General features: G+C 39.0%; 5 protein-coding genes across 13 annotated transcripts; 2 read left to right on the forward strand and 3 right to left on the reverse strand.

Moving 5' to 3' along the window:
* Window positions 1–18,977: 18,977 nt before the first annotated feature.
* On the reverse strand, window positions 18,978–35,809 carry mmadhcb (metabolism of cobalamin associated Db). Of its 2 annotated transcripts, none has more exons than XM_040148698.1 (8): window positions 35,711–35,809; window positions 35,241–35,370; window positions 34,254–34,398; window positions 33,736–33,953; window positions 31,448–31,556; window positions 31,050–31,180; window positions 22,850–22,936; window positions 18,978–19,221 (listed from the first exon to the last, which is right to left on the reverse strand). In XM_040148698.1, exons 2-8 carry the CDS (start codon window positions 35,247–35,249, stop codon window positions 19,027–19,029), a joined length of 894 nt encoding a protein of 297 aa, XP_040004632.1. In that variant the 5' UTR covers window positions 35,250–35,370; window positions 35,711–35,809; the 3' UTR covers window positions 18,978–19,026. The 2 variants fall into 2 exon arrangements, with proteins under 2 accessions (XP_040004632.1, XP_040004631.1); XM_040148697.1 differs by lacking the exon at window positions 35,711–35,809 and adding an exon at window positions 35,583–35,704.
* Window positions 35,810–45,423: 9,614 nt separating this feature from the next.
* LOC120801484 (rho-related GTP-binding protein RhoE-like) lies at window positions 45,424–58,755 on the forward strand. Its single transcript, XM_040148551.1, has 5 exons — window positions 45,424–45,528; window positions 45,617–45,704; window positions 56,574–56,683; window positions 56,917–57,042; window positions 58,642–58,755. Exons 1-5 carry the CDS (start codon window positions 45,424–45,426, stop codon window positions 58,753–58,755), a joined length of 543 nt encoding a protein of 180 aa, XP_040004485.1.
* Window positions 58,756–62,572: 3,817 nt separating this feature from the next.
* On the reverse strand, window positions 62,573–79,237 carry nmi (N-myc (and STAT) interactor). Of its 3 annotated transcripts, none has more exons than XM_040148294.1 (9): window positions 79,006–79,237; window positions 78,857–78,922; window positions 78,076–78,234; window positions 77,848–77,964; window positions 77,497–77,659; window positions 76,363–76,469; window positions 74,004–74,190; window positions 64,440–64,543; window positions 62,573–63,831 (listed from the first exon to the last, which is right to left on the reverse strand). In XM_040148294.1, exons 1-9 carry the CDS (start codon window positions 79,033–79,035, stop codon window positions 63,628–63,630), a joined length of 1,137 nt encoding a protein of 378 aa, XP_040004228.1. In that variant the 5' UTR covers window positions 79,036–79,237; the 3' UTR covers window positions 62,573–63,627. The 3 variants fall into 3 exon arrangements, with proteins under 3 accessions (XP_040004228.1, XP_040004227.1, XP_040004229.1); XM_040148293.1 differs by having other exon boundaries at window positions 78,076–78,258; XM_040148295.1 differs by lacking the exon at window positions 79,006–79,237 and having other exon boundaries at window positions 78,076–78,227; window positions 78,857–78,902.
* Window positions 79,238–81,405: 2,168 nt separating this feature from the next.
* On the forward strand, window positions 81,406–106,432 carry ubxn4 (UBX domain protein 4). 2 transcript variants are annotated; one of them, XM_040147927.1, is made up of 13 exons: window positions 81,406–81,631; window positions 82,696–82,798; window positions 84,113–84,141; window positions 84,526–84,644; window positions 86,266–86,452; window positions 87,925–88,048; window positions 90,287–90,341; window positions 96,244–96,408; window positions 98,334–98,461; window positions 100,952–101,054; window positions 102,234–102,365; window positions 102,613–102,827; window positions 104,736–106,432. In XM_040147927.1, exons 1-13 carry the CDS (start codon window positions 81,550–81,552, stop codon window positions 104,872–104,874), a joined length of 1,581 nt encoding a protein of 526 aa, XP_040003861.1. In that variant the 5' UTR covers window positions 81,406–81,549; the 3' UTR covers window positions 104,875–106,432. The 2 variants fall into 2 exon arrangements, with proteins under 2 accessions (XP_040003861.1, XP_040003862.1); XM_040147928.1 differs by having other exon boundaries at window positions 102,616–102,827.
* A 3,633-nt stretch (window positions 106,433–110,065) lies between these two features.
* Window positions 110,066–140,124, reverse strand: itgb2 (integrin, beta 2). 5 transcript variants are annotated; one of them, XM_040147845.1, is made up of 17 exons: window positions 140,057–140,081; window positions 138,241–138,365; window positions 134,689–134,741; window positions 133,337–133,434; window positions 131,342–131,543; window positions 130,942–131,112; window positions 129,697–129,938; window positions 125,018–125,176; window positions 124,673–124,768; window positions 124,482–124,571; window positions 124,208–124,345; window positions 122,737–122,927; window positions 119,892–120,124; window positions 116,650–116,869; window positions 116,258–116,472; window positions 115,506–115,672; window positions 110,066–111,431 (listed from the first exon to the last, which is right to left on the reverse strand). In XM_040147845.1, the coding sequence occupies exons 3-17, from the start codon at window positions 134,735–134,737 to the stop codon at window positions 111,366–111,368; spliced, it is 2,337 nt and encodes a 778-aa protein (XP_040003779.1). In that variant the 5' UTR covers window positions 134,738–134,741; window positions 138,241–138,365; window positions 140,057–140,081; the 3' UTR covers window positions 110,066–111,365. The 5 variants fall into 5 exon arrangements, with proteins under 5 accessions (XP_040003779.1, XP_040003777.1, XP_040003778.1 ...); XM_040147843.1 differs by lacking the exon at window positions 138,241–138,365 and having other exon boundaries at window positions 140,057–140,124; XM_040147844.1 differs by lacking the exons at window positions 138,241–138,365; window positions 140,057–140,081 and adding an exon at window positions 139,858–140,022.
* Window positions 140,125–144,179: the final 4,055 nt, after the last annotated feature.

Below are 144,179 nucleotides of genomic sequence, written 5' to 3' on the forward strand. Positions count from 1 at the left end.
CCGTAGGGGACAGAGTTGGATGTGAAACCTTGTGGTTCATGACTCACAGTTACAGAGGTCAGATCAAAGACTTGTGACAAAAATCCACTCATGAGAACAAAACAATTCAAAACATCAAGTTAATGATTAACTAACAAATAATCCCACTTCAGTTTCTTCTCTTGATGAGTTCTATTGTATCGTGTGGTGGGAAACACTGTTTAGGAGAGACTTAATCAAAACGAGTAGAAATTCCAGTGTTATTTCACTGGGAGTTGTTTGTGCAGTAGCCTTTGTCAGGCAAACACACAACAGACAGCATCTGCTATCATGTTTTAACATGGAACACAAACGTGAAAAAATGCTAAAACAATAGAGTCAATGCACAGACTCAGATTTTAGGTATTAAATATATAATGGAAATTAAATATTTTTATACACCAGACAACCAGAATATCCTTTGAATCTTTTGTAATTTTGATCAGGCTGGCAACTTATTCTATAACACATTAGAAGGCATGTCTATGTACATCTATATCTACCTTCCTTTACTGTAACAAGCTACACAATATACACAGATGTCATATTTCAATGTCCATATTTTAATGTACACAAGCCATGATTAACTGCAAAATCACTTTGTGTTGACGTGATCTATTATTTTTCAAACCAATGGACAAACCTGGAGGCAGCACTGTGCACTGTCCTGTGTGCTCCACCTGTTAGTAGGCATGGTTCAGAACATTAGAGAGCCTACGTGTCTGGTATATAGAGATCACTGTCTGTACCAGCAGCCTTAACTTTTTCAAAATACAAGATCACTGCTGTCCCCGATCAAAGGAGCCGCCTCCTGCTTTGTTTTAGGGCTGGACAGTAAACCAAATCTCTCACCGTCCTTACTTGACATGACACTTTTCAGTAGATGTCTAAAAACTGATTGTAGGTACAACGACAAGTGACATTTATCTAGATGTTTGATCAACCAATCAAACAGCAACTGGCAGTTCTGTAATCAAACCTGATGAATGAATGACCATTAGAAAGCAAAGAGGGTTTTTACTAGAAACAATCGAATAATAATATCCATTAAAAATGACCTAAATAGTCATAAATATCATACAGAAATCCTGAGTGGATAAATGCTACCTGTGAAGGTGTAATAGTGGCTTCTAACTTTGACCACACCAACATGAATGTAAAGGCTAATCTTTCTGTGTCTTACAAAGACTCTTTGCCCTGTCACTTTTTGATGAGAATTGTTAATAACAGTCACTTCATACAAAGGCTCTGACTTAGGGGCACCCGGACCATCTGATCTTAGGCTGTAATTCCATAGATCTGTTTCTGCAAAGCCACAAAGCACCTATTCATTTGAAAGTCAATTGGCATTAAAAGCTCAATGTGATAACTTAGAGTAACAGTGTCTGGATAGAAGGTCAGAGTTTAAAGCAAAGTCACTGCTCAATGCTGAGCAAAGTTTACCAGGAAGTCAGCAGTAGTCCAGACCAAGTAATCTCAATAAATGAACAGGTCTGGGTATTAAATGACTGTTACTGTTGATGCCCTGACCTTCCCTCCAGGTACACCATCACCCTCATCTCATAACTCTTGTTTGCTGCCTTAACCTTTACAATGTCAGGGGCACCTATGGGCTGAGGGTTTTTACTGTGGTTCAGTCTATCACTATGAAACTGTAGCTGTGATGTGATAGAACATCTTTGAGAGTCATGTCAGCATCTCTGTGTTAACCACGTGAGTTAACTTCTTAGTAGTTTGACACTGCCTACATTAAAGCCAGACAATGGAATTGTTGAAAGAAGATATACATCACTCTTCCTGAAAAGCAAGAAGAAGCCTTACTTGGTCTGGTATTACCAGTAACTTATGATGGCTAATGTTATGTTATTGAGTGTTTTCTAAGGAGAAGCTTCCATTACATGTTTGAATGTTAAAGTGAGCCATCGTCTTTTCAGAGGACATGACTGAAGGCAGGTATGATGAATATGTTTTGAGTTTGCACTGCCTTTCCCACAATGCTATGAGACATGTGTGCAGGAAATAGTTGTAACTGTCACATAGTTGTGAGTTCAGCCAACAGAGCTGCCTTTTTCTGTGAAACGAATGTAGATCATTAACACCAAACTATCATATGGAGCAAAGGTAATGGATTCAGTGTTGTACGCCTTTAACTCAAAACTACAGCAGAGCCCTTTTTGTCCGTCATTGTCTTCTACTGCGTCTTCTCTGTGATTGGATCACCTCTGACATGCATCTCTTCTATCACTCAACAGCTTGCAAGTGACAAAAGGCTGCGTGTGCATGTATAGTGTGATTTTGCTAGAGGCTTTAGAGCTTCTCAGTCTGTCTCTCTCACTTCTTTTTGCAAAGCACGATTTCAGAGAAAACAGCTCATTTTCATCTAAAAACCTCCTATTTGTTCTCGCAACACTTTTAGATCACTCTTTGAGAATAGGTCATGAAGTGTTTCTTCTTGTAACAGGCAGTATTGTTCAGGTTTTTGTTTTAACTCAAAGCTCTGAGTACTCTGCGTGAAACCGAAACTGTTGCATGCCAGTTTTTCACCAATTTGTGTTACATTTGTTATTAATATGTGCCACTTGTATGTAAATACACATTAATATATATGTAGAGATATGAAACCTTAACTTTTTGTGTTAAATGATTTTTCAAAGTGAACGTTAACTAAAATCATTCACTGCATGGAAAAGTCACCAGCAGTTCATGTCATATTTTTTTGCCATAGTTAATGATTTTCCACTGATGCTACAGCCTGAGCATGGAGCCAATAAAATTGCCAGTTTATTGTGACTGCAGACCTCTGAGTGATTCATCTGAACACTGTTTACCTTCTCAGTCACCAGAGGCAGCTGTATTTTCAGATAACAGTTTCCTGGAGGAGGATGTTGCTGACCTCTGTCATATTCTTAAGGGGGAAATGAAAATAAATGGCAGACATCTCCATATTTGATGGCTGCCCCCCCCCCCCCCTTCCAGTGTGGACATTCAGAATAACTATGTATACATACATAACCCAACCCTCAGTCTGTGGCTGGATGAGTTACCCATTTGCCAAGTTTCATCACAGAGTGTGTGGCAGTTGTAGGATGGCACAGATGTTGATCATCATCCTCCTCCCTGCCACTGCTACCAGTCTTTCCAGGTCCAGCCTGAACACAGATCTGGCCTTCCTGACCAGCTTGTTGACACTGCTGGCATCACAGAACATTGGCTGCCACAGACTGGTAAAACATCCTCAGTAGATGCTTACGCAAGTTGAGGGAACACAGTCCTTTCTTGAAGAGCACATCAGGGTCTGAGTTGCACTGTCTATTGTAGAATTGGACCCCCAAGAGCCAACAACTTCTACTTTTTCATTCAGGATAGTGACAGGAGCCAGAGGCTTTCTGCTTCTTTGAAATTTTAGAAGATTAAACATTTTACACCTATATAAAATACAATATAATTAAACACAGTACAATACAACACAGTATAATTCAGTAGAACTCAGTTTAATGTTTCAGTTTGGAATGACTGAGTGGTTCTTTGAGGGTCCTTTCCTTTTCAGACCTCTCTGCTGGAGGTGTATGGGAACATTATCCAGCTACATGTGACTCTTCGGGTCATGAAATGGACTTTGCTGAACAGAGGCATTTGGTTTCACAGTGTGTTGGTGTGACCAGCTGCCTCACTGCTTAGCTAATGTCTTGGTCTGGAAACAACCTCAATAACAGAAAAAAGCTTTGCATTCTCCTCTTTCCAGGACAGCCAGCTGCTTTCTCAGCCCTCTACCCTCAAGTGTAATTTCTAATCCTTTTTCAGAGAAGGGATTAAGCTTCCCTTCATGACCTTAGGACCTTTCATGTAACAATGACCTGCTCCCTGATCCATGAGATGCTTGTACCTTCATGCCCTCTGTAACCAATTTCAATGGGAGCTTTGAGGGGAATATTACAGCTGTTCTGGGGACAAACAACTATTTTCAAGGATTTGTGCTTATTCAAATCAAATATTATATTTAATTTGATTGAACAGGCTCTGATATAAGAAAAATTGATTTTTACAAGTTTGTCTTCGTATTTTGTCATGTCATTTAGTTTTCTTAAAACTTACCCTGAAAATCACATTTAACAAACAACTTCCTTTTCATTTCACTTCAGACTAGACTGCTGTTAATCTTCTGTTGTTTTTCCTGAATCAATCAGCAGCGAGGAATGTATTTGTCATTTTTAGTTGACACGGAATGGATGTGTACAGGGTGGCCTGTTAGGAATGTAGAGGATGACATCTCAGTTTTTTATCCCACTTATCAAGCACTGGTTTGTCGTCTGTTTTGACCACAGTGATTCAAAAGTCTGAAATTAGGCTACTTTAAAGTAGCATAATGTGATTGAACAGAAAGTCTGCTTTTAAACAATATGTTGAGATTAACCCCCAGTTGTTCTGGGTAGACATGGTGCCACTGGGACAAACTAACCCTAATGACAATATTCAGTACCATTGTTATGTGGATGATATGCAGTCACCCCCCTCAGCTCCGAGCTCCCTGTCTGAAAACCTGTGACATCTTTTAAATCACTTCTAAAAACTCATCGTTTGATAAAAGTTTTAAATTTATTATCTAATTATAATCTAATTAATTGTATAATTTTATTTGCCTCATTACAGTTTTTTTATATTTTGCTTCACTAACTGTTCATTAAGCTTGTTGCTTTGACCTTACAGATTTTTTAAATTGGCTCAGATCTTCTCTCCTCTGAACAGTCAGAGAACAATCTTCACAATTTTAAGCTTGCCCAACCTAATGGAGACTGCAAGGTTACTTATTTAACATTTATGAACGTTTACTGTGAGTTGACTCCAAACTAACTGACACCATGTTGATGAAGTTGTTGGTGTGGCTGCATTTTTTATTTTTTTATTTTTAAACAGATGACCAAAAAGTCAAGTGTAAACTTTGCAGTCAGCAGTCATAACAGCAAAACACAGCTCAACAACCAACATGGCATATCATCTAAAATCAGTTGGCTAATTTGTGATGCTCCATCAACAATTCGTGTTTAATGCCTGAGGCTTTGAGTGTATATTCCTCAATAGTATAATTCTATTTTAAGACATCATATGAATATGGGCAGGTTAACACTGGTCAGCTCTGAGTCTGTTATCATTTCAGTATAAAATAATAAGGTTAAAATGATTTAATATGCTTCCAATACTTGCTTTTTATGTTTATTTATAATTCATTTAGGCTAATAAGGCCACCAGGTAGAGTGCACTCAGTGCATTGTGGTCAATTTAGTAAACCTATACGTGTAGATTTATTTTTTTTAAAATAGGTACGATTTCAGTCAACCAAGATCTTCTTTGGTTGACTAAAGCCCTAGAAAATTAATGTGAAACTATGAAAGTAAGAGGGACATCCAGCCACCCCCAGTAAAAATCGCACCCTGATGTTTATGATAAAGCCACAGTCCACTACCTGCTCAGCAGCAAAAAGCAGACACAGTCAGAGACCAGCTGGTGAACATAGTGGAGCACTTAGCAGCTAAATAGCCAGATATTTCCCTCAGGAGTTGGTGGAGACAAAAAGCTGAGCTAAATGAGAAGGAAAACTGGACTTCAATTCATCAGGTGGAGACAAACACCACTCAAAAAAAAACCAACAAAAAAAACAAAAAAAAACAATGAATGCAGGTTTAATAGCAGAAGTGATCATTACAGACCATGAAGTGTTTGAACTGCAGTAAAAGCAGAACCCACTCTGTTATAGGCATAGTAGCATATCCTATTCCCTACTCCTGATGCAGATATTTTAATTATGCTACACACATTGAGAGCTGCAGAGAAAACACAGGAGGAAACTATCTGGATACCTCTGAAACAGCGATACAATTAAGCCATTGCAGTTGGAGGAGTGGAAAGACAAACTGTACAGCATTAAAGGCTGATTGCATGCAGAAAGGGAAGTTGAGGGTGTTATCCTGTTTCTGGAATCAGCTGTGCCCCCTCCCCTGCTATCCCACTAGAATGTCAGGGGAAAGGGATTAGAGGAGGGTCAGAGGTGCAGGCCAGGTGAGATTACATGGGCCTCTGATTATGAGCAAGGGAATGTCATACACAGTGTACTGTGATGTTCCTGCAAAAGGCTTGTAGTTTGAGATTCTTGGATGCACTGCTCTTTTGAGGGCTATCCACTGATTTTTTTAACCATAAATGATGGTTAGGTAAGGGTTATCAAGGTTCAAAGATGACAGTGCAGACACATACAAGAAGGCAGGTAGGGGCAATAAAGGTGCTTTAATAAATGAATAAATCTGACTTACAAGGGGTAGGTGAGCTGGCAAGAAGAAACAGGAACACACACAGGAAACAATACAGACAAACTGATGAAGAGTGAGGGGAACACAAAGACTAAATACAGAAGGGAAGCAAGGGTAATAAGGAACAGATGAAACTAATTGGGGTGGGGAAGGCAATCACAAATGAGGGATACATACTACGGCAGGAAGCCAAACAATCAACAGACACACAAGGTAATAAATTTCAAAATAAAACAGGAAGCACAAATGAAGGGGCAGATCGTGATAGGGATTATTATCCTGTTGTAAAAGCCATCCTCTTTTCATTTTCAGCTTTTGTACAGACAGTTTGATGTTTGCACCCAGAATTTGCTGACTTTATTAAATACATTCTTCCCTCTACCATTGAAATGTTCCCCATGACACTGGCGGCAACACAAGCCCAGAGCATGATCCATCCGACCCTGTGCTTAACAATTGGAGAGGTGTTATTTTCATTTCACCTTTTTTCTCCAAACACACCTTTGCTCATTGCAGCCACAAAGATCTATTTTAAATTCATCAGTCCGAGGGATTTGTTTCCAAAATGCATCAGGCTTGTTTAGAATTTCCTTTGCAAACTTCTGACACTAAATTTGGTGGTTAGGATGCAGGAAAGGTGTTCTTTTGATGACTCTTCCATGAAGGTCATATTTGTGCAGGTGTTACTGCACAGTAGAAAAGTGCACCACCACTCTTGGGGTGCACAAACTTTTGTATGGTGCTCCTTTCCTTTTTTTCACTCTAACATTGTATAAAACAAAAATAATACACTCATCTAGCTTAAAATGTAGAAAAAAATGTTTCATCTTTAAATGTATGCCTTTTGGAGATCACTTCATCTTCTACTCACTTAACTATTCCAGTAAGAAATTTTGACCAGGAGTGCCAAAACCTTTTCATGTCACTGTATAGAAACACAACTTAGGTTGTTGTTTTTCTACTGTGAAAAACCACAACCTAAGTTGTTGAGTTACTGTACTCAAGACATTGGAAAGAAGAAAAGTGAAAAAAAAATCTGCTCATTGATGAAGTGAGCATTATGTCCTGAAGTAACCCCACATTTTTGTGAGTGATCTCATTGTGTGCCATACAAAATATCATTGGAAAAACAAAACTTATATTGAATCTATTTGAACTGCAATTTTCTCATCCTGCCATAGCCATCTGACAATGTAAAAGTGTATGGCCAATTACTGAAACTTTTGTTCATTTGGATGTCTGTAGACTGCTCACTTTCTCGGTGGCCACTAGTCAGCTGGCTGAGTTACTATAGCAAGTCGATTCATGTCTCACTTTCATTCCTCTCCTATAATTATTTTCTCTGATAGTTAACATTCTTCATACTGTTTTTTTGAGCTCATCATCTGTGGCAGACGTAATCTTGGCTGATAGATTTTCTCCCTGGTTTATTTCTGCAGTAAAGACATTGGGAGACACTAAGAACTCGTTTTCACTCGTCATGAATTAATTTCCTCTGTGGCAGCAGAATATATTACACAAGAGTTTAACACCTGCAGGTTAAACTAGAAAAACCCAAACAATTTAAGGCTGATTAACTCTGAGAGGCTTACTCTCTCTCCACTTTCTCCATTCAAAAAGAATATCTATTATATACATATTTAATTCATGGACATGCAATGGTCTAGTCCTGAAACATAGGACAACCCTCACTTTTTAAAACATGAGTTTCAGAATTGGCGTATTGGCGCTTTTTGTATTAGCGCCAATACGGTATTCTTTGTCTACAGAGCAATAGAGAACTCTCAGCATAATTTTTTCTGTTCATTGGGTTTAGGCGCTGTGCAAAAAAGCTGAAAATCTTATAATGGTAGGGAAAATCCTGGCATGTACTGAGGAAGATATGGAGGGTTGCTAAATGGTATGCACCAAATGTATGAGTCGAGTCCTACTATTCACACATGCCAGGATTGGGTTACACCAGCTATTAAACTTGTGTGTGTTAAGTCCTTCTTCGTTTTTTAGTAACTACCAGCTCGACTCAAATGTAGTAAATCAGGTTACACTAAGCTTAAGCAATATCTTATTAATTTAATACTGAATGTGCAACAGTTCAACTAAATCAAGCTTCTACAGCATTGGCCAGTCACAAACCAATCAACAATGTGCACACACAACGACGGCTGATGACTGTTATGACTTATATACTGTGACAATAATTCAACTCAAAAGTGATTATAACAACCTGACATTATATGGAAGGTCAACATTGCTTTTGCGTTGAATGCCCTCCTCCCCCAACCTGCATGGCCCCAGTCTGCAGCCTGTTTGTGCTTTTGTCAGCACAAGACAATGAAGTGAGGCTCATTACAAACCTCAGGGCTGATCTGGGAGGAATTTAATTGAATTCCAGGTGGTAAGGTCTAACAGGATTACTAGATGTGGACATGTGACAGAGAAGGGCTCGCAGCATAGTCAGCCAGGAGATTATGCAGTGAGAACACAGTAATGTGGCTTCCAGTACTTACCACCAACACACGCGTGTTCATACCCTGACACACGTCACCTGCACTGTCACTGCACTCCAACCAATCTTATCCTTATGTGATACTGTTGTTCAGCGATCTAATAGTGAGTGGGAGATATATATATTTCTGCGATTATATACAATCAACATTAGCGGTCATTAATGCATTACTGTATCATGATATCATTTGTGGTTGGCAGACAGCTGCCTAATGTATTGATAGGAACGTGAAAAGCTCTGCCACTCTCTTGCTCTGGCACCATCTTGAGAGACTAGACAGTTTATTTAGGAATGTACACTGTGAGGTGCTGGGAGTAGGATTTTCACATCTATAGTGCAGAGACAATCATGAATATTGGCGTCTTCTTCTAAATTTCAACAAAATTGCTGCACAGAGTCAAGTTTAGTTTATTTTTTTGAAATCCCAATTATCTACAGCATTGCAGCAGCTACTCTTCCTGGGCTCCGAAGAACAGACTTTATGTATTGATGATGCAAACATTACATATACAGTCCTGGTTAAAATTACTGGCACTCCTGAATTAAGAATATCTTCAATAAATTAATACTAATTAGCATTTTTTTTAAATTAATATATTTTAATCAAATTTCCTAATCAAAACAGGTTACTGAACAAAAGAAAATAAAAAACAAAACTTGCATAATAGTGAAATATAAAAACACAAAATGTACCCCAGGCACAATTATTGGCACCCTCCACTAATATTTGGTTGCAGAACCATTGCCAACAATGACAGCTTCTAAATGTTTCATGGAACAATTTAGAAGCTTCTTGCACCTCTTCCATGCCATGCATTCAAGTTCCTTTAAGTTTGAAGGAGTCCGTTTTGCAATAGCAGATTTCAGCTTTCTCCAAAGGTTTTCAATGGGATTTAGGTAGAGACTCATTGCTGACCAGTTTAAAAGAGTCCATCTTTTCCTTTTCAACTCCTACAATTCAATAATCAGAATATATGAAATAGCTGTCTCATGTCAGTGTCCCAACACCTTTCAAATTATAAAACAGTCTGTATCACACTGGTATTCAAAACAAAATCAAAATATATGAAAATAGTCAATTTCATTGCATTTATCCCAACACATTACAACTCACACTATGCTCCTTTTCACTCTAGTACTCTAGTACAATTATCAAAATACATGAAAATAGTCTGTTTCACTCCAGTATTCCTGGTCCACAACCTAGACAGACCCTCCACAGCCACAACATATCAACATGATCAAATTCAAATGTATATTTTATTCAAAACTTAGCTTCTACATCTATTCAATTTCTCCAGTGAAAAGAAGCTGTTTTACTAAAAATTTAAATCAAATTTTACTGTTTTCTTGTGCGATATGTCTCAGAAGTAAATTCCATTCACACATAGATCAGTATATGATAGTAGGCTTGATTGCCAATTTGTCCTTGCTTTCAGTAATGTAAAATTTCCTCCTATAGCATGTCTTTTGGAGTAGTCATGTTTATCTAAACTGAAAGATAGATTCTTATACAATATAAACGTCTTTGTAACAGAGATATTTCTGAAAAATACAAGTAATGAATAAAAAAATCTGTTTTTAGCATATAACCAAGTTAGACAATTATTCACTACAACAACATTCACTCTGTATTTACAGCGGAGAGCTAGATTCACTACTCTATTTTGTACCATTTGTAATTTCTTTGTCTAATCACTTGTAGCTTTAGACCATACTGCTGGACAATAGTCTAGATGGGACAATATTAAAGCCTGAATCACCTGTTTAGTTCTGTTTCATGTCAAAAATTTTGCACATCTTTTAATAACAGAAATAACAATTCCCATCTTAGCAACCATCTTCTTTATATCTGTTTTGACCATGATAACTTCTATCTAAATTAATTTCCAGGACTCCTGGACTTGGTTAATACATTCATCGTTTTATGCAAAGATATAAATTTGGTTTTACACGAAGAGAATGGTTTGAACCAAAGACAATGCTATTTGTATTGGAAACACTGAGGACCAATTTATTTTTCCTAATCAATTCAACCACTGACCTCAACTCTGTTGTACAGCAATGGCCCAAGACAGGTTCCTTGGGGCACTCCACATCTTACAGTTTTGACATCTGTATAGCTCCCGTTAAAATAAACGATTTGTGTCCTGTTAGTTAATTAACTCTCCATCTATGAAAATTCCGACTGGGCAAAACCATAACATTCAAGCTTTTCCCATAATAATTCATGATCAATAATATCAAATGCTGCTGTTGAATCAATTAGGACAGCACCCACTATTTTCTTCTCTTCAATTTCTCTCAGCCAATCATCAGTCATTTGAGTCAGAGCAGTAGCTTTTGAATTTCCTTCTCTGTATGCATGTTGTGGTTAAATTATTAATAGAAAAATAGCATATAATTTGTTCACACACTATTCTTTCCATAATTTTAACAGGTAATAAACTTATTGGATGAATATCAGATCAAGAAAATGGTAATTTCACATTTTCCGGCGGTGGTATTATTTTGTCAGTTTTCCATTCTTGTGGAAAAAACCTTCCAATAAAACTCTGGTTTATATTATGGCAAATTACAGGAACAAATAAATCAGCAACCCTTTTAAGGAGTTTCCTGTCAAGGACATCAACACCTAAAAGTTTTTAGCATGTTTTTTTTTTTTTTTTTTTTTACCTTACATAGGTAAGGTACTTACTCTTTTCAAATTTAAAATGATGATTTTTACCTTTCATGATTAGATTTTCTATCTACTTTTGGCATGCTGTTAATTTTTACCGGTATGTGATTCTGAATATAAAAAACAACTCCACCCCCAAAAGCATTCCTATCTCTTCTAAAAATGTTGTATGCTTGAATCATTAGTTACGCATCCTCAAATGTTGAATCAAGATGTTTTTCTGATATTGCTAACATATGTAAATTGCCTGAAGGTAATATTTTTGTGATTTCAGTTAAATTATTCCTAATGCTACAAATGTTTATGTGGGCTATCTTTTGTCCCTTCTTAGGTTGTTTAGAATACTTAATAACACTTAATGAATTTATAATATCTACTTTGCTCTTCATCTAATAACCAATCAACATTGAAGCCAACACTAAGACAACATTTATCATTATCATTTAAGACATACACATGCAAACACCAAACATCCATGTTGCAAGCCTGAGTAAACTGACCTCCTGTATCGTTTCCCAATCAGTTATTCATTTTATTAATTATTTAGGTCCTGATTAGTCCTCCATAACAAAAAGCATTAATTTTATTACCAACACCATGTGTTATACTTTATATTATTCATGTGAAATCACTTATTTTAAATATAATTTCAACATATGTATATACATTATCTCCTATTTATTGACCTGTCTAATTCAATAATTAACTTTCAAGAACAAACACAAACAGAAATTTGTCTCCTTTAGTCAAGACATTAGGTCTCACCTAGAGATTATAGCCTATTCTTATTGAAATACTTATAATATATCCAAATGCACAACAAAATTAAAATAAATAAAATCACTGCAACAAAACAAATAAAGTAGGCTAATTCATAATTCAATCTAAATAATAAATCCACACTTTATCCCAGAACTGGTTCCGTTCAGTTAATAGTCATTTTTCTTGATGTCTTCTTTTTCTTGATATCAGCAGTCCCTTAATTTTTCACTTGATCACACTGGTAGAGTGGAATTTTGATCACCTTGCTGAAATAAATCTCTGCAGTCTTATGATACTGCACGTATTTAGTGTCTCCATTAAAAGTGACGATGAGTGTGGCTGGATGGACTATCCCATGTTTAATCCCAGCTTCACGTAATTTTGCTCTGACATCTTTGAATTGGGCTCTCCTTCTAGCCATCTCTGATGTCAGATCTGGGAAGATCCCCACCGTCATTCTTCCAAAGTTCATCACTCCCTCCTTCTTCGCTATTTTTAAAATAGTTTCCTTGTCCAAATTCTCCTTGTCTTGTCCTGACTGACACTGAGTTGTTCTCCTTTTGGAGTAATAAGTTAAAATAAGTTTTTTATTGCATTCGTTCAAGTCTGCTTTCATTTTTTTAAATTGAGGCTGTAGCTTATTGATCGCAGTGTTTATTTCCTCTCTCATTATCGAGCAAATTAGAATTAACATTTCACGCAATTCAAAATTCACATCTCACGTTTTTCATCTTTTGCGCCTTCTTTGTCTGTTGTTCCTGTAAATTTCTCAGGTGAGTCAGTTGAGTCAACTGGACTGTCCTTATCATTCCATTCCTTCATCAGTTTTCTCTGTGCCATTAAAAACTTTTATCCTTTTTCAGTATTTCCTTGTCTTCAAGTCTTTACCATAATTGATCAGTTGATTTGATCAAAAGTTTGCTGGAGCTCAGTGTTCCTTGTGCTCATTCCTAGAAACCAGACTGCTTACCTCACGTCCGGTTGCGAGGACTGCCTACATCCAGTTGCAAGTTATTCATGCAATCAAGCAGTCCTCTGACTTTATCTGGTACCTGTTAAATTCATTTCACATGTAGACTAGTTTTAGTACTTGTCATTTATCTGTGACATTCTGGCAATATTTAGAATTTGATGGTGATTCTATAGAAAAAATAAATGTGAAAATTGAAAATTCTGTACCTGCAAACACACAACAAGAAATGTCACAACAAAATCAAGAAACACTTTTCAGTGTAAGTGTGAATTTTGAAAATGTGTTCCTCTGAACCCCCATCATGTTTTAATAAATGGTTTGATTCTGACTTTTTAATTTAGACAGTAAATGTTTCATGTATAGCTTTCTTTTTTCTTTTTAGTTTATTAAATACATTTCTCAACCTCTCAATTTGTTCACTTTTTTAAAAACTCTTGAGTCATATGACCCACGAAAACAGTTGGACAGGAGGGTAGGCTGTTAAATGTGTTTCTCTAAACTGGTGTGTAAGCTCCACTTATGAGCAGGGTTCACCTCAGAGAAGAAGGGGTCTGCGGACATCTGGAAAGTGGCTTCATAAATTATTAAATGTCACATCCATTTACTTCACATACACACAATAAATCAATCTCCTCAGAGAAAATTAGTATATCAGGTTATGTGACAACACAGTTCATGCACTGGTTACTGTAAATCCATGTATACATGCAACAGGTCAGTAATCAGATTTCTCCCCTTCCCCCAACTTATTTTGGAAGTACTCCAGGATAAAAGAGACTAAAGTACATGAAGTAATCATGTTAATCCAGCATGTTAAATTATGTCATACAACTGCATAAATCATGTCATTTTCCATTGACTTCACTCAAAAGACGCAATCACTTCAAACTGCTAATTGATACATCAGGAGAATATAGCAAGGTTAGCACTATCAGAGTCAGCTTTCATGCTCTGATTTTGCAGCCTTAAATGAAACAATCCCTCTAAAATGAAAGATTGAGGACTAATCAAAATGAAAAACTAACATGAGACAACAATGGAGAAATAAATTAATAATAGAGTTAGGAGAGCCAGTTCCAGGGTCTGTTGGCTCATACCCCCTGTCCACCAACACAAACCTAGTGTTATCTGTGGGCTGGAGAAAAACTTTTGTTACAATTAACGTAACGAGTTGTCAACCTGTCTCTCCTCTGCTCCGCTCCATGTGTGTTTAGAGGCGCAAAGACACACACAAAGTGAAACAGAAAGCAGAGGAGAGGAGAGAAACGTGACCATAAATGGCAGCAAAACACATTAGAGATTCTCACACTGAGCTGAAATGAAAGGAGTACACATAAATTAGGTTAATTACATCAATTAAATATTTTGTTTTTTAAATTTTTTATCTTTTTTTTTTCGGTTTCTTGGTGGGGCGAGGGTCCCGTTTGGGGGATGGGCCACCCCTCCAAGGCAATGGTAGGGGAAACGCTGAGTAAGTGGTTCTTGGTTCAATACCAGCAAAGTATTGGTGCTGGTCTCTAACCATTTTTCCTGGCCAAGAGCCGGTTGTTTGGCAATCAAACACAAAGACCTGGTTCATGATTAGGCACCAGCTTCGAGCCGGCCCTCGAACTCCCTCGGTGGAAAAGGGGTATCAGTGAGTAGTTCCTGTCAGTACTCGTGCTACAGCATTCTGGATCAGTTAGAGATTTGTTGGGGAGGCCTGATAATAAGGAATAACAATAATCTAGCCAAGCATCCAGCATCTTTTTGAAACAGGATGTGCCTGATTTTTGCAATGTTACATAGGTGAAAAAAAGCAGTCCTTGAAGTTTGTTTTATGTTGGAGTTAAAGGACATATCTTGATCAAAGATAAATCCGAGATTCTTAACAGTGGTGCTGGAGGCCACAGCAATGCCATCTAAAGTAACTATATCATTAGAAAATGTGTTTCTGAGTTGCTGGGGGCCAAGCACAATAACATTAGTTTTGCTGAGTTTAATAGCAGAAAGTTGCTGGCTTCATGTCCTTAAGGCATGCTTGAAGTTTAGCCAACTGATACGTTTAATCTGGCTTCACTGACAAGTAAAATTGGGTATCTGCAAAACAATGAAAGTTTATGGAGTGTTTCCTAATAATATTGCCTAAAGGAAGCATATATAAGGTGAATAGAATTGGTCCCAGCACAGAACCTTGTAGAACTCTGTGACAAACTTTGAGTATATGTAGGATTTATCATTAAACGTGAACTGAAATAGATCATATCATAACTGTTAAATATGTTCAACCATAATTACTTTATAGGTTCAGCATAATATCAGTGTTGTCGACACTATGTTCCCCAAACTTCGGTTTATTTGCCCTGTACTGTTTCCTGTAGATACCCAGTATTTTATCATTTATTTCTCCTTTCCTCTAAAATACCTAGTTGTCTCTCTCTTGTTCACCATAGTCTTTTCCTCCACTGTACCTACATTTAACTACCAGTAAGAACAAGCCAGTGTTTTCTGGGACCTGATTCATACAGAGAAATGGTACTGTAAATGTTATTTGATTCCGTGGGAAGACAAAGAAGGCTTTACTGATAAAGCACGAGTAGAAGGGAAGAAGGGAGACATTAGCTGAGCTGTTGATGTCACAGTGACAAAGGAGTCCAGACTAAATATCACTTGAACAGTTTTAGCAAGACTCAGCAGTTACATACGTGTAGCACAAGACCACATTTTAGATTTAAATTTTCCCATGTATAGGGCACCACCTGCTTTTGCAGGAAATTAATTAATCAAATTAATAATAAATAAGGATATTTATTGTAACTAAATGTCTATAAGCAACTGAATTCTTTATTTATATAGTGCAAAATCATAACAGAGATTATCTCAGGGCACTTTTCATATGGAGCAGGTCTAGACCGAACCCGGTTCTTGGTGGACGGCCGTCTGCCTTGACTTACAGTAGTAATTAACAGAGTAATGAGGTTAGAATTAAACAGATGAACAAAATTGATCATTGAATGATAAAATAAACTCAGGATGTAGTTTGGCAAGAGTGAAATAAAGTGTGTAAATTAGTATTATCAGGGACTGGAACACTATGAGAATGAATCCGGGCTGCCCATCTGATGACTTTGTTACAGCTGATGGAAAAGCTGTTTACGCTGAGAAGGGCTCTTCAAGCAGGCTGAAGTTCTGGAAGATGCAGTTTCTCTGCTGGTTCGTTATTCTATTGAAGTTGCTGTCGGATGAAGTATGTTAGTTTCACTTTCCATAACTAGACTCTTTAAATAGTCTTGAAAGTCATTTCACTGTCTGGGCAACAAAATTTTCAAAATACTAGTACAAAAATAGGAAATAAAAAAGTTCACTTAGTTTAGTAGTTTAGTACCTACCTAAGAAACGCCATCAAAGATCATGGAAACACAGTTGTTGAACTAATTTTCATAATATTGACTAGATTAGTAAATAGTGGAACAACAGATTCACTTTGATTTCAGACTTGTACTTGAAAAAAGAGAAACTCAGTAGGATGTTATCCTGGTATGTTTCTGGCAATTATTGCCAGTCTGTTGAGGCTCTCTTTAGAGACAGCTCTAGGTGTGTGTGTGCATGTGTGTAGTGCAGAGACAGAAAAAGGGAGAAAGAGAGGGAGGGAGAGTAAAAGACTGCTGATCAATTATGTGTTTGATTCTGATTGTTATTTGGGAAACATAATTTTGAATATTGAATGCAGTCTTTTGTGTTGTGTTGCCAAGACATTTATATCTTGTCTTGTCCTCATGAAATTATCTATGTTGACTCCAAAAGGTCTGAAAGAGAGTTCATGTCCTGTCAGTAATTTCTTCATCAGATCAAAACATCAGTTTCTCCAGGTCGAAGATGTTAGTGCCAAGTTTGGCGAATTTTACTTTTTGGCACCTTTATTGTAGGGTGAGAAGTTTATCTGGAAAGTCCTCAGGATGTCGTAAGAGTTTACTATAAAAGATGATAAGGACACTTAGTTGGTCCAGAGAGTCTGCAAAACTTTAATCAAAACCCACTGTTTGTCTCCTAATGGTAACTGTGGTGAAAATGAGGGGTGTTCTAACTACATACAGCTGCAATCCATTTGGCTGTGCCAGTTTGCTATTTAGTAAGTAGCAGCAAGGGCAGGCCATACATAGCAGCAGCTGATAATCAAAAAGCAGCAGGTGGTACAGGTGATGTGACAAACTTTAATTTGATCTTTTCACAGCTTGTGAGCATTGACAAAGACACTACACAAAACTTTTCCATGCTGTGTGAAATATGTGTCATTTAGTTTATGTCAATTATTATTAGGGTAGCGAACCAAAGAAAATCGTGGTCGACTGAAACCGCACCTACTCTTCAACCAATCAGTTGGTTGTGGGGGAAAAAAAATCTGCATCTTATCTCTAATTAATTAAATCATTCACACGTGCACTGAGTGCGCTCTGCTTGGTAGCCTTATTAGCCTAAATGAATTACAAATAAACATAAAAAGCAAGAATTTAGAGCATAAAATTCACATCATTTTAACTTGATTATTTTATACTGAAATATAACAACAGACTTTGTTCCTATTGAGGAATATACACTCAAAGCCTCAAGTGTTAAACACGAAAGTTGAAGGAGCATCCTAACACAAACAAGTTGGCCTAGCATTTTTTGATAATGTTGGGCTGTGATATCCATACTTCTGTTTGAAAAGTTTACACTTGGCTTTTTGGTCTTCCGTTTTAACACAATGTAGTGAAACTGACGACTTCTTTGAAATTGTGTCAATTAGTTTGGAGCCGAATCCAAGTAAAGTAGGGGATGGTGGCAGAGCCTATGGAGAACCACCACAGAGACGTGAATGTGTTGTTTTACAGAGCATGACTGAGTTGGGTTACAAAAGGCAGAACAGTCACCAGGTTTTGCTGTACAGGGCAGGGATGTATTATGTCCATGGATGTATTACCAAAAGCAAAGCCAAAAGATCTCAACGGCCCCCTTGTAGCTGACAGCTGCTGTTGGGATTTCAGTCAAAACCTTAGTTCAATGTTCTGAAGAGATGCTCTATATGAGATTCAAACCTTTGTCACCCAGTCCCCAGACAGAACTGTAACCAGTACTCTGTGGCCAGCCACATCTGACATACTAATACACTGGGTTTCCATGGTATTTGAGACTTCCTTTACTGATTCACAGCGAGATTAACCTTCCTGAAGCTCCTCTACAGGGATTCCGGGTTTGGTTTAAATGCCTGTCCAGATTCAAGAAGCACTTTAGCTGCACGTTATTGCTGGCCATCCACCTGTTGTCTCCACTTCAACCCTTCTGCTTTAGTTCTGATTCCTGTTGTTTCCAACAATGTCCATTTTAAGCTGGTGGAGTACAGATAGAATATACTGTATGTTTAGGTTCCCCCTACTCATATTAGTATTACATTTTCAGGGCATAGTCTCAGTGAAAATATAACCTAACCCTTCCATGAAAAAAATCTGATGACAGTTCAGCCAGAACAATCAGATAACTAGTTAGAAAGAGGGTGAGTGTTGCTGAGAGGGATTTGAATCTAAAAGGTAACAGTTAAAGATACATTTGTAGTTTAGTCAAGAAACACTAGGATTTCAGCCTGTGAGATTTGAATCTATAAATATAAATCTATATCAGTAATATTTATACATACATGCTACAAAGGTAAAAACACTGAGGAGTCAGTTAATTATGTTCTTAAAGAACTATGAAAAAATAAATACCATCATCAAACAGTCCAGACAGGTTTTTACACAGTTTTAATGGCAGCCAAATGTCCCTGAGCCTGTGTTCAGCTGCCCTGCAGCTTCTTCATTATAAAGCTGCTGGGTGGTGCGTCTGTAAATATTGTCCCCACAAAAACATTTGTCCCCCACACAGTGTGTCGGATCACTCTGCAGCAGCCCAGGTCCTCGATCTGGAAGCCCAGATGACGGTACTTGTCATCTGTCTCAAACAGTGTGTTGTTGGTGTAAGAGCCAAAGAACTGGAGAGGAACACACATATATACATTATAGCTATCTGATCACATCCATCTCCACAAAAACCGTGCTTTTTAAACACAAGTTAAATAATTCTCTTCAGGACATTTCAAACATCTGAATCAAGGTTATCAACACCTTTGAATATTGTCAATGTAACCAAATAAGGCTTGCATGTCTGTGCTGTGCTATGTCTGTGTTGTTTTATGATCAGCATTATCATATTCCTTGGGTGCTGCACACTGCACATTTTTTTCAATTGTCATTTTCCTAAAATGGTTTAAACTTCAAGTGTTTACTGCTTTCTTTAAGTGTATAATCCGATTACAGATGGGAAAAAATCTATTATAGCAGAAAATGAGTACACTGTCTTTTCTAAAGCATCAATTTAATAACTTGCATCAAAATTGATAAAAGAACTTCTCTTCCATTGCTGAGTGCAGCTCTGATTGCTAAACATGAGTAGATAATCAAAGGCACTCTCTTTGGTTTAGTCAAAGTGCCCAACAGTTCATCTACCCCCAGTTCACTGTTAAACTTCAATATGCACTTCAGCCTAAATGGCTATGGGGCAGGGCTAAGACAATGTGAACTTTAAAGAGGAACTTCATCCAGTCTAGTAAATATGGCTGCTCCTACTGTAGCAAAACTATGGTGAGCTGTAGTACCACCCCAGTGAATTGTATCACTGTAGCACAATTAGGGTGGACGGCAGCACTGTAGCACAACTCGGTGAGCCATGGAACCACTACAGTAAACTGTACAAAAACTACAATGTACTGTAGCACCACTATAGTGAACTGTAGCACCATGATGTAGTACCACTACGGTGAACTGTATCACCACTACGCTTAAATGTACTACTGTATCACCACTACATCGAACTGAATCACCACTATGGTGAAATGAAACTGTAGCACCACTATGTTTAACTGTAGCACAGTAGGACCACTACAATGAACTAAATCACCACTTCATTGAACTGCAGCACTGTATCACCACCAAGGTGAACTGTAGCGCTGTAGCACAGCTACGGTGAACTATATCAACACTTCAGTGAACTGTAGCACTGTAAGATCACCACAATGAACTGTGGTATCACTACTGAGAACTGTACCACTGTACCACCCCAACGGTTACCTGTAGCACTGTGTCACCACTACAGTGAACTGTTGCACAACTAACTGTAGCACTTTACCATGGAAAGACCATGACGGTGAACTAAATCACGACTTCAGTGAACTGTAGCACTATTCTGAAGTGTAGCACTGTAGCACCAATATCGTGAATTGTTGTATAACTACGGTGAACTGTAACACTTTTGCTAAATTACAGTTATGACGGTGAACTGCACCATTATGGTGAACTATAGCAGTGTAGAACCACTAGGGTGAAGTGTAGCACCGTTATGGTGAACTGTAGCATTGTAGAACCACAATGGTGAACTATAGCACCATTATGGTGAACTGTAGCACTGTAGAACCACAATGGTGAACTGTAGCACCACTACAGTGAACTGTAGCATTGTAAAACGACTATGGGGAACTGTGGAACTGTAGCCCCACCTACGGTAACACCGCTACGGTTAACTGTAACACTTTGTCACCACTACAGTTAACTGTAGCACTGTATCAGCAGTACATTGAAATGTATCACCACTAGGGTGAAAGGTATCACTGTAGCACCAAAAGACTACAACCAGAACTAAATCACCACTTCAGTAAATTGTAGCACTGTAGCACGACTATCGTGAATTGTTTCACAACTACAATGAACTGTAGCACTCTGGCACCACTACGGTGAGCTGTGCCTCCTCTATGGTGACCTGTGGCTCCACTATGGTGACCTGTGACTCCACTATGGTGACCTGTAGTACCACTATGCTGAACTGTAGTACTCTAGCACTGTTACAGTGAATTATAGCTAAACTACGGTGGACTGTAGTAATGTAGCACCACGACAGTGATCGGTAACACCACTGCAGTGAACTGTAGTAATGTAACAACAATATGATGAACAGTAGCAACACTGGTGAATCGTAGTACCACTACAGTGAACTCTAGCACTGTAGTGCAACAATGGTGAACTGTAGCACTTGTGGGGTGTTCCCATTATGCAGTGATCAATACCTATCAAAAAGAGAAAGGAGGACTGGTGAACCTGCGACACGGTCATGGTCATTGTCGCAGGTTCACAGGTTGCTCACTGATGGGCTACTGTCAGAACACACAGTGCATCACAACTTGCTCTGTATTGGGCTGCATAGCTGCAGACTGGTCAGAGCGCCCATGCTGACCCCTGTCCACCACCGAAAGCTCCTACAATGGGCAAGTGATTGTCGGAACTGGAGCAATGGAAAAAGGTGGCCGGGCCTGATGAATCACATTTTCTTTTGTATCATGTGGTAAGCCATGTGTGTGGTCATTGTTTAGCTGGGGAAGAGATGGCACCAGGATGCACTATTGGAAGAAGGCAGGCCAGCGGAGGCAGTGTGATGCTCTGGGCAATGTTCAGCTGCGAAACAACGGGTCCTGGAATTCATGTGGATGTTACTTTGACATTTACTTGCCACCCTGCAAAATTTGTTTAGGAATGGTTTGAGGAACATGATAACGAGTTCAAGGTGATGACTTGGCCAAATTCCCCAGATCTCAATCCGATCGAGCATCTGAATCCATGGAGGCCCCACCTAGCAACTTACAGGACTTCAACGATCTGATGCTAAAGTCTTGGTGCCTGATATGTGTCTTGTGTAGTCCATGCCTCAACAGTTGAAAGCTGTTTTGATGGCACAAGGGGGGACTTACATAATATTGGGCAGATGGTTTTAATGTTGTGGCTGATCGGTATAATTCCTCCAGTATCCTGATGTCTCAGCACAGTACAGATTGGAAACAGAGCTGAGCTGCTGTGGCATCTAATTGTGGCTGGGCTCAGTGTTTCTGCTGACTTGCCGCTCAGGTTCAGGACAGTTTTTACATGAAAACGACTGCTGATGTCTTTACTGCTGTAAATTTGTAACGGCTTACTGGGCTCCTCAAAACTCTTTTCCTTCTCATTACTGTTCCAAAACTTTGTTAATAAATTACAAATTATGATCCATGTTTTCCTCTTTTTTGTTTTTTTATTTTTGTCGCTGTTTATCTTGACTCTGGTTGTTACCATGGAAACGTGGCTCTTACTGTAGCTCTGTGTTAGCCTGGGGGTAGGATGGCCAACTTTTAAGGTTTAAAACAAGTCAGTCATTATTTTTGTGAAACTTGCATTAGACTAATCTGTCCAACACTTCAGAGCAGTCTAAAATCTATCTAAAAGTCTAATCTCAGTCTAAAAAAGGCAAAAATGGCCCCTGGAGCAAATATGCATCTCTTCACATCTTTTCTAGGACTCTGGAGGAATTCATGGCACCTCTACATTTAATATTAAAATGGATGTGGGGGACCTTTAGACCCCTCATCACCATACACTTTGTTGCAGAGTTGAGTTAGTGGAAACTACAACCAAGTCAGGGAGTGGATGTTTATGCAGGATGATGTGTGTAAAGTGATGAAAGCAGTGACAATAACAAATGTTATTGTGAATAGGGGTGTTTCAGTCTTTCAACATTGAGTGACACTGACAGTGGTATCTTACCGCCAGGCCTGAGGATGGGTCAATAAAGTCAGCCCAGAATCCTTCTCTCTGCAGAGCGTAGCAGATCTCCGTGGCTCCATCAACAAACTGCACAGTAGAGGAACAACGGTTATCAGTGTGTGATACATGTGCATAATAAGCTCAGTGATCATCATTCATCAACAGTGCTTCATTAATGCACTTCTGATGTGATTACAGGAACACAACTGGAAGCTCCATATCCATCACACCAGTGTTAATCTGTTTGTAATGAGCAGGAATACAAATCTACAACTCATTCAATACCAGACATTCAATGAGAAATTATTAATCAACAGACAATATACAGGATGGGACTGAAAAAAACAGACACTTGCTAACAATTTAATTCAATTTAATTTATATAGCACCAAATAACCCTAACCTCAACAGAGGTTATCTCAGAGCACTTTTCATATAGAGCAAGTCTAGACCAAGTGCCTGGTGACGGGAGCAAGGAAAAACTCCTTTTTAACAGGTAGATCGTCTGCTTCGACCCGCTGGGTTTGTGTGTGTGTGTGTGTGTGTGTGCGCGTGCGTGCGTGCTTGCGTGCATAGTACAATACAGGTACCACATAAAGTTGTATAATAATGAGACTAATAATAAAAATAATAATAATAAGGCTAATAATAATAATAATTTTAAAAAATGAAGCAGTGGGTGTTTAGCATGATCATGGGGGCAGTAGGTAGTTTGCAGTCACCAATCCAGACTCTGCAGCACCAGGGGCAGGAATACCTGCAGAAAGCGTCACGTGGAAAGAGGAGAGAGACGAGAAAGCACAAAACTATGGGAGAGAGAAGAGGCCAAGTTAGTAACGAGCATTGATGGGATATGAATGCATACAGATGAAGAGGGAGAGGAGGAGAGAGGAGCTTGGTGCATCATGGGAAGTCCCCTGGGAGTCTAGGCCTATAGCAGTGTAACTAGGGGATGCTTCAAGCCGAGACTGAGCCAGCCGTAACTATAAGCTTTATCAAAAAGGACGGTTTTAAGCCTACTCTTCAATATGGAGAGGGTCTCTGCCTCCTGGACCCAAAACAGAAGATGGTTCCACAGTAGAGGAGCCGGATAACTGAAGGCTCTGCCTCCCATTCTTCTTTTGGAGACTCTAGGAACCACAAGACGGCATACTGGTAGCGGAGTGTTCTAGTGGGGTAATACGGTACTATGAGCTCTTTAACATATGATGGTGCCTAACCACGGACTTTGAAGGTGAGGTGAAGAATTTTAAATTAATTATGGATTTTACAGGGAGCCAATGAAGAGAAGCTAACACAGGATAAATATGATCTCTTTTCCTAGTTCCTGTCAGTACTCACGCTGCAGCATTCTGGATCAGCTGGAGAGTATTTAGAGATTTGATGGGAAAGCCTGATTATAAGGAGTTGCAATAATCCAGCCTAGAAGTAAAGAAAGCATGAACTACTTTTTCTGCATCATTCTGAGACAGGATGTGCCTGATTTTTACAATGTTACGTAGGTGAAAAAGGCAGGTCTTGAAGTTTGTTTTATGTGGGGGTTAAAAGACATATCCTGATCAAAGAGAACTCCAAGATTCCTAACGGTGGTGCTGGAGGAGAGGGCAAATGCGTAAGTATATCCTTAGAAAATGTATTTCTGAAGTGTTGAGGGCCCAAGTACAATAACTTCAGTTCTGTCTGAGTTTAACAGCAGAAAGTTTCTGGTCATCCAAATCTTTATGTCCTTAAGTAATACTTGAAGTTTAGCTAACTGATTGGTTTTATCAGGCGTCATTGACAAATGCAACTGGGTATCATCTGCATAACAATGTAAGCTTATGGATTGTTTCCTAATAATATTATCTAAAAGAGGCATATATAAGGTGAATAGAACTGGTCCACTTACAAAAACTCTTTTTTGAGCCATACCCTAAACCCAAGAAGTCAGCAATTTTCAATTTACTGTGCAATTTTGGCCCAGTTTTTAACATTTACAGCTATTGTGCTTGAACAAACTCCTCCAATAGAATTGATCAGAAGGACTTCAAATTTCGTCAGTACAATCTAAAGACCATTGCGATGCTAAATTGAGAAGTTCTTGAGTTTTGGTTGACCAGCATGTCCCTGGCAGCATGGCAAATTTTCGATGTTTCGGCAAGAAATAGAAAGTTGTTGTAACTCAAATATACATTGTCGAATCTGCCCAAACTTTATGTTTGATAAGAGTCCCGGCCTGAAGACATCAATTTGCCAATATTCACTTATAGCACCACCTACTGGCCACAGGAAATAACACCTTTTCTACTTAGATGTACCCCTCCTAGTGGGTTGACCAGATCCATCTGAAATGAAGTCAGAAAAGCCTTAAGACCTTGATGATGCTTTATTGTGAAGATTATAATTTTTCTTTGAATGGCGTTTCACTGGTGGTGCAGCAAATTACAGTGTTTTGACATGAAATAAGAAACTATTGTAATAAGAGTCCCAGCCTGAAGACATCCACAGGCCAATACTGAATCATAGTAATAGCGCCACCTACTGGTAACAGGAAGTATACCTTGTGTGAGAATCATCATTTTACTTACATAAAAAGTTTCATGATCTTTTATACACTTGATATACAACAAAATAACGCATGTTTGGTGCATGTTGGCTAGCGCCATATTCTGGTATTAATACAAAGTGTGCAATTCGTCATATCCGCCACCACACACTCCATGCAGGAAATAACATGTTACTTGTTCGTGCAGTCTCCAATGGTTGCTAAAGTGCACAGCTGCATCAACCAGCATTCTGCCAGCAACCCCGACATTCACGACAGTGCGAAGTCCCCATCAACGTTGCTTGCAGCTTTAATACTCATTATTTTTGTTTTTTACATTATCATCATCAAAATACTCTCTGGACCTTCCTCCTGAAAGGTCAGGGCATAAGAAAGTAAGGAGGATAATAAATAAATAGATACCTTACCCACCTCACACCCAAGCTACCTCCTCTCTCTCTTCCTTGAGGCCTGGATGGGGATCATTTCAGCCAGCACCCCAGTGAACCAATGCATATTAGAATATGAAGCCAGGAGCAAACCTGATCTTTTTAAGGAAAACTTTCCAATAGCAAATCACTCATGTAAGATAATTAGATAATAATGTAACATTTAATCACGATGCTGTGTTTCTGTGTTTGGTGTGTTTTGTTTTTCCTCAGTGGCTGTCAATATCTCTTAGCCTCCGTCTCTCCTCCCACTTCCCCCTCCTTCCGTTTGCTCAGCAGGAATTCAGACCAAAAACAGCCCTACATGAAATCAGTGCAGATTGCTATGTTGGTGAGGGCGTGTTGTTTCGGGTACCAATGAGACAATGAAATATGATCCATGAAGTAGGAGTAACTGTAACGACAATTTGGGGTTCAGTATCTTGCCCAAGGACACTTCAACATGCGGACTGGAGGAGTCAGGGCCAGGGATCGACCACAGACCTTCTGCTTAGTGGACGACCTGCTCTACCTCCTGAGACACAGCCGCCCACAAAATATAAATATTAGGATTATTTTCAATACTTGGATGAAAATCCTTTGCAATGACTGCCTAAAGGCTGGTTTCATCTGTCCAAAGAATCTTGTCACAGAACTGGGCAGGCGTTTTTAGATGTTTTCTGGCAAAGTCTAATCGGGCCTTTTTATTCTTGAGGATTACCACTGGCTTGCATCTTGTGGTAAACCCTCTGTATTTACATTCATGAATGCGTCTCTTAATTGTAGACTGTGACAACGATACCCCCGCCTCCTTGAAAGTGTTTGTGACCTGGCTAGTTGTTCGAAGCTTTTCGAAGTTTTTCTTCACCAAGGAAAGAATTCTGCGATCATCCACTTTAGTTGCCCTCCGTGGTCTTCCAGGCCTTCTGGTGTTGCTGAGCTCGCCAGTACATTCCTTCTATTTAAGAATGTACCAAACTGTTGATTTGCCTACTCCTAAAGCTTCTGCTATCTGTCTGATAGGTTTGTTTTGTTTTTTTCAACCTATAAATGGCTTCCTAAATTTGCATCAACACCTCTCTGGACCGCATATTGCTTGTTCCCACGAACAGCTACCAAATGCATATTCAACACTTGGAATCAACTCCAGACCTTTTATCTGCTTAATTTGTCATGATATAACGAGTGAACAAGCCACACCTGACTATAGAACCGATGGTCAGTCAAATGTCCAATTACTTTTGAGCCTCTGAAAATGAGAGACTATGCAGAAAAAATATAAATATAATTCCTTAACTGTTAATGTAATATATTTTTTAAACCCCTTGAATTACAGCTGAAAATCTACACTTCAACCACATCTTGATACCTTCGTTTCAAATCTATTGTGGTGTTGTACAGAGGCAAAATTATGAAAATTGCACCATTGTCCAAATACTTATGTACATAACTATATTTATTTATTTATCAGATGACTCATGTAGCCTAATAAGTAGATAATAATGTGACATTTCATCTCAAGTTGTCTACCTAATACAACTGTATAGACTGCAGCTGAAAACTTTGTCAGTTGTGTTATACACACACACCAAGTCATATTATGAGAGAAATAGCTTAATGTTTTGATGCATGATATAATAATAAACTTTACTAAGCTGTGGTCTGTTAGTGTCAGGAGCTTCAGCTGTTCACAAATGTTACCCGAGCAGTGGAAAAAGAATAAAAAAATAGTCCATGGATGTTTCCCTAAAAAATGGTCAAATGTTGCAAAACTGAGATCAGTGTGAATAAAAATCATATTCATTGTTTTACAGTTGTTCCTTGTGTAATACTTGTCTATGGGAAAAATACTTTTTAAATGATCCTGTAATAGTGGCTGCGGCTACCATGCAAAAATCACCTCACAGCCCAGAGCTGCTCATTATGGCCTGCCTCTGAATCTTTCACCATTGCTCCATACACTGTTGTACAATTGTGGACAGAGTTGTGGGTGGATGTGGCTATCTGATAACAGAGAGCCACAGCAGATCTAGGATCAGCAGACCACCAGACTCTTTGAGGTTTAAGAAGGAAAGAATGTGTTTTTAATAAAATATGGATAAAAACAATAAATATATAAAAGAAGGGAAATTCGACAACAACTTTTTCAAGCACATTATTCTTTCTGTTTGATAGGAAAGGTGATTGGAGGTTATTATCATCTTTCATCATTGTTCTGATTCATTATTATGTGAACCATTGATTGGCTGGTAATAATTATCCATTGGTGTTACTCAGTTTCTATTACATTCAGAAACTGGTATCAACTCCTTAACATACAGGCTGGGCTATATGGCCAATAAGTTTTTATAATGATCGATATTGATAATTATCACAATATACATTTAATACTAATGATGAGGAAGGAAACACATTTGCTGGTTTGCTGGATCTCAAGGACACACACAATGAGCTATGGTGAGTAACACTGAACATAAACATTTTTTTACATGAGAGCTCTACAGGGGAGCATTTAATTTGTAGTTCAAGGGGTATATTCTGTTTAGGATTGAATCCTATATTAATCATATGGTTTATTATGGTTCTAAAAAAATCATTCATTTTCGAGTCAATAATTGACAGTCTCCACAGCCAAGAGGGTTCAAGATTTATCCTTAAATGTTAAAGGTAAAACATTCTTTTCAACATTTTCACCAATATTAGATTGTTATTTTTGTTGGTACAATTTTACAGAGAAAAAAAAAAGGAGCACCATACGAACACTTGGGTCCCCTAGAGATTTTTGCTCTCAGATAACTTTTACCAAGGTCTCAGACCTTAATCAACTTGTTCTCATTCATCATTAGGAAAGGCCAAGTGATGCAAATTTCAATCATAAATACCCTGACTCCTCAAATTGTCCCAACAACCAGCAGCCATGGGCTCCTCTAAGCAGCTGCCCAGCACTCTGAAAATTAAAATAACGATGCCCACAAAGCAGGAAAAGGCTATAAGAAGATTGCAAAGTGTTTTCAGGTAGCCATTTCCTCTGTTTGTAATGTAATTCAGAAATGGCAGTTAACCAGAATGGGGGAGGTCAAGTTGAGGTCTGGAAGAGCAGGAAAAGTTTCAGGGAGAACTGCTCATAGGATTGCTAGAGAGGTAAATTAAAAACCCCCGTTTGACTGCAAAAGACCTTCAGGAAGATTTAGTAATCTCTGGAGTGGTGGTGCACTGTTGTGCAGCGACACCTGCACCAATATGACCTTAATGGAAGAGTCATCAGAAGAAAACCTTTCCTGCATCCCCACCACAAAATTCAGTGTCAGAGGTTTGCAAAGGAAAATCTAAACAAGCCTGAAGCATTTTGGAAAAAAATTCCAGTGGACTGGTGAAGTTAAAATAGAGCTTTTTGGCCGCAATGAGCCGAGGTATGTTTGGAGAACAAAGGTGCAGAATTTCATGAAAAGAACAGCTCTCCAACTGTTAAGCAAGGGGGTGGATGGATCATGGTTTGGGCTTGTGTTGCAGCCAGTGGCACAGCGAACATTTCCCTGGTAGAGGGAAGAATGAATTCAATTAAATACCAGCAAGTTCTGGGAGCAAACATCACACCGTCTGTAAAAAAGGCGCAAGCTGAAGATTTTGCCATGGCCCTCATAGTCCTAAAACACATTGAAAATCTGTGGATAGACCTCAAAAGAACAGTGCATGCAAGACGGACCAAGAATCTCAGAGAACTAGAAGACTTTTGCAAGGAAGAATGGGCTAAAATCCCTAAAACAAGAAACTGAAACCCTCTTTGCTGCTACAAAAAGCGTTTACAAGCTGTGATACTTGCCAAAAGGGGGTGTTGCTAATAGGGCTGGTAAAGGACCTTATAATAGTCTGGTCAACTGGTCAATTGGTCTGTCAACATGCTCTTGACTGACCAAGTTCTCATTGGTTGGACAATTGCTGGCTTTATTTTCCATAAGGAAAAAAGTACTACATCAATAGCCTTGCAGGATTAATCCATTATTTACTCGGGTGGAGGGAGGGACAGACTACCTGTGAAAACGAATTTGCTCAACCTGATGGAGATTGACATGTCTAACTTTTTTAAGGTTTAAGAAAGAAACTAATTGACACCATGTTTGCATATCATAGCTCAATAACCAACATGGCAGATCATCTAAGACGCTAGGCTAACTTGTTTGCATTAGGATGCTCCGTCAACTTGCATGTTTAACACTTGAGGCTTTGATTGTATATTCTAAATGGTTCTTTTGCTGGATCACCAGTTGATATAATTCTATTTTCAGAAATCATATCATTATGGGCAGGTGCACGATGGTCAGCTCTGATTCTGTTGTTATCATTTCAATATAAAATAATAAGTTTAAAATGATTTAATATGCTAAATTCTTGCTTTTTATGTTTATTTATAATTCATTTAGGCTACCAGGTAGCATGCACTCAGTGCACTGTTGCTGATTTAGTTAATCTAGAGATAACGTGCAATTTTTTTCCCCCACAACGAGCTGACTGGTTGAAGAGTAGGTACAATTTTAGTTCACCAAGATTTTCTTTGGTGAACTACAGCCTTAGTTACAAAGTATTGACCATTCAGGGTGCCTAAACTTTTGTTTTGGGCCCTTTTCCTTTTTTATGATGGAAAAAAAGAGATGGAAATAAAAAAAAGTAATCTTGCTCAAAATATTAAAGAAATGTTTCATCTTTAACTTTATGCCTTAGAGATCAGTTAATCATTTACTCACTGAACTATTCACAGTAACAGAAATTTTGACCAGGGGTGCCAATACTTTTTCATCCCACTGTACGCAGAGTCAACCACCGTCATTAGTTTTTGAAACCCGGTTTTTCCACTATTGCAACTGGCATCATGTCTTTCGCTATAAAATATTAAATTATCCCCCCACCCCACCCAACACCAACCTTTTGTTGTCATATTGTATACCATACACAGTTCTATTCACAGTCTCAAATATAACAACACACAGTACTGCTTCCCTCACCCATGCGCGCACACGCAGAAACGCATCACAAAACACACAACATACATAACATTCTGATGTTTTTCATGTTTTAGGTCTACATTCATTTTGTCAGTCCTCTTCACCAGTAAAAATAAAAGAAAGAAATGTGAGAAACCTGCTGTGTATCTGTGCATTAAAAAAAAAAAAAAAAAAAAAAACGGTATGAATTGTCAGAAAAGAGAAACTACTGTTCTGCAGCAGCATCATTAGTTCTCACACCAGCAGCTGACCTTGCCAAGCATCTTCTCTCTCTCTTGTTCCACCTCAGCACACCATGACGTCATATCGTTCTGGGTCTTTTGGGTCACTGTAACCACCATCATACCAGAGGATGGAGCCTCAGGAAACATGGACTGGAAATCTGTTCATCACATTATCAGCAGAAACACACATCAGACAGAAACACTGCTTCTAATCAGCTAGAATAGGTACACCCAGTTACTGTTAGAATTAAAAACATTTGAAGGATTAAACAGAGATAGTGACAATTTGACAAAACTGATGATGCAGGACCACATGTAAAAATAGCTTTTGCCTTGTTCTCACTAACTAGTACAAATAAAGAGAATAAAGAGAAAGACGCCGGAAGTTATGAATGATGGTGAGGAGTGCAGTATCAGTGCCGTACCTTTCTGTAGTAGCTCCGGGCAGGACTGTATGGCACACTCCACACTGGAGTTTTCAAAGTACTGTTCATCTCTACTGACACTCTGAGATGAGGCTGGGTCATCTTTCTCCTTACAAGCACACACAAAACAGAAAGACAGCTGTTAAAGAAAAGCGAGTTCTCCCACTGTTAGTGTGCAAGGGATTTAGCCCTCCAGTCAGGAGAGACTGCTGTAGTATTCATGTCTGTCACGTATTAGAGATTTAGTTACCCTTCAGGTTGACAGTACACTTTAGACAAAATGGAATATGTTGCTCTCAAGTATCCTTTGAGTTGACTAGACAGCATGTATGAGCATAAGAGGAACTCAGTCTGAGATTTTAGTCTGCATGTACTGTATACATTTACTTTGGCTATAAGTTAATTCCAAACAGTTTGGATCGAAGCTGGCTGTTTGGCTGTAGGAGTCTATGTGCATCAATTAGTATGCAAGCTTTTATATTGTGTTCTTTCATTGTAAATGTAGAACAAGTGATTGCTCCATGTTTGACATTATAGCTGATATGCTAATGTGTGTAGTTTGAACTGATGAAGTTTACATGGCAACACGAGGCTTTGGTGACTAAAAGCACACTGCTCAACACAGTAGGAACCTTTCAAAGCAGAGGTATTGTAATGAACTACTGTAACTTTAATATGCCAAAAATCATATGAGCATCACAAACAATACCTTATTGCATCACACGTGTGTCATGTTGTGACATGTTGAGATGGTTTAGAAATACGGCAGATGCTTGTTAATCTGGTACAGTATTTAGAATCAGAACCATAGACTGACTACAAGTGGTCGGTTTTATAATATGACACTTATTGAGCAAAATATCAGTAATGACAGCAGTGAGATCAGTTACAGTTTATTCTGACTAATTTTTTCATCATGAGGCATTCACCACCAATGTCACCACTGTGACAGTATCACATTTTCAGCAAAGTGGTTTAGTGCTCCGGAAAGAGTCACCTTCATTACTGGTGATTATCTACAATTTAGTGACTTGACTTGAGACTTTAGATGACATCGTATTTGGCCATTAACTATGTTTCAACCTGAATGTTGATCTCTTAGTCAGAGAATCAGATTACTGTCATGTAAAAAACTTGAAATTATATAAGGTAACACCTTCCCTCAGGTGAGTGGTAGCCATAGATTGAATGTGCACTAATTCCTGTTAGATGCTGTGCTGCCACCCTGTGCACAATGTAATAGGACCATGTAATGTAATGTAATTAATTAACTAACGAATTAACTAATTAACTAATTAGTGTAACTGTGTGTTATGTTAGAATTGCATGATTATGATATTCTGAGCAGAAAAGAAGCACATTTGTTCATCCCGCTCCTTGCACCTGCGCTACTATGTGATACCACTGGCCTTATGTGTGCTTACTTCTAACGAGTTCTACTAGATTTGTTTTGGCAAATTAAACAAACATCGGCAGGAGTTTGTATTTGTATGCAAAGTTATGTCCAACAATGTAATGTCAGCCTTATTATGGAAGCAGGACTCAACACACTTCGAGCACCATTTACTGACACTGCCAGAGAGATCTTCATTTAACTATGTCCAACTATGTTTCATATTAAGGTGATAGTAAGAAGTGATGTTGTACTGTGATGCGTATTTAAGAACTGCTGATGTATGTAGTGTGTGCAAAAACTAGAAACTTGTTTCACCCCATTTTTTTTGGCCACTTTTTCTATATACCTGGTAGAGTGGTAGTTTTGGATTGGACTATACAGGTGGACCTGATAAAATGGCCATTGAGGGAGTTGGTAAACTATTGCTTTTGATTTAACAAACAATGATCTAATTGAATTGTTTTATTTTATATATATATATATATATATATATAATTAAATAAGTACTACTGCACAGAGAGGCGTCTCTATGTGAGTCTTTCACCATTATGTTCTGACATGGGACACCTCACACAGAGTCACTATGCTTATCACTACCCAATGTTCATTCCTTTCATTTGTAGTTAACTCTTCGTTAAATTAGTTTCACCAGGGTGTTACATGTAACAGCTAAGACAGTATGAAGTTCTGATGCTATGGGTACCTTTGGCACTGATTTTAGAACAGTGGTTAAACTGTGAACTGGATCAATGTTTGTGGTGCCCTGGTATAATTATTAACAGATCTGCTAAACAATCAGAAATGAGTAAAACATCCAAGTGGATTCCTCTTTAATCTGAAGCAGTTTTCCTGCCCTCAGAAAAAGTACTCAAGTTAACATCATTAAACTTACAAAGAATTCTCCGATGAACTGGGCCAGTATGAACTGATGTCTCTCATTACTGGATGGGGCTGACAGCACATCAGGGACCAACTTGTATGCCAGACTCTTCTTCTGCTCTGCTAGTCCTTCTAGGTGGCAGTCAAATCCCACATTACCAGGCAGCTGAAAGCGCTGGTCCTGGGGCCCAAAAGGCCCCATGCTCTCATCAGGCCACACTGTCTGCAGTCCTTAAACAGGGAGGAACATCAGGAAAAGTACATGATGCATGAGAATTCAGGTTCCAAACAAAATCCTTTGCGTGAAACCTCTCTACACCACATCCAATGGATCATAGAAAGACTGCACTGCTATTAAACCTTTTGATACATGTCTCCAACCTCTGTGTTCCTGCTCAAAACTGTCCAGCCTTATGTCTATACAGCATAACAAGACACACACTGACCTTTAGCAGGCTTCTCATTTTATATCTTATAATCCCCTCCAACTAATTAATGTTAACATGTAAAATAAAAATATACATGACATACCTATGTCAGACGGAGTGATGGCTACGTGGGGCTCCTCCGAGCCCGAGGATCCAGCAGCAGAGAAAGAACTGGCTCCAGCAACACGATGCACCAACAAATGAAGTCCTGGGAGGTAAGTGACCAGCCTGGCTCTGCGGCACAGCACCTGAACACAAAGACAACACACACAAACACATCAATGGTAGCCTCTCTCACCCACACAAGTCCCAATTACACAGTGTTTACCATGAGTGTACAGTGCATTCCCAATGGACAAAAAAACAACTTAGTGAAATAGATTTAAAACACTTTTGTGTTCAAAAGTCTAAATGGTGAAATGTACCAAGTTGTTATAATGTCCACAAACTAATTAAATTCAGTTAAAATTAATTTGTCAATCAATATATTTTATGGTAAAGGAACACACTCTCTCATCACCAAGGCATTTCCATCCACAGAACTGCTGCCCACTGGATGTTTCTTGTTTTTTGTACCACTCTGAGTAAACTCAAGATACTGCTTTGCTTGAAAACCACCACCACGTGATTGGCTGACTGATTAATTGCATGAATAAGCATGTGTACAGGTGTTCCTAATGATCAGTGAGTGTACATTCAATGGTAATTTTATTAGGTAAACTGGACAATCTATTGCAATTCAATACAACAGCTCTGCTAAAAAGTCTATTTATACATGAGGGAATCAGAATATTAGGAACACCCCTGAATGTAATGCAGTCTAGTACAACACCATCTCTGATAATGAGAGCTCAGTGATAGAACACAGGAGTGTATAACCAACAGACACTGAATATTACAGGGGTCTCACCGTCGACTTTATGGCAGAGCTGTTGGATTGGACAATACAACTGTACCCAATAAAGTGGACTGAGTGGACAGAGTTGGCATTGCACTACTTGTAGTAATCTTACGCACTCCTGTTTTCCTCACCCAAACACAGTTATGTTATACCATCTGTCTCTTACACAGCTGCACACACTTGACTCACACTGGCCATCCTGGTGTTTTTCTGTCTGCCTGCAGGCTCCAGTTATGTCTCTGTAGAAGTTGACGATGAAGCAGTCAGGAGCTGTCTCCAAGCGCATTTACGCTGACACAGCTAATGTCAGAGCCTCAACCTGGAGACAGACAGGCAGTCAGGCAGACAGTCGGAGCAAGAAAACGCATGGAAGTTATGTAAGATCCACGGGGACCTTGATAACTCCAGGCTCTAACGCTCATTACAACTCTGAATAAGTACCGTATCGTTGGCGTAACGTACCGTACTGTTAGGACGCAGTTATCGTAACGTTAGCGATAACTGCAGGCTAACAGAGGAGTAGGAACCTACCTGATGTCAGGAGGTTCACACTGACTAACTAAGACACACAACGTTCGTGATCCTTTTATTCGTCATACAGGTGGTTACACAGGTCCAGCTCATTCACAACTACCGTTAGCATAACAGCAGAAACTCACCTTGAGCCCGCGCATGCGCTGTTATGATGGAGGCTCGTCTCGTTCCTGGAGGGATGGCAGGTGGCAAACAGCTCAGCGCGCATTGCCGCCCCCGCTGGCCCGGAGGTTGGAGGCTCCCTTTGTTTGCTCCGATCTCTAATGTTAGCCGCTGTCACGGAGCAGGGGCAGACTGTCCAGACGCTAAGCAGTTAAGGTATAGCTTTAAGATCAGACTTATTCTGGAGCTGGTCTGCAGGTTCACATGCAGCAGCATGGAGCACATTACCCCAGTGTTGACCTCTCTCCAAACTAAGGGAGACTGTGTAGCTGCTGTCTTTGCACCAAAACTTTGGAGAACTTGCCACTGTCACTAAGTGCTTGCTCATGGGGGAATGTTTGTTCTCTGTAAATATAACTATAAAGAGTATGGTCTAGACCTGCGCTACATGAAAAGTGCTCTGAGATTACCTCTGTTATGATTTAGCGCTATATAAATAAAATTGAATTGAATATTAGATCATCCACCTCAACAGGCACTTGTCAAGACCTGCTTACATTCCCTTGCTTTTCAGTTTTGTTTGTATGTTTTTGTTTTAATTTCTCTGTGTGTGTGTGTGTGTGTGTGTTGGTGTGTGTGTGTGCGTGTGTGTGTGTGTGTGTTAAATCTTTACTTACTGACCTGCAGGATAAAATGAAAGCTGTGATAGACTCTAGCTATGTGGTATCATGGCAGATAATGCTATGCAACGGCAACAGTACTGCATTTAGTCTGATAATTATCATTATTTGTCTTATTATTAGCCCTATTAGTTTTATTATTAGTCTTTATGTCTTTATGTCTTTTAGTCTTTAGGGCCACTTCAGTATGATGAAAGCCTCAATGCAACGACCGAAGACCCATCCCCAATCCTAACTAATACTGAAGTGGGTCTAATTTCATCTAAACTTGACTGTAAATAAATACAAACATCCAGGAAACTTACTGTAAGGACAGCTGAATCCCTTTCTATTTCTACAATGCAATCCTCTACACAGCCAGTAGATGGCAACACATCACAATTTCCCCGCCTGGACTGAATGAGACAATGGCTACATTGTTTATAAACAAAATCCTATATATGCTGAGGGTTTAAAGTTCACATGTGTACACATGTATGTGGTGGGGATCATGTTTCTACAGGGGGGAGAAAAGCAAATGTTGTATATGTACAAATCAGGCTTGATGATTAGAACTATTTCAATACATATCCGAATACAGTATAATATTTTTCTAGAACCAGCCATGAAGCCTGTTTCACAGCTGGTTCTAGAAATATCATTACAAAGGTTGATACAAACATACAGGCTAAAATCATTTATTCGTCACCGTCTTACTTGCAGTGAATTTTAATGTAATTATATTTCTAATGAAACAGTATGTGGGGGCTTCCCAGGCTGGATTTGAGATTTCACTCCTGCGTATGTGATCAGAGGGGACCGTGGGTGAACCTTGGTGTTTGTGGTCACAATAGGGGAATGTGGGCCCACCAGAGGGGCACTTGTAACATTGATGTTCCCCTCTGGTGTGACATTAATTAAAATCTTACCATGACAATGTACCATTGTACCAAAGTAGCACAATAGATCCTGGTTAAATTATAGGTCGTTAACTATGGATTCAATAAAGTATGTAGGGTTAAGGTTTGGGTTAGGGTTATGTATGTAGTTTTGTGTTTCTAAACCAGTGGTTCTCAAACTGGCAGGGCATAGAGCCACTGGAGGGTGGGCATGGGTGACCAGGAGAAAAATATGGAGTGAAATTAAGTTGAATGAATATGATTTACGTAGGGAAAGTAAACAAATAACAGTTTGCTGATGCTATCGTGCTGACCTTTATTTCACTACAGTTCAAATTGGATCCTTTTTTTATTAGTTGCTTCCCCTATCATTGTTAATTATTGATAAAAAATTGTGGGTGACAGGCATGAACTTTGTTTGGCCTCTGAATGGGGGCATGCCAGAAAAAGTTTGAGAACCATTGTTATAAGAAAATACACTGGCATATTGTCTTTCTAAACAGGTTTGATGTTACTTCACACACAACCTTGTGATTAGTGTTCATACTCTGCTCAAAGGTAGGCAGTACGTGGGTGTGCTGCAGTTTTTTCTGTGTTCACAGCAAAATCTAATAAGACTGACATCTGATCACAAGGCTCAAGGCCTTCACTGGACTTTATTATTTGACAGGGACAGACTGAATGAGGACATGTCACCTGTTTTGTTTGTTTGTTTGCTTGGTTTTTTTTTTACCTCTGTAAACTTTCTGCTCCAGTTAGTAGTGGCCAGGACACAGTGAGCTACTATAGCATCAACCAGAGATATATATACTCAGATTTTCCTGTTAGCCTCAACACCAGAGTGCATGTCATATTTTAGGAAATATGATAATATACTGGTCCAGCCCATTTAGAAATGTATAGGCTCACCCTGACTGGCTGAGCACTGTTTATTAGGTAAACCGAGCTACAACTAATGCAGGCTAATCCAACAGTTCTGTAATAAATCCTCCTTCATGAAGGTTCTAATGTTCAGTTTGTGTGTTTTGTTTCAGAGTTGTTGATTTACCTGTGTGATCATTTTGGAAGATGTGGTCTGTACTGCTGTTATTTAGCCTGCCCTCTTTGATTTAAATTGGGTGGACAAAATATTAGAAACACCTGCATGTATAATGCAATACATTCAACAGCACCACAATCTGCAGCCTCCAAAATGATCATACAGTTGAATCAGCACCTCTCTAAAACAGCTTCAGCACAAACTGAGGATTATAACCTTCATGACGGGAGGATTTATTGCCGGACTGTTGTATTAGACTGCATTAGTTTTAGCTAGGTGTACGTGATAAACTGCCAACTGAGTGGATAAATGTAAGTATCAGTTTTATGCACAGGTTGCAAAGTGCCTGACTGGAATTTATTGGTTGCTTTCGGTGCGGTTCTCACCTGGGAACGGTAGCCTAAAGATATTCTTTAACTTAATAATTTCATCATACATCATTATTTTCACCATATAGCATGTTTACTCTGCCCCTTCCCCTTTTTAAAAATGTATTGCAGTAACATTTACTCAGAGTACATTTTAACTGACTTTACTTTTATCTGAGTAAATTTTTAAACAAGTAATTTTACCTGTACTTGAGTAAAACTTGTGATGCGATGTAAAAGTAACAGTATTTTTACAGTACATTTTTTTTTGTAATTTTCAGTGCTCTTTCTACCCCTGGTCATAAACAGTATACTGACTGTCGCTCAACACAAATCACTCAATGATGTTTCCATAATACAACTTCATATATGGTTCATCACTACCTGATGATGTATCTGATTGGCCAAGCATCACACTAATGTTGCAAAGGGGAAGGTAATTCCTGCAATGACACTTTCGAAATGCATTTTTAGCTGTTGTATTTCTATGTTTACATCATCAGGCTGTGACCGATCAGACATTGAGAAGTACACTGCATGAAGTTGACCTCTATGGAAGGCATCCAAGATGAAAACCATTACTCACTAAATTGCAAGATTAATCTTTGCCAAAGAACATGAAAAGAAGTCTTATGAATGTTGGCTGCACATTCTTTGGTCAGATGAAACCAAAATAAATTTTGGATCAGATTGGGTCAAGCATGTTTGGCATAGACCTGGCCAGGACTACCACAGTGACTGCATATTGCCAATCATGAAACATGGACGTGGCAGTATGCTGAAATGGGTCTGCATGAAAGCAAAAGATGTAGAGGAAATTACATTTATAGATGGCATTATGAATGCAAATTTTTTACCGAAATACTAAATGAAAAGACAACTGTCAGTTCCAAGAAGCTTGGCAGGAGAGGAATTTAGCAACATACAATGATCCAAAAAACCCTGGAAAAATCACACAAGAGTTTTCAAAAGACAAAGTGAAAACTATGATCTGGTAAAGTACGTCCCCTGACCTGAATACAATAGAACACCTTTGGAGTAATTTTAAGCAGAAGGTATCAATCATGCCTAGTAGGATCAAATTGGTCATCAAAAATAAAGGTGGACATAAAAAATATTAACAAAATAAAAGAATGCAATCTCACTAACGGAGGATGTACTGACTTTTGTTGCAATTTGTTATTTAATATGAACTTTCATTATGGCTGAATCAGTCAGTCAGTCATTGTTTTTTTAAATGGATTGGCCTAATTCTTCTTCGGCTTTGAATTAAAAAAAATAAATAAAATTGTATTAAAAGGACAAGGTTTGTAATTTTTTAGTGTATACTGTAATTATCATGTAGTCATGGCCATAGGTCTTATCCAGTGAGCTATGTCTGCATATAGATAAGCTTTTATTATCTTTCGGAAAATAAAGACATTCTGAAACCAGTTATCCTGGCACATGTCTTTAGACACATAGAGTAAATCAGGGCCACACACCCTGCCCCACTTTCATTACAATAGAGAGGACCATGGTAACTCCTCGTGTATTTTTGTGGTGGTAGAGCATCTGTTTACAGTTTAAACTCAGACGTGTTTGGCCAGGCTCTCTACCCACAGCAACAACACTGGAAACCATAGAATTCTATTGGACCAACTAAACAGGTTGACAATCCACTATATCTACAGTTAATGTCTGCTGGACATAACCAGGCATATACAGTACATTCATTTACTGATCAGTGCAGTGTTTCTGTGGTAAAAATATGGGAAACTCATCAAAAGGTGGAAAAGTAATGTATCATGGGAACTGGTTTGTGTTATCCAGTGCCCTTTTGCCACAGTGGCTCAGTGTGAGATGTTCTATATTGTTGGTTGACCCAGATTTCCTGTTCTTTATGTTTGCAAGTCTTGTTAGAGGCTCTTAGTTCCATTAGTACGATGTTCTTTGAGTCAGTCAGTCGATACAAACTCCTAAATGGCACACGATAGTAACCTAACCAAGGGGGGGTGGATGCGCTGGTTGTGCCCTCAGGGCCCCACTCACTGCTCTTTTCCTCAGCACTCTAATGTGGCTTTTGGAAGCCATATCTGCCTTGTCAGTGGCTCTTTGACCTGCTGTCAAGGAGTCAGACCACTTGTCCAGTTAGTGCTCTTTCTCTAGCTATCGGGTACATTTTAGGGAGAGACTGTCACTTTAAATTATGCCAAACCATTCAGCAATGGTTTTTCCACCCTAACTGGCAGGACAAATCATACAAACAACAAACTCGAACTGCAATAACGTGGGTTATTTCAACAAAAAGATTCAAGATCCTCAGCCCTTCTACTGGTGTCGATTACACCCAGAAACATGAAAGTGTTGTCAAACCAAAAATGGGGGGCTTAACAATCTGTAAAGCATATGACAAACTTCCTGGACTAAAATCAAATTAATAATAATAGTTACATATTTCAAAGCCCAGCTGATGTCTTCATCAAGAGCCCAACAGCAATAATGGATTGACAACCACTTTACGTTTTGAAACATCTTACAAGGAATCCTATAAGATCATGACATCATTCAGTAATCAGGCCATCACCTGTAGTCAGGGTCAGCCTTCTTTGCCTTACACATGGTTGCACCGTCTCGTGGTTCCATCAAAACAAATCAAACCAGACAAACAATAGAAATAATTCTAGTATAATTTACAACATATTGTATCAAATCTAAATGATCAAAGTTAGATTTAGAAAAACACCTCAAGTCCAGCTCTTCATTCAGTCCATGTGGAGATGTTTTATATATCCTAAGTGCTAAATGTTTCAAAAGTCATAGATTTAGATCACTGGCTCACTTATTTTGTCCAATGTAAATATATGTATATATGTATATATGTATACATGTATACTGTATATGTATATGTATATGTATATGTATATGTATATGTATATGTATATGTATACGTATATGTATACGTATATAGGCTATATGTGTATGTGTCTGTATGTGCATGTCGGCAAGTCATACTGCTGTTTTTATAAGATCAACCACTTAGTTTAACTCTGTCTATAACCATGTTTTATTTCTTATTTTAAAGGCCCTTCTAGGGACGAGCGTTGGAAATTAGAAGTAGCTACAAATGCTGTGATGCATTGCATTGTATAATTGTTGCGCAATTCTCTATATATACTGCATCTGTCCCTATCAAATAAACATTAAATGAAATAAAATTTCTTCACATCTTTCTCTATCAGAAACCTTTTGAGCTCACACTTCATTGAAATAGCTCATGAGTTAAAAGCTTTAAAAGGTGAACAGCCATTTTTCTATTGTACTTTAATCACTTTAATTTTGTACCATACAAAATTAAATGAAACAAGATGGAATTTTGCTGTAATGTTAAATGTTGTAGTATTATGTAAATAGGGTCCATGATCACAGGATCCTAGTGGAGCCTGAGTGATGTGGGGTGATGAAGATGTGCTGTGACAACATGGAGGGAATCAGAGTGGTGCCCTCACAAATGTCAGTTTTCATCCATTTTTCTCATTCCCAGCCTCTCCTGCCTCAGTTGTTTGGTTGGCCTGCATTGCATGGGTGAGAAGGATCTGAATACTTCTTCCAACACTGTTATAAACTTAGTTATCTTCATTGTGTGTGCCTAATTCAATGTTTACATTGATTATTTGTTGTCAGAATCATGTCATGTGCCTTATCCAACTATAACCAAAGATACTGGCTACACTTATCAAAAAAATTCATTTACCTTATGGATAATGTAACATCTCAGTGATGTCCTCTGGCTCCGGGTTCTCAGCTGACTCATGTAGATCCAGCAAGGCCTCTGCACCTGTGCATTCTTTGTTGATCGTCTCTGGACTTCATCCTCTCCTTTGCCCATGTCAGAGGCCGAAGTCAGTAGTCAATAGTTTGTTTGTGTGTGACATCCCGAACTATAAATGGAGGGGAGTAAGTGATTTTATTAATAGGAAGCACTATCACCAGCTCTCAGAATGCCTATGGTTTGTGTCATTTATGGTTTCCAAAATCAATTAAACTGAGAAACCCAGAGGAGCTTTTTTTTCCCAACGTAATACGCGTTGCCTCTGACAGAGGCTTACCTTTCTGATAAGTGTAGGAGCCCAGCCTACAGACTCAATGTTGTTTAAAGCACTAGAGCAGTCTAAAGAGAACAACAAAACCGTAATTAAATGCTTGTTAGGGTGCAATAAGGTTGCACCCTGCAAAACACTTATTAACTAGCATTAGTTATAGTTGCTACATATTTTTGTTCAGTTACAGAGGTACAAACTCCAACAAAGCAAATTTTTTATTTCCTTACTATGTAACAAAGTTACAAAGTAAGGAATAAAAAATTTGCTTTTTAGACTGCCCTAGTGCTTTAAACTTTGTAACTTTGTTACAAAGTAAGGAAACAGTAGCAACATAAACAAAACCACATTAGGTACATTACATTTGATGAAGTAGTCACTGCTCAGACGAGTATTTTTTGGCAAGTTCTTGCAATTTCCTGAATTTTTCAACTTTTGGTACTTTTGTGATTTCTCGGTTTGATTGATTTTGGCAACCTTAAATGACGCAAACCATAGGCATTTTGAGAGCTTGTGATAGTGTTTCCTATGTATAAAATAACTTCCTCCCCTCCATCTACAGTTTGTGACATCATACGCAAATAAAATATTGACTTGGGTTCTGTGCAGTCACAAACAAGAAGTGTTATCCCACCTTTCTGTAATCTGAAAAGTCGTTGCGTTTTGTGAAATGTTGTAGTGTTTTATGAACTGTTTTTTATTGTGAAATGTTGTTGTGTTTTGTGAAATGTTGTAGTGTTTTGTTAAATGTCGTGTTTTGTGAAATCTTTTAGTGTTTTGTGAAATGTTGTATTTTATGAAACGTTTTGTTTTCTGAAACATTGCGTTTTCTGAAATGTTACTGTGTTTTGACTTCAGGGCCACCGTAGAAATGCAACCATAAATGACGACAAAATGCAATAGAGAATCTCTTTGGTTTCTTGGAGAAGCGGGGGTCCAGTTGGCCGGCCAGGCCTCCCCTTAAAGGCGATGGTAGGGGAACACTGAGTGAAATCTGACCCATAGTTTCTATCCAACGCTTCACCTACATTCCAGACAGACAGCGTTACAGTCTCTCTGTGGCACTCACTAGTACTGGATAAATTACAGCTTAAAATTCTGCTTCACAACAGGCAGCTCACCCACCCCTCAATCAGGGAGATCAGCTGAGACATTCCCAAACCTTTTGTTTCCCCCTCTACGATTATAAAGGTTGGAGGTTGACTGAAGGACTGGAATTACCCCTCTTGCTGCCCAGCCCCCCTCAGAATCTGGCTGAGAAACTGCTTTGAGAAGTCAGATACACCCAAATGAAACTCATCCACTTCCACTGTTATCATGCATTTATCAAAAGCTTCAGGAGCAATGGGAGATGTTTTGCCCTGAGTAGCACTGACAATAGCTGAGAGAACTGCATTGGGGTAGGAAGGGTCTCTCCACAGAGGGCCAAAGAATGCAGGGCAATGTGGCAAAAAGTCTGGTTCTGGCTCTTCTGGCATTGCATGGGTGAGAATGGTGGCATGTGAAATGAATAAAAGTAACATAATCATTGTTTTATGTGCCCTCTGATGGCGTTCCTTCACTTGTTTTTCTTTGATTTAATACCTTCTTGTCTTTCTTTCACCCAGTTCTTGTGCCAGAAACTCTGAGCTGATGAGATGTCATCTGTTGTACTCCTACACATAAAGTATCAGGAGGGCTTTCCATGCTATTAAACTGTGCCACTGGCAAATGGAAATTTGAAAATCTATAGTTCCATGCAGATAAGGGCAAGAGATTTGGAAAAATGTATGAGTAATTTTGGAAAGTCATGAGAAAAGGATATATTTTGTTCTGTGTTATTGTCAAGTGTACATGCTACAGCCTTCAAAGATCCCATTACATCTGAAAAACTATGAGAGCATGTCAGACAGCACTATCCACCACCATAAAGAGAGAATATGTTGCTTCTCCTTCCAGTACAGCACTGTAGCTCTTCTGAATCTGTTCTGGAGGCTCGTGGAGAACCTTAAACTAGGTACAGCTGACAGCCATTAAGTCATATCTGTGCAGGGTTGTGGGCTGCTGCAGCCTGTCCAATGTGAAAGGAAATAGGCAGGGTGAACCTCCACACTGAGTCACAACACTGCCCCTATAATCATGTTTAAGGACATCATTTTTAATTATGGCCAATAGAGAAACACACAGACTGTTTTTTGATTTATCCTCATTCGGTCAATCTTATTTCAAATGAGGTTAGTAATGTTCTGCCACTAATTTACATGGTTAGGAAAGAAATAAGAGTCGTCTCCTCACTCATATCCATCTATCCACCTCCTTTTTATGGGGATGAGGATTCAAATTCTGCTTGGGGCCCCAAAAAGGCCCTTCCCTGACGAGTCTGAGAATTCCAGTCATAGGCTACTCCTGATGGGCTTCCCACGATGGAGCTCCGCCCTTCGCTGTTTGAAATAGGAGTAGATACTGAGGACCGTGAATATCCCGGAGAAGACGTCTCCAGTGGACATTTCATCCAGACAGATCCCCACTATCCAGGCAGTGGACTGATTTCTGTTTGTGGACTGTTTGAGATTGCTTTCCCTGAAGCTGAAACGGGACCACAGCAGAGCCGCTGAACTGGATCTGTTTCAGAAACTATCGGAAGTTGGACGGTTCCTTATATTTCAGCTTTTAAATCTAACCTGGAACTCGTGGAGCTTTGGCAGCAGTCAGAATGGACACGGACGCAGACGTCCAGTGTAAAATAGTGATTGTTGGAGACAGTCAGTGTGGGAAAAGCGCTTTGTTAAACGTATTCGCCAAAGACTGCTTCCCTGAGGTAAGATCTGTCCCATTCATGTCCCGTGTCGTTTTGATGACATGGTCATTCAAACGGCCGTAATCTGACAGCAGTGTTTCCTCTGCAGTGCTACGTGCCCACGGTGTTCGAAAACTACACGGCCAGCTTCGACCTGGACATGCAGAGAGTGGAGCTCCGGCTCTGGGACACCTCAGGTGAGGACACCCCCACACTGAGCAGCTGGGTACGGGATGGGAATCAATGGCCTGGATCTCCAGTGAGTCCCTTCCTTAAAATCAGCATACTATTTACCTTGTTATTTAAGTGGTAGCCAATTTGCCAGGAAAAACGCTGAAAGGATGAAATGATGGCACTAACTCAGAGTGACCATGTGTAAATATCACATTTACCTAACCCTGACCAAATGATTAGACAGACAATACTTGACACAAAACTTGGATTTAGCATCTTATAATTGAGACTTAGACGACAAATGGATTTATCTTATATATGTAATTCTGACTTTACCCCTAAGACGTTTGTTTTAGTAACTGACTAAATAAATAAATAAATAAAGCTTGATTTACTAATTCACATAAATCTCAGAATTTCCACATAAAAGCTCAAATTTTTGAATTTGCATCTATAGCTATGACTTACCATCTTTATTTTCATTTTTTATTTTTAGTTGGAGGGGGATAATACAGTCATTATAAATCATTTATCAAAAGCACCTTAAACAAGCCCTTTTTTAATTGGGTTCTAATATAATGAAATATTCAGGAAGACAGGAAAGTCCTGTTAAAACTACCTTTATCTTAATAATCCTTTACTTCTCATCTTAAGTGTTTATTAAGAGGCTCATTATATTTTCCATTAAAGCAAAAATTGTGTTGAAGTAGGTCTACCTTTAATTTAATAAATTACATTTGTATAAATAAACTGAGTTCATTTAATTGACAATAATGACTCAGGGACTAATTAATAATGGACATTAATAATTGTGTAAAGCAGGCCTAAATCCTTTCATCACTAGCCTTCATGCATCAGTTCCTTAAGAACATATTATACTGCACTTCTTATAAGCTTTTTGTATTTGAAATAAACATAAAATAAATGTACTAACAAATTTTCAGAATGCTCGGTGCATCATAATGGACAGCTATGGAGAGGAAGAGGTCTGAGTCAGACAATCCAGCAGACTAACACTCCATGTCTTTTGTATTTCTACACACAGTTATGATGATTAACACATTACGATGATATCGGTCAGTATGATTTGCCTAATCATCCAAACAATTGGATTCATTTGAAATGAAATATTAGTTTGGCACCACCTACAGCATCAGTTCTTATAATACCAACTCTCCTTTAATACCATATCTTCTATTCATTTTAGATAAGTGTTTGTTTTATATAGCATATTCTGCATACACTTTGTAAGCTGTATGTCACAATGGGTAATTATGTAATGACTTATCAGTTTTTGTCTCACAGACATATAAGCAAATACCCACCAGGGTAATGGCTCTGTTGAGGTTTAGGTTTTAGATACTTAACACTGGTTTATTTGATGCAGTCATGGAAAAGTCTTGGACAAATATATCATATATTCCTGGATTATTATCCTAGGTAATATAGTACCTGTTATTTTCAACAAAAGATTTGCTGATGTGGGAATTTTATACTACACTTATGTTGGTCAAGTTTCCTTGGTAGATGACACAATTTCAAAAACTGCGAATCAGTTCCAACATAATTCCATTGCACTGGAAAGTTAGATCTCTAGCAATGTCCAATTTTAGAGGTTGTTGCTGATACTCTAACACATTAATGTAAGTCATGTTTTTCATTTGCAAAATATGACTGAATCTAGTGCCTGAGCGTAGGTGAGCTACTATCCTTTCGTCATATTACATGTCAACATGTTACTTTGTAACTTGCTGTCCGAACACTTCTGGAAATATGCTGTTTCTGAAAAAAAACTCAACTTTGGAAATCACATCATCCTAAAATTCCATATCAGGCAAAATTCTTTAAACAAAAATGTCATTATAGGTCAACACCACAAAGTTGCAATACTCATCATCCATAATGTGAAACGGTGATATTCTGCCTGGACTTGGAAGTAGCAACCATGGCTCCTGTCCAGTATAACATCATCCCCATCATTGATAAGGCAGAATCCCTTGTCTCCAGCAAACAGGTGCAGATTAACATCGTCTTGCAGCATAGACACTTAAATTCATAGTGAAAAGAACATGTAAACAATAAACTGAAGAGATTGATTTTGTCTGGCTTTTTATTTAATTGCTGATTCTTATATAAAGATAGGTTTGTTTTTTTTTACATATTTTAACTGCCAAGCCTGCAGCCTTCATCAGATGTGTTGCCGAAGCTTCCTGTCCACTGATTTATATGGACATGGTCGTCCTACCTGTTAACATTTAAATCAGCGGACAGGAAGCTTCAGCAACATTTCTGATGAAGACTGCAGGCTTGGCAGTAGAAATATAATTTAAAAAAAATACACCTATTGTCTTCATTTAAGAAATTGGTGAACTAACGATGTAAACAAGTATGCATGCCAATATCCACAGTGTCCACATGTAAATGCTTTCTCTCTTTACATTAAAATAAAATTTTGAATTTTTAATATGTTCATAATCAGTAATACCACCTTTATCTTGCAAATCCCTGTTCCATGGCAGTCACAAGTGACAATCCCATCAGGCGAGGCTCCTTTGTATGGCCACTTGGGATTCAGCCAGAGACCACTTTCGATAAAGAAGCCCTCGTGCTCCAGTCCCATCAGCTTCTCATACTCCCTTCTGGCTTTTGCCTCATGTTTATATGTGTAACTGTCAACAGCACACAGAAAAAATAAGCAAAAAATGATATGGTAATTTAATATTTAGTGTTGAATTTAGGGTCTGTCTTGTAGGCAACATTATTACGTTTCAGTGGTGTAAATATTGATTATTATCCTAACCCCTATGCTTAATCCTACCCCTGCCTAACTCTTGACTTATAAGCCTATACCTGATGTTGGCCTTTGTGCTAGTCAAATCTCACCTCTGTCTTATCCTATTTCAAACCTTAAATACCTTGTTGCGACTGTGGTGAATTTTTGTGCCTCTGGGTAGCATATGGTCTTAATCAGGCACTTGGAAGTTTGCAGTGGGTTACTCTTAAGAATTTGTTAAAGCTTAGAGGCAGTTATGCATCCAGCTCTTTGTCGATACCAAATACTTGATGCACCCTGGCTTTAAGTTGCCTTCTATACAGCCTGGACCTGAGAAGGGGTTCACTCTCCTTGCTGGAAATCCTGGCCAATCCTCCTCCAAGCTGTTTGTTGAGCAAGTTGTTAACAGCTCCACCAAACAGTGATTTTTCCCTTTTAAATTCTCACATGGTTTAATTTCAATAAATATTCAAATGATCCAATATCTCACCAAAAATCAAAGATTAGAGAAACAAGTACTTTTACTTTAGTACTTTAACCACATTTTGCTGGTAATACTTATGTACTTTTACTTAAGTAGCATGTTTCACGGAGGACCTTTATTGTTAATGGAGTATTTTGACATTGCTGTATTGGTACTTTTACTTAAGTAAAGGATCTGAATACTTCTTCCAACACTGTTATAAACTTAGTTATCTTCATTGTGTGTGCCTAATTCAATGTTTACATTGATTATTTGTTGTCAGAATCATGTCATGTGCCTTATCCAACTATAACCAAAGATACTGGCTACACTTATCAAAAAAATTCATTTACCTTATGGATAATGTAACATCTCAGTGATGTCCTCTGGCTCCGGGTTCTCAGCTGACTCATGTAGATCCAGCAAGGCCTCTGCACCTGTGCATTCTTTGTTGATCGTCTCTGGACTTCATCCTCTCCTTTGCCCATGTCAGAGGCCGAAGTCAGTAGTCAATAGTTTGTTTGTGTGTGACATCCCGAACTATAAATGGAGGGGAGTAAGTGATTTTATTAATAGGAAGCACTATCACCAGCTCTCAGAATGCCTATGGTTTGTGTCATTTATGGTTTCCAAAATCAATTAAACTGAGAAACCCAGAGGAGCTTTTTTTTCCCAACGTAATACGCGTTGCCTCTGACAGAGGCTTACCTTTCTGATAAGTGTAGGAGCCCAGCCTACAGACTCAATGTTGTTTAAAGCACTAGAGCAGTCTAAAGAGAACAACAAAACCGTAATTAAATGCTTGTTAGGGTGCAATAAGGTTGCACCCTGCAAAACACTTATTAACTAGCATTAGTTATAGTTGCTACATATTTTTGTTCAGTTACAGAGGTACAAACTCCAACAAAGCAAATTTTTTATTTCCTTACTATGTAACAAAGTTACAAAGTAAGGAATAAAAAATTTGCTTTTTAGACTGCCCTAGTGCTTTAAACTTTGTAACTTTGTTACAAAGTAAGGAAACAGTAGCAACATAAACAAAACCACATTAGGTACATTACATTTGATGAAGTAGTCACTGCTCAGACGAGTATTTTTATAATAATATAATATAAAATATTGACTTGGGTTCTGTGCAGTCACAAACAAGAAGTGTTATCCCACCTTTCTGTAATCTGAAAAGTCGTTGCGTTTTGTGAAATGTTGTAGTGTTTTGTGAACTGTTTTTTATTGTGAAATGTTGTTGTGTTTTGTGAAATGTTGTAGTGTTTTGTTAAATGTCGTGTTTTGTGAAATCTTTTAGTGTTTTGTGAAATGTTGTATTTTATGAAACGTTTTGTTTTCTGAAACATTGCGTTTTCTGAAATGTTACTGTGTTTTGACTTCAGGGCCACCGTAGAAATGCGACCATAAATGACGACAAAATGCAATAGAGAATCTCTTTGGTTTCTTGGAGAAGCGGGGGTCCAGTTGGCCGGCCAGGCCTCCCCTTAAAGGCGATGGTAGGGGAACACTGAGTGAAATCTGACCCATAGTTTCTATCCAACGCTTCACCTACATTCCAGACAGACAGCGTTACAGTCTCTCTGTGGCACTCACTAGTACTGGATAAATTACAGCTTAAAATTCTGCTTCACAACAGGCAGCTCACCCACCCCTCAATCAGGGAGATCAGCTGAGACATTCCCAAACCTTTTGTTTCCCCCTCTACGATTATAAAGGTTGGAGGTTGACTGAAGGACTGGAATTACCCCTCTTGCTGCCCAGCCCCCCTCAGAATCTGGCTGAGAAACTGCTTTGAGAAGTCAGATACACCCAAATGAAACTCATCCACTTCCACTGTTATCATGCATTTATCAAAAGCTTCAGGAGCAATGGGAGATGTTTTGCCCTGAGTAGCACTGACAATAGCTGAGAGAACTGCATTGGGGTAGGAAGGGTCTCTCCACAGAGGGCCAAAGAATGCAGGGCAATGTGGCAAAAAGTCTGGTTCTGGCTCTTCCACCTGCAGCACAATGCAACATTAACCAGCGCTGCACAGAACAATCACATACTGTATGTACAAGTATGCAAGTATAGCAGGTAGAACCCCATGTAAGGTGATGTAAAGCAATTAACTTACAAAGATTATCAGATACTGAAGATGTGGTTCATTCATTTTACACCAACCACATTACTGTGCATATCAGCAGAAATCAAATCCAGTACCCTAATGTAAATGTGTATCCACCACTGTCAATCATGACATCAATCATGATGTCAATCATGATGTGTAAATGGTGCACTATGAACATCATTCCTGTAGGTACTTGGTTTTCCTGACTGACTTCCCTTCTGTTTTGAATTAAAAGTAACTTCAGTCTGAAACTGGTTAGTTCAGTTCTTTAGAAGGTTTATGAGGTTAACTGCACAGCAACCATCTATCTGCTAGGGAATTATGACATTATGATTGTTTCAGTGGATTTCAGTAATGCACGGTATATCACAGCTGACAATGGCATTTTCAGTCACCAGTGACAAAACTCCAGTGAAAAAGCTTCTTAGCTAGCAAAATTTAGTCAGTTTAGACAGAAAGTATTCAAATCAGTTCAGCTTGGGGATTCTGTGTTAAGGATTTATTCATTCAGAGCCCAGATGCCTAAAAGTTGTAACTATGTGCTGATTGACAGGCAGCAACGCAATGGAAATAATTATAGCTGTTATCGCAATTGTATATAATGTGTACAATCCAGACTCAAAGGAATATAAACCTCTGTGTGATGTCCAGTTAGTCACAATCTGCCTTATTATGTGACTTCCTGTCTGGGCTTTGTGTAGTCATTTCCTGTTTTAGTTTGAAAAATACTTACCTGATGTGTCCATTGGTATATTTACTTCCTGCCTTTGTGTTTTTTCTTGCCATTTTTCTGTGTCATCTGTCTCCCATTAGTCAATTAGTTCTTGTGTATTTATTCCCTTGTCTTCCCCCCTTTGAGTTGCTAGATTCTTATATTAGCTTCCTGTGTGTTTCTTGTCTTTGCTCCCTGTTTTTTTGCTTGCTTTACCTGTGTTTGGACATTTTGCCTGCTTTGTTAGATTTTGGATATCTGCCTGTTCCTCTCTGAATTTTTCTTGAAAATGAGATTAGCGGAGCCACAAAGAGACAGAAAGGGACGCCTATAGCAATGGTAAAAAAGGAATTCCAAAGTTGCATTCCAGTTCAATTCAATTCAATTTTATTTATATAGTGCCAAATCATAACAGAGGTTATCTCGGGGAATTTTCATGTAGAGCAGTTCTAGACTGTACTCTTTATAATTTATTTACAGACACCCAACATTCCCTCATGAGCAAGCACTTGGTGACAGCGGCAACGAAAAACTTCCTTTTAACAGGTAGAAACAATGAACAGAACCCAGCTTTTGGTGGGCGGCCGTCTGCACCAACCGGCTGGGTTGAGAGAGAAAGAGAGGGGGGGGTACAGATGGAGGGGGCAGCATAGCACAGTAGAGGTATAACATAAAGATGTGTAACAATAATGAGACTAATAATTATAATAATAGGGTGAATAATAATACTATAATGTAAAAATATTATATTTAGTTTTAATAATACTAATAAAACTAATTATAATAATAGTAATGATAATCATCATAACTGAAGCAGTGGGAATTGAGCAGGATCATGGGGGCAGTAGGTGGTAGTCACCAATCCAGACTCTAGCACCAGGGGCAGAAATACCTGCAGAAAGCGACAGCAAGACAGAGGAGAGAGACAAGAAAGCACAAAACTACGGGAGAGACAAGAAGTCGAGTTACTAATGAGCATTGATGCCATATGAATGTGTACAGATGGAGAGGAAGAGGAGGAGAGAAGAGCTCAGTGCATCATGGGAAGTCACCCGGCAATCTAAGCCTATAACAGCATAACTAGGGGATGGTTCAAGACAAGACTGAGACAGCCCTAACTGTAAGCTTTATCAAAAAGGACGGTTTTAAGCTTTGGGAACTGCAGGACCCCTTCTGAGGACCTTTGACCTATGGCCTCTGAGGCATACCTCTATTTTCACACATAGTTTATATTCTACATATATGACCATACACCTCAGTTGGAACACTCAGAAGATAGTGTTTTTAATTTTACTATGTGACATTTTAAATTTTAGCATGAATTCATTTTTATGTTCCATCTTTATCTGATGTGGCCTTCCTTAAGAAAATTCAGACCACATGATGCCAACAGGAATAATTATACGAGGTGGAGACTTAAATAATATTTCTAACACACATGACAATTAATTTAAAAATAGGAGAGTAAATCTACCAACACAGCTACCAGAGTTTCTTCCTAGAAATAAATCACAGAATATACGGAGGACAAGTTACCCAAAAGTATCGACTCCACATATTATTCAGCCAAATAAGTTATACTTTTATATCAGGCACAGGACCAAGCAACGTAATGTTAACAAAAATTCATCAGATCATGCTGCATTGATGTGGATAATGACACCTTCAATAAACACATATAAATACATAAAAGTCATGCCAACCTTGAGATGAAAGACTGCAAACAATAAAATTTGAGTATGATAATCGTCTACTTAGAAAAGTTAAATCCTAATAATAAATGGAATGAATCAAGTGAATGAGAAAGTGGTTTCAGACTCTTGGATCCCACTGTAATTCTAGTGAATTATATCTGGAACGATATAATTCAAAACTGGCTTTATACAAATTAGGAGTCTATAAAAACCTGCCTATCATTAATACGATATGCCAAGAAGCAAATATTACACTGAATGCAGGGAAGGAATTTGACTGACTAGAATGTACCTGTTTTTTGTAAGGTGTTACAAAGGTTTGAATTTCCTGAAGGAACAATTACCATGATAAAGATGAGTTAGAAAAGAGAACTTAATTTGAAGTATTTCGACTAACAAGAGGCGCTAGGAAAGGTTGCCCGTTATCTCCTTCTTTAGTTGTGCTGGCATTAAAGCCTTTGCCTATAAATGGATAAACTTTTCATTGCTGATGTTTCCTTGTTATATTTAAGTGAAAAACTTGAATTGATGAAAATCAATCAAGGAATAATGGGAAAAAACACTATTTGATTAATGAACTTGAAAATAATGAAAATAGCATTACTAATGACTTGCCAGTAAACTAAATTGGAAGGTTACATCCATTTCCCTGTCACCCATTACATTACTCATAGGCCATGTAAACTCAGCAGTTGGTACATTTTCACAGAACGGGGCCTTTGATTTGACCCAAGTCATGGTAACCGGCCATGTACTCTGCCAACCCAGTATCACTTAATCGTTTTCGGCACTATTCTCAAATCTTAGCACCTGACTGATGAGTTCTGTCTTCAAAATATCAGATTGTATTCTCACAGTCATAATTTAGCATCTATAAACTGATTCAGAAATCATATACAATGGCATGAAAAAGTTTGGGCACCCCTGGTCAAAGTTTCTGTTACTCTGAATATATAAGCGAGCAAAAGATTACTTAATTTCCAAAAGGCATAAAGATGAAAAATTTCTTTAATATTTTATTTTATTTTATTTTAAATTACTTTTTTTATTAAAAAATTAATAATTTCCATCTTTTACAGTTTCAAAATAACAAAAAAGTTTTTCCTTTTTTGTTATTTTGAAACTGTAAAAGAACAAAAGTTTGGGAACCCTGCATGGTCAGTACGTAGTAACAACCCCTTTGGCTAATATCACAGCTTGTAAATGCTTTTTTTTTTAACAGCTAATAGTCTTTAAATTCTTGTTTGAGAGATTGTCCCCCATTCTTCTTGCAAAAAAGCTTCTAGTTCTAGCCATCTTGCATGCATTGCTCTTTTGAGGTGTATCCACAGATTTTTGATGATGTTTAGGTCAGGGGACTGTGAGGCCTATAGCAAAACCCTCAGCTTGGGCTTCTTGAGGTAGTCCATTGTAGATTTTGAGGTGTGTTTAGGGTCATTATCATTATTCAGATAGTAGAAGCTATCTACAGCAGATAGTAGATGGCTTCCACAATCCGTCGTAGAAGCCATCCTCCCTTCTTCTTCTGCTTTTTTACAGACAGTGTGATGTTTGTTCCCAGAATTTGCTGGTATTTAATTCAATCCATTCTTCCTTCTACCATTGAAATGTTCCCTGTGGCACTGGCTTCAACACAGGCCCAAAGGATGATTGATCCACCCCCATGCTTAACAGTTGGAGAGCTGCTCTTTTCATGAAATTCTGCCCCCTTTTTTCTGTTTTAACTTCATTAGTCAACAGGACTTGTTTCCACAATTCATCAGGCTTGTTTAGATTTTCCTTTGCAAACCTCTGACACTGAATTTTGTGGTGAGGATGCAGGAAAGGTTTTCTTCTGATGACTCTTCCATGAGGATCATATTTGTGTAGGTGTCGCTACACAGTAGAACAGTGCACCACCACTCCAGAGTCGGCATAATCTTCCTGAAGGTCTTTTGCAGTCAAACGGTGGTTTTTTGATTTGCCCTCTCTAGCAATCCTTCAAGCAGTTTTTTCTGAAAGTGTTCTTGGTCTTCCAGACTTCGACTTGACCTCCATCTTTTCTGTTAACTGTCTTTTCTTAATTACATTACATACAAAAGAAACAGCTACCTGAAAATGCTTTTCTATCTTCTTATAGCCTTCTCCTGCTTTGTGGGCATCAAGTACTTTAATTTTCAGAGCTAGGCAGCTGCTTAGAGGAGCCCATGGCTGCTGATTGTTGGGACAAGGTTTGGGGAGTCAGAGTATTTATAAAGCTTTAATTTAATCACTTGGCTTTTCCTAACGATGATTGGGAACAAGCCATACCCCTAACAAGCTAAGTGAGGTCTGAGACCTTGGTAAAAGTTATCTGAGAGCTCAAATCTCTAAGGGTGCCCAAACTTTTGTATGGTAATCGTTTCCCTTTCCACCTTAAATTAGAACAAAACAAAAATGATACATTAATCTTACTTAAAATGTTGAAAAGAAGGTTTCATCTCTAACTTTATGCTTTTTGGAGATCAGTTCATGTTCTGCTGACTTATCTATTCACAGTAACAGAAATTTTGACCAGGGCAGCCCAAACATTTTCATGCCACTGTAAAAAAAAAACATTACACAGAACATCAGATCTTGTCTAATGATCATCATGTTTAGAAATATTTCAGTATAAATAGAAACCCAGTGGTTATTACAGTGTAAACAGGAACTGCTAACAGCTAATGCAACATCAGTTTTTCATGGCACAGATTAACCAGAATAACCACAGACTTAAATGCTATAAAAACAGGGAATGTCACAGCAAATGGACTCACTCTATGGCAACATACAGTAAGTTTAATGGGGCATGATGGGATCTGTAGTGGCAAAACTCACAGCATATTAATTTTAAGTGGAAATAAAAAAGAGATCACCCTGTGTAGTTCACTAGTGTACACAGGAGTGGAGGTTACAGTGTGACACAACATCCAATTATTTATCCCTGACATATTGTACCACATTGTCACATACATCACAGTAATGTTTGAGAGTCTGCTGAAGTGCTAATGAATGAAGAAAATCTCTTAGCATGAACTTCAGAGTCACTTCTCTGAATGATGCCTTAATTACTATGTGGAACAATGTTTTTATGTAGTAAAACAGCTGACCTGTAGATTTTGCTTTCATTGAAGGTTCTCCCTACTATGACAACTTACGGCCTCTCTCCTACCCTGACACTGATGCAGTCCTCATCTGCTTTGACATCAGCAGACCAGAGACATTAGACAGTGTTCTTAAGAAGGTGAGTCTTAGGAATGTCTTCCCTGTCTTAGCTGCGCCTCTGGTGTCCTGCTCTCCTGTCCTGAAGGGATCCTTCCTGGGTCTCTTTTTTACTTAACATTTAAGTATTGAATTAAGTTGCCATCCTAAATGTTATGTGCTTTTACAGCTTCTGTTATTTCAGTAGTCTTTGTTATAATTATGAGTAGGTAAAATAATGTTATATCATCTCCTACTCTTGTTCCCTTCGTCCAGTGGAGCGGAGAGATTGAGAAGTTCTGTCCCAATACCAAGATGCTGCTGGTTGGCTGTAAATCTGACCTCCGAACAGACCTCTTCACTTGGTCCCATAGCAGACACATTCCAGTATCATATGATCAGGTCAGTGAATACCGCTCTTACTCTTGTTGGGACGGAGACATTTTTCAGGCTCAGGAAGTGTTAGGATAATATCAGACCCGTTTTTGAATCTGAACTTACTTAATGGAACTTGGTTCATAACAAATTGTAGTGCTGATTATTATTTCCAAATGATAAACTGTTCATCAAGATCATCATCGTCCACATGTAACGAAGGTATAACATTTTTAATTGGTTTGTGTTATTATGAATGGTTGTTTTTGACTTCCAGTAAGGGAAAAGAAAATGGCACAGTCAATTGGTTGTTCATGATTTTCTCACAGAGACAAAGATTACGGTGTGGCTCACTAACACATCTTCATGGATATGTTTATCACTTGTCTGTGGAGACTCCCTCCACACAGCAGATATGTGTGATACAGGTCTACTCAGCACATATTGGACCTATGTTGGACCTATTCAAATAAAACAGCTGCCAGCATGCTTCTCACTGTTGGCACAGTCTGCAGTATACTTCATACACTTTTAAACATTACACTCAGTAGTCACTTTATTAGGTACACCTGGACAATCAAATGCAGTTCATTACAACAGCTCTGCTATAAAGTCTACCTTTACAAAGTTTCTAATGTTTGTCTTGTTAATGAAACGTGTAAATTCAGTTCTCTATATATCACTGGGCTCAGAGATAAAGGTGCTGTTGTACTGGACATTATACTGCGAGCTGTTTCTTATGTTAACACACATGAAGTGGTCAGAATGCTACAAACACCTCTGAATATAATGCAGTCCAATACAACACCATCACTGACAATGAACTCATTGATAGAATACAGGAGTGAATTATCAACAAACACTGAACATAACAGTCGTTGCACCAGTAGACTTAATGGCAGAGCTGTTGGATTGGACTGCATCAGATAGTGCAACTGTACCCAATAAAGTGGTCATCACATAATTAACGAATAAAAGTTAAGTTTAAGTTTCACCTCTCTTTCTGTGCACATTATTACAGTAACAGGTTGTCATTTGTCATTTTGATTTGTTAGTATTCTCAAGTGGTTGCCCAGAATTACTTGAAAGTGCAATGCAAAGACTTAACAGAATCAGCTGATCGTACATTAAAGTGACTGCGAATAAGTTGGATGCAGCAAATGTTTTTGTATTATGTAAATGTATTTTTCTCTTGAGAATTACTAACTTTTAAGTTGATTATCTGATTAATTGTTATTGATTAATTGTGACCATACAGGTGTGTCCGACTATGTGTCACTGAGAGCCAACAGTTTGCAGCCTGATCAGCTCACATGAGATCCCCCCCTCCACCTGACTTCAACTGGAATGAAAACCTCCAGACTGTAGGCTCTCCCTGGCATGAGGGGGAGAGCCAGCAGTCTGCAGCCTGATCAGCTCACATGAGATCCCCCCCTGCACCTGACTTCAGCTGGAACGAAAAACCTCCAGACTGTTGGCTCTCCCCGGCACGAGGGCAGCCGCCCTGGACAAATCAATTAATCAACTTATTGTGTCAGCTCTAATTATCATTGTAAACACTAAATATTGGGAATGCAGAGCATCAGTGTGACATACTCTTAATCCTGTTGATGTTTCCTTCCCCAGGGTTCCAACACAGCCAGGCAGCTGAGTGCCCCCTATCTGGAGTGTTCCTCGCGTCAGTCTGAGAACAGCGTCAGAGACATCTTCCACGTGGCTACGCTGGCCTGCGTCAACTAGAACAAGAATATAAAGAGGAGGAAATTTTCCAGAGCCACCAAGAGGTTGTCTCACAGTGGAAGCAACATGTCCACTGTAGTAACAACACACAATCAGCAGACCAAATCTAAGAGCTGTGCTATCATGTTAACACAGATACACACTGTCTCCCAATACACCATCACCTGCAACTACAGAAAGCTGCTGAGAAGCCAACACTAAGTGTCTTAGTAAAGTGTTGTTCCACTATAACATTTTCAGTGCTCCTTGTCATAGTGGAGGATGAACACCATTCTTCCAAAAGATATTCCTTCACTTAAAGAGCACTGTTGAACTACTTGCTCCAAAATCTCCCAAGCATTTGTATACTTGTCACAGAGTACAGTAGGAGGTACCTGCAGTACACCAGTATGGAAGCATTTGCATTATCTGTGCTTCTCCAACTATTTAGTTTGCATTTGCAAAATATTAATAAGTGTTGTCATTATCTAAATTAGGCCCACACTGTGATCTGACCTCAGTATACTCATTAGGTGCGCAGACAACCTCCAGATTTGTTTTTCCTGATCTAGACTCAGATGATCACACGTTAACACTAGTTAGAGATGGGGTGTTTTATTCACTCATTCAGGACCTTTGAACTGGGACAGCTAATAACAGCAAACTGTGCTTTCAATCTAATGTTCCATTTGTTAGAAAAATGATGTCTGTGGCTCTGTTTTTTTAAATCTGTTTTTTATCTTTTTGAGAATTGTGGTATTTTAACCTCAGCCTGCCAAAAAACAGTGACAAGGATCATTACTGGAGTGGACAGCATTAGCCATATGTAGCCTCTCATAGTGTCCAGCTGAAACCAGTGAAAAATGAGCAGGAAATGTGGGTAAAATATGAAGTCTGGACTTTTTCTGAGCTGATTAGCTTTATCTGAAGCTTGACATGGTACCTTCTCTCTGTAGTTTGAGTATTTTGAGTATGGTTGGTAGCCAAACATCCCAGTTGACATATCCTCTGAGCTATGAGAGGTTAGGTTTAGCAGTTAGGTGAGTTAGAAATGATTAAGGGATACTTGCTTGATATGTCTGGATATTAAAGGCTTGCATGCAGTGTATTGTTCCCACCATTTTGACATTTTGTTTACCCCCAAATCTTTGTTCCAAAATGTTTTGTTATAATGAGATGAACATAGTATATCAAAATTTGGCTTCGTGATTTTGCCCAGAGGAAAATATCCTGGCAAAGACTGGACTGACAATCAACACCACTCAGTAAATGACTTAGTTGACCCTTCACTAACACTTTAGTTAAATGTAATGATTCCATGATGTTTCCTGCAGAACTGCTAATAACAGAACCCCCCTACCCTCTTATCCCTGCTAGTTCAGGAATTTAGTCAGCATTCAGTTTCACATTTAGATTTGTGGTGTAATAATTTTTGTTATAACCAAGGTACAATGTTTTCAAAGACAAAAACTGTAGAAGCCCATTTCCACCAGGAAAAGAAAAAAAGCGGATGAAAAGTTAGATATGATAGTTAAAAAACGAGACTATGTTGAAAATGATATATATATGAATTCATAATTGTGAGATAGTGTCAAATATTCTCCTTTTTAAGTAAAAACGATGGTAAGACGTCACTAACTTTAACTTCCTGAGTTGTAATTTTGACTCAACATGTTTGTATTTTTTCATTCCCGATGTTTCAATTTGTTCAAAAACATTTTCAGAATAACAATCACACTTAGAGAAATAAAGAGAAATAAATTAATAATCATGTGGAGATTGGTCCACAGATAGTGCTTTACAACTCTGAGGCATGTTGGAGGATCAGGTTTAAAGGAGAAAACAAAATTAAACTGAAATATAGCCACAAGTGGTGATTCTGGGTTCAAGCCCTTTTGCGCTCAACAGAAGGAAGAAGATCAATAGGCCAAAGTTAAAGCTGCGAGTAGAAACAAGTGGGTTTCAGGCTTCACAAAGTAACTTCAGCTAGTTTAATTTTGTTTGAAGAAGGAGTGAGACCAGTCACATACTTGTTTCATCTTTACAAAGCCTGCAGCATTTCAGTAATTGTGCACTCATAGTTCCACCATTTGTGACACCTTCTTCAGATTTGAATGAAACTTGGTGTGTATGTTTAGGAGAAAGGAAAAGATATGTCCAGTGAGTTTAATCAGGATTGGTCATAGGTATCGTGAGCTATGAGCAAATATATGATAGGCCATCCCACTTGCACCAATCAGTATGGCCCTTCAGAGTATGCATTCATAAATTGATGAAATGCTGTCCACTGGGTTTTGAGGTACATGTTTTTTGTATTAGTGGTGCCCCTAATGGGTTGGGGGCAAAATTCTTTGGTAGATCTTTTCCCAAACTCGGCCTGAAGATATGTTTCCAGATTTATGATGATTGAACAAATTGTTAAAGCGTTATGGCCATTTTTCTGCTAAGTCCTGCCATTTGTGAAGTTTATTGGTCAATATCTTGAAAACTAGGATATCGATATCAACAAGCTTTATACAGCTTTTGATGAGGTTGATCCAAGGATGATCAACAGACAATTTGGTAGCAATCGGACCTACGGTTTAGGAGGATATGCCAAAAATGTATTTTAAAAAAAATTCTAAATGGTGGAAAATCCATCATGGCAGACATTTGTGATCCAATAATCTTTTTTGTAGAGCATATTGAATTGGACGTGTGGCTCACAGCAAATTCAGCAAAGTCCAAAAAATAGTAAATAATGATGATTAGGCCACGCCCACATTCACCAATCAGTGTCACTTCAGATTTTGGCTAATACTTGCCCCCAGATCACATTCACCAAATTTGGTGAAATTCTGTCCACAAGGTTTTGATGTACATGTTTTTGGTATTTGGAGCGCCCCCTATGGGTTAGGGACATTTTTTTTTGTTAAACCTATTCCCAACCAGAAACTGAACATATCTACCAACATTTATGATGATTGAACGAATTGTTTATGAGTTATGGCCAGTTTCATGCTAAGCCTCGCCCCTTGTGAAGTTCATCAATATCTTGAAAAAAAATAAATTAAGATTGGTCCCAAGATGATCTACAGAAAATTTGGTAGCAATTGGACCTACGGTTTAGAAAAATTCAAAATGGCGGGAAATCCATTATGCCAAACTTTAATGTTCCAAGATGCTTTTTTATAGAGCACATTGAGCTGGACTTTTTTGTACAGATTGGCTCACAGCCAAGGAGAAGGGTTGAAGAAATAGGTTATGCATATTTCGCAATTTTACGGAAAAAATTACAGGCAGAATGGGCATGGCCTATATCACAAGATTCAGATAAATTCAGGGAACACTTGGATATAAGGTTTTTGAATGGGTGATCTACAATGTGGGAGTTACTGGCCGAAACGCCTTTACCTTGATAATAGGGCCATCTGCTGGTGGACGTGTCATTTTTGGAGTCTGATGTGTGCAACATTCTATACCTCCACTGAAAATTTCACTTACATAACTGTTAAGGTGTATGCTGCAGTACCACTTTTACCAATGAAAGAATAAAAATTATCAAATAAAAAATAAAAATAAAATAAAGACCTGAGAAATTACAATAGGCTTCCCAGCATTGCTGGTACTGGGAGCCACATATCTTTGAATGTGTGGCCAACAGGCCTGTCGGGCTTGGACCCCTAATAAAACAACACAAAAACAAAGGGTTCTGCTGCTTCTGGGCTTGAACCCTAACTAAAACGACAGACAAACAGAATCCATTGTTCTTACTGCAAGTGTTCCGATGGCATGAAGGTTTTATTTTACAGTTCATATGATGCAATAACACAGTTCCCTCTGCAATAGTTTTCTGTGTAAATGATCACTCAGACTATATAATGTACCAATTTACATACAGGTATGTATCCACAGTCTGAGTAATTGAAAAACACACAACTCCTGTGACTGATTCAGATATTTTAATAAGCACAATGTATTAGAGAAAAACAGAGCAACTATTCAAATACAACTTTAAGACATGTACAGAAAGCTGTTAGCAGGGATTCTGACTGAAAACAGCCCTGTGTGAAAAAAGCTTTGCGTTAAAAACAGTCCTGTGTTGAAAACGGCCTGTGTTAAAACAGTGCTAAGGCTGTAGTTTTTCACACAGGGCTAAAGTTCGTTTGAATGCAGCTTTAGCAGGGTTATGCAGATGAAGAGGACAAGTACCCTTCACTGTAAAATTATTCACCAGGCACCAGGACTGTCTCTCAATAGATGTGTAATTCTGCTAACCACCAGAACCTCTCATGTCTATAATAATATTCATTATGACTTTATTTTGTAGGTTCTAGCTTTTGAGAGCCCAGACTGGATTAAAAGAGCCATTCTCAATGGAACCTGGTACTCGTGAACACACTAAAGGGAAGAGAACTAACATGAAGGTACTTTGTAACATTAAGTAACCAAACACACCATGTTCTGAATGAAATATGTGACAGGTGTGACATACTGTCCAGGCATCTACATAAAGCCAGGGTGTGGCATAACATATTACTCTCTCCACGTTTATAGACCTTTGACTGTGTGGTACATTTTATGGTCCTTGTTAAGTGCTGAAGGCCATTGTTTTGCTACTTAACATCACCTAAATACCCCCCATCATGTTCTGTGAAAACATTTTATCAAACTCATTCTCTCTACTGAACGTGTCTCGATGAAATCACTAAATTTCTTCATCTGACTCTCAGAAGGCCAGTAAATAAATTAAGTTTTCAAAATGCTTCTCTTCAGTTTTGGCATCACAAGAAATTTTCAGGCTTCTTTGACATAATCAAAAACATATGACAGATCTGACTTTCAGTTTCAAACACTCATAGGGGGACTGCTCTCACATGTAGCTGTCGGGGGTTTGACTTCTGCTGGTTTAAGTCAGTTGTCTCTCTCAACCGTGTCCTCACAGAAAAAGGCCTGCAGAGCCTTCCCCCCAGAGATGTACTTGATGCTCTCTATCTCACCGCCACAGTTACTGGGCTTCTGAAAGTGGATCTCCAGATGGTCCTGCAGATCCTCCTCGTCCGTGATGTCCTTGATGTCATCCAGGAGGATGGTCCGCTTCAGAGAGCCACAGAAGGTCTGAAAGGTATCATAAACATCAACTTCATCATCACTGTACAGACAGTTTGTTCCACAGCTTCTGCTTCAGAGTCATGTCAACAATGTGTTACAGCGGATGTCAGCTGAAGCTTACCACAGCTGTTAATCAATATTTGATCAGTGTATTTGTTACTAACAGAAAACAGAGGTTTTTATGCTAACCACTGACTAATATCACAGATGATTCATGTAGACTTCAGTGTAAGACTTTGAACAGCACTGATAACATTAAGCAAGTGATGAAAATGTAGGAATAATTCAAATAAAAACTACTCATTACAGTCAAAGAATACTACAACAGAATTTGACTTTAAATTCAAAATGATGCGATAGTGCATCTAAATTGTGACTCATTGTGTCAAACTTCTAATTTAGTGAGTAAAATTTGAAATTTTAATCATTCCTAACTTTTCATCAATTTTTCTTTTTTACGCTTTAATAATTAATCATATAATAATAACATTTATATTGATGAGGGTTTGGTGAAGAACTGATTAGTTCTACTCTTCAGTGTGTATTTTCTTGGAAAAACAAAGGGCAAGTGAGGAATGCCAATGATAGTAACCAGTCTCGGTGCTGTAGCTTACCTGAAACATTCGCAGCTCGTGTTTGTAAATGGGTCCAACTTGCATGTTCACTTCAGTGTCCAGGTCCACGAGGTATCTCCCTCTCAGGGCCAGGCTCTCAGCAACTACACTCACTCACACACACACACACACACACACACACACACACACACACACACACACACACACACGAACACACACACACGTGATTTTAAAAAATAAAGTTTTCTGTGTTGACATGTAGATGTTAACCACCTGCAGCCTTATGGCTGTTTTTCTTGTGTTGAATGTGTTACCATTAAGTGACAATGGAGAGTGGGACTGGGAACATCCAAACACTGATACAATGCAGCATTGAATGATTTGTCCTGGTAGACCACCCTCCTCCCCTGCATGCTACTATTTTCATGGAGTATTACAGTTCACTGTAAAGCTACTGTTGTTTGTCAAGCTTAAATGCACTTATGGCTTAGCACTACCTTAGGGTTGACACAGATAAGAGTTGATTTGAATGGCTCGAAGGTATCTAGAGCTGTAGTCAGAGCAACAAGTCCTTAAACTTACACCATGAAAAGTGTAACGTATTGAAGTTGTCTTTTCAAGCTGAACCCAAACATGAAGTCATTTTAACATGTGTTCAAAGAGCCAAGTTAACTGGCTGAGAATGGATGAGTGAGGTGAGGATCATTTTAGCTGGTTAACAGAGCATTAGGCTGGATAACTTAAGCCACATTTGAAGAACAGGGCCCAGGTCAGCTACATTGTAAACAATATACAGTATGTGTTGACACATGAATAATCAGCCCCTGAATCCTAACAAATCCACAGTTTTTACACATTTACAACTAATACCCAACCACCGTAATGCACACGTTAACAAACAGCATGATCACTGAGACGACATAATAGATTTTATATTAAACATTACTTGTTTCAAGGGAAATTCTTATTCTTACATTATTTACAGCACATACAGTCTAGACTGGAAGTATCTGGACACCTTTTTTTGTTATTCAGGCTCTGAGTTTCATCACTTTCAATTTGAAATAAAATAATGGATACTACATTAAAATGCCAAGTTTCAGCTTTAATTTGAGTAGATTTACATCAATATATATAGCACTGTGTGGGAGAAAAAGTCCCTTCATAGTGCCCAAATTTTAGGGGTTCAAAAGTAATTGGATACTTGGCTACTAAATGTTTCTTGGGCAGCTGTGTGTCGTTCAACGTAAGTTCATGCACAAAAAAAGCTCACACGTGGCTCAGAGTTGACTGAGAGTTGAGAGTTGCCCTTTAGATTGAGGTGGAGTTGTCTGTCAATATAAGGAGCGAAGAAGTGATCATGCAAGTGAAGAAGATAATACTGAGGCTAAAAAAAAAAGCAAAAATAAATCAGAGAGATATAAAAAGTAGTCGGTTTACCAAAATCAGCAGTTGGGTACACTCTAAAAAAGCAGATGTGCACAGGAAAACTAGAAAATAGCAAAAAAATTGGTAGACCGAGGAGCACAAGTCTTGTGGATGAGTGGAAAATCATTTTCATGGTGAAGAAAAACCCCTTTATGACTGCACAGCAAGTCAATAATGCCTTCTAGGATATAAGCGGATATGTTTCCCTGTCAACGATCATGAGAAAACTTCATGACCACAGCCTCAGAAGATTCACCACAAAATGCAAACCCTTGGTAAACCTCAAAAACAGAAAGGCCAGGCTGCAGTTCAAAACAACACACAAAGAGAAAGCAGTAGAGTTCTGGAACAAATTTCTATGGACTGATGAAACAAAAATCAACCTCTATCAAAATTATGTAAAGAGGAAACTGTGGAGAAAAAAGGAACAGCTCATGACCCAAAACCACCACCTCATCTGTCAAACATGGCTATGGTTTGTTATGGCTTGAGCTTGTATGGCTGCCAATGGAACTGGCACATTGGCATTTATTGATGAATTCACTGTTGAAAGAAACAACAGGATGAATGCAGAGGTATACAGGAGCATTCTGTCCTCAGCTTGAGCCAAATGCATCAAAATTAATTTGACGACATTTCATCATTCAGCAGTACAATGATGTTAACATAGAGCCAAAGCAACCACAGATCTTTTCAGGGTGAAGAGGTGGAATATCCTCGACTGGCTAAGTCAATCAACTGATCTCAGTCCAATGGAGCAGCATTCACTTGGTGAAGACCAGACTAAAGGCAGAGAGACCACCCACAAGCAAGAACTGATGGTGTGGCTGTAGCGAAACTCTGGAAGAGCATCACCAGGGAAGATACAAATTGTCTGTTGATCTCTCTGGGTCAAAGACATCAGGCAGCAAAGGACTGTGCGAAGGATTTTGCACAAGATATTAAAATATGATGATTTTGTTTGATTTCATGTGCATCTGTCCAATTACTTTTGAACCCTTAAAATTTGGGCACTATGTGTTTAAAGGGCTATATCTCACACACAGTTCTTTCTATATTAATGTAAACCACCTCAAATTAAAGCTGAGACTTGGCACTTTAATGTAAAATCCATTATTTCATTAGTGTTCTAACCATGAAACGGTGGAACCCTATTGTGTTTGTGTCAGTTTATTAGTGTTCATGTCCCAAAAGGGCAGAACCCTAGTATGTTTGTGCTGTTTTTTCATTATTATTATTAGGGGTCCAAGCCCATGGGGCTGGAGGCCATGTATGCAAAGTAACATGGCTCCCATTACCAGTGTTGGGAATTATCTATTGTAATTGCTCAGATTTTTTTAGGGGTCCAAGCCCGAGGGGGCTGGGGACAATGCATAAAAAGCAGTGTGGTTCCCTGTACCAGCGGTGCTGGGAACCCCACTGTAATCGCTCCGATTTTCATTAGGGGTCCAAGCCCGCGGGGCATGGGGGCCACGCATGCAAAGCAGCGTGCTGGGAACCCGATTGTAATCACTTAGCATACACTGTAAAAGTTATTTAAGTGAAATTTTCAGGGGAGCTATAGAATGATGCTCACATGTCAGTGAGCAAAATTTGGGGTTAGTCGCAAGAGGTTCACTTAAACTCAAGTCCATGGTTGATGCCAGACTAGGTTAGGCACGCTTTCTGGAATACCTCACTGGAATACCCCTCATTCCAACATTCCAAACTTGGCGTAATATTTTCCACTTTCTGCGCTGCTTTCAACCTGAGATTTGCATCACACCCGTGCGCCTGCGTGATAATTTTTACGTATCATCTATGTACTCTCATGATAACAAGTTATTAAAAAAGGTTTTTTTACTCCAACACATGCAAAAGTTACAAAGGAAAAACTTGTACTCATACAAAGGAAGTGATGTCATATCTTTTCATAGGTCTCTGCGATGAACACAGGACATAGGCATGTAGTTTGCCATGACCCACTGAGGCTCATAGGTCAGTTCAATTAACACGAAACTTGTAGAATCATGAAATTTGCTAGTTATTTTTCCAAACTACATAAATTAATAAATACAGAAATAAATAAGTAAAGAAATAAACACAAATAGAATGAGTAATTTACACCATGGAACAAGGATCAGGTGAATGCAGGGAATTTTGCAGGATGGATCTATAACGTACATTTTTATGGGAATTTTGTGGGCTGCGACACTCCTATAGCTGAAGTTATTTTATCAAACTATATAAGCTAATAAGTAAAATATAAATAAATAAATGAATGAATAAATATATAAATAGAATGACTGATGTAAGGCTTGGAACAAGGACAAAGAGCATATTATACATCTTCTATGCTTTTTTTTTTGTTTTTTTGGGTTGCTACTCTCCAAAGACCAAAGGCTTGTCTCTTGCAGTGCTGTACACCTCAGCTCATAAGCTCACTAAGCTCCATTTTCCATCATTTTGAATTTTTTGAAAAACCCATTTTTGCAGCTCGTCCTAAACAATAGGTCTGATTGATAACAGATTTTCTGTAGATCATTGGACTTATCAAATATTATCAAAAGTCATCTAAAGCTTGTTGATGTTTAGTTTTCAAGATACTTCACAAGGGGCGCGGTTTAGGAGGAAATTGGCCAAACTCATTAACAATTTGTTAAATCATCATAAATCAGGAAAAATTCAGGAAAAACTTGGGATAGGCATTTTTGACCCAAAGGGGGTGCCATAAATACCAAAAATGTTTACCTCAAAACCTATTGAAAATATTTTCACAAAATTTGGTGCACATGCTCTGGGGCCAAGTATTAACCAAAAACTGAAGTGACATATTGATTGTTGCAAGTGGGCATGGCCAATTCATCATTATCTGCCATCTTATGCCTTTGCTCAATTTTCTGTGAGCTGGGCAAGCTAGAGACATGAACTAGGCACCATAACTGGAAATGATGTGCAAATGCGTCACATAAAAATATGATTACAATCACCTCGATGGTGGCGCCATAATTAACAATCAAAAAAGTGAAAAATTTGAAATGCTGGCCCCCTCTACACCATGAGTAAACTTGAAATTTGGCACAGATATATATCTTAATCTCTTCTACAAGAAAGCGTCTTGGACAATAAACGCCACCATGATGGATTTTTTGCTAAATTGCATAATTTGAAAAAAAGTAATATGACAGACTTTTTGGATTCCAAATCTATTAACACCAAATTCAGTATATAGCCTTGCAGTACTGAGATAGATCATTCTCTTATGCATGGGCAAGATGGGTCATAAAACATGGCCGCCATCGATCAAAAAACTTTGCCAAGGGCAGGGCTTGGCGGGAAATTGGCCAAACTCCAGTTGTCTTAGAGCAATCCTGATTAAACTCAGTGGGGGAATCCGGCACTGTGTCCTGAACATATATACCAATACACTTAATACTTATGTTATGGACTTGTAAAAATAACAATAAATCAAACATACCACACAGCCTGCTGCAATTGTAGCTGAAACAGGAAAAAAATGGCTTAGCTTCATAATAGCAGCTTCCATTGATTTAACCATTTTCTCTTTTCATAAGCCTGTCATTAACTCCAGTCAAAGTATTTATTTTTGCTAATTCTTTTTGAAGGAAAATATTAATAAATAGTACAAAAGTAATTTTTTTTCATCAATGAGCTCTCCAATGCCTTTACTATATGGTAGATAAGATTAGATGTTATTTACTACATTGACAGTTTGTTGAATTTAGAATTGTTTTCCAAATAAATTGTGATGATGAAACAAGTGTATGATTGGTCTCATTCCTTCTTAAAACATAATTAAACTAGCTGAAGTGACTTTGCTCGGCTTTGTAAAGCCTGATCCTGCCTGTGCTGCTTGCGGGTTTAATTTTGGGCGATTGAGCTGCTTCCTTCGGGGTAGAACCCGCAAAATAGTCACTTCTGGCTATATTTTCAAATTGAATGCGCTGAAGCACAGAGCCTGAAGAGCAAAAAAATGTGTAACTGTCCAAAAACTCCCGGTCATGACTGTAGATATTTCCTAGCTGATCTACATTTTTGTCTGTCTCACATCAGATGGTCCCAGCTGGACCTTTGTTTCCAAAAATCCAGTTCCATCTATGAAATGACAGGTGTGCTCCTAGTAGGATTATAAATGAAATGAGTGTTAAGATGTTTATATGTATACAGATAGTAGCTTCAGGTTTTCATGTGTGTGAAATCACATTTACGCAAGCACAAAGATTAACTGCAGCCTTTGTGTCACGCCCTCTGTCATGTTGAAAGCAGCATTTAATCTCCAATCACCTCTGCTTTAAATACCTGGGCTTCAACTCGACCAGGCCACCAGATCATAGACTCAGCTACACTGTTAGTCTCGTTCCAGCTTTTGGATCTCTTTGCCTGTTTGTGCTTTCGTGTTTTTTGTGTCTCCCTCTGCCTGCAGTATTCCCCGACTGGACTCCTGCCTCTGTCCCCCTCCTGCCCCGCCCAAAAACCAAACTGGGCCTGCCCAGCTCTCTCAGAGTCTTTGGACTCTCCCTGACTGGCTTACCTCCGCCCCTTGACTTGCTTTGCTCAACTTCCCTACTACCGTCTCAAGCCTAAGACTCTGTGGCCTCCTTACCACTAACAGCATAACTTTGTTAATAAATTATTCATAGTTCCAATTCCTTCCCTCTGCCCTCTGTGTTCTGCACTTGGGTTCTCTGAACTATCCCCGTGACAGTTTTTGCCTCTTTCTCAGGAACAGATGTGAAACATTCTGCCTCAGAATCACAAGGGGCTTGAGCTGCAGTTCACAAATCATTTGAGCGAGTTTCATCTACGCATATAAGGGAGGATCTCACAAATGACAGTCGAAGATATAGTAACGGAGGGTAATTATGTACTCTGCTGGATTTAAAGGTCACACAGTTTGAGATGCTGATGGGATTTACACTGGCCATGAGGAAGACTGAAGTGGGAGAAAAAACACGAATGTACCTCTTCTACAGAAATCTGAATCTGCTCTATTTTTGTGCTGGCGCACCGGTGAACTGGTACTTTTCTGTGTGGCGAACTGAGGTTATTTCCTCGTCTGTACCTTCTTGGTATCTTGGTGACTGGCCATGCACCCAAGTGGGAGGGGAGGTACAGCAGTGGGTGTGGCGATGCAAATCTAGAAGCAAACTACAATCTTGGTGCCAAGACTGACTGCTTTTTTTTCTTCTTTCAGCACACATTTTTTTCATAGTATTTTGGTCACTGTATTCAGTGAAATCACACCCATGCAAACTTCCCTAAAATCACACAAACCCCCTTTATTCTTGTTTTGCTCATCTTTCCACTTATATAATATAATATAATATAATATCAGAATTAGATTTATTCGCCAAGTATGGTAATACACAAGGAATTTGGTTCCGGCCGTTGCTGAACCTGAAGCAATGCAGACAATATACAGTGTACATAGTATGTACAGGGAATACACAACTTACAAGCAATATACATAAAGTGCAAGTGTGAGTAGTAGTGCAAAGAACAATAGTGTGCATCACGTATGGGAATATGAGCATATGTACATTACAGTATTTGTAGAAGTGAAGCAGGTATACAGTAATAACTATCAGAGGAAGCAAGAGTAGCTATGGCATAGCAGATGATATTGGTCAGCTATTTATGATGGTGATATCGTGATGGAAAAAACTGCTCCTGGGTGTGGTAGCTTTGGTAGGCAGGGTTCTGTAGCATCTGCCGGAGGGGAGGAGTTGAAAGGGGCGTGTCCAGAGTGTGAGGAATCTGTAATGATTTTCTGTGCCCATTCCCTGGTTTGTAAACAGTAAAAGTCCTGGAGGTTTGGAATTCCAGCACCAATGATTTGCTCTGCTGTCTTAAACAGGAAAATGATGGATCAGCACAGGGCAGATTTGACGACTGCCTAACAGTGTTCTGTGGCAGACCATAGAAAGTACATCCTCTGCTGGGCCTTTATGAGGATGGAGTTGATGTCTCCCACTTCAGGTCTAGGGAAATGGTAGTTCCCAAAAAACTTGAAGGTCTCAACAGTTGACACAGGGCTGATGGACATTGTGAGGGAGAGCAGTGGTGATGGTTGTCTTCTAAAGTCACCGATATGCAGACTTGTCGCCATCTTGGATGATTACGATCACTGTAGTGTCGTCTACAAACTTCAGGAGTTCAATAGCTGGGATCTTGGAGGTGCAGTTGTTGGTATGGAGGGAGAAGAGCAGTGGGGAGGGGACACATCGCTGGGGGTCACCAGTGCAGACTGTATGTATACTGGAAGTGCCTTCCCCCAGTTTCACCTGCTGTTTCCTGCCTGTCTGGAAGCTGGCATCCACTGACAAATAGCGGAGGATACAGTGAGCAGGGAGATTTCAGAGGAGAGGATTTCTGGAATGTTGGTGTTGAATGCTAAGCTGAAGTCTACTAACCAGATCTTTGCATATGTCCCTACGTAGTCAAGGTGTTGCAGGATTTAGTGCAGTCCTATGTTGACTGTGTAATTCAATGACCTGTTTTCCTGGTAGACGAACTGCAGGTTGTTTAGCAGGTGCCCTGTGACGTTCTTCAGGTGGGCCAACGCCAGTAGTTCAAAGGACTTCACTCCTATGATGGAGGGTTTATTGGGGACTGGTATGATGATGGAGCGCTTGAAGCAGAAGGGGACTTCACACAGCTCTAGGGATCTGTTGAAAATCTGTGTGAAGATTCGAGCCACCTGGTCAGCACTGGCTTTGAGACAGGAGGGGGAGACACCGTCTGGACCCGGTGCTTTCCTGGTTTACTGTCTCCTCATATACCCTGAGTGCAGCCTGAGTATCTGGGGGGAGGAGTAGGGGGGTTGCCAGAGGTGTGATGGGGTATTCAGGTCATCAGTCAGATCTTTGCCTCAGCAGAGGGGGATGTTCTTCGGTTTCGGTTGTCTTGCAGGCTTCTCCACATTGCAGTGTCATTGGCTGAGAACTTTTTTATATTTATTTATATTATATATATTTATTGTATTTTAAGTTTTTTTTCAAACAGCTGATGTGATCATGGTGGGAAAAAAGTTGTATTATGGCCAGCCAAAGTAAAGATTTTTGAGTGATTTTTACAGCTCTGTAATCAACAGCAGTAAGTGGGCAGTATGTACTGACAGCCTTCCCTTTACTCTGATGACTCTTTACAGCTGTCTGAAGGCAGCAGATCTCTGTTCCATCTGTAGTGTTAACTGGAGTGATGACGTCATTGTCAAACCACAATTACATGCAGCCATTACCATTGCCAAACCATGACCTTTTCCTAAACCTAACCAAGTTGTTTTTGTGCCTAAACCTAACCAAACTGTGACCCTTTAACAACGTCAACTGTGTGTTTATTAATGTTACCACAGCAAAGAAGGTCTGGTACGCTTCTGTGGATGTTATCAAATGGTAGGGAAAAGCAACATATATGGTCTTTTATGTTGGAGGACTTTTTTCCGCATTTTTGTTTACAATACAGATAGACATGCTTCTGTGATCACCAACATGATATGACAGAGACAGCTCAGGTTACATTTTGTAGTGGTGTTTCCAAAAACAAAAAAGCATTATTTTAAAAATTCTGATTTGTTTGAGGATCATTACCAGGATTACATTTGTCGGAATATGTAGATGAAGCAGGGAACTATTTCTAACCAGATTGTCAGCAATCAATTTCCATGTTCCATTTTCTCCTGGCAATATATTTGAGCTGCTGTATTCATATTTTGCAACTCTGCATGTCCCAAACGACAGTAAGTTTCCACTGAGGAAACCTCCACAGGAATCCCAAACTGTTAGTGCATCGTGACTAGGAGAGTTTTCTATAATTTACATTTTACCTTCTTATCCTGCTTTATCATTTCTCTTCTAACTCTTGTTGACTCTTATTGCTTTAATGATATAATTAGACCTGCACATTTTAATATAATCATTTTATGTGTAAGAGGTGGAAGTGACATGCAGAAAGAGTAAATATTTTTGAGTGATAATTTCTTTATGAGCCTACAGCTTAACTAAATGTACTGATTACTCCCTCACTTGTTCCAGTCCCAGGATAAGTCCAGGATCTTTCTGTTTATTGACCTGCTATCAAAGTAAATCAGTAGCTGAGCATTCTGGCATTGTGGCATAATTGTAGCATATTTGCACTGCAGCATTGTCATAGTAAATGTGGCTCAGAAAGCTCTACCTCCAGGGTGGAGAAAGGTGATGAGTCCTGTCCCAGTGTTCTTATCATACTCCACTCCCTCCACTTCTCCTCCTCCTCTGCTGGGCCTTGAGAAACTCATCTCCAATCGGTCATTCATTCTCTCCTCTGGCACGGAAGGGGGAACGTTGGAAACCTTGAGCTTCTTTCTGGAAACATCAAGGTGGACCTACATTGATGAGAGCAAACACTGATTACAGGTTAGTCATAACAAAGAATACTTATCAGTGCAGTGTGAGCAGACCATGTGTATAGTAACTGCCGGGTGACACATAAAGCACCAAATTTCTGTAAGTCAGTACTGATGCTAGAAGGTGAGGTATGGTCCACTCTTAATTTGTTTTGTCAGTTTGTTAGGGAACCAGGAGATCCCATAATATTCAACACATATGAGAGTAAAGTTACTCCAATCGAGTTCATACTCCAAGGACTCCAAGAGATACACAAAGGATTGAACACCCTAAGTGTTCTAAAGTTCTGTTGAATATCACTTACATGTCCTAGTTGTAATGCTGATTATATAGGCAAAACTGAAAAAGCACTGCCTTATTTTCTGATTAAGTGAATACTCAAAATGACCCAATATTGCCACATATGAACATGTGACATCAAGCAAGGAAATTAAACATCTAACTGACATTGTAAAAGTTCCTGATAGCTTGGACCCTCAACTTACAGTACCACTGCTTAAAGAAGCTTTTGCTATTACTAGATTTACAGTGGCTTTAGAAAGTATTCAGACCCCTTCACATTTTACAGGCTGTATTCCAACCCCTAACTCAGTACTTTGTAGAAGCCCCATTGACAGCAATTACAGCTTTGAGTCTTCTTGGGTAAGTCTCTACAACCTTTGCACACCTGGATTTTGGCAGTTTATCCCATTCTTTCTGGCAGATCCTCTCAGGCTCTGGAGCAGGTTTTCTTCAAACCTCGCTGTATTTTGCTGCAGCCATCCCTCCCTCTGTTCTGACCAGTCTCCATGTACCTGCTGCTGAGAAACCCCCCCATAGCATGATGCTGCTCTCACGATGCTTCACCATAGGGATGGTATTAGCCAAGTGATAAGCAATGCCTGGTGTTTGCCAGACATTGTGCTTGGGGCTCTGCCCAAAGGGTAAAATTTTTGTTTCATCAGACCAGAGAATCTTTTCCTGATGCTCTCTGATTCATATAAATACTGTTTGAAAAACTCAAAGTGGGTTGCTATCTGCCTTTTACTCAGTGGCTTTCATCTAGCCATTCTATCCTTAAATGCCTGATTGATGCAGTGCCGTTGAGATGGCCGTCCATCCACCAGGTTTTCCCATCTCTGCAGAGGACTTCTGAACCTCTGTTAGAAGGATCATTGGTCTTCTTAGTCATCTCTCTGCCTGGCTACTAAGTCCTGGTGGTTCCGAACTTCTTCCATTTCCTAATTATTGAGACAACTGTGCTTCTGGGAACACTCAAAGCTTTAGAAATAATGTTATATCCTTGCCCCTATCTCTGCCATGTCATAATTTTATCACAAAGGTCTACAGAGAGTTCTTTGGACTTCATATGCACTCTACCTGGTAGCCTTATTAGCCTAAATGAATTAAAATAAACACGAAAAGTTAGTATTTGTAGCATATGAAATCATTTTAACTGAATTATTTAAAACTGAAATGATAACAGACTCAGAGCCGGCCAGCCTGAACCTGCCCATATTCATATTACTTCCAAAAATAGAACTACAGTTAGGTCCATAAGTATTTGGACAGTGACACAATTTTTGTAATTTTGCCCCCCAAGACCTGTTGAGGAATATACATTCAAAGCCTCAAGCGTTAAACAGAAAAGTTGACGGACCATCCTGACACAGACAAGTTAGCCTACCGTTTTTAGATGATATGCTTTGTTGGTTGTTGAACTGTGATATGAAAACGGCTGTCTGCAAAGTGTACACTCAATTTTTTGGTTTTAACAAAATGCAGCCACACCAACGACTTCTTTGATATGGTGTCAATTAGTTTGGAGTCAACTCGGAGTTGAAAATTGTAAAATTTTGAAAACATCCCCTCGTTTTCACAAGTAGTCTGTCCATTCCACCACCGCAGTAAATAATGGATTAATCCTGGAAGGCTATTGATGCTGCGCTTTTCTATATACAAAAATAACACTCCGACCAATGAGAATTTGGTCAGATGAGAGTATATCAACCAACCAATCAACCAGTCGACCAGGAAACTAGAGCCCTCAAAAAGTTTTGAATAAGTTTTATAATATTACTTACACCCACAAATAGAGTTAGATTTTGTGTGTTGACATGCAGCACTACTTTTCACAGTCTGAAAACCAATATCACAGTATCAGAATGTACCTCAAACTTCACAGCGGGATCCATGATTATTATTTTTGGTTTCACATCCAAACTCATGTTGTCACAGGACACAGAGCACTTGGCAATCTTGAGGATCTGAGAGGCCACTGGAGGACAGATAAAGTAACAGAGATTCATATGTCTACTCATCAAAAGTAGGTATTGTATAAAACTGTCTTTGGTTACCAATATACATCTTATTGGCACTGGTAATGAAACAAATGACACTCAGTCTAGTCCCCAATGAGGTTACTTTGGCCGTGTTTGTCTCTTCCTGCTCCAGTTGTTTCTATCTTTTGATACATGTCCAAAGCAGCAGCACTCCCTGCTGGCTGGATAACTATATGAACTGAAATCCACTAAACAATAAATAAAGGTGTTTCCTCCACTGACTGATCCAAGTTGAAGACACAAAATGGTTTTCAACTGTGAACTGAACATCAAATGTCATGTGAAGTTCAGTTACAGGTGATTTGCTTTGCTACTGTGGAGGCAGTTTGAATCATAATATAGAAAGGCCAATCTCACTTTCTAAAATATTAGTAAATGATGGATTAAGCTCTAACAAAGCCATCGGTTATATTTATTTAAGTGGTAAACGAACATCTACTTTCTATGGATTCAGATTCCACCTCTGTGCCTCTCTTACTGGATCTCAGTTTTCGATTAACATAGACCATTGTATACTCCTAGAACGATTGGAAAACAAATTTGACGTCTCTGGTCTTGCCCTCACCTGGTTAAAGTCCTACTTAGCTAAAAGAACACAGTGTGTGTCCTTTTATAATACTATATCAACATATTCTGATATGAAATATCATATTAGACCTCTTGGCCAAATTATTTGCAGTGGCTGAATTAATTTTCACTGCTATAGTGATGTTACCCAGCTGTGAAAAGCTGGATGTCTCGAAATTTTCCTGCTCCTAAAGTCAGATAAAACTGAAATGCAAGTCACTGGCCCAGCCCAATATAGACATCAGTTTGATAAATTAACAGTAACTCTCGACATCTGTGTTTCTTATAGTCTGACAGCGAAGAATCTGGGCATCACATTTGATCCTACCCTCTCCTTCGATCAGTACATTAAAGACATCACCAAGACCGCCCGTTTTGACCTACGTTAATAACTACCTTTCTCTTCCTCGAATGTGATGAGTGCCTGTCCTCCCTGCAGAAGTACACTGGCTCTCTGGCTGATGGTAAACACTCCTCTGATTGTCTGAGTGTTGTCATCACACTCCTCTTTGTCCTGAGTGCTGAACCTCACCTCTGTGTCTGGAATCTGGGCATAGATCTGGACAGGTGGAGGAATACAGCGCATAATGTTATTATTATTGTTCTACAATATGTCAAAGTATTGTTATATTATTAAGACATATCGTGTTGTAATTTTACCAAACAATACAATGAAATGGCAGTGACCATCTGCTCTAGTTAGGGAAGAACAATTTGAGCTGGTGGGTTTGTCCTGAGGACTTTCACCTTGAATTTCTGCTTCAGTTTGGTGGACTCGGTCCTCTTAACCTCCAGTTGAGCCTGTCTTCTCCTCAATTTGTCCAGCAAATCCTGTTTACGTTCAGCAAGCTTCTGGATTTCATCCTAGGTGAAAGAATCAAGTGAGAAAATTTAGAAATTAGTTCCTTTTTGTTGTATCTCATTTTCCCCCAGCAGCCTCTACTGTAGATGTTACAGACATGATAGTAACTCTACCTGCACTGCTCTCATGGTCTGAGTGAATTCCTTTCGACAATTGTCTAGCTTTCCGAGCCAAGCCGAAATCTCCTGCTTGGCCTTCTCCTTGGCTTCATCTTCTTCCAGTTTTTCCACTATGAGCCTGTATTTCACATCATCAGCTTTCTTTTCTTTAGTCTCAGAGACAAAACAGAAAGAGTTCTATAAGAAAACAGTTAGACCTGTGGGCAGTTTGTAAGGGGACTGAGACGATGATGGTGGATAACCACATTTACAGGGACAACATTTCTAAAAAGACATGTTTAAATGCCACTTTTTAATGCTGTGAACAGTAATAACTAAATTTATTCACATACTTTACAAAGACAGATATTGCAACCTGGACAAATGAAACCAAAACTACCTGCTTGCATCAAAACCACAGGAGGGACCAGACCACCTGATGCCCCATGATCCTGCTCAACACCCACTGCTACAATTATTATTATTATTATTATATTTAGCCTGATTAATATTAGTCTTATTATTATAATTATTCGTTTTATTATTAGTCTAATTTTTTTTATACAGCTTTATGTGGAACCTGCATTGTGCTATGTTCTCTTTCCTCCTGCTTCATCTGGCAAGATGATATTCTGAGACTATCGTTTTTCCATGACTTGCGTGTGCAGAGTTAAGCCTCATCTCCCCTGAGAGCTGAAATCAAACGCTTCACAGGTACCTACCTGGCCCTCTGGAACCTCAGTGAGGGGCTGAAATGGTCGGCGTATTTTTAACGGCGTATTTTCTTGCCTCTTACCTTCCATGTCTCCAGCTCTTTCTTGGCCTCCTCGAATTGACTATCCTCCTCCAGACCACCGTACATCTTACAAGAAGAAAGAGTCATTATACCAACCAGACTTGCTCACTTGGTAACGAGTACTCTTCAGACATTCGAGCAGTTCTTACCTTAGTATTTATCGACCGGTTATTGTGCATAACAGCCAAGTCCTGACCGATGAAAATTAAACTCCGCTGACAAAGTATGTCAAATAAAGCCGGCTGAATACAACCTGCTCTATCAATAACCTGCCCTACTTTTTCTGTATTTTCTTACTGCTTTATTTTCCTGTTCAAGTGCCCTTAAAGTGAGAAAAGAGACGAAGTGAGGGCGCAGAGTGTGGCGGCAGTTCCCACTAACTGAGCTCTAAATCAAAAGTGAAACTCTAAGCTGGATTCAAGTCGACGCAACACGACAGGACGGGCACTGGTGTATGGAAGACCAGGAAGGCAAAAATATGAATAGCTATTGTAATATAATAATAAAAATAAAAATAAAAAAATAAATAATAATAATAATAATAATAATAATAAAAATAATAATATAATTGTAAAAGTCAATACATTATTGAAACTCTACTAGCTATGAAACGTGTGTTCATTATTTTTCATTTCTGAGTTTAAGTGAAGTGAATTTCATTATAGAGATTTTTATTTCAAAATACCCTTTTTCCCATGTGAGGTCTCTTCGTCAGTGACACATTACCTAAGATACCCAATGTTAAACAGTAAAGAGTAAGATATTATGAATAAATATACAGATGTAATATGTTTCAACCATGACACTGAAAGCATCCAATTGATTTTCAAAACTCAGCTCATTATGAAGAAAACTTACTCACCCTGCTTCTTTTTACTGTAACAGAGTTTATTGCAGATCATTTTTATTTCATTCAGTTCTGTGTCTTTGAAACAGCATTTAGACATTATTGGTGGGAAATAAAATTTACAGAAACTACAATTAAACAGTTACTCACTGTGTGTTTGTGTGTGTGTGTGTGTGTGTGTGTGTGTGTGTGTGTGTGTGTGTGTGTGTGTGTGTGTCCATTAATATCAGCATAGGCAATTAGCATATGTAGTTACTGATTTACTTCTTCAACATGCTGTTAAAATAACTCTAATGTCTAATGTCTGATGTTTAATCAGTACATTCACATACAGTAAGCACTGTCAGCTTGGTTGCCTGCATACAGTCACAAAGACATTTACAGTTCACTTTAAAACAAGTCACTTTTTTACTTTAAATGTTAGAATTCCAGTCATTAGATCAGAAAGGATATTTATATCTTATGAAGTTTTCCCACACAATAACCTACCTGTTAAACTTAACATGTATATGATTGTTGTGATGCTGTCTCTGAAGGTCTTTTATTACTTTTTATAAAATTGAGGTGTGTGGGCCTTTCTACTGATTTAAATGAATTTCTCAATAATATATTTTCGTATTAAATTTGCATAGTAGAAGAAATATATAGTAACAGATTAAACGTTGAACCTGTCTTAAGTCTCCTCCTGCTCTTTGTCATCACCATCAGTATGTTGCTATGCAGTTAGCTTCACTATATAATTGTTCTCTTTACGTACGTGTATGTCTCTGTTGAATATGCTTTACAGTGGACTCTGACACTGTGACAGATGCTGTGTGCATTTACTAGACATTGTTTAATCATGAACAGTCTACATCATCAAAACATGTTGGTCTTTGCGCTTCAATGACATAAGCAAGAAAACTTGGAAGAAATGTGATAAGCTCTGTATTACAAAGCACATCAAGGAAGGGTCATTTAAGACACTGCATAGAACTCATCCTATGCAACATGTAGACTACTTGTACTTGATTTGGACAGCAGATGTGTTTTTTTCAGTGAAAGCATTTTACACTTTCCTGGACTGTATTTAACTCAGGATGTTCTGAACAAATTTAGACATATTAGTAATATTACACTTGTGAGTTTGGACTGAGGGCACTGCTCTTGTAGTGATAAGCAGCAGGTGTGTGATGGCAAGCTGCCTGAAATTATTTGGCTATCTCTCCATTGGGACAAGAACACGCTTCACCGCATAGTTCAAGTTCCAGATCTGCCTAACAGAAGAGAGTCCTCTTCATCCTCTGTATGGAGAGCTTGAGCTTATTCCCTCTGGACGGAGACCATGTCTAAAAGGGTGAAGACTGCTTCATCAAACTGTTCAACACCCAGAATGTGTTAGCTGATCATCAGTTTTACATATAACACTGTTGGTTAGTGTTGTTAAAAGCTAGATGTACTCCAGCTTTTATTTCCTGCTGTCACTGATCTACATTTGTTTGTGTACCAGTGTGTATTTTTCCATATTTTCATGTGATACGTATTTATTGTGTTTTATGTTCAACTTCCCAGGGACAATGAAGCTGAATACTTTTAACTTTGAAACTTCTAAGTGTTCTTTGAGTTGCAGTGTGAATGTGATTTGTAACAGATCGTGTGAACGTCATTGTTTTGCAGCAGTAAGAGGTGAAATTATAGGTACATCATTAGGAGAGAGGACGGCAGGTCACGTGAGCTTACTCCCAGCTGCAGAGCAGACAGCTCGGTGTTCAGGCTCTGACGGGCTGACTAAGCTCTATGAACTGATGTAACACTTAGCTGCTTGACAGCGTCACCAAAGCAAAGGCAGAAAACACAGTTGGAAAACATGCTTTGGTTTGAGGGCTCGATTCCTGACGCCATTAGCTCGGCAAAACAGCGGAGTTTCGTTTTTGTCGTCGTCATTACAGGTAACGTTAAGTGTGCGACAGCTTGCTGACGTTAGCCTGCATAGGTAAAAAGTGATGGGGTGCTAGCCAACTAGCCTTGGGAGCTGTTGTACATAGCCGTTAGCTAGCTAGCACAGCCAATCAGTTGTCAAAGAAACAAGAAGTCTTACACCGAAAGCAAGAAGTCAGAAACGTAGGAACTTAACCCTGATGCTATTTCGGGCTGTTGGTTACCGGTCTGTGTAACGTTGTAATGAGAAGAAAAGACTCTAACAGCCTAACCAGATTATCTTGGCGCTTCAAGGAGCACCGGCTAACGTCAGGCCAGCTACAGTTAGCTCCGTAACTATTTGGAAAGTGAGACAGTTTTCGTAATTTTGCCTCTGTAAACCACTGCGTTGAATCTGAAACGAAGCCACCAAGATGTGATTGAAGTGTAGACTTTCAGCTTTAATTTTTGGGGTTTCACAAAAATATCCAATTAACCATTTAGGAATTACTGCCATTTATACATAGTTCCTCCATTTAAGAGGCTCAGAAGTAATTGGACAAACCAACATAATTATATATATAAGGATTATTTTTAATACTTGGATGAAAATCATTTGCAGGCAATGATTGCCTGGAGTCTGGATCCCGTCACCAAATGCTCAGCATCTCAAGGAAGGAAACTCAGCATTTGGTGATGTCCATGGGTTCCAGACTTCAGGCCTAAAATTGAAGCTGAAAGTCGACACTTCAATCACATCTTGGTGGCTTCGTTTCAAATTCAACACGGTGGTGTACAGAGGCCAAATTACGAAAACTGTGTCATTTTCCAAATAGCTACGGAGCTAACTCTAAATCATCTTACAATTAGACAGGTTATGATTGGAGAGACCCCCCCCCCCCGGCAGGATGGCTACAGTCGTTTCACGCTTGAAATGATAGGTTAGCCAGTAACCTGAAACGTCACTAGTTTGAGTTGCATCATTGGCAGCAGTATTTGCAGTGGCGCTGTTAGTTAGCTGTTCTACCGTTATGTGACAGGATGGTTTCATGTATGCACAGTGAGCTGTTATCACTGTCACTGTCTGTGTTCTCAGGGGAAGATGAACAGTCAGCACAGCTGATGTCCAGCTGGGAGGACGACAAAGTGTCAGAGGCAGCAGGCAACTGCTGTGTGGCCATTAAAGTTGATTCCAAGAGGTAATGATCAGTTCAGTTAAATGCACAGCATACATTGCTAAAGTTTGGTTTCAGGTGATGTTGCTGTCTTCAAGATGTTTTCATAAGTGAGAACTAACAGTTGTCTTGCATAACTAAAATGATATCTCTCAGCTTTTAACCAGTATTAAGAGTACAATCTCATATGGTGATTTTCCACTACAAACACAATTAGAACATGCAAGCAGCATCACAGCACTGACAAGAAAACAGTTTACAGCAGGATCTCTGTGTGGTTGTCACATATTTTTCCTGTAATGACTAAGTCACGTTATTTGCAGTGTTGAGTTCCTTGATGCTTTAGTTGGTTAACTAATTACAGCATTACCCTCAGCGTTTTGTGGTGGATTTGCAGCACCTCAACTGAACCAGTGCCTCTGCTAACATCATAACACAATTACAACTTAATGAAATCTAATATTAAACTTCAGGGAAAAAGAGCTGAGAATTCTGGGTGCCTGCGGGTTCTGTCTTGAAATTCATAAAATTAAAATATTTAGTCTCAAAAGTCAGACTTAAATTTAAAATCTAAAGTAACAGTAAAAGTAAAGTTAAGTTTTGGATTTTGTTCATGTTTTGTCAGGAACTTTATTGTCCGCGTTGTGGAAAGTTTTTTTTGGCTTAAAATGATAACGTACAATACAGGACAAAGACAGTTCTGTATTAATTTAACGGCAGAATCAGAAGTTTACGTCAGAGTCGATCTTTTTAATTAATGTACTATGGTGACTTTTTTCTTCCTATTGTGGAAATACATGTAATAAATAAATCCAACTGCACTTATATTGACCTGCCATACTGACCTGCTGAGAGAAACCCCAACTATCTTTGAAGCCATTTACAATGAAATGCATGTTAACTTTTACTACCACTCTCGTTACATGTCTTTTTGTTTGACTTGTAGGAAACTGATGTAGCTTTAGTAACATTTGTTAAGTGGATTGTAAAAAAGTATGTAGATGGCTGACCTCAACAAATCAGTAACCTTATATGTGCAGCCAATTTTTAATAATTTAGAATTGCTTCAACTTTTGACTGAAATGTTACTGCCCAATTTGTTCAGAAGTCTTGCTTATATTCCCCCATATTTGTTCTTTCAGTTATTGTTGTTATTATTATTAGTAAACTATTCTGTCATTTCTTGGCAAAAAACGTACTTAATTACTTACTTCTCAATCACACCAGCAACCTATTTAGTGCAATCGATCTGACGTGTTTGATGTAATGTATTTAGATAATAGGTATGTTAATGTATATGGAGTGTCACCACATGATACTGCGTCATATTTTCCACAGTGAGACATGTGTGCAGTTCTCCCAGATCTGTATCTTTTTTGCTGCTCTAAATGTGGGCCATTTCTTCTTGGGCTGAACTAATGTGGGGCTACAGAAAGTTATTTAGGAATTTATTGATTACTGATTAATCTCTGAGGAAAGCTATTTCTTGCACTACCCTTTAGATTGCTGCATTCACTGGGCCAACAGATACTGTTGACCCTAACCCACATTACAGACTAGTTTGTATTAGGGCATGGTTTAGACTTTGAACCAGGTTGCCATGCTGTCAGGCTGACAGGCTGTAGGCTGCAGTAAAAGAAATGCAGCAGAGTGCAGTAAAAAAACACAATTTAACTACTTATGTAAACAGTTAGTATTGCAAAATGTCAGTTTCTGGAAGCTTGTTCCTTAACCCTTCCCCCTGTGTGAAGATCCAGTGGTGTGCATACCCTCTAGCTTCTTTATTGGAGAGAATGGGATTCCTCTGGAGGTTATCGCTGGCAGTGTGTCTGCTGAAGATCTGAGGAAAAGAATCAACAGAGTTAAGCAGGTACGGGCACAAAGCTTGGATTGTATGCAGTTTAATTTACAGGCAGTTCACTACTGGTTTTTCAAACCTTCTGCTCTTTTTATCTAACTATGCACATTACCCCATAATGAAGAATCAAATGCATGTTTTAGCCATGATAATATCAGGCAAACACTCAGTCGGTCCACCACTTTGGTGTAAAGTCTCAACTACTGGATGGATTGCAATGAAAGTTTGTGTAGACATACACGTTCCCCTCAGGATGAATCATATACCCTAGTGATCCTCTGATTTCTCATCTAGCGCCACCATGAGGTTCACATTTTAATTTGCCCAATGCTGGACTTTGTGTCTAATTTTATACTAAATAGCAACTTTTAGCATGCTAACACAGCAAACTGAGATGGTGAACAGGGTAAACATTACACCTGCTTAGCATCAGCATGTTAGCATTGTCATTGTGTGCATGTTAGCATGCTGATGATATCATTTTGCTCGACACAGCGCTCTCTCAAGTACAGCCTCAGAGCTGCTATCTTGGCTAGAGACTCAAGGCAGGTGTTATATGAGTGTCACTTTTCAAATATCTGCATGCATTCTTTGTGTTTATCTGAAGAATTAGACACTAAAGAATATCTGCTGCTTTTGCCCTCCTAAGTGCAGACTTAAAAAACATGGCTCTGTAGTGGTTTCAGTGTCCACTGGAATCGTTTCAGTAGCGGAGCATCTTCAGAAAAAAAAAAGTTTATAGTTACTTTACTGAAATTTGGTTATGTCTGCTGGTCAGCATGTATTTATAAGTCTGATTTAAGTTTATACTCACTGATTTGTCAATAACAGAAACATAAAACCATTTCAGCTGCTTTAAAACACAGGGTAATGACAGAGAGCAGGAGGAGACTGAACAGATGGTTGGTCATCTCCCTTCTTCCCTTTTCATCCCTTTCTTCTGTCACACCATAAAAACAAATTTTGTTTGAATGTGTTAAGACAAAGTCCGAAACACATGAATGCATCATTAAAAATTTGTTTTAATAAATAGACGCTGATAGACTTTTACAAGTGAATTTCATTCTTCAGAGATTCAAGCTGCAAAAAATAGACCAAGCATGTAAACCTAGAAGAGTGGGGGGAAGAAAGAATCTGGGAGATGCTCCGGACACTAACCTGGTGGGGACCCACACACATCCACCGGCTATAATGGAAGTAAATCATCTCTGGCAGTACTGATGCAGGAATGGGATGCAGCTCGATCCCATGTACACTGGCTGTGATGTTTAAGATCATGGCAGAAAAAGCCCCAGTGATGACAAGCTTTGTCTTTTCTGAACTTTCGTATATTGTTTTAGTTTTTTCGATCCACTGCCGACCTTATTTCATTTCATTAGATACTTCCCCCATGTGCTTCATTGCATCTTGCTACATCACACAGTGTTAAATTTCTTAGAACGTGCACAACCAACTTTACAAAGGAACAGAGGATATGTGGGGCAGCCATCGTGTGCAACCAATGTGTAGTTGAAAGCAAGTGTATTACAACCCTAGACATGAAGATGACCCTTCACCTGAGCTACCGCCACTGAGTCACTGAATCTACATGGTTTTCTTTCTGGTAATGATCTTCCTCCCTGTTTTCTGACAGATGCATGCCCAGCAGATTGGAGGTCCGACAGTGTTACCAAAGGGAATTGCTCCTGTGGAGACCAGGTCACATAACAGCACAGCCACAGAACCTGCTCCAGCCTCTGCTCAATCCTCAGCTCCAGCAGTTCCTGTTAGTTCAGCAGCAGAAGCCACAGAGCCTGCAGCAGTACCAGGAACAGCAAAAGGTGATTGAGCCTGGATCACTCAAGTCATTCATTTGGCAGATGCACCTTAGACCTTTATACTCCTCTGGTGACAAGTGCATGGTTCAGATTAAATGTAATTTAATTAGTGTAGAAAAAATAATCCAGTGGGCATGATTTGGGGCTAATTACATGATGCAAAAATGTGACAATTTTACAGTACAAAAACAGCACTCAAAGACAGAAAGAGCTGGAGTCCTTAGCCGTAAGTAAAGTCCTGTGAGTTTAAAAAAGATAATTCATACGCCTAAATCTGTCAGGATACTCTTGTAATTGGTTCTATCAGATATCTGTTTTCAGCACAGGGGAGTAACATGCATACATATTTTGGTTATGCCTTCTTTAGTGTGCAGTGGTCATTCAGCTTTAGGGCTGGATTATACTAGAAAAGAACTAGTTGGTACGACGTGTTGTCCAGCCTTTTAAGAAAGGCAAAAGTGTTTATAATTGTTCTGAACGTCCACACTGGAAGGTGGGGGGAAGAGCCAGCTGTCATAGAGAGGGGGGAGACATGAAACGGGGGGGCTGTAGTTACACCTTTAGTACTGAGTTTTTTTACCTGCCACCAACAATAAGGGCCAATCAGTTCATCACAATCAGGTATGTCAAGTTTCTAATTCTGGTAAGGTAGAGTACTTCCCAACACGAAATCCCAGAAGTACATTGACCAAATAAAAGTATACATAAATACTTTCAGATTTGTACAGGAACAACTGATGACAGTAGACAGTAATTACAAAACCTTCAAATCTCTTCAAGATTCTAAATATAAACTCTGAAATGAATTAAAAAGTCTGAATCCGGTTATTAAGTAGCTAAAGAGAGTGTCTCTCTGTTTTGTTCTTTTTCTTTTTTTTTTGTCTTTTAAGTTGAAATATAAGAGAAATGAGTTGTGCACTTATAACTCATAAAAACTCCAATTAAATATGTTTTAGCATTACAGAATGAAGAAAGTATTAAATTCCAGCAGTCCACAGTGTGACATAACAGAATGCCACTAATATCAGCTTTTAAATCATCTGCAGTCATTCAACACCAGAAATGATATTTCAGCTCACAGCGATGATAATCTGTGTGAAATGCATTCACCCAGCCAAAGGAGGTGAGAATCATCATTGTGACCGTTCAGTGAATCATTACTGCTACTGTTGAAGCTGCTCTGGCAGACAGAGATGAACTTTTTGCAACTTCAAAGTATGACTTTTTTTTGTAAGCATGCACAGATTAGACAATTCTTGCTGCCAGTGTAACCTTTTCATTGAGTTCTACCACTGTCTTGAATGGGTTCCCTGAGGTTGTACAGTTTATGGCATGAGATACAGTAGATGCAGTAGATTAGGCAGATGATTGCATACAGAAATTGAGGATGGATAGACTTTGTTTGCTTTTTGCTGACAAGGTGTAAAGTAGCAAGTTAACCTGGTGCTTTCCTTTTGTGTTCCTATTGTACGCAGCATCTCTGTCGAGCCCAGTAGATGATGGTAGCCTTTCAGCCACAGCGACTCTTGCAGAGAATGCATCATCAGATAATGCTCAGTGTGCTCAGAGTGAAGAAAACCTGGACACTAAGGTGGAAAGGTAGAAGCACACATACATGTTGTAGACAGAAAATGCGTTCTGTATTGAGGTGTTTGTACTGAAAACGTCATCTCTGTGTAAGTCGAACAGCAGCCAAAAGGAAAACTAATTAACACATTTTAGGTAACCAAGCAGACTACTGATCATTGTAAGAACTATACTGATATCAAGTCCCAAACCACTGAATATAAGCAGAATTTGCATTAATGCAAACGAGATACAACTATACATGATTGTACATCATAAAGATATAAAACTACACATACAGTTAGGTCCTTAAGTATTTGGACTATGACACAATTTTCTTAATTTTGCCCCTGTACACCAGCACAGTGGATTTGAAATGAACAAATCAAGATGCGATTGAATTGTAGACTTTCAGCTTTAATTCAAAGGCATTTCACATGTTCCCTCCATTTAAGAGGCTCAAAAGTAAATGGACAAACCAACATAATTATACATATATGGGTTATTTTTAATAATTGGATAAAATCCTTTGCAGTCAATGACTGCTTGAAGTCTGGAACCCATGGAAATCACCAAATGCTGAGTTTCCTCCTTTGAGATGCTTTGCCAGGCCTTTACTGCAGCTGCCTTCAGTTGCTGCTTGCGGTTGGGTCTTGCCCTCAGCATCCTCAGTTGGTTGACTGACTTGGTGATTGAAGAATATTCCATTTCTTTGCCTTGCGAAGCCATTGTGTTGCTTTTGCAGTATGTTTTGGGTCATTATCCATCTGTACTGTGAAGCACCGTCCTATCAGTTGTGCAGCATTCTGAATCTGAGCAGATAGTATACCCCTGTACACTTCAGAATTCATCCTGCTACTTCTATCAGCAGAATGACCCACTTCCATTGGCAGCGAAACATGTGCATGCCATAACACTGCCTCCACCATTTTTGACAATTGATGTGGTATGCTTTGGATCATGAGCTGTTCCTTTCCCTCTTTGTACTCTTCTCTTCCCATCATTCTGGTACAAGTTAATCTTGGTTTTATCTGTTCAAAGAATCTTGTGCCAGAACAGGGGAAGCAATAATTCCGCGTTCATCCACTTAAGTTGTCTTCTGTTTTCTTTGAGGCCTTTTAGTGTTGCTGAGCTCACCAGTGTATTTCTTCTTTTTTTAAGAATGTACCAAATTGTTCTTGTCATTCCTAAAGTTTCTGCCATCTGCCACGACAAACCTATCGTTTGTATTGTTTTTTTCAGCTTAATGATGGCCTCCTTCATTTGCATTAACACCTCTCTGGATCACATATTGAGAGTTCCCATGCAAATTCAACACATGGAATCAACTCCAGACCTTTTTTATCTGCTTAATTCTTCATGAAATAACGAGGGGAACAGACCACACCTGGCCATTAAACTGATTGTCAGTCGGTTGTTCAATTGGTTTTGAGCCTCTGAAAATGAAGGACTATGTATAAAAATGGCTGTAATCCCTAAACAGTTAATGCAGGATTTTTTTTTAAACCCCTTGAATTACAGCTAAAAGTCTACACTTCTGTTCCGTTTTGATGGCTTCATTTCAAATCCATTGTGGTGCGGTACAGAAGCAAAATTATAAAAAATTTTCATTGTCCCAACACTTATCTACCTAACTGTATATACATACATACCCATACATTCATACTCACACATTTACTAATGCAACCATACACTTACATAAAACCATGGACACGTTTTTAAAAATCAATTAAAAAAAATATATAAAAAACAAAACAGATAAATAAAAACACAACAAACCCCACTATCAATCTTTTGTTCCTTTCAGTTCTGTATTGTACCGTCCTAGTGCTGTAGGCAGGGTTGTTGCTTTCAGCCTGTTTGTTCTGCACTGGATGTGTGTAAAATTGTTGCTGCTCTGGAGTAATTTGTTTATGTTATCTGTTTTTGTCTTCGGGAACAAGTCGTGAAGTGGATGTTTTTTGTCCTCTCTTACTGTGTGCTAAATCTCATACTGACCTTTATTCGCTCATATTGAAGATGTCAGTAAATTGTCAGAATCTCATCCAAATAAACTGTGAATAGATACATCAACCAATGATATCCAACCAGAAGTTCAACCAAACAGTCTTCCCTGTAGTCCAGAGACTTTAACTGCTCAATGTAATAAATTAGGACAGGTAAAACAGAAGTGAAAGAAATGCCATGCAATGATATATAAAAACCCTGCCTTAGTTACACTTATCATTGTCAAGGTAAATATGATATTGTATCATTACAATTTTCTGTCAGGTTAAACAAGAAACTGGAAGAGAGACGAGAGCAAAGGAAGAGAGGAGAAGAGGAGGTAAGGAGACAAGCCTGTTTTGGGCTCTAAATCCTAGTCCATAATCAAGGGTCTGCACCCAGGCATGTCATAACTGTGGCCATAGGGGGATCACATCCCCACAATACATGAAATATAGAAATGTTTGTAACCAACCTGAGAGATGTTTGGATCCCTCCAAAAGCTGAAAGCAAGCAAATTTGTCCCCTCAATATTCAGTGTTAAACTGACTCCAGAGCACAGTGGATTTTTACTGAACTCCTCCTACTTCATGTGGTATTCATGTCACTCGGCTGTGAACACAACAGCTGTGGCTCAGCTCAGGAGTCTGTGTCAAACTGTCTGGTTGTTCTATATCCACTATTCACCATACACTGATCTCTGATCTACACCAGCTGATTACTAGTATGTTTACACAAGTACATCACTGATGCACATGTTAAATATAAATGAGTGTATCACTGCTGCTGTTGATGAACACACCACCACAGGTGTTTGTCAGTGTTACAGTCTGAGTGAAACTCTGAAGATCATACAAGTCATTTGTCCTTTGTAAACTGTCTCTGTAGTTGATTTGTCACTAAACAGTGTCACTGTGAACCGACCAGCTGATTGTGTTGTTGATCCAAATGCACACTCGTGGGTGGCACTTTTGAAACTGGTGTGTGACAAACGTAGTCTCGTGATGTCTATTGCTCTGTGTCCTGTATGTGTGTTCTGTGTTTTACTGAACATCCAACAGCAACAGCTGTTGGATGTTCAGGGAACGGGTGAACGGGGAACGGGTGGATGGTCTTTCCCTGGTCTTTCCCTCCTATCAGAATAGTGTGGCACCATTTGCCGCTTACACTTGTGGCAGCAAAAGGCACTGTTGCTACTGCTCAAAAAAGTTACATTGTTTCACTATAATACTCAAAATACAAAGAAATACATAGTGTTTGATCAGTTTTACAAAAGCAGCTCTGATACAAACTTTGTGGCAGGTGTGTGCGTGTTTGGGTACACACAGGAGGCTGACTGACCACTGAGGTGACTGCTAACTGTCAGATTAGGTCAGACTGTCTGTGTAACGATCCTAGTCAACCTGTTGGTGAGGGTGTGGCAGAAAACTTCAGATTTTATGACCACAGGCACAGCCTAATTTCCCAGATCAGCAGCATTGACCAGTCAGCAGACCACATCATGTGCCTGCTGTGCACCACACAGAATACTTAACAGACCATACTTATTCCCGCTATAGTACTTCTTCTTGGCTGTGCAAGCAATCCCACTATATGTTCTTCTACATGGCCATTTTGTTTAATGGTGGGATTGCTGTGCGAGTAATCCCACTATATGGTCTTCTCGGCGACCATTTTGTACATGTTCTTCTGAGCCCAAAAAATGGCTCTGTATTAATGTGAATGTTGATTCAGCATTCATATTATTGTTATTCTACTCCTATTGTTATCCTATCCCCGTTTTCTTTTTTTTTTTCTTTTTTATTCCGTGTACATGTTTCAGTCGCTAACAACTTCTGCATACTTTCAGCTATCATTGAGATATCAAAATGTTCAGCTTTCTCAGGACAATGCTGCTATTATTTATCTTTTTCTAAAGAAATTCTGCCATTGGAATGAATGGTAAGAATGATCAAATCCTCTAAAACTGTCTCCACTAAATTCAACTACTACCACATTCATTTAGCTAGAGACGTCATTTGAGTTTTAAAGTGGGCACAAGACTTTCAGCTATTAAACTTGTATTCAGTTTATTGATATCATGTACAGTTTTTGAATTATCACAGTTTTAAGTTTTCTGCTTTTTTTTTTTTCAGTCCTCTTTTGAATTTATAATGGTGATCTATGGGAGCAGCTTAGAGAAACTTCAGCTGTTCTGATTTTCTAAAATTTTGGACCTGCAGCTTTTGTACTGTCTGCATTTTTCACTTTTCACAAATAATCTATACATCAAATTGTAGACAAATTTATGCTCTTCCAGACAGTACAACTACTTGAGCAATAGGACTTGCGGTTTTTGAATTGTCAGTCTCTGAGCAACAAGAGAACCCCTCAACTGCCCGATAGACTCCAATGTTAACTGACCTCTCCTGCTCATGAGCAAAAACACAAACATGAGCACTATTTAGACTGTGATAGCTCAGGCAATGGTCACATTATCTACACAAATGACACATGCATGTCTTCTGCAAAGTCTCCTGACACTCGCGTTGAAAAAATTTCAGCAATCCAAAGTACAGTTTTTGAGTTAAGGTGTCTTGTTTGAGGGGTACTTCAGTGGTGCTCTCTGTCTGTTATCAGTATATATTCTATATATTCTGCCTAACAATAACATTAAACGCACAATATGTCCTTTCTGCTGCTAGGGGATTTCAGTCAAAACAATAACAAAAGGTAGGGCTGGGTGACGTCATGAAGTAGCATGGGATCATGGGAGTTGTTATCTTCACCACCATTGCCCTCATTGCAGACAGCTTCTTCTGGTTAGGATTCTTTCAGCGTTAATCGCTGAGGAGGTTTCTACAGGGAGCCGAATTATCTTCAGAGGTTTCCTCCTCTCAAAAACAAACAGGCCAGGTCATTAAAACTTATAAAAACACAAAATAAAGCAGTTTCGTGTTAAAAATCGCCCCAGAGGGCCTGTGAGCCGAGCTGCCGCTAATGTTTGCTTAGCTTGTTTTTCTGATAACTTAAGATCCAGAGGTCCGATGACCAGATTCCTTCATCCGGTTAAAATATATAAATGACCCAAGATCTAAGTGTATCGTAAAATGTGTCTTAAAACTGGATTTAAGAAGTCCATTTTGACCACTTCTGCCAGACTACCACAACGCAGACGCATGTGCAAAGGGAATATGAATCCATTGACAAGCGGCAAAATGAAATGGACCATTACCTTGATTAAAATGACGTATTTCTCTAGATTTGAAAATTGCTTGAAATATTTGAAATAATGTAAGTACACAACTCAAAAAAATATCTAACATAGGTGTAGTCCTTTTTAGACATTTTAATGCAGAAAAGCTACATATTCTACCTTTTTAATGTGCTTTTACCTATATACACCCACACAGACAGACAGACACACAGGCAACTCAGACCTGTTTCTTTCAGTTTTAACTGTTAAGAAATTCAAACTTTCAGCCGTTTCACGGTGCAGTTCATCTGCTTTATATTAATACAAAGAATTTATTCTTTCACAGTTTCAAGGTATTTTATTTCTACTTCCAGCTTTGGCAGTATATCATTTTCTCTTCAGCTGTTTTGTCAGACATCTTCAGTCATTTTCAGAATTGCGTAGGCAATGTCTTTCAGCTCTCAGCTTCGAACTTTTGATTCTGTATTTCAGCTGTTTTTTTTTTTTGTTGTTTTTTTTTCCCCCAACCATTTTCAGTGTTGCTTCAACAATTTCCTTCAGCTTCCCATTAACTTAATCTTTCACCTTCAGGCATTCAGTTTTTCTTCAGAAATTTCCTTCAGCTTTCAGCATTCACACTGCATTTTCTTCAGGTTATCGAATTTCTAGTTAATACATCTTCTACTCACTTTTTGACACCTAACTTCACTATTCGTCGTCGAAGCTCCATTCAAACGTCCAAACGTGCAGCTTGATTGGGAGATGACGGGAATTACTTTTCTCAGCAGTATGTCTCAAAACACATTTTGCTCCATGACCCTTTGAGTGACAGGTGTACCATCCAACTGCCCCATAGACTCAATTACAAATTAAGAACCGGATTTTCAGAGAAAACAGAAAATGGAGGAACGCAAAATTGCACAGATGTGTGCAAGTCTTTTAGCCTTCATGGTGTAAAAACTTTGGCAATAGGATTTATGGGTTTTTGACTGAATAGGAGGAGTTCGAAAGGTGCGCTGAGCTAAATCTCACTAAAATCTGAGTCAATCTCAGGGAGAAAGAAGCTGGTACCATCACCATGTCAACCATAATTGGAGCTGGATACAACCAGCTGATGGATATCTACGCATTAACAGCTTCTCTGTTCTCTGTGCTGTTTACACACAGTTGACTGACACACTGTTTCCAAACTACATACAAGACACATGGATTCACACACATTTCTACAGATTATACTGGAAATAAGTTTTATTACAGTTTTAGTTAGGACACACGCACAGACACATACACACACAAATTGCTATTTCTCTGCAATTTAGACTCGACTAGATTAGATTTTCAATGTAAACCAAAATAAATTTTGGTAATTGTGAGGATATATAATATTTGTTTAAAAAATTAAAGAACAAAAGTTTAGCAGTTTAGCATCAGCTTTTCCAGAAGCCAGCAATCCCCCGCAATTTCACCAGTAACTGCATAGTCTAGTTATTCTCCCTCTTCCGTACAACTTTACGCATGGACCTGGTCCCGCAGCTTTGAGAAAACCCAAATTATATATCAAAACGTGTGGTTCGATTGAAAATGGTTTGCTATGACTTTTCTTGGCAATTCGACCAACCATGGGGACACAAGTCGTGAAAAACTGCAAAACATTTCCCATCGAAAAACAATGGGAAGTCGTAAAAATGATTAAACCCACTCCCTTTGGAGCCACATTGCTTTGTCATACTTTAACATAGAAACATGGCTGAAACTGGGTACAAGACCGAAGACTTTTTTGGGTTAAATCAGTATTTTGATAGCTATTATGGTTTTTACAAAATCTCAATTTAAGTTTTATGCTTTTTTTTTTTTTTTTTTTTTTTAAGTTTCAGATATTATAATGGATGTGTATTGCGCTGAATTTTCAGAAATAGAGTGTGTGTCATCACGCACACTCTGCCATCCCTGAAAATGTTCCCCAAAAACCTTATTCAACCTCTTTTTAATTCCTACAATTTCCAATCCTCATGGACATTTGTGTATCAAAGTGTAGAAAAGATTGTCTTCTTTGACACAGTGTTGCTCTCATTGTGTCATGACTTTCGGTTTTTTGAAAGAATTGTCTGTAAGCACAGAGAGTGCTGACCAAAACTCCAATAGACTACCATGTTAAACTGAGCTATGAAGTTCCTGTCAAAAACAGAGATGATTGCAGTTTTAAAACTGCCACCGCTCCTATACCGTAAACAGTATGTACACATATAAAACATCACTGTCTTTTTATTGAAGCCTTGTAACACTCATAGTGAAGAAACATTTTTGATAGGACTTGTACTTTTCAAGCTATGAGGGCATTTTAATAAGATGTTTTGGCTTATAAACTGTTGTCCACCTGGGGATACAGAGTGGTTTGTCTATGTATTTGCCTCCTCTCCCTCCCACAGGAGCGCTCAGTCAACATAGTAACCAATTGCTGTGCAGTTGCTGGCCAGAAGCTGACAAAGCTGACTGTAATTGGCTATTTATACTGATTAACATTTTTACAGTCAGCCATGTTGTCCTCTCCTAGCAGGACATATCACACAGCTTTAAGGCAGTGATACTAATGATGTTAACAAGGCCTTGATAGCTGCAGTGACACTGCTCAGGGATAAGATGAGTCTCCAGGACATGAAGTCCATGTAATGTCCTGCTGTAGTGATTCAAACATGACTGTGTGTGTGTGTGTGTGTGTGCGTGCGCGTGTGCGTGTTTGAATCCCCATGACACAGCTACTGCCATCACTACTTGTACTGGTCATATTAACACTCATGCCACTGCCTGATGTGGTAGTATGATTATCAGTGCCACAAATAACATCACCTGTAATCCTTCACACACTACCGTCTCATCCACTTGTACGAATACCCAGCATCTGACATCTGATTATCCTGGATATGCACCAAGCAGCAGGCACACTCAAAATTTTTCCCAAAATGTTCTAGTTTTATTTAACCTCTGAGTTTATAGTAGTGTGAATTATAACATTGATTGGAATACATCATTAATGTGGCCCACTTAAGTCTGTGTGTTGTATATGATTCAGAATGAGATCAGAAAGGAAATGGAGCGGCGGAAGATGGGGAAGGACATGCAGGACTTTAAAAGGAAACAGGAAGAAGAGAACACCAAGCGACTCCTGGAGGAAAGGAACAGGGAGAAGGCGGAGGAGAAGGCTGCCAGGGAACGGGTCAAACTGCAGATCGCCATGGTAACCTCATCTTTCACTCTCTCTCTTAAATGTGGAGGAAGCTGCTATATGATCTGTGAGGAATAAACATTTAGAATGGCCCGTTTTTTCCCCAGTGTTTGAAAACCAGAGTAGACAATGTTAGGTGGGGCTGATGATGATTTTAACAAATTAAGTTGTTACAATAACAGTATCAAAGAATCCTGAACAGCGCCTTTATTTACTTCAACCACAGAGAGAAAGAGACATTAGAGTCGGTTCTTTATTTCAAGTTTTTCATGTTTTATAAGTATATTTGATCATATTTTAGTAAGATGTCCTAAAAATGATCTGTTTTCTGGTTTGCTCTGGTTTTCATTTGCTGTTGATACAAACTCTAAACTTCATTCATGTTTACCTGTTGTCTTGATGTTGACGTGTTGTCATGTATTCCCAAACTGACTTGGGACTGATTTAGGACCGATCAGACACCTGCCTTATGGTATTGATGATGGATAAGAATCTAAACATCTAAAGTGTCTAAAACTTAAAATCTTTGGGGAATTTGGACATAGGTCCACTGTATTAACTTAGGGCATCTTGACCACCCCTACTACATCACTTTCATCTGTAATTTTTATGCTGTTGTACAAATGCAAAATAAAAATAATAATAATAAATAATATGTAAAACATCTGCAGCAAGTGTAGCACTTCACTGATGGCAGCTTAATAGCAATGGAAAAGACAACAAAGTAGAAGTAATTAGAATTGAGTGATAACACCAAAGTTGTCAGCGTGAGTGGTGAGTATGACATGACTCTGTTGTTGTACTGATTGAAATAGAGCTATGGAGAGGTACATTATGCTGACCTCTATATATTAACTCACCGAGGGCCTCCCAGTTCACGTTTGGCCCTCAGAGCTAAATTTCATAATCTCTTTGATTCTTTGTAAACCTCACCAATAGCTTATTTTTGACTGGATTGGACTGAAATTTATACTGAACATCCAAAAAACCCTCAGGATAATTTGCAGCATGTATTCATGTAAATAGTTGTTGTTGTTGAGTAATCCAACCTTTTTTACCCAAAGGAAGAACCTTTCATTTTCAGTAATTCATATCTCCACTGGTTTTCACTTTCTTGCAACCAAATTGTGATTCTGTGTAGTGTTAATATAGTTCTGTGATATGTCATCACAAATTATTTGGTCCTGCATAAAGTGCCATAGATCTTGGGGCTGAAAAACCCACATTTTAAGATATTTTGACTGTATATTTTCCCAAGAAAGATTATTTTAATTTCCTTGGAACTTTTTTATGGGAAAGTTCTAATATTCATCCATTCATTTAATAATATTTTGAAAATACTTTTTCATACTTTACACTGGCTGTAATATGACATTTTGTGCTTCTATTTGATAAGTAGCTAATTGTAATATGTTGACTTAAAGGCTTTCTATCTCTGTGTGATACCTATTGAGCCTGTTTTTCATTTGGTTCAGGAAATTCGTAAGTTACAGCATGTAATGGTTTGTTGCATATTAGATGATGTCACCTTGTGTCATGTTTCTGGACAAAATATTAATTTTAGTTCCTTAGCTACATAGATATCTTTCTTTGTGTCTGCCAAAAGCTTTTTGAAAACCAGTTTTTATTTGAAAATTTTGAGTTTTGTCAGCAAAGTGAGGTATCAAAAACATAGTGTTGGTGTCACTTCTAAAACTCAGGTATAACTGGAATTATACTTAACACAAAATATGCCTGTGATTTCAAGCCCCTCCAAGATTAAAAAAAAGCCTGAATTCACGTGATTAGCAGCTTTAACTTGATCAGTTGCAGTTGTTGAAACAGTGCAAACATACTTTACATTATTCATTATATACATATGACTTGTTAGACTCCTTTTATTCACGAGAGCCACATCCCCTTCTTTTCAAACAATTTTTGTCCCCTCTGTTCTGCAGGACCGAGCTGACAGAGCAGCCCGCTATGCCAAAACCCAGGAGGAGGACAAGGCTGCCAAGGAGGCCCTACTGCAAGCCAGGCAGGCAGAGCAGGAGAGCAGGAAGGAGACACTGGTCAGGGAGAGGAGGTAAATATTCCATGAAGACCAAAGGGTGAAGGTATACAGTATAGACAAACTATATGCTTCCGCTACCAGCACTGTAGGAGTAAATGCACAGTCATTACTTTTATAGCCAAAAATATCCTCAAAAAATTATCATCCTGCAGTGTGCATATCAAAACAATGCTATAAAAACAGCTGTATTTATTATGGTTATTATCCCTTTCACTTAGGACATTTTAAAATATCACACAAAGAAAAGCACAGGTGTAACTAGAACACACTACATTTTCTGAAGACAATTTACATGTGCGCTCTGCTGAAATTTTGCCCTGGAAACATTTTAAACAGATAAGAGTGAAACTGAAAGTTGCAGTCAAAATACAAATACTGAAACATGCTCAAATAGCAGTTGAAATGGAAGTGCTAAAAGAAATTTAAGTTTGAGGTTAAGTGTAAGCTCTAAAGGCAGTTGAATTGTCAGTTGATGTGTAAGTGGTAAAATTAGTTTATATTTCAAGTTGAATACTAAAATTCAGTTCAAGTGTCAGAAAAATGTAAGTGATGAAAGAAGCTTAAGTGTAATATAATGAGACAGTTGGATTTCCTGTGAGGAGCTAAAGTCTACAGTGAGTGTGATAATACCATCCACTTCAGGTCTGAACATTCCACACAATACACACCAATGTTAAATCTGAAAAGACCATACATTTGTGAAAATTATTAAAAAGCTCTTTCAATATGATAAAGTACAAAAGGGTGGACACTGCTTCATAGTTTGAATTAAGTTTATAGGTGAAAGTATGAATGAGTATAACGAGGTTTAAGGCGGATTTCATACCTGACCTGTTCAGATCACCTTTATATGGACTCTGGTGTGTTTGCCTGGTTAGTTTGGTTCATCAGACCAGGATTGAAAGTTGTCAATACAACTCTGGTATGGACCAAACAAATGGACCGAGACCGCCTGAAAAGAAGGTTTTGGGCCTGTTTGTTTGTGTGAAATCAAACAAACTTACCACAGTAGTTTCTGATAGTAGATATGTGATTTTTAGCAAAATTTTATAAGCTGAGTTACTAATAAATCCATCTATTGATGGTCAACTGTTCAGGACGCAATCTTATAAACTGTTTGTATAAGCCATGTATATAATTTTGGTAACCATTGTAACAAAAGGCAGTTTATAATAATAATAATAATAATAATAATAATAATAATAATAACAATAATAACAATAATAATAATAATAAAGAGAACAATTGAAGGTGTATGACAATATTTATTGAGGTAGAAACCCAGTTTACAACAATTTCAAGCATTTTCATTAAGCATAGGTCCAAATGAAGATAGGTGATAGGAAATGGTTCCTAGCGGTGGAGTAAAGCCAGGAGACAGATGATGAAAACTTTCTATTGAGTCTCCCTGAATGTCCCAGAGGTTTGAGTGGTGATGGCAAGGAGGTGGGTTGCTCAATAGTAGGTCTGAAAGACAATGTCAGAAATGGAATGATATTTAATGAACAGCATTCAGGGACTGATTAGCTCAGGGAGCACAGGCAGTAGGTTATTGGTTAGGCATGGTGACGTCAAAATTGTGAACATAGGAATGTTGACAGCATGGGAAACTGGAAGTGACATAGAAAATAGAAGAACAGGAAATATCAGTCAATCACCCGTAGAGGAATAAAGCAGAATGTAAGGGAACTGAACTTTTGTCAAAGCTTCATGTAAAACTGCAGTGTGTTGAGCTTTTGACCTACTTTATGTACTTCATCAGGTCTTAAAGTCCATTAAAAAGTTTGTGGCATCCCACAGTATTACCCCCTGGATTATTTCTGGACACGCCTCTTTTTTTGGTCAGTTTTCAGTCTAATATTGTGCTGATCATCAATTATTTCTTCAGACTCTGAACGCTCTGACCATTCATTTGAATTTGCAGAAAATGCCAAAAACATGTGAATATTAATAAAAATATAATTGAGATTTTGAAAAGAAGCAAGGCATTCTTAAGAAGCTGAAGGTTTTGAAAACTGAGTGAAGTTTCTAGGTACAGGTATGCTAAGTAGTTGAAGAAAAAAAAAAAAGCATCCATAATAATAATGATAAATTATGATAGATAATGATAGATAATGATAGATGCTATGGGCGAGCACACTAATAACAATGGTACTATTGATATTGGTACATTTCATTTAGGTGAGCCAGTTCCAGGTACCTGCTGTATTGCATTTTGGCTCATTAGCCTAGCTTAGTGGGATTCTTAAATGGAGTGCAAGCATCATTCATATTATGAGGTACAACAGTGCTTTTCCTGTTCCAGCAAATCAACACTGTATTAAAAAAAAAAAAAGGTGGGTTTTCCACACAGGTTGGGGGTCAGATGGTCTGAATGCTGTTTATAAAAGTTTAACAAAGACCATGACTATAGCAATACTCTGTCCATACAGCCAGTTTCTATGAATTGTGTTGAATTTTAACTGTCTGTATCTGTCTGTGTGTCTGTCTGTGTGAGATCAGTACCATAGCAAGGATACAGTTCCGCCTCCCAGACGGTTCATCTTTCACCAACCAGTTCCCCTCGCAGAGCAGACTGCAGGACGCTCGGCAATTTGCTGTTCAGGTCTGTTTCACCAATCTACAGTTAGGTCCATAAGTGTTTTGGACAGTGACACAATTTTCATAATTTTGCCTCTGTACGCCACCACAATGAGTTTTAAACAAAGCCATCAATATGTGATTGAGTGTAGACTTTCAGCTTTAATTCAAGGAGTTTAACAAAAATATTTCATTAACTGTTCTCTTATCTCTACATACTTTTTTTAAAATAAAATAAGTAATATCATTCTTATTTTTACCAAGGAAAACTTGTAAAAGTACGCCATCTTTTGAGGTGATGCCCAGGATTTCAGCAGATTCTCATGCCAGTTTTAAGTAGCATCAGCTGATAGCGCGGTTCCCAGGCCACTAATCCTGCATCTGTCACATTCAGCCATGTTTTTTTACTGGGTGCATGGTGGGACATGTACTTGTACCATTGTAACAATGTTATGCACTCAGTGCTCTGCCTTCTGATTTGGAGCATGTATGTCTGATAATGCTACTTGTTAAACCGCTTGCAGAGTTTTCATTTCCAGATGCTCCACATTGCTCTCTTCACAATTCCTCTATTATAAATCTTTTGCTACTGAGCTGGCATTTAGCATGAAAAGTAACTGAACAAATCTGCATCTGAAAATTTGGTTCATGGATACTGCTGTACAAACAGCTTAAATATGTTGGACTTAGTATTTGGTCATGACAGCTGTATTGGAGTGTTAGCACATGAACACACAGACAGACACAGACACACTACTACATATATAGTTATTATTTTTCTGTTTTCCTGTATTTTTCATGAAAGAAAATTTTTGTAGTAAAATGCCAGGCTCTCATCTGTTGTAGCTGATTTTGTTAGTTCTGGATTGCAGTTTGCTCAAAATCGTTGATTCTGACAACAGTTTTTGTAACATTAATCCAATATGATCATAGTTTATGCTCTGATCCAACTCAACCAAACAAACTAAACTCCACTGTGATCACCATGAATGATGGAAGTACAGGTTGTTCTATCATCTATCTGGTCTTTAGTCCCCTGGATAGTTCCACACAGTTTGTTTTCAGTGCTCTGATGTTGTTGATGATAGACAGGTGTTGTAGAATCTCTGGAATCTGACTTCCCAATGATTCCGCGTCATTCAGCCAAACAATGTAAATCCCTTTATGTAGAATCATTAAAGATTTGGTGCTGTTCCTGTCTCAGGAGGTGGGAAACCGCTATGGTAACTTTTCCCTGGCGACCATGTTCCCGCGGCGAGAGTTCACCCGTGAAGACCTGAACAAGACTCTGCTGGAGCTTGAACTGGCTCCAAGTGCTTCCATCGTGCTTCTGCCTGTGAGTAGACCAGAGTTCACCTTCGACGTGTCATACCTGAATCATACAGATTGACCAGAATGATGTGCTGCTCACACACCCGCCACACCTGATCTTCTTGCTGTTCACTAAAGAGCCGAGTCAGGATGAGGTTAGCTTAGCGTAGCTTAGAGAAGTAGGGAGAAAAAAATATACTGATGTTCCGAAAAGTTGAAGCATTTCTTAACTGCCTCTTACATCAATGTTTTTTGGATGCTCTCCCTCTCAGCAGTCAGGCAGGCCTGCTAACACAATGGTCCAGTCGTCTGGAGGGGGTATTTGGGCTGTTCTGGGCACACTACTCTACCCTCTGCTGGCTGTATGGAGATTTCTCAGCTCCTTCCTGTTTGCAGCCCCACACCCTCCTGGAGCAGCATCCCGAGGCCCCACCGAGCAGTCCAGCTCTTACACCCACTCATCATCAACTTCGGACAAGGCAAAGAGGTGAGGGATAGTCACTGCTCCACCTCAGCAGCATGCATACTGTTCCTCAAGCAGAGCACCACTCAAAATAAGGAGAGCTGGAAAAATACTGACACAAGGGTCTGTCAGGCCACACATCCAAACCAAACTCAGTGTGAAATTAGTTGAAAACCAAATTACCTGAAATGTTCAACACAACACAAGCATAAACAGCTGTGAACCTAGTGAATCTAATTACATAATCTGAAACTGGGAAAACTGTGATTGAATTCAGGAACTATCAATAACAAAGAACAGGTGAAGAAAATGATGAATCTGACCAGACATTCTGCGGTATTGAGGTTTAATACCTAACTCTCCTGCCAGGAAAAAATGTCACATTTTAAGAAACAGACTGGGCACTGCCTGAAATCTGTCTATTAGCTGTCTGTCATTTCAGTTCAGTTCAGTTTTATTTGTATAGCGGTAAATCAGAACATACATCATCTCAAGGCACTTTACAGACTCAGGTCAAGACTTAACAATATTATAGAGAGCAACCCAACAGTTCCACCATGAGCAAGCACTTGGTGACAGTGGAGAGGAAAAACTTCCTTTAACAGGTAGAAACCTCCGACAGAACCAGACTCAGGTGGGCAGCCATCTGCCTTGACCAGTTGGGTTGAGAGGAGAGAAATGGTGGAGAGAGGATAAAGAGAGACCAGGAAAAGATGTAGATACTACTGTATTCAAGCACTGTCAGACTGGTTGTTATAATGATAATAACAGCGATACTTATAGTTGTAATAATGTTATTAATAATACCAAAGATAGCAGCACAAATGAATAATAATGATAATAGTAAAATGAATAATGATGATGAGTGCTGAGTAGTAATGGCAGCTCCAGAGTCAGAGATACCTGCAGAATGAGGACAGGGAGAGAGAGGACAGAGAAGAAAAGTGCAAACTATGGGAGAGAGAAGACACAAAGTTAATGACATGCAGTAGTGTTGTATAAATGCATAGTGAGAGAGAAAAAAGAAGTGCTCAGTGCGTCATGGGAGTTCCCCCAGCAGCCTTGGCCTATAGCAGCATAACTAAATGCTCATATGAGCCAGCCCTAACTATAAGCTTTATCAAAAAGGAAGGTTTTAATCGCACTCTTAAATGTGGAGAGAGTGTCTGCGTCCAGAACCCAAACTGGGAGCTACTTCCAGAGTAGAGGAGCCTGACAACTGAAGGCTTTGCCTCCCGTTCTACACGTGGTCTTGAGTGTTACCAGTGTTATGCACCTTGTGGTAAACCCTCTGTATTAACATTCATGAAGGCGTCTCTTGATTGTCCACTCTGACAATGATACATCTGCCTCCTCAAGAGTGTTCTTGACCTGGCTAGATGTTGTGAAGGGGTTTTTCTTCACCAAGGAAAGAATTCTGTGATCATCCACTTTCCAGGCCTTTTGGTGTTGCTGAGCTCACCAGTGCATTCCTTCGTTTTACGAATATACCAAAATACCCAAATTTGTACCCAAATGCAAATTCAACACTTGGAATACACGCCAGACCTTTTATCTGCTTAATTTGTTATGAAATAATGAGGGAACAGGCCACACCTGCCCATGAAACTGATTTAGTTAACTGTCCAATTACTTTTGAGCTATTGAAAATGAGAGACTATGTCTAAAAATGGCTGTAATTCCTAAACAGTTACCTTGATGTTTTTGTTAAACCCCTTGAATTAAAGCTTAAAGTCTACACTTAAGACCTATTTTGACGGCTTAATTTCAAATCTATTGTGGTGGTGTACAGAAGCAAAATTACAAACATTGTGTCACTGTTCAAATACCTGTGTACCTAACTGTGTATATATACATACATACACACATACATACTGTATATGTTTTAACCGACACACTGTGTCATGCTGTTTTTCCTCCATGTCCACTCAGAGAAACTCTCTCCAAGCACACTCTGGAGAAGCGTCCCAAAGACTTCAAGAAAGAGGGTAAAATTTGCAGGCTGAGGACTCAGGAGGACAGCGAGGATGACAACAACACCTGGAACGGGAACTCCACCCAGCAGATGTAACAGCAGCTCTCCCTCCCTCTCGTTCTCCTGCTGTGAATTAGTTCAGTCTTAAAGGTTTAGATCAAGTTGAAGGTCTCTGCTGCACCTAGAGCTGATTCTTTAGTTTTCTCTTTGTCTTACTGTGTTCCAGGCCTGCGCCCTGCATTTCGCCTGCATGGGCAGATAATAATAATCACAAGAACGTCCTATGGGCTTGAGCTGAGTTGTTTTTTTTTGTTGTTGTTGTTTTTTTTGTTGTTTTTTTTGTTTTTTGTTTTTTGTTGATTATGACATGATTCTGTCTCCTAACCTGGACTCAGATTACAACAGGTTGACAGACCTAGAAAGGCTATGCCAGCAATCCTTGGGTTTTTGCTCATAGATGATTGTCAGATACATCATGATTAACTTTATTGAATAAAGTTTATTATTTTTATTTATCATTATTATCAGACACCAAATTCTGTGAAAACAGTAAAGAGCTGACCTAAAGATGTTGTAATCTGAGCCCGTCTTCACATTATTTTACGGAGTCATTGCATTTTAGAAAGATTTCACCTTGAACAGTGATTGGCTGATTGCCAGTGACTCATCTGGATTCTTATCTAACAGCAGAATGAAGACATTTTGTTTTAGATGTATAAAATACTGAATTTCAGCAAACAGCTGGCTGCTATTGGCAGAGGACTTTACATCTACCAAGGTGGTGGTGTGCGAGTGCACGCACGCACGCAAGCAAGCAAGCAAGCAAGCACGTACGCACGCACACACACTTGTTTTACTATATTCGTGGGGACCCATCTTTGACATAATGAATTCCCTAGCCTTCACCTGAACCTGAGTCTAACCTGAATCCTAAAACAGAGTCTTAGCCTTCAAACACCCATTTAAACCCGGGTCCAGTGTTTTGGTCCCCACAAAGATGTTGGACCCCACAATTATAATGGGAATCCAGTTTTTGGACCCCATGAATATAGTTTTTAAAAAAGCCCACACACACACACCTTGGCAAATGGGTTTCTACTAGTCGACAGTGGGCAAATGCTGTAGTTCTCACCAAACAATGCAAATTAAAGCAACCTGTTTTTCAGAAAACCTTTGAATTTGGTGTTGGTTGTTTGTTAACCTGATCCCCATTCTTCACAAATTGGTGAACTTATCTAGGCCCACTGTTAGGCCTTTGATTTGTTGTCTTAAATAATTGTTCTCTTATTGTGAAATAAAGGCAAAATAATCATTGGCTGATCATATCACAATGTTATGTTACCTTATCCTGTTAAAATCTCTCATAAAGTAGACCCATCTGGCCGCAATAATAAGTCCAGCATTTATGAAATGAAGTAAAATGGAACTAAACTTGTTAGCTTCCCAATGTATAACAATTCATACTTGTAATGCAAGTATATTTCAAAATGTCATTTAGTAGCATGTTCTCTGGTTCCAGTGGTCAGAAATCTCAGCATGTTCCTTTTGTTTGGGATACTATGATTTACTGTTTGAATTGTCTTGTACAGTCTGGTTTATCATGTAAAGGTACTTTATTGTAAAAAATGACAGCATGTTCTCATCTAAAATCCTACCGTAACTTGTCATTTTTCTGTTGGTGTCCATGTAGTAAAAGAAGGCATCCTTGGTATGTGGAAACGATCCTCTGTCACTAAGATGCACTGTGGAAGTTTGGGCTGAAGGACTTCTACATTAATTTATGTAGAACTAACTAATCCAGTCTCATGTCATATCAGCAAAAATCAAATCAAGCTAACCCTGTTATCCAATGGTTACTTATTCAGTGACATTTTTACTTTTGTTTGATTTGTCCATACTCAGATGATCAGGGAATCAGTGCTGTCTGAGTTCAGTGTGAAGGAAAGCACAACATGAGAACAAAAAATCAATGAGACATATCTTAATCTAACTGTTACTTTTAAAGTGTGTGTCTGGAGAGGAGGAGTGGTGGTGTACTAATCAATATAATTAAAAATAGTATAACATCAAAAAGTCCAGACTGAATACATATAGTAAGTTAGTTTGGACCATAGCTTCACCACACCGCATTAAATGCAATGGATCTAGACTGACATCAACAAACAGCCTTCACTTACTTAGACTTTTAAAAGACATAAAGAAAGAACATAGTGTCTGGATGTGATATTTCAGAATGAAAAAAGCATGTGGATGCTCTGGATTCAGTGTTCTATGAAGTCTGGCAGAAACACTTGCCGTATATGTTTTTGGTGGTTCTTACTGTTTTTAGTCCCTCACAGAGTTTAGAAGGTCAAAGTGTGTGCAGAAGGTTGGGATAATTCTGCAAATCTTTGCTCTTCACATTTAATTCATATTACTCACTCGGTTGCATCTGGAGCTTCCCCTAAAATTCCCTCCACCAAGGAGGTATATGTTTCAACCGGTGTGTTGGTTTGTTTGTTTTACAGCAGGATTACGCAAAAGCTACTGGACCGATTTGCACGGAACTTAGTGGAGGGATGGGGCATGGGCCAGGGAAGAACCCATTAAATTTTGGTGCAGATCTGGATCATTTACTATGAATCTGAATTTTTTTTCCCTGAATTCTGGTGTATGTTGTTTGACATTGGCCTTGGCAGAGGTAGGCACTCTACTGAGTTCCGTTCTAGTTTATGTTTTAAACATTCAGGTTTCTGCACACACAACCATTATGAAAAATGAAAGTTTAATTCCATAATCACTGATGGCTTAAGAAGATGCTCTCTGAAAATATAGTCAGTGTTTGTGTGGAGTTCAGATGACCATCACTCACAGCTTTCTACAATTTCTGCATATTTTATTCTATATTGATTGATTATAAATCCTAAAGCCTTATGTTAAGTGTTGACCAGGGCTGTAGCCTTCAGTCACCATGTAGCACCTTTTGACTTTGTTGTGTACCTGTGAACACAAATGATGGACCGTGATCACATCACAACATGGTGATACTCCACCTTTGCTGCTTAGAGAGTACAATGATTATCCTCACAACCACAAGAAAAAAAAAAGTCTTCAGTTTTTTGAAAAAGCAGCTAATGTTATGGTGAGCAGAGTTAATGGAGGTGGGAATGTTTGGCGGCATCTTTTTGTGACCCCTCGGTCAGAGGTCACCCATTAAATAGATGCTGGAGAGGGCTCAGATAGTATTCTCAGTCAGTTTGAGGATGCTCATCTAAAATGTACTCTAAAAAGCACCATGCATCCCAGGGTTTGATTTGAGGAGAGAGACGGTGATACCAAAAGGGATTCTACCTTAACATATAAACATGAGCCTGCTGTGTGTGAGCCAGGTACTTAAAGATTAGGGTCCATTTGACCACTGAAACTTGGATTTAATGTCATCTCTTAACTGTGTGTTGCACCATTCTGAATGAAAACAGTTCTGTTGTCATCCACAGCTGGCCTGAGAAAAAAAGGGATAAACTTGAGATGAGTACACTCTGCTCCAGCAAGGCTACACTACAGATGCCCCAGGGGTCACGTGGTATCAAAAAAAATAGGTGAGAATCTGTGGCAACAGATAAATAGACCATGCGTATGGAATGGCTAACTGTGCACGTGTCATGCCAAGTTCTGCCTGCAAAGAATTACCTGTCCCTCACAGGAGCGTGCACAGCTAAAGAAACTCAGACACTATAATGATTTCTAAAGCAAAGTATTGTTTAAAAACATCAACTTCTGGGTCTGGCTCATTCGTGATGATTACTTATCTGAAGTCTGTAGTATATGAACAGTTACATTTTGTGTTACAATCATCGTTTTAAAAGCAGCTTTTCTTTGATAGGATTGGTCTGAAAAATACAAGGTTTCCCTGATTAATCTCAGTATCCATGATAGAAAACTCTCTGCTGTTCTTTATCCATGTGTTTTTAAGTGTTTCAGACAGTTTTACTACAGTTTGTGAAAAATTCTTTGCTTCCTCACTTTGCTGTTGAGTGGATGCATTGTTGGGCAGAAGTGACTATAGCTGCAGAGTGTTGCAAGGTCATAATTAAATGTATGAAATGCTCACAGTGGAGCCAGAACAGCCCAGAACACATGCTGATAAAAGCATTTAATTCATAGATCTGTAAAAAATAAAGTTACAGTTGGGATGCATTATTCAGCAAAGGTGTTTATATTATTACCTGTTGATGTGGCATCCCCGCCCTCCTCAGCCCAGGTGTTATATGTATGAAATTCAGTTTATCAATCCCTTCCCATGGATTCTGTACTGCATATCATTATATGATTGTTTTTTAAATAGATTTTCATATGAAGAATGTGTTCTGAAAGTATGAATGAGACTCCAGCTCTCTCCAAACAGTGATCAGATGATCAACATTATTGCCTCAATCCAGAAAGGGCTGAAAAATGGTATAATAGTTAGAGAACTAACCAGATGGGGTAGCTGGCCAACACATGTACTGTAGGCAACATCAGCTTCTGAGAGAAATCCAATGTGCAGGACCTGCTCATAGTGCTGGAATCGAAAAAAAATCAGACCTCTGCAGCACAACAGACCTTTGGAGTGTCTTTTAGCACTCTTAGTGTATGCATTTGCTGTTTAAACTGCTGTCATCATCACCATCCACAAACCCCCATAAGTAGCTGTTGGAACAAAAACAGCTCTTATATACTGTACATCACCTGCTGCCTCTTGGGCAGCAAAAAGCAGACAGACACAGTTGGAGACTAGCTAGTCTGTTGGCCAGAAACATTGATTATTGCAGTTATAAATCTTTCTTTGTCTATATGATAATTAAAGCTTTTTGCTCTTTTTCATTCATTTTGTCTCAAACTCCAATGAGATTTTATAGACAAACATTTAGAAAGAGTCATTTTAGGAATCAATTAAATTACTAAGCTCATCCAGGAGAAAAACAGTGCTTTGAATAAGTATCACTATCCACATAAGATACAGACAGGTTCCAAATTAATGAAAAACCAACAAAAAGTGTCTTAGTAAGGTGTTGGGCCACCACGAGCCGCCAGAATAGCTTCAATGCACCTTGGCATTGATTCTTCAAGTCTTTTGAACTTCACTGGAGCAATGTAACACAATTCTTCCAAAAGGTGTTCCCTCATTTGGTGTTTTGATGGTGGTGGAGAGTGCTGTCTAACACATCAGTCCAAAATCTCCCATAGCTGTTCAACTGGGTTGAGATCTGGTGACTGTGAAGGCCATAGCACATGATTCACATCATCTTCATACTCATCAAACCATTCAGTGACCCCTTGTGCCCTATGGATGGGGGCATTGTCATCCTGGAAGAGACCCCTCCCATCAGGATAGAAATGTTTTATCATAAGGTAAAGGTAATCACTCAGAATAACTTTGTATTGACTTGCAGTGACCCTTCCCTCTAAGGGGACAAGTGGACCCAATCAATGCCAGCAAAGTACCGCCTACAGCATAAATAAGCCATCGGATCCCCTCACTGTAGAGATCAAGCATTCAGGCCTGTACTGTTCCCGTGGTGTATGCCATACATGTTCTCATCCACTTGTCAAGAATATGGTGAAGGATGACTCATCTGAACATATCACTTTTTTCCACATCTCTGTAGACCAATGCCTTTGGTTTATGCACCATTGAACTCTCAAATGTGCATTCATCTTTGTAATGAGGGGTTTATGCAGTGCAACTGTACTATAGTATCCCACGACGGACTGTTCTTACAGACAAAGTCTGATCACATCCTGCATTGACATGCTCAGTCACCTGAGGAAGAGTTCCTCCACTGTTTTTCCTTACATATCGTACTATTGCAAGAGCATCATGCTCATCAAATGTGAGCTGTCGACCACAATTTCCGACCCTGTTTACTGATGTCTTTTCCATTGATCTAAATACAGATGTGACTTTCGTCACTGTTCCTATTGAAACACTAGCCAGTTGAGCAGTAGGTGTAACTGAAGCTTCTGCCTTCCGTGCCCCAACAATGAACCCTCTGTCACTTAGATCTTTTTCTCTTGCCATCTTTATACAAAATCAGAATGAACGAGGCCTGCTTACGGTTTTTATACATGCCACAGAGCATGATTGGATGTTTATTAGTTAATTGTACCATGCAGTGAACCTGTGTTGAAGCATCTTCATTCATTATGTTTTTCCACTCATTTATTAAGGTTTTTCCTTCAGTTTGTCACCTGTCTGTACATCCAGTGTATGTACTGTCAACATTATTGCTTCAGTGTACATGCTACTATATACATGCTGTACCATTTATAAACTCTCCTACTGTATATATCATAAGATGTACTACATTACAATATATCTTGTGTAAGTATTATAAGCAATGACCAAAAATAATTTTTGGACAAAACAAATAGAATGCAACAGTAATAGTGTAGATGGTGAATGAGAGTATCAGTAAGAAACTACGCAAGTGCCCATAATTGCCATTGGTGGACATTACCAAATAAAACAATGAGCATTACAAACAATATTCTTCTAACAAACACACCAAAGTCAGACACAGCAGAGCTGTGTTTGCTGAGCAAGTATTGTGCTGCAGTGGAAGCACTCACTCTCCAGTGAAGGTGGGGTTGGACACAGTGGTGGTGGCATTCTGGAACAGTGGGTTGTCAGCCTGGTAACAAAAAAAACCCAATGATTAGTTTATTTTCATCTATAAAGTTCAACATACATCATATGGAACAAGCGAATAATAAAATGACAGACAGTGTCACAGATGCTTGCAGACAGATCTTCAGGGGCTGTGTTCTTCTCCTGAGTACAGAGGAACGACTGAATATTCTCTAATAAAAGCTGGTATTCAAGTAATGGCAGTCTCAAACAAAGGCAGGTGAATCACTTGTACAATAAGGGCCAAATAATGTACATGTAAGGGTGACTTCAGAATGATGTACAATTTCCACAGCACTAATTTCATCAGGACAACTCTGTAATTTTCCCTTTGACAGAAATACTGTTCTTAATCACTCATTAATTCCAATAACTTCTACTTTGCCAGTTTTAAGCTACTGTCAATGAAACTCAACCATTCCTGCAGAGTTTTGTGTTAATTGGACATAGAGTACATAGATGTTACATGTAAAGTGTCATGCAGTTCACACAGCCTAGGAGCAGATTGGAAAAACTATTTCAGCATATTTCAAGATTTTTCAACAAAAGTGCCACCTTGTAGCTGATTGGTGCAAAATTTTGCACAGAGCCTCAGTGGACCATAAGAAACTGAGATGAATTTTGTGTCAATTGGACAGATTGTTGCCAAGATATGCAACACTTCCTGTTTTAACTGCAACCTACAGGAAGTTGTTCCTTTATAACTTGTGTATTTGTTGGATTATCAAAATTGATTGAAAAACTTTTGATCATGAGAGTGCATACATTCTATGTGCAAAGTTTCATTCAGATCGGACTCGCAGCCTTGGAGGAGTTCTAAAAAGTAGATTTCACATATTTTGCAGTTTTTCGGAAAGGTGAGGCCTATATTAAAAGATTCAGCTACATTTAGGGAACCCGTGCATGTTTTTGAATGCGCAATGTACAATGTAGGAGTAACTGGCAAAAACGCCCTAACCTTGATTATAGCACTGCCCGCTGGTGGACATGTGTCACTGACGTAACTTCTATGGTTTACCACAGATGGTTTTGCTTATTTTTCAACCTTGTTTAAAAGCACCACCTGGTGGCTAACGTGCACCAAATTTTGTGCAGAGCAAACTACTGCCCCAATTTTTTGTGTAAATTGGACAGACCTATGTAAAGATATGACATCACTTCCTTTGTGCTCACAAGTTTTTCATTTATACTTTTTGCTCTATACCTCCCCTGAAAATTTTGCCTACATAACCCCTTTTACCACTTTTACAAACAGAAGAATAAAATAAATAAATAAATAAATAAACACTAGACATGCAGGCAGGTATTAACAGGGTCCAAACTTGTGTAATCCATGCCCAGTGGCCCATCGAAGCGATGCAAGCCAGACCTTCAGACCCACAGGCGCGATGCAACTCTCAAGTTGAGAGCGGCATAGAGATTGTGAGGTATTTCAGTAAGCCTGGTATAAACCCTGGATTTGGGGTAAGTGATCCAACAATCATGAAGGTGCTTAAATGCTACATGCAACATATTTATGCAGATTGGACTTCATCCTAAATTCAACGTAAGTTGAGTTAGAAAAAGTAATTTTCGCTTATTTTTCAACTTTGTGTCACACCTACGTAAACCTATGTAAAGATATGACATCACTTCCTTTGTACTAGTGCAAGTTCTTCCTTTATAACTTTGCATTTGTTGGTGTATCAAACTCTTTTAATAACTTAATGAGAGTACATAGATGATACGTGCAAAGTTTCAACCAGATTGCATTTACAGCCCAAAAGTAGTTTGGAAATATGTTTTCATCATATTTCATGGTTTTGCAACCAGACTGCCTCCTGGTGGCCCATTGGCGCCAAGTTTTGCACAGAGCCTCAGTGGGGCATGAGAAACTAAGTTTCGTGTTAATAAAAGTCATTGTTGCCAAGATATGCAGCACTTCCTGTTTTTATTGCAAACTATGGGAAGTTGTTCTACTATAACCTGGGCACTTTTTGAATTATAAATAATTCTTTTAATAACTTTTGGTCATGAGAGTCCATAGATTCTATGTGCACAATTTCGTGCAGATTCGACTCACAGCCTAGGTGGAGGTCGAAAAAGGAATTTTGCAGATTTCAAAAATTTATCAAAAAAGAATTATGGGCGGAAATTGGCATGGCCTTTATCACGACATTCAGCTAAATTCAGAGAACATGTGAATATAATTAATGTGCCATGCACAATGTAGGAATTACTGGTCGAAATGCGCTTACATTGATCATAGCGCCACCTGCTGGTGGACATGTGTCATTTTTGTTGTCTCACATGTGTCCTCCATTTTATAACTCCCCTGAAGGTGGGGACGTGTATGCTGCAGTACCACTTATACCAATGGAAGGAATAAATATATATAAATAAAAACACTAAAAATTTGAGAGATTACAATAGGGTTCCCAAAACCACTGGTACTGGGAGCCACGCTGCTTTGCATGTGTGGCGCCAAGACAAGCGGGCTTGAACTCCTAAAAAAGGTCTGGTTCAAATATAATCTGGTCATAGTATGCTGCTGAGGCCCAGGAAACTAGGAGAGTTGACAATATGTCGATTTGTGTGGAATATTTAGGTGACTGAAAAAAGATAAAAGACAACCTATACTCTATGCACACTGACTGAATCTATGATGTCAATTATCCAATGAGAAGTAGGCCCAGCACCTCCAGCTCCTCCTGCCCCAGGTCTGGAGTCAAATGAGTTTCTGATCATTTCATTACACAATATTTATTGCATTTACTGTTATGTTCCATATGAGTACAATATCATCTGAAATAATAAAGAACATGATTAACTAACAATCACTGCCTTAAGCGCCTTGTTGTTTCACTTAATATTAGAATTAGGTAGTAAAATTCCTGAGAGATCCATTCATCAATTAGTAATTGATAAATGTTTCTCCTTCAGGAACTTTTCCAATTAAATTTTTAAGTCATTAGAGGATTTGCATTTGCTCAAATACGCAGTTGGGAGCAAAATCTGTGGAAAATCTTTCCAAAGTAGTTGTAGCAGTTGTAGTGGTACAGTGTCCTCTAGAGGCCCCGAAAGGTCATGGTTGGAAGGTTTTTCCGAACTAAGATAGCACGAGCGGGTGCACCCTGAGCTGTGGGCGCTTCAGCTGCAGGTCTCTGACTCATCGCAACTAGATAAGCAGTTCTCTGGTTAACAGTTCTGACCGGCTCTTCGCCTGGCTGATGGAGACAGGCTGTAGCTATGAGTATGACTGTTGCAATGGTTGTGGCTTGATTGTTATGATTATGTTAAAACTTTTTTTTAATGGGTGCGTGTGTATGCAGTAAAGTGACATAGTTGTGCTGACTCCTGAATTGCAATGATGCTTAATTTAGATCAATAGGGTCATATCTACATCCAGTGATGTTTGCACTGCTATTGTTCATGAAGTTACCTGTGACTGTGTCACAGCGGCAGAGATCCTTTTCAAAGTTCAAATAAATTAGAAAAGACTTGCTCCATGTCAGCTTGGGACACCATAGCCAGGGAGTTTGATATAAAAGACAGTGTGAAGGACTGTGCGCAGTGCAAGTCTTGTGCCATTTAAATAATATCAGGTGATTAGGCTGGAAGTTTGTTTTGGTAGGGTGTGTGTGTTCTGATTGGCTGCTGTGTTAGCTTGTTATAATATCTGTTGCGTGAAAGTAGTTGACCTTTCAGGGGCTCTATAATATCCACACAACAACTTATGGACAGATTGTCATTAGAGATAAATATAAACTTTGGTCTCCAGCATTAAAGTTGAACATTACATGTCCCTGCACAAGGCCAACCTCCACAGCCTCAGTTTTTTCATCATCCTAATCATAAACAGCACGTCTTGCAGTATAGCACGCTACACTGCTGCTGCACTGTAGGATGTTCCATCACGTAGCCTTTCATTTCAACCTAAAAGGAGGTGTGCTTCAAAGCACAACACTTAACAGACGACATAGGAGCTAAATAACACCATAAAAACTCTAGTTCTTAAAATGATAATAAATAAATGATAATTACAGATGTGTAATATTTAGTTTTGTTAGCAGTAATAATGAATTAGACAGCGTCTCACATTTGCCCACTTGGATTTCTTCTTTTCATTTTCAAATTTCCTGAACTCCTTCAGGTCCTTCATGTAGATGAATAACTTGATGAGCATCAGCAGCACAATGCCGATGAGAGCCACAGACGCTATGGAGCCTCCGATGATAGCTGTGACACTGTGTGGTTCTGGACAGTCTGGAGGAAGAGTTATAAATCACAAGCTTTTATACATATCCAAAATGTATGGAAGTGTATGTGTGCTGACATTTTTACACTCTAGGGATGGTAATGTTCGTCAGTCTGTCCACCACTTTGGTCCGGACTGAAATGTCTCAACAGCTATTGGATAAATTGCGCTGATGGAATTTGGTTCAGACATTCATGTTCCCCTCAGGATGAACCCTAATGACTTTAGATGAAATATCTAGCACCATCATCAGGTCAATATTTGAATGTGTTCAATACTTTAGTTTATGACCAACTAACTGCATAACTTCCCATCAGCCTCAGCTGTACGCTCTGTTTAGTGTTAACTAGCAAATGTTAGCATTAGTGAACATAACATTATATCTGCTTAACATCAGCATGTCAGCATTGTCACTGTGAGCATCGTTAGCACCACTGTGATTACATCCTCACAAAGCTGCCAGCAGACTCTTAGTCTGTTTAATGTTTCTAAACTACAGAACCACTGAAAACTGTACTGAAACCATGAAATTGTTGTTAACTTGAAGAGTCTCTCAGCACTCAAGAGTTTTTTGTATTTCATTATCAGCTTACCTCTCTGTTTCAGAATTTCAGCCCTGTAGTTATCATCCCCGACCAGCTGTTCCAGGTTAAATTTGACCCAGCAGCCCTCAGAATCCTTCTGTTGGCACTGTTGGTTTAATTTGGTGAACTGGTTTACCATCTCATGATAAATGCTCTTGCTGCAAGCCATGCTGCAGTTTTTTTTAAACGGACCCGAGTCAAAGCCCAGGCATTCAATGCAGTTCCTGCAATTAAGATGAATAGCAACAGTTAATACTTCAGAATCAAGTCTTAAAATCACAACATAGGCCAGCAGTGGACCTACTTTATTCAATGGTGAATAAGTACTGGATGGTCTTTTTGTTGGACTTTGGTGAACCAAAACTTTAATAATAATTTGAAAGTAAAAGTTGAGTCCTTACAGTTTGGTCTGGCAGGGGTCTGGGCAGCCGGGGCACTTTTTGCATCGTGGCTGCTGGTATCCCTCCTTACATTCACAGCGGTTGCACTTGCAGGTCCCTCTGCCGAAGCACACGGTGTTGTTAAGCGTACGACAGCCCTCCTCAGACACCCTGCACTGACAGGCTGAGCCCTCGTAGCCAGGATTGCATTCACATCTGTCACAGTTGCACTTACCTTTTCCTGCAAGTTATGAGGAATGCAGAGAAACAATTGAGCGCTGATATACTTGCCTTTAACTAAATATTTTTGTGCTTGTATGCCCCTGCCATCCATGTCACCAGCATTTCCTCTGAGCAGCATCAAAAATTATCATCAAGTATCTGTAAAGTTCAACTAATAGTGGGGTCAGTGGAGGAAGTCAGCAGCGATTGAGCAAAACAGAACAATGGCAGAAAGCTTTGAAGAGGAACTAAAGAGAGATGTATGGTTAAAGGGTCTGATCATGCTTTGATCCTGACAAATATAACTACAGGCCAGAGCTACAGTCACTGCAGAGATACCACATCGAGACTGAGAACTGTGCTTATTGGTCAGCCAGAGCAGCTTGTGTTTCCTCCTTTAAGTTTCTGAAGCTGGTAGAAAATTTGGGTGAAGACAACATGAAAATAGGTTTTAGAAAACTCCGTAATTTGTTGCTTTTCACTGAAACACATCTAACAAGGACACCTGCGCTACAAACCTGCTCTTCTTGATCACTGCTCTCTATCAAAGTCACTCACTTTTATGAGACATTGCTCTGTGTCATGAAGTGAATGAAAGACAGTAGACAGTTACTGCTGAGAACTTCACCAAAGCTAAGCAGCATGCAGAGGGCACACTTCCAGAAAACATCTGAAAGCTCATACCACAAGCTGAAAGCAAACTGCTGATTCACACTGATAGCTCCTGGCAAATTGAATTTAACTTGGAGTTGAGTTAATCTATTTTGACTTACCCAAAGTTTTGGGGTAAGTGATCCAACAATCATGAGGGTGCTTAAATGCTACATGCAACATATTTATGCAGATTGGACTTCATCCTAAATTCAACCTAAGCTGAGTTTGAAAAAGTAGTTTTTGCTTATTTTTCAACTTTGTGTATCCACGCCACCTGGTGGCCACTATGCACCAAATTTTGTATAAAATCTCACCGTGGCACGGTAAACTACTGGCCCAGTATTAAACTCTTTTAATAACTTGTGATTATGAGAGTACATAGATGATACATGCAAAGTTTCATGTGGTTTGCAGATTGCATACAGCCTAAGAGTAGTTTGGAAAAAAATTTTCATCGTAATTCATGGTTTTGCAACCAGAATGCCTCCTGGTGGCCAATTGGCGCCAAGTTTTGCACAGAGCCTCAGTAGGGCATGAGAAACTAATGGACGAAGTTTCGTGTTAATAAAAGTCATTGTTGCCAAGATATGCAGCACTTCTTGTTTTTACTGCAAACTATGGGAAGTTGTTCTACTATAACTTCGGCACTTTTTGAATTATAAATAATTCTTTTAATAACTTTTGGTCATGAGAGCCCATAGATTCTATGTGCACAATTTCGTGCAGATTCGACTCACAGCCTAAGAGGACGTTGAAAAAGGAATTTTGCAGATTTCAAAAATTTATCAAAAAAGAATTATGGGCGGAAATTGGCATGGCCTTTATCACGACATTCAGCTAAATTCAGGGAACATGTGAATATAATTAATCTGCAATGTACAATGTAGGAATTACTGGTCGAAATGCGCTTATATCGATCATAGCGCCACCTGCTGGTGGACATGTGTCATTTTTGTTGTCTCATGTGTCCTCCATTTTATACCGCCCATGAAAATTTCACTTACATAACTTTTACGTGTATGCTGCCATACCACTTATACCAATGGAAGGAATAAATATTTATAAATAAAAACACTAAAAATTTGAGAGATTACAATAGGGTTCCCAAAACCAGTGGTACTGGGAGCCATGCTGCTTTGCATGCGTGGCGCCAAGCCAAGCGGGCTTGAACTCCTAATAAAGGTCTGGTTCAAATATAACCTGGTCATAGTCTGCTGCTGAGGCCCAGGAAACTATAGGAGAGTTGACAATATGTCGATTTGTGTGGAATATTTGGGTGACTAAAAAAAGAGAAAAGACAACCCGTACTCCATGCACACTGACTGAATCTATGATGTCAGTTATCCAATGAGAAGTAGGCCCAGCACCTCCAGCTCCTCCTGCCCCAGGTCTGGAGTCAAATGAGTTTCTGATTACACAATATTTATTGCATTTACTCTTATGTTCTATATGAGCACAACATCAGCGGAAATAATAAAGCACAACGAGATAACCATACCACAAGCTGAAAGCAAACTTTTGATAGCAGATTCACAGTAACAGCTCCTGGCTAACTGAATTTAACAGAGCAATGTTGCCATCAAACATCACAACCTAATTAAAGTACAACACAGACTGATAACAAAAGAGCTGTCTTTTGTAAACAGCTGTCTAGTGATATTAACGTGTGTGGTGATATTAACGGGTGTCATCTGCAGCATCTACAAAGCCCGTGCATCAAGTAGATCCGGCATCCACAGCAGGAAGTGTCAGCACCTCCCACGCTCAGCAGCCTGTTGTCACATCAGTCTGCTGTAAATCCACATGCTACTTCCACTGTCACTGCAGTTAAGATTAACACACAACTGCTGTCAACTGTGACCTGTTACACTGATATTCACTGATATTTCCACATCTTCCATGTCACAGTTAATTTATTTCTAACTTTGCCTATCTGTCTCTCACAGCCAGCTGCCACTAATTTTCTATGAAAAGCAGCAAAACCCTCACCAGAAGCTCAGTGGATTGGTAAAATCAAATGAATGATCCTGGAAGGACTTTAAAATTGTGGCGTGGTAAGCGGTCAAACCTGAAAACTATAATATGTTTCTTGTATATGAATAATATAATGATATATAAGATGAATCTCCTACACAGATCTGTATCAGTGTGAGCCAAAATAGACCTGTTTTGCCAATGGTGGCTGAGTGTGGGAGGTTTAGCTGAGAGTCATTTACAATCTACAATCAGAAATATCCACCCTCCCAGAAATATAAATATTATGCTTTCCAAATGTTTTATGTGGTAGAAAATGTATTTAACCCATATCTTATGTGTTTTGGTGAGAGATACTTGTATCAGTTAAACCATAATATAAAAAGATAATTAGAAAATGACTGTAAATCTACCTCCACACAGTTTATTTTGGAACTTCTCACAGTGTTCATCGTCGCACTCGCAGAAGTCACCATGGTAACTGCTTCCACTCTCAGTGGTGTGGCACTGGCACCTGCCACACACACAGTCTCCTCGACCCTCACACTCGGTGCCATTCTGCCTCTGACAGGATGCCCGTAGGGTTCGCTCGTCTTTATCACCAATGGCACACTCGCAGAACTGACCGACGAAGCCCTCTTGGCAGCTGAATAAGGACACATTTTGAAAGGGCAATTAAATCTAAAATCTGTAACAAAGTGAAGTGTGTTTCAAGGTTTATTTTATACCTTTGCACCGAGCCAGGCTGGCTTCCCCTGCTTCCAGTCTATATGCTAAACTAAACTAACTACATCCTGACCCCAACTACGTAAATAAAGATATGAGACTGATACCAGTCTACTCAACCCCTCCAAAAAGAAAACAAATATGCATATTTCCCAAAATGCTGATGTCACATGGCATGTTTTTGTTAAGTTGAATATTTATTATATATTGTATATATGTTTTGTTGGTTTGGAGTTGGTTTGGAAAACTCAGAGCAGAGGGAGTCAATGAAGAACGGGAAACATCCCACAAATAAAAACAAATGAAGCAACAAGGTGAAGACCTGGAAGCCACATAGCAAATGTCTTCCACTGACATTCCCTTTACCAAAGCTGCAAAGGAAGAAATTCCTCTGGTGGAACGTACTCAGATGCTTTCCGTGGGATCTGTCCAAGATGAAACATAGGCCTGAGAAACTGCATTTCAAAGCCAGTATGCCAATTGCTCTGCCAAAAGAAGAAGCCCCTGACATTACTCTCGCAAAAAAAAGTGTTGGGGATGTTTGAAAGCCCGCTTTGCACACAACATCACAAGACAATTTGCACACGGGGCAAAGGAGATGAGAGGTGGCTCCCTTCTCGTATCGATGAGGAGGTGGGAAGAAACCATCCAGAGTTATCACTCTTGATCTGAGCGAGTGATGTTTTTAGGTGTATAAACTTTGTTAGGGTGCAAAACGGCAGAGCTGCCATCTCCCTGAATCCTGAGGCTCAAGGGAGACACAGAGAGAGCAGACAAATCACTAACTCTCTTTGCAGACATCAGAGGCAAAACTAATGCCATTGACTGGTGCAAAGACTCAAAATGGGCTTTAACCAGTGCACATAACACCAGAGATACCGTGCATTCAGAAAGTATTCAAACCCCTTCACTTTTTTCACATTTTCCTCTCAAGTTCTGTCAGCTTGGATGGGGACAGTTGGTGGACAGCCATTTTCAGGTCTCTCCAGAGATGTTCGATTGGGTTCATATCAGGGCTCTGACTGGGCCACTCAAGGACATTCAGTTTTTCCTTAAGCGACTCTTACGTCGTCTTGGCTGTGTGCTTAGGATCATTGTCCTGTTCGAAGGTGAACCCAGTCTGAGGTCATTAGCACTGTGGACCAGGTTTTCATTAAGGATATCGCTTTTCTCTGTTCAGCTTTCCCTCAACCCGGACCAGTCTCCCTGTCCCTGCCACTGAGAAAGCACCCCCATAGCATGTTGCTGCCACCACCATGCTTAACCTTTGAAATGGTATTGGGCAGGTGATGAGTGGTGCCCGGTTTCCTCTAGACATGATGCATAGAATTCAGGAGTTGATTGTCCGGTGTCACCACATCCTATTCAATGTGAGGCCGAAGTGGGGCTCATGTAGTATCAGGACATGGACAAAAAGTCTTAAGTGCTGCACAAGCTCAAGCAGAGATTAACCCGCTAGTGATAGTCTTAGCGGGCAAAGCCCTGTTTTGGCAAAAACTAAAAATCCAGAGAGCCTCTGTATAGATGTGTCAGTTGGCATAATTGCAGGGGGGATGTGGGAATTTCTTTTTTTATTATTCAAACACTGTAATTATTTTTGCACATAATGATCATATTATGAAACAAAAACAGCCTATAGTCTCTACTGGATGCTGGACAGTTTGAAGTGACAGCCAATGTTAAAATGATGTGTTCAAGTCATATGGCCAGGGTATGTTGCATGCATATCTGCACAGTGTTCTATTTCAGGGTTGGCGTGGCCTGTGGTGGAGGGGTGGTGGGATTCAATGTGATATCTTTTCATGGGGCCCAAAAAAGCTGGCAGTGCCCCTGCCCATGGCTCGAAAGAAAGAAAGAGAGGACTGAAAGAACCTGGCCAAGTGGACAGAGGAGGTGCACAGTAATGAATATTTTAAGTCCGCCCCCTCTGTCCTTCGGCTCTGTTTAGTGGACTTTAATTAGACCTAAGTAATTGCTGGGGCAACATTTTAATTTCTCCTTTTAAGTTCTTTTAAAATTATTATTATATCGAAATCCCTGCCCCTTGATTTTACTTATTTGAATTTGAATTATTTGAATTACTATTAATGTTTTATCGCTTCCTCTTCGTTTTATTGAACTTGGCCTGTTAGTTAACAACCTTTTTGTAATATTCTTTTAACTGACAGTCTGTGTCAGTTTTATGTGTGTGTTTGTCTGTGTGTGTGTGTGTTTGTGTGTATTCGTGTCTATCTTTGCCCTTGACAGAGGATTGTCATTGGTCACACAAGAGGTTGCTTTTCAGGAAAACATAAACATAGGTCATTTTACTGGTTTGAACAAATTACTGATGCTGGCATTTTCCTGGTGGAGATAGCTTCCTATAGGCAGCTAAACTAACATGGTTGTACATACAGTATAAGGCCACCAAATACATATTGATGCATGCATTGAATAAAACCACCAACAAATACTGTACCGTTTTATGAAATCAAAAACTACTTGTGTTTGCCAACTCAATGACACATTCATTGTTTAGGTAGAAAAGCTTACCTGCAAATACCACAGCTGACTCTTCCCTTCTCCTTGCAGTGTGTGTGGTTTCTGTCACTGGGGTCATCACATTTACACTCACAGTTTGTAGATAAGGTCACTGTCAATGTGTCCTTAATGCCCAGTGGCCTTATAGTGAAAGACTTTTTCTCCATACATGATAATGCGGTCACGGTGACATTAAAAGAGATCTGAAGAGGGCAGTTAGGGTTGGGGAGTCAGACAGAGGTGTAATGCTTTTTTTATTCTAGATTTGAACATTCCACACATATAAAAAACAAAACATTTTAATCCAAAGGTTCCAACATCCTGGCATTATCTTTCCACAGGAGCCTGAGCAATTTGATACCCTGATATTTGCAGCACACTCTTTTGTACCTTAAAAAAAAAAAAAAAACTTCCTCATGACGTTGAATAAGCATGTGTACCAAGATAGCCCAACAATCACCACGGACATCAGCTACTCCCTCCCTGGGCCTTGCATTAGACAAAGCTCCAGCTGGAAGCCAAGGTGCATCTCTGCTAGTTGCAGATGATGCTGTTCTGCTACCTTCATCAGACTGTGAGCTCCAACATTCACTGACATGGTTTTCAGTTGAGTGTAAAGTGGCTGGAATGAGAGTCAGAGCCTTGATTCTGAGATCCATGGTACTCATTTGGAAAAGTGGGTCCAGCTGACTACCATGGCCTTGCCTTGGGGATGAGTTACTACCTAAGTGATAGAGTTTAAGTATCTTGGGATCTTGTTCCTGAATCTGGGTAAGATGGAAGGTAAAATCAACAGGCAGATTGATGCTACATTAGCATTAAAGCCACTGTACGGGCCTGTTGTGGAAAAGAGGCAGCTGAGCCTGAAGACGAAAGTCTTGATTTACCTGTTGATCTACTTTCCAACTCTCACTCACGGTCATGAACCTTGGGTAGTGACCGAAAGAATGAGGTCTCCAATTTAAGTGGGTTAGATGAGTTTCCTTTCCAGTATGGCTGGACTCAACATTTGAGACAGGTGGAAGAGCTCAGACATCTGGAGGGATCTTGGTGGAGAATCTCTGCTCCTTTGCATTGAATGGAGCCAGGTACAGGGGTTCGGCATTTGATTAAGATGCCTCCAGGTCACCTTCTTTTGTGGGGACTTTTTAAAGGGAATGTCCAGCTGGGTGGAAAGTCTGGGGAATGACCCTGAACATATCCCATATGACCTGTAGATGCCTTTGCATCTCCTTGGAAGAGCTGGAGGAAGTGGCTAGGGAAGAAGTGTACGGGCTACCTTGCTTAGTCTCTTGCCACCAGGACCTGGACCAGCGTAAGCAGATGGACAGTGGATGGATGACTTTTTAATGAGATCACAATGTAGACATTGGGAGCACCCAATACAATGATTAAAACTGAAAAGGCTGTAACAAGAACTGTGTACAATTGATATATGAACATCACCATGAAAGGTTTAAAAAAACTAGAAAAAAGAACTGACCTCCTGTTCCACATGCACATTGTCACAGACCCCTTCGTTGTCCCCTGCTAGTCCTGCATGATCACATATAGGCGTATAGGTAACTCTTACATTATCAGGGAGGTTGTCATGGGTCACAGTTACTTTGGAGGACAACCGCTGTCATGGATTACATATTTGAGAAGAAAAAAAGCACAAAATCATGAGGAAAAATGTAGTGGTCACAAAAGACAATACATGTGCACACAAAATGAGAAAAATAGCAAAATTTGTCAATGACAGATTGACAACTTACATTGTAGGCACTTTCAATCAACTGAACAACGTTATTAGAATTTGACGAAAGAACTCCCACCTCTGATTTTGGAATCATTTTAGAGAGTTGCTGGGATAAAACACAAGGTGAAATGAAAAATCTGTCAAAATGAGCATATAATGTGTGTTCTATGGGTAAACAGAAAGAAATGAAAAGTAAATTTTATTTACCTTGTACACAGTCTCCATATTTTTTGTCACTGCAAATATCGGCTGAATATTGTTTTTTTCCAACTGCATAGCTAGTTGTCCAACAGACGGGTAGTCCTGCAAAAAAAGTGATCGGGGAAATTTTGTCAATCCTATGTCCACATTACACCTCTTGAATAACCATTTGAGCGGCTAACTATTAAACAAAATTCATGAACAGAGGTTTTTCACGAAAAATTTTTGGAATCAGTGTAGTGAGAAAAAGTCATTATGGATGGTTATTTTCATAGCTTGGCCGATAAGTTATAATAACATGTCACTGCAACTCTTTTAACTGCTGATTCCCACATGTGATCCCATGCATACCATCTCACTGCTCTTGGTATAAAGGTTGTATTCCATGTGGCACTGTTCATCATTGGGTTCAAGTATACCAGCCAATTTTCCATCGCCAGCCATGTGGAATCCAGCATCAGTGGTCAGTACAATCAGCCGAGTGCTGCTGTTCCTCCATCCTATTTTGTCCTAAACAACAATATGTGTTAGGGACCATTTAAGCAAGAGAATGTCAAAGGCCCAGCCCGCCATTTATCTGTTTGCTTCTCTCTCTGTGCTCACATACACAATATTTTAATACATCCAAAATCCCAATAATGCTGTTCTCATTTATGTGTTTTTCTTGAAAGTGAAAAATGGTGACTCTTTATGCAGATATAAAACATAATCTAAGCAGCACTACAGTTCTTTACAAAATGTATTTTGTTATGCAAATATGTTTTATATGAGCAGAAATTTTTGGACACTGGATTGCAGTTTAGATAGAATGAAATGGTGGTGGGAGGTTTGCTTTCAGTGGGCTGGGGTACATCTGTAAAACAAACACCTTGACATATGCACCATCTAGATGGAGGGCACTAACAAAATGTTGAAAATTGTGGGACAATGACAATTCTCTCGCTTAATTTGAACTTTTAATTTGTGCTTTTGTGCTTAATGGTAAGGCACCGTCATATCTCAAATACCTCATAGTACCCTGTTATTCAAATAGAACGCTTCACTCTCAAAATTCACGCTTACTTGTGGTTCCTAGAGTTTCCACGAGTAGAATGGGAGGCAAAGCCTTCAGCTATAAGGCTCCTCTACTGTGGACCTAGCTCCTAGTTTGAGGCACTACCGGATGTCATTAACTTTATGTCTTCTCTCTCCCATAGTTTTCCTCTCTGTCCTGTCTCTCCCTGTCCTCATTCTGCAGGTATTTCTGACTATGGAGCTGCGGGAGTCAGGTATTTATCATCTGTATAACAACCAGTCTGACAGTGCTTGATTGCAAAAAGTATATACAGCTGTTCCTGGTCTCTCTCTCTCTTTTCCTCTCCCCCTCTCCCCCCTCTTTCTCCTCTCCGCTATTTCTCTCCTCTCAACCCAACCAGTCGAGGCAGATGGCTGCCCACCTGAGTCCGGTTCTGTCAGAGGTTTCTACCTGTTAAAGGGAGTTCCTCTCCACTGTCACCAAGTGCTTGCTCATGGTGGAACTGCTGGGTTGCTCTTTATAATATTATCAGGAAAGTGCCTTGAGATAATTTATGTTAGGATTTCCTGCTTTAGAAATAAAACTGAATTGTATTGAATTGAATTGAATTGAATTGAATTGAATGTTCTATGAGAACATCATGTACTCTAATCCTCTGGTCAGAATGAGCTTGTAATCCTTTTTTTTCCACATAAACTTATTTACTTATTACTTACTTTTTCAGACAGGCTACACCATCCAATGGAATCTTTAGGCTTGACTGCTGCTCATAACGTGTGTTTGTTTGCCAGCTAGTCAATATACTCTACAATAATTTGCAATCAAGCCTTCACAAATTGAGACAATAAGGATACCTTAATGCCTCTTTGAGTTTAGTTCAGCTGGACAGTTTTGGCAACTGTCATCAAAATCATATTCTGTTAACTGTATCTTTGAAGATTCTCAGTCATCAAGTGTTCAGCTGCCTGGGGTGTGAACTTAGAACTACATTATAGGTGGCTGACAGGTGGTGTCTCAGACCACCTCATCTGTTTAGCGACGATTGTTCCAGATTGACAAAGATGGTTTCTTTCACTCCTCTTTCAAACCAATGGTCTTCTCTGGCCAAAATGCATCATGCATCAATCACTGACTTGAAAAGAGTGTCCTTTGTCCTTAAGGTGCAGTGCTGAGTCCTGACCTGAGGAACTGGCTCTCCTGTGTTGTGCCATGCACTTATGTAGTGGTTGATTAGTTTCCCCAATGTACCTGTCTGTGCGTTCCACGCTGCATTGGATTGCGTAAACCACATTGTTCTGCTTGAGCCTGGGTATTTTGTCCTTAGGGTGGCCACGTTTTTGCCTCAGAGTGTTACTGGGCTTGAAATGCACAGGGATGTTATGTTTGTAGAAGGATCCTCCTGAGCTGTAATTCTCGATGTACACCGTACAATCCAAGAAGACTAAGCTATTTCCACTGACATTCTCAGCAGTGAACTTGATGTTGCTGCCAACTGCAAGTGTCATCCACATACCTAAACCAGTGGCTGGGGACAGCTCCTGGAAAAGAGGTAACGGCTCTGCTCTCTACTTCTTTCATCTAGAGATTAGCAACTATTGGTGACACCAGGGAGTCCATGGCACAGCCCTGCTTCTGTCTGTAGAAACCTTAACTGAATTGGAAATAGGTGGTAGTCAGGCAGAGGTCAAGCAAGGCGCATATGTGGTCAGGGGTGAGGTTGGTTCTGTTGGGTAAAGTGCTGCCCTGTAGCAGTCGTTTCCTAATTGTTTTAACTGCTTCTGTGGTAGGAATACATAAGAAGAGTGAAGTGACATCATAGCATATCATGGTTTCATCTGAGTCCAGTTTTATATTTCCAGCCTTGTTGGCAAAGTCCTGGGAGTTATTGATGTGATGTGGAGTGTTTCTGACCAGAGAAGCCAGAATGGTAGCCAGGTGTTTAGCAATGTTTTAGGTTACCTAGTTAATACTGCTGATGAAGGGTCTGAGTGGGACTTTACGGATTCCCAAATACTTATCGTTGGGAGTCCATAAAGGCGAGGGGTGGCTTCCCCGGGATACAGTCTGTAATAAAGAGATTGGTCAATAGTATTGTCCTTCTCCAGTTGTTGGAGGCAACTAAGTACTTTCTTTTTTTAGTCGCTGGTAGGGTCTTGTCTTAGGGCCCCATAGTTGGCTGTGTCGTTGAGGAGACTGGTCACCTTGGCATGATAATCAGCTGTGTTTAGCATCACTGTGCATCTTCCTTTGTCGGCTGGAAGGATGGTGATGTTCCTGTCTCTTTGGAGCGATGTTAGTACCTTCTTGTCTTGGACGGTGCGGTTGGAAGGTGATACTTTCGCACTGGTGAGAGCAGCTGATACCTTCATTCTGTGTTGTTCAGCCTCTGTATTAGTCAAATAGTTGTTTCTGAAGGTTGATTCTGTGGCTGTGATGAGGTTTACGACTGGTACCTGTTCTGGTGTATAGCAAAGTTTAGTTCTTTAGATAAGACATCCTTTTCTTGTTGAGTGAGGTTCCTGTCAGAAAGGTTCTTCACCCACTTTCCTTGAGTGTCCAGCTGTGTTGTGGGGTTGTACTCCCTTCTCCAGGTCAGTTCCTCTGTTTTGTGAGCAGTGCTGAGTCGTGACTGCAAGGTTTGGAACTTGGGTATCTGTCGTTCCTTGCCGTTGGTGTGTTGTAAAACCTGTGCCTTAGCCACGAAAGCTACTTCACTGGAGAATTCTTTTGAATTCTATTAAATGTATGTTTACTGTATTTATTGACATCGGGTCATGCAGCACTTCACTGAATTTTATATATTCAGTTTTTTTCTCTGGTGTCACAAGGAGGCCATAAAGAATTGAATGATTATGAAAGTGATTAATCTATCTGACTTTAATAAAGAAAGCTATAACACAGAGAAGGAAACTACTTAAAAGTTCATAATCAGCAGATAATTTAATAGTGGTTTATCTTTTGAATTAATGTAAAAATCACATATCTACTATCAGTCACACCACAAACAAACTGCACCACCAAGCCATCTTTTCAGGCCGTCTCAGTCTGTTGCTTAGTATTCACCAGAGTGTGACTGAGAGCTTGCACACCAGAGTTCATTTGAACTGAACTCAGTGTGACGGGAAAATGTTTATTTCTCATTTGATTAAGTTCTATTTTTCCTTTAATGTGTGTTTCTCCTTTCTGTGTAAACAGTTGACCCATGTCCTGTCAACTGAGGCCGATGTTCTGTCTTTTGAGCTAAGGTTGTCTGAATGAACTGTACGAACTGATTCTGGCAACTGGATGCAGGCCTGAACTTTCTGGTTATTGAACTGTTTGTCTAAACTTATGCAGTGCTTACTTGACCACAACTGTATATAAAGACCGGATTCTCCTATTGACAGCGTCCAGTCTCTCAAACCTCCGTGGTGGAGAGAAACTGCACCCTATTTGGCCAAATAGTACTCAAGAGCTCGTCTTTGTTTGATGATCATTGCTGATTATTGCTGGTTGTTCACTTTAATTCATTTAATATTCTGTAATAAATTCTTAGAATCTCAATAGACTCATTGTTGTCTTTACTTCCTCACCATAGAGGACATTTTTGCCTCTACACTCAACAGATTAGATGTGAACGCACCCTACTTCTATGTAATAATGTACATCTTAGAATATCCTCAGAATGCACTTCTGACATCACCTTGCATTGTTCCTTAAACCAAAAGATGTGAGACCATTGATTATTGTGGAGTCTTGACAATGTCATATGCTCGCCAAGTTGTCTGAACTTATTGCAGTCTGTTGTGGTTCATAGCTGGTACAGCAATCACACTATGCCCTTTAAGCTCATACAGCCCATTAAAAGGCATACGTGATAGTTGAATTACTTAATTAACTATTTTTACTCGAATGGGCTCAAACAGAAGGTTTTTCTAGATTTTCTAATAATAAACCCAGCATGGGTTTAGTATTGCTTGTAAAAGCATTGCTTGCTTGTGTTACTCACAGTACAGAGGCATCTTTTTGACCTTACCCCACATACAGCAGCCTGCATCATGGCATCAAGACTCCCTTCAGGAGAGTCCAAGTTCCCAGAAATGAATTGCTCTTTCACTTTTATTTTAAACTCATCCTCCCTTGGTGTCATACTGAGTACGTGTCTGTAGCCAAAGGCAGCCTGACACTGCTGGTCATTGTCATCACATGGTTTCTGCAGTTTCTTCTTGTTGGTGTTAGTGTAAGGAAGGACTGTCTTATCAACAAAGGCACCAAACCCTGTAGTCATAGAAATAGCTATTAATTCCTCCTTCTTGTTTTTTTTCTTAAATAAGGTAGCACTTTATCAATCATTTTCAGACCACCAAGATGTATACAGAAATAACATACAGATATAAAAGGCAACACTTTAGAATACAGCATTAAAACTTCGTGTAAATAGTTTGTACACATGGGAATGACAGTCCATAGCATCTGGTTGCATTTTGTTCTGGTGCGTCTCACTGCAGCTCTTTACTCTGCTCCACTATCTTTACATCAAATGTCTGTTGCCAGATGTGGAAAGCCATCTGAGATACTGTCTTACAGAGGAACACCTTTGTGAGGAGGAAAATAAAAACTTTTGATGTGTTTTGAAGTTGGCAGTGGCTTTGGAGGAAGGCCTAATATTTTCTTTTTACTGAGGGCAAAGCCCCTTTTCTTTTGAGCTTATTTCCTTAATTTAACCTAGCTGGTTTACCATAATTGATGACCACCCTCGAGCAGGAGCCTAATTGTGTGCCACCCTGCCATGCTTCCTTGATTAGGACCAGCAGTAGCCTTTCATCATGTGCATTCATTGCCTAAAAACCCCACAAATTCATAAATTGGATCCCAAGCCTAAATCAATGTTTTATCATTTTAAAAATACAAATTTTAGCACATATACAGTTATGTTTCTTGCAAGAGCTATACCCTTATTCTCAGGCCAAATGGTATTCCTCTCTTGTGACTAAATAAAACAAATAACATATCATGTAATTATTGAATTGATACTTTTACTCGTAAAAAAAATACTGACTATGATCTTTTTGATGGCCCCTCTGAAAAACAAACCTCATCTGTTCCTATCTTGTTCCTACTTGCCGTATGTGTCCTGGTATTGGTAACCAGTAGGTCACCAGTTGATACGTGATATCTAAAGGATAATTACGTTGAAAGTTGTGGCTGTATTTTAAAGTATTACAAAATAATAAATCTTAGTATTTAAACAACTTTCAGATTAAGATTGCAATCTTATTACCTATTTGAGCATGTCCAGTGATTTTATTCAGAGCTGCAAAAAGATCTTGTCCCAGTTCTTTGACATTTTCCAGGTCATCTTTCATGGAGTAAGACAGGTCCATCAGATAGTAGAGATCAACTGGATAACCCTGAACTCTTTTAAAAGAAACTCTGAATGTGATAGGAAGCTCTGTAAACACAAGACAAAAGCAAACTAATAATTCAAATCAAATGTGATGAGAGATTATTGTTAAAACATAAAAACATAGTAAGATTTCTAGAATTCATGACTTTTCCCCCCTAAACATAGATAATGACCTTGGAGCACACAGGTAACTGCTCTGGATTTACTCTGATCTCGAACCAAACCATTGCATTCCTTGAATTATCAAACATCAGCATTAACTAATTCTACTAACCAGGTCGCAGTATCAGTTGAATCTTCTGTGGAGTCAGCTGGACAGACTCCTGCTGCTTGAATGAATTGGACAGTGGATCATTCTTGACAATGATTAGATGGTCCTTGGGGGAGATGATTTCTTCCATCTTGCAGCCCCTTGCTATCAACTGAGTTTGGGTGTCACAGCGTGCTGCTTCCTGCTCTCCTGCTTTGGTGAAATTCTGTATAAAGGGAATGTAAAAATACATTAAAAAATAACTATTGTCTGTTATTCTAAAAATACATTATGTCTGCATATATTGGTGTCACTATTATTCCCTTCTATAAGGCTTGAGCAGGTTACAATATCCTATAAATTCTCAAGTAAAGGCCAGTATACAGTAATCAAGGCATTCAGTGTATGTTGTGACCTGTCAGTGTTTGGTACAGCCAAAAGACAGCAGTAATTCAATCCCCTAGACCAAACAACAAATCATTTTACGAATACTTCCTGTTCTGTGACAGTACCAGCATCAAAACTCAAAATTTTCAGCATATCTTTCACATTAAAAGCATTCCAGAAAAAGGGAGGAAGGGGCTAATACGTGCATCCACTGGAAGACTTGTAATGAAAAAAAATGTGTGCAGGAAGTATTTACATTGGAAATAATTAGAAAATAGAAATGGTATATCTGTTGGAGAAAGTGGCGAGTATGACATGACTGCTGTACTGATGAAATAGTGCTGTGGAAATGTATTCTTATTAAGACAGCAAGTAAACATGGAGGAAGCTGAGTTTCCATTAACCATGGAACAGGGGAAATTATGAACGTCTAATTTAAGCCTTTTTCCAAAAAAAAAAGAAAAAGAAAGAATAAGAGGCTTGGTCCTTTTGGCAGTGAGATAAATGGCCAGAAGACTTAATGGTATGCTGCACAGATGTATAGTTGGAACATTACCATTGATTAAGCCGTAATGCTCAACAAAATAAATATTTTAGAAAAAAAAATTAGGAAAATTGCTAAAATGTTTCTTAAAAAGTCAGAAAAAACACTGAGCCCAGAAATATATTTTAAGTGAAACAGCAAAGGTCTAGTCTGTTAAAACAGTGCATTTTGTGTCATGGCTTAGTTAAGATACACTTTTGAGTTATTAGTGAAGAATGTGCCATTTATACATTTTACATTACAATAATCTTTTGGGGCACTTCATTGATGACACTCAGTTTCTGTCATCTCTGACAAAGGATAGTCCCACAGTAAGCAAACGTGTCAGTACACCTACAGGAATTGCCCAGAAAATACCACATGCAAAGTATGACTGCTGTCTGCACTGTTGATGTCACAGCCTCTATGAGGGCTGCAATATAGGTGGGAAGACAATATGCTATTCTCAGTCCTGCTAGTTTGTAAATGCATCAATACTGACTGCTGAGGCAGCTCGTTTCACACAAGTCAAAGAAAATTTACACTATCCCAAAGACAATTTGCGTAAAAAAACGAAAAAAAAAGAGGAAGCACCAAAGCCTGTATGACATTTCATCCTATTGATCTCAATAAACATCAGACCGATATATGGATTTTAGGGTTCGGTTAAAGTCATAGACCCATACAGAATAAGTTTTAATTTATTTTTTAGTTGTGTTTTACACAACAATCTTCAAGTGTGATTATGCTTAACAGTGTGTTGCACTATTGTCTTTGTCACAATATTCTGTTCATGAGAAGCCTGCAGCACAATGTGGTGTTTGTCATAACGTTAGCTGCATTAACTAATAAAGAAAGTGGCAGGGCTCACAGTGTGGGATGAACCTGAACTCCCACCAATATGGATCGGAGGTGGACATTATTGCTTTTGCTATTTGTTATATTCGTGATGTAGTTTCTCTTTCTCATTACCTCGGCAGTGTCCTATAGGGTAATTGTTGACCAGCTGGCTAACGTTATATCTAGCTGTCACTATAAAGTTGAGCTGTGTTTGTGTGTTGATATAAACCCCTGAGCAGGGACAGTATATAGACGTTACATCATCTCACCAGCTGTTGGCACCATACACAGTATGGCCCAGATCTGATACAGTCATTGCAGGAGTTGATCACCGACTTTGAGCAAACTTCCTCTTGTTGACACAATCCTGTAAAGAAAGACACAAACTCTATGCAACATAAACTCATAAACAAACTAAAAAAAATGAAATCACAATCACAAATTGAATTACTCTGCTGTGGACACAAATCAGTCAAATTTTTATTTTTTATGTCTACCTTGTATGGAAATGAAATGTGTAGAGGTGGGCAGATCAATAGTAGTATCTGTACTACAAGTACTAGGTCCTGTTTTGAGTACTGATGCTAGTGTCAGTGGGATTAGTGCAAACAAACTGCATACGGCAATCACAATCAAAGCAATCATAAATATTTGTTATTAACCATTCTAATTGTCTTGTGTTTTCATTAGGTGTGTGATACAGTAGATAACAAAGTAAATTTTTAATGTTTGGAAATCACTCAGTGGTAATGAAACTGTATTCAGAGTTAGCTTATTAATTATGCATTCACCACATAAGTCACTGATCCTACAGTAGCTGCTTTTAATAAAAATTAAAAAAAAACTATTGGTATTGATATTGCTGAGTCTGGCACTGCTTGTTATTGGACTGAAACCTCATATGTAGAATCGTACAGAAGCCTCCCTTTTATGAGAAAAGTAACATTCTTCAGGCTGATGGTTACATTAAAAGTCTTTACTTAGTTGAGCATAATGGTTTCAAATGCTGACTGGTTTTTTATATCATAGTCTTCATCAGATCAGGGTAGAAAACACAAACCAAACACAAACAGACTGATGTCACCTGTTACTCTCAAGAAAGAAAGAAAACAACAATCACAATCATATCAATCATGAAAAATACAAATAAATAAAAGGCAAAACAGTGATGTCTTTTTATTATTCCTGCTGTGATGAAGACCCAGTGATGTCGAAGCTGTTGATGCTGATGTTTTAAGCCATTTGGCCCAACTAAATCAAGGCTTTTAGCATTAGTTTTCTCTTCACTCTGCCTGAAAAATGTTTTCTTTTCTGTGACCAGGTTTTACAACTTTAAAAACAAGGCTCCCCGTGAAACTAAATGAGAACTTGGCCTGAACATTCTTTAATTCTGCGATTTCCATTTTCTTTTTGCCCTTGAATTAATTTCAGCCCCTAGCTCGCAATTGAGAAACTGGTTTAACATACATTTAGTACATTTTGTGTGCCTCTTACTACATATGACCCCTTGGGCATTACACATAATCATTTAATTCATGGATTCATTGTTATAAAAATATTCATTAGTTGAGCTTCAAAGATTTGTAAATAAATAATGCAATGTTAACTTTATAAGGCTTACCATTTCTACCCATCAGCAGGAGCAGAAGAAACAGCAAACACTGATCCATTTCCCTAATGACAAAAAATAAATACATTTTTATTCTTAGAGCAACATTCAATAGAATTAAAACGGTGAGATTTCCATACAGTACAACATTGTCCTGACAGTCACTATGAAATTAGAATCCCTTAAAATACAAATACTTCAAATTTAATTTACCTCTAAGATAAGAAACAAATTTTGAAATACCAAACAATCTTAGGGTTAACTAAGATTTCAAAATTTGTACCCTCAAACGACTTCAATTTTTCATTTACAGTATAAATCCAGGGTTGGCTTTGTTACTTGGTAGATTTGGTGTTAATTAATGAATTCTGCATGTATTAAGTTGTTTTTAAAGAACAAAAATCCTTTAAAATATAGCCACATAGCAATGAAAAACTAACATCCTTGAATTTTCACCTTAATCCATCTTTTCTCACGAAATACGGCTTATGATGCGGAGTTTTTCAGCTATGCATACTTACAACCAAACGCAAATTTGCGTAGGGCCGCAAATCAAACCATCAAATGCACTGAAGTCATCAGGGCAATTACAAGGTCTGACATTCCCTTGACAAAGGTGTAGAGACTGCCTGCTTGGCCTTATTGCTAAATGTTTGCACTGAATGTAAGAGTGCAGAAAAGTCAACTGTAGCAGTGTCAAGCTTATCAGCAGAGGGTGTTATCCTGACAGACAGCTTGGTTTAAAGACTGTGACATTCATGTTACCTAACCTACTCTTCTCTATTTATTATTCTTTTTCATATGTGTTTGAAAATTAATAGCCAATCAGCTGATCTGCTGAAGAGTATGAGCTAGAAAAACAGATCAAATATACAGTATCTCTAAGGGAATTGTGCTCTTAGGTCTCATTATTTTGTCCAAAAAGCTTTTAGCCTCAAGTAAAGGCTAACAGCCTCTTCCATATGTAGACTTTGTGTTTCTATAACAACCAGTCATCTGGCTTTCTCATTTTCTCCCGAAAAACATATGTCATAATTATTTCTCTTGACTGATCCTGTCACTTTTTCTTGTGAGGACCCTTGACCCAAATTTGCTTGTAAGAGTCACTGAGGCACTGATGATATTGTTTTAGCCTTGCTTACATTTGTCATTTGTAACACAAAATCTTCAGTGGCCCAAAGCACTTCTAAGAGTTTTAGATTTTACTTCCGGTTTTTAAATACCATGCAGGCATTTTACTGAAAAGACATGGGTGTTAATAGATGGATCATAGAGGCATTTATGAAATTTGCAGTATGATGCAATAACAGCACATTGGAAATCAAGCAACAACTGGATGTCAGCACTATCAAACAGGAGGTGACAGTCATCTCTGTGTTTATAAATGTGGAGCCGGTTATACTTGTTGTATCCGGATGAAAATTTGAGCTTTGCTAACAAGATCAATATAAATAATACACTATTAAATGGTAAATAAATATATGCAGCATCTCTACCAGGTGTCCCCACCTGGTAGAGATGCTGCATATATTATATATAAAGTTAGATGTCCAGAATATTCTGGACAGTCACTGGTAGAAAGTGTGCTAATCTACTTTTTAACATCCTTAGGTGTTAATATAAAGACACTCAGCTCGAGTGGTTATCACAGTCAGTCAAATCGTTATGGAATCTCAAGTTTATAAAGGATTTGTACATAACCAGAATTAAAGGTAAAACCCAACGTTGAGAGGTACCACTTGCCCTAAAACTGATCATATATGTACATGCCTAATGTAATAAGTACCACTTTATTAGGTACACCTGTAAAATCTAATGTAATCCAGCTTTGCCAAAATTTTACCTTTATCAAGATAGTAATGTTCAGTTTTGAGGTGCTCATTTGAGAGGTGCCCATTTAACTATATATGTTTATTACTGAGGTCAGCAATGGTGTTGTACTGGATGGCATTATATTCAGAGGTGTTCCTGATATACTAATCCCTCAAATTTGTAAATGGTAAGGACAAAAACCTTGAAACACCAATCAGTATTATGTAGTCCAGTACAACACTACTGCAAACTACAACCTCAATAATAAACATCATAAACATCATCAAGGCCTAACCAATGTAAAGTCTAAGAGAGTAATCTTTACTTGGATACAACTGAACAGATCTTCTAAGTAATGATAGGATACAGATATACTAAAATGCTAATAGCTAAATGCTTCTGAAATACAACATGGCAGTTTGCTATAAGAGTTGGTTATGAGTTTTAAACTTGTAGAAATTGATGCACATTGACAATTTGTCAACAGTTGTCTAAATACAAGAATTTAATCAAAAAACAAATCCTTACCCTTTGTAAGTTGGTTAACCTATGATGAGCAGTACATGACTGCGACTACAAAACATTTGATGTTAAAATATCAAAGGTCCTCTGAACGTCATGCAGTCAGGGAACTACATATGAAACTTACCGTCATTCAGCTTAAATCCTATAAACATCCTCCCACTGTCACAGCTAAAAGCTAAGAGCTTAAATTTGTGATACTGAATATGAAGACAATGATTTCCTGTACACAGAGGCTTGTGCTGCATACTGTTGACACCATACAAGGTAAAAGGGAACAGTGAAGTGTTGGGTCATTAGTACGTTTCTGCTTTCTGACTCAGACTGAAAACAAGCTCATGAGGAAGCAGAATGTATCTATTTTGTATTCATCTATACAAACAAAACTACACATGTACCAAAGCTGACACTTCACTGAATACATTACAACACATTATCAGATGAGATCTGGGATGGATAAATGTTGAGCAGTTGTCACAGTTGTATTGTATGGTATTTAAATCTTACAGTGCATGATGTAGTCCAATACAACACTGGTAACTATGGCCTTTGATATGACCATATATTTGAGTCAACAGATCTGTGACACAATCTGTCTACACTTTAGAGTGAGCTCAATTACAGTGTCCAATTCTCTTACTACTCACAAGAAACAATCTGGAGACTGGCATCTGGAGACGATAATAGAGCTGTAATATATTTTGTAATATTCTTTGCACATCCAACTGCATTTGGCATGTCTTAATAAAAAGTTAAGACATTAACTATACTGTACGATGGCAGAGTTAGATGTGTGGACATATGGCCATCCTGGAGCTCATCTTGTCTTAGTGTACGAAATCATTGACAGAGGGAGGGTATAGATGAAGGCGTGATATGGTCCTGGCAATAACATCAGATCCAGAAGGGGAAGGCAATAAGGTCAGGCCAAAACTAAAAGGACCAACATTCATTCACCAGTCTGATGCTGCTCCGAATAAGCCACCATGGTGACTGAGAGTTATCTTCTGCCAGGAGATTAGTATTATCATTCAGGTCATTATTATTAGAGATCATCACAGCCTCGTTACAGCCAGATATCGTGCTCTGGTCTACCTCTACTTGGATGGTCATTATGGCTGAATCGACTGTTCCATGGGAAGAGGGAATGGAGGCTGCCTTTGAGAGAAAGAAGGAAAAGTACACAGAGCTGTCAGCTGTGTGTTCACAAGCAGGGTGGAGGGCATTCACCTATCCAATGGAAATGGGTTGCAGAAGCTTCTGCGGTTCCTGAAGTCTCTTGGGATCACAGGTTCAAAGCTGTCTCTCAAAGACCTAGTGGAGGAGGCAGAACAAGGAAGCTTCTGGTTCTTGCTCTGAAGAAAGGACAAGGTGTGGGGTTAAGCAATGATCCTAAGGCCGTTGCAGGGGCTGGTGTCTCTACTGCTCCTCCATCACCTCAAGATGTTCCAGGATAAAAGGAGCAAACATCAGTGAAGGGGGGCCTCCTGGCTGATGGCCCTGCAGCTGGCACCGTCAGAGGTGCGTTAGGCAGAAATGCCCATCAGGTGGACCTACCTGTGCTCACACCTAGTCTAAAATCACAAGGACTGTCATCATGCTTGAGCTAATGGTCTCATGGGAAGAAAGGATGGAGGAAGTTTGAGGAAAGCTTCCAGAATAGCAGGCTCTGGTGGAAGAATGCACCAACAACAGATGGAGGGTTAAGTGTCAGATGGAGGGAAAGTTTACATAGAAGTTTCTATGTTCTTGCACTGCACAGCAGGTGTAGGAGCAGATCATTGATGGATGGCGGATGTACAAAGCACAAAATGTTAACATCAGAGTCCAGGGTTAATGTCCATTGTCTAGCGTGTGGTTAGGTTTAGGTGACAAAAGCATTTTGATTATGGTTAGGGAAAGATCATGGCTTTGTTTAAAAACTGGAGATGTAAATACGTCTGTTGACTTTTTTGTATTAAACCAAGACCACCATCTTTCTCTAAATTAGTGAAGAACCATGAGTGCTTTAAACAGAAGCATTAAATGTGGTATAAAACATGATATATATGACTCATATATTAAACTGCACAGAGCATAGAAAGTAGTTAAAATGAGGATAAGCAAGGCAAACAGGGTTTGAGCTGTTAAAGCTAAAAATAGACATCAGTTAGAATGATACTGAAATGAAAGCAATATCTTTCGTTACATTTCAGAACAGCGTTCTGTCCCACGAAGGATCTGATATTGCCTGTTTGCACTAGTGTGTCAGTGATAATAAATTAATAATATAATACTCTGAAAGGAGACAATCTGCTGCCTAATGATTCTAAGTACACACATTATTGTGTCAGTGATAAAAAATTAATAATATAACACTGTGAATAACACTGAAAGAAGACACTCTGCTGCCTAATGGCATTTAAGTACATTTGGCTAATAATAACTTTGAACTCCTACTGAGGTAACATGTTGAAAGCAGAATTTTTTTTTAATAATTATTATACAGTTATTTTAATAATATCCTAATACTTCCCCCACTGGTAGTATAGTCGACTCAGCGAAGACATCTGATTTTACCAAATATATTTGGTTAATCTTCTGCTTTATCATGAGCACTATTTAAGCCTGAGATAGAAAGTGCAAGGTGATCTGTTATGGGTGCTTACTGCAGAGGAACACAGGGTAAAGAGGTAAAAAAGTCGAAGGTGATGGTGTGTTAGGTCTGTTGTTCATGTAAATGATGAAACATCTACAGTCAAAATACTGTATTTTTTAATGACGAATTTAATTCAAATTCATAAATAGCATTGTATTTTGCTCATGTCATAAAAACAGAAACCAAATTGCAAATACAAATATTGGTACCTTTTCTTCAAAATGTGTCAGTTAGTAGTTAATTCAGTCAACTTCCTCCCAGAAAACAAGAAGCCTGTCTTCCTGGAGGACGTTCTTTGAATCACAAGATTTTTGTAAGAATATCAAAATAAAAAGTGATGATGGTTATAAGAGCCATAAAAACTATTCCTTTACTCGAACAAACTATCTTTTATAAAAGCAAACTTACCAGAAACAGGAAGATGCAGCTCTGGTCTGTGGTTGACAGTTGTGTCGAACACTGTGTGGATGAAAAGACTCCACCCCATGACAGGAAATGTGAAGCAACCAGAATGTGTTCAACAGAGCAGCAAGGGTTGTGTCACAGACCAAGCCTTACATATTAAAGAAAATAGCTCGAGCAGATTGCAACTTTATCCCTATATTAACCTTATTGCAGTCTCTGTAAAGAAACTGGCAAAGGAACTTTGTGTTTTTCTTTTAAATATATTACCATTTATTACACTGTGATACATTATTAATGGACCAGGTTAAGTGTATGCTCCTCAATTTGGTAATTTTTCTTTACTACAAAGTTTTTGTAAATAGTGTTTCATAGCAAATGAAAAAGCAGTCAAAACCAAATAGGTAACACATAGAAAATAGAACTATATACCAAAAAGCTATGAAATATCCTTTTTTTTTGCATTTTCGCAAATACAATAAAAGTTTCACAAATCTGAAACTGTGTTTTAAAGAGTCTCTGGTTTCCCTAGGTTTCTCTAGTCCAGATTTTAGCGGTCTGAGTATAGTGGTTTTGAACCTGTACCTGGTCTGATGTGGTCTAGATGTAAAAAAAGCAATGAAATATCCTTTTTCTTTGCATTTTCACGAATAGAATAAAGCTTTCACAAATCTGAAAGTGGGTTTCAGTGAGCCTTGAGGCTTTTACCTAAAATATCTAACACACTTTCACAACAGTATAAGGTGCAAAAAAAAAAGGAGCATCATACAGCAACAATACCAGCATTTACCTTAAATTTTCCTACTGTATCTTAAGCTTATTTAACTTCAGTTGTACTTGGTTGATTGGTTTTTGTGAATGTCTGAGCAAGAAATCTGCATTATCACAAAACACCACAAAAACACACAATTCCAAAGGCAAAGATGCAAAATTTCATTAATTCTTACCAAAAGAACTTCTCACTCTCTGTACAGAAATAGTGTTAAGTTAACACAGCATGGAAAATACTTATTTAGCAAACACTCACCTGAGAATGTAAAACACAGGCATCACATCCCCAGCAGAAGTTCAACAAGTTACTCCTTGTAAACTGCTTTAGTTTAATCTTGTTAGGAAAACTTTAACACATAAACTCCAAACTCTTATCTTGCGTGTATCTTTACTCTGTGTAATGTTGTCCCAGGTTAATTCCCCACCAACAAATGCAAATATTTCTTAACAGGCACAGTTTATTTGTATCATAACTTAAAATGCATCCACTACGTCTTTCAGGGTGAGTCAGTTCACAGTTAATCTGTTCAACTCCCCCTTAAAACATAAAAGGAACAACATATTCAGTATGTTGCCAGTATGATTTCCAACTAAGCTACCATACAAAACAGCTCTGCACCCAAAAACAAATGTAGCTGCAGCACCCCAATACACGCAAACCTGTAGCTCTTCTATTATGTAAGACAAGGCAACAACAATTCGAATCAGAAGAGCTAAATTCTTTATATATAAAATATTTTTTATAACTTAATAAATACTCAGAATTTGCAAGATTTTTGGAGGTTTTGTGTTGTTTGTCCAACGCAAACCCCTTCTAAAGTTATCAAGTGAAAGTTAAGTACAGTAATTAGAATTGTTACTTTATTCCAAATCAACCCGCAACAGCCACAGGCAGACACCCCTCTGCCCCAACTGCCTATGGAGAAATCATCAGTGGTGCCAAAGGAAGGGTCTGCTGGCTGACAATCCACCAGCATTGGCATTCTGCCTTCCTAGCCGGTATTGCCATTCGAAATTGAACTGGGGTAGCTCTGACATCCATCTGTGCTCCATTGCTCCCAGCTTTGCTGTTGCTAGTTGACTTAGGGGATTATTGTCAGTGAACACTGTGAATTTCTACTGCTGTAGATAGTCTCAGAAATTAACTGCCCATTTCAAGGCCAACAACTCCAACTTCATGGCACTATAGTTGTCCATGTTCCTCTCAGAGTGCTGCAGCCCTCAGCTTGCATAAGCCACTGGCCTTTGGCCCCCCTCATTGTCCTGTGACAACACTGCCTCCAGCCCCTGATGGCTAACATCAGTCTCCAAATAAAAAGCTTTGCTGAAATCTGCATAAAACAGCATGGGAACTGAGGTGAAATTAGCGATAATCCTCAGGGTCCTGTCCTTCTTCCGTGCAGTCAATATAAATGAGGAGTATGGGCTGCAACTCTCCGTAATAACTCCCTGTTGTAAAAGCTGTACTAGATGAGCTTTAACTTCCTCATACTTCCTTGGTGAAAGCCTATGCTGATGCTGCTAACTGGGGTAACTCTAACAGGGGAATCTCATATAACAATCACATGTTTGTTTCATCCAGGAATTCCTCACCTGAGCTGAACGTTCCAAATCTAAATGGGGACAGTTAAAATCTAATGGAAACTTGGGTACCCCTGCTGATGGCTGCTCTACTGTGGCCCCCTGCATGTCTACAGAAACCTCCCCTTCCTTTGGCCCTACCTCCTGGAATGCTACAGGGCTAAAACCCCCTCCCACCACATTCGCTACACTAATTCATTCCAAGAGAGTTTGTGGATTTGAGCACACATCTTCGTGACCAATGTTAACAACAAAGGAGTATTAGTTTTTCTCCCTGCAGTTGTTACTCTGAACCCCTGAGGTTAAACAAGGCACATGGACCCCGCAGGTACTACAATTGGTGAAGAGGCCAGCACCTTAGCGAAAACCTTTATTAGTGGCAGAGGAAGGTGTGAAAGACCAGAAGGACAAGATGGGGAATCTCTGCGTTTTTTATTATTATATTCATCCTTATTATGCCTGGCACCATTTTAATTTTTTCCCATGTTACATCATCGGAAGTCTTTCAAAACCAACAGCCCAAACTGGGGGTACACCACCCCCGCATTTTCCACATTAAGTCACAAATACCCCGCATATGGGAGAGGTGTCCCATTAGCCCCTTTCAAACTGAGCCACACACATGCCTTCAAAGAACCATCACCCATGATGGAGAAATGCAGTCGAAAAAGACTGTCCCTAATAACTGATACACTGGACCCAGTATCCAACAGACACAAACCAATTCCCAATGATAATGACAGTTGTACTAGCACAACCAGCCTCCCTAGTGCCAGCATACCTGTTTGTCCTGGCATCCCCCTGCACATCCTTGCTACGTGCCCCACACCTTGGCATCGAAAACAGATGGGCCTGTCTGGTGATTGCCTCTTAGCCTTTGGAATTGTTATGTTTTTGATAATAGTATTTCTGATGCTCTCAGGCAGCTCTCTGGTCCATTGTGAAAAAGAAATTTAGAGCAATCTGCCCCTTTTTATGCAGTAAAACCATCACTGAGTGGTTAATTCAGGTCATGTGACTACTAAAAAGTAAGCACGGGTGAGTCTTATTTGTTTTTTACTTTGTTTGTGTAACTAATTTAAATTCATCAAAAGGGTGATTGGGTCAAGTGTACAATTAATGTCAATTTATGTCAGCTACACCCTGAACAGGTCGCTAGTCTATCGCAGGGCCGACATATAAAGACAAACAACCAGTCACACTCAAACTCACAACTCCATCAATTTAGAGTTGCCAGTTAACCTAAGCTGCATGTCTTTGGACTGTGGGAGGAAGTCGGAGTACCTGGAGAAAACCCAGGCGGGCACAGGGAGAACATGTAAACTCTACACAGAAAGGCCCTAGCCGAACTGGGGTTCTGACCCCTCTTGCTGTAACACGACAGTGCTAACCACTGCACCACCCCTCACCCTGAATCCGTGTAACAAAATCAACTAGCATGTAATGGGTTCTTGGCCGGGCTGCATGCCTGTAAAATATGAACATATGTTGTGTTTGGGAAGACCAGGCAAGCTCAGCTGCTCATTGCTTAAGGCTTGCGTATTCATGGGGGTCCTTCTTATTGAAAATGGAAAAGGTGGGTCCCTCAGCACGTGGCTTATACCCAGGTAGGGGGGCTGCTTACAATTGGGGGTTATGTATTGTTGCTGGTGGCCATAATGGGAGAAGGAAATTACTGTATTATTAATTAGCTTGGTTTGTGTCATAAGGATACTGACGCAAGGAGTCATTTGTGAGGGGGGGGGCGATGGCACCTTGAGGGGCTGATTCTGAGCAT

The sequence above is a fragment of the Xiphias gladius genome, chromosome 16, assembly GCF_016859285.1.
Source record: "Xiphias gladius isolate SHS-SW01 ecotype Sanya breed wild chromosome 16, ASM1685928v1, whole genome shotgun sequence".
Classification (NCBI taxonomy): domain Eukaryota; kingdom Metazoa; phylum Chordata; class Actinopteri; order Istiophoriformes; family Xiphiidae; genus Xiphias; species Xiphias gladius.

What these genes read in the sequence shown, in the direction of transcription:
- mmadhcb (XM_040148698.1), bottom strand. An exon ending in CATCACTCCGTCTGACATAG is followed by an intron (nt 33,954 to 34,253) that starts GTATGTCATGTA and finishes TCCCTGTTTAAG; the next exon opens with GACTGCAGACAGTGTGGCCT. An exon ending in ACCCATCCTCAGGCCTGGCG is followed by an intron (nt 19,222 to 22,849) that starts GTAAGATACCAC and finishes GTTCCTCTCCAG; the next exon opens with TTCTTTGGCTCTTACACCAA.
- LOC120801484 (XM_040148551.1), top strand. Translation starts at nt 45,424, where the DNA reads ATGGACACGGACGCAGACGTCCAGTGTAAAATAGTGATTGTTGGAGAC. An exon ending in CCAAAGACTGCTTCCCTGAG is followed by an intron (nt 45,529 to 45,616) that starts GTAAGATCTGTC and finishes TTTCCTCTGCAG; the next exon opens with TGCTACGTGCCCACGGTGTT. An exon ending in TTCCAGTATCATATGATCAG is followed by an intron (nt 57,043 to 58,641) that starts GTCAGTGAATAC and finishes TTCCTTCCCCAG; the next exon opens with GGTTCCAACACAGCCAGGCA.
- nmi (XM_040148293.1), bottom strand. Translation starts at nt 79,035, where the DNA reads ATGCACAATAACCGGTCGATAAATACTAAG. An exon ending in ACCGGTCGATAAATACTAAG is followed by an intron (nt 78,923 to 79,005) that starts GTAAGAACTGCT and finishes TCTTCTTGTAAG; the next exon opens with ATGTACGGTGGTCTGGAGGA. An exon ending in ACGAGCTGCGAATGTTTCAG is followed by an intron (nt 63,832 to 64,439) that starts GTAAGCTACAGC and finishes GATACCTTTCAG; the next exon opens with ACCTTCTGTGGCTCTCTGAA.
- ubxn4 (XM_040147927.1), top strand. Translation starts at nt 81,550, where the DNA reads ATGCTTTGGTTTGAGGGCTCGATTCCTGACGCCATTAGCTCGGCAAAA. An exon ending in TTTTGTCGTCGTCATTACAG is followed by an intron (nt 81,632 to 82,695) that starts GTAACGTTAAGT and finishes CTGTGTTCTCAG; the next exon opens with GGGAAGATGAACAGTCAGCA. An exon ending in ATTAAAGTTGATTCCAAGAG is followed by an intron (nt 82,799 to 84,112) that starts GTAATGATCAGT and finishes TATTTTCCACAG; the next exon opens with TGAGACATGTGTGCAGTTCT.
- itgb2 (XM_040147843.1), bottom strand. Translation starts at nt 134,737, where the DNA reads ATGGATCAGTGTTTGCTGTTTCTTCTGCTCCTGCTGATGGGTAGAAAT. An exon ending in CCTGCTGATGGGTAGAAATG is followed by an intron (nt 133,435 to 134,688) that starts GTAAGCCTTATA and finishes CTTTCTTTACAG; the next exon opens with GATTGTGTCAACAAGAGGAA. An exon ending in CCAAAATAAACTGTGTGGAG is followed by an intron (nt 116,870 to 119,891) that starts GTAGATTTACAG and finishes CATAACTTGCAG; the next exon opens with GAAAAGGTAAGTGCAACTGT.